This window comes from Strix aluco, chromosome 1, assembly GCF_031877795.1.
Source record: "Strix aluco isolate bStrAlu1 chromosome 1, bStrAlu1.hap1, whole genome shotgun sequence".
In the NCBI taxonomy this organism is placed as follows: Eukaryota; Metazoa; Chordata; class Aves; order Strigiformes; family Strigidae; genus Strix; species Strix aluco.
The window spans coordinates 19,996,009-20,140,187 of NC_133931.1; the positions used below are offsets into that span (position 1 = coordinate 19,996,009).

A 144,179-nucleotide genomic window follows, 5' to 3' on the forward strand; every position below is an offset into this window, starting at 1 on the left:
CAAAGCCCGGTGACTATGGGTTGTAGAACTGAAAACAGTAAAGGTAATCAGCTCCTGGAGTCCTCACAAAGGTGTAGTTAACACCTCTGTTTGATTTCCCCTTCCTCTTGTAGTATGATCTCCCTCTCCCTTTCATTGCAGCTTGGGAGGATCTGTAGGGTGGTGGTACAATTTTTATTTCTGCATCAGAAAATTGTAACCATGTGCTGTGAAGATACTGCTGTGCCAAAAGCCTCACTCTCAGCAGCCTGTGGCACACAACCTGTCACATGAAGTTAGAATGGATATGGGGACTACACATCTTGGAGAACTCCAGTTGCCAGTAAACATCCTCCACTAAAATAAATTCTGGCCTCAGCTGCAAAAAGTTATCTATACATCTATATATATATCTCTTTTGGAAAGTTTCACGGTGTAAGTTGGGGAAAATAAAGACCACAAACCACATATATACATGCCTTATTTTTTGCACTCTTTCCCATAGCATCCACTCCAAATCCACTTGCAAACCACTGACATGGAGCTAGACTGACCTTGACTGACCTAGTTCCTAGGTCTGTGTTAATTAGTTGACAGGTCACATGTCTGTAATTCTTAGATTGTGACAACACTGAATGGTACAGGTGTTCTGAGCAGCACAGTGGAATCTCATATACTGAAACCTCATAATGACAGTTACAATAAATAAAGATTTGACATCAGAAGATATTCTTACATACTGTCATGTGACTTTAAAAAATCCTTACATTTCATAGTAGTGATTAAACTAGTATAGTACTAGTACTGTACAGTAGGTAAGTGTAAAGAAGGGCAGCCCAGGGACTACAGCACTATCTGATAACTTGGGAAACTCAGGGCCAAGTTTTGACACTGTCTCATACACCCCTTTTTATTTCAGGCAAGTTATTTAGCCTCTTTGTAACTCAGTCTTCTGTGTGGAAACTGAGTATACTGACGCTTCTCTGCTTCAGAGTCATATTATACTGATACAGTCAAAAGTTCTGAGGTCTCAGGATAGTATGGTAAACACCATACAGTCAGACTTCATTTATCTGCGGTCAGATTGTCCAGGCCATGGATGAAAAGCCAGCTTGGGTCTAACACGATTTATTAGGTCAGGCACAGCGCCACATGAATGCTGTTACACTCTTTCTAGGGCCAGCTCTGCTCTGGAAAGAGTACATCTGCTTTTGTGAGAGCCTAGCTGGCTCCATCCCGAGGCAGCTCAGGTATTTCAGCACCACATTGCCACAACCAGAAGTGTCGGGGGTTGGAAAGGAGCAGAAACACCCAGCACAGAGCCAGCCTGGATCCCGCTGGGTTTATGAGACCTGGCTTTGTGCCAGCTGTGCCAGACCCACACTGCTCCCCAGCTTTTACACCTGCTCCGCAGCTCCCCAGGTCCTGTGGGGCTCATTAGGCAGGGGACAACAGGTCCACCACCTCAACCAAGGAGCCGCGATCTGTCGATACCTGCAGCACTGGGGAACAGGCTGTGAGCAGGGAGCAGAGAAACCAATTGGCTCGGTGGGATCGGTTTAGTTGATGCTATGAGGAATTAGCAGACCTTCCTGCATCAGAGCTAAATTCACCTCTCACCTCTTGAGTGCTCCCTTGTTTCGTTGGGGTTCCCCTTTGTATTGGGGTTCCCACTTTACCAGCTCTACAATACCTTTGCCAGGTAGAGATGTGTCTAGAAAGGGCGAAAAAATCACTTGCTAAAGTTGCTTTCTCTCAGGGCGCGCAGATCCCTCCGAGGGAGAAAGACTTGCTAAAGACTTCGAGAGCCATCTTTCCAGGACAATGACAGTGGCGCTTCAGAGAAGAGGCTTTGGAACGTGAGAGGTCAGATTTTAGGAAGCCAGAAGAAAAGGATGGGGAAAGAAATGGATCGAGGTCTTAAAACCAGGGGTGAAAGAAGGGAATAGAGTCAATTATCAAACACTGCGGGAAGAAAATTTAAAAAAAAGGGAGAGAAGTGAGGAGGCCAAGGCTTCCCAAGGCTGTAAGCAGTGCGGGGAAACGACGAGGAGGCTTTGCGAGGAGAGGGAGAAGCCCGCGGAGCCAGAGCCTCCGGGCAAAAGCCTCCGCGGCTCCCGGGGCGGGGGCGCGGGGCGGGCGGCGCTAGGGCCCGGCGGGGGCGGGGCGGGGCGGGGCGGGGCGCGGCGCCGGGCGGCGGGATGGCGGGATGGCGCGGGCGGCAGCACCACCTACGTGCCGCGGCCCCGCGCCGCCGCCGCCGCTGCCCCCCGGCTGACAGCCCCCGCCCCGCCCCGCCCCGCCGCACAAAAGGAGCGGGCGGAGGCGGGCGGGCGGCCGGGGGCGCCGGCGGAGCTGGGGGGGGGGGGGTCCGGCGCGGACACCGCCTGCATGTGGCCGGGAGCCCCCGCCGAGCCCGCGCCCGAGCCCCGGCGGCCGCCGCCGGCCCGCGCCTGCCCGCGGGGGGCTGCCCCGCGGCGCGGAGCCGTTCTCCGGACCCGGCGGCGGCGGGGCGGGATGGCCGCGGGGCCGCGCCGCGGAAGGTAGGGGGGGCGGCTTCGCCCCGCCGTGCCCGCGACCTGAGCGCGTGTGGGCGGGGTGCGCCCCTGCGCCGGGATAAATAGAGCTTTCCCTCGGCTGACAGCCCGTCCCCGGGGCGCACGGGGGTGCCGAGCGGCAGCGCCCGCCCGCTCGCTGCCTGCGGGGAAAGTTGGGGCTCTCGGGGACTCCGCTCCTGCCCCGACCCGCGTTTCTGATTTTTGTCGTTTTGTTTCTCGGGGAGAGCCGGAGGAGCGGGGAGGACCAGGAAAGCCAGGAGCCGAGAGCTTTTTTTCCCCTCTCTCTCCCCGCAGCGCAGGGGAGATGCTGGAAGCGGCCGCGAGTTTGCAGCGCCCGAGCAGGGGAGCGGGAGGCGTGTGAGCTCCTGCCGGTCCCCGCGGCGCTCCGCCGACCCCTGCTCGCCCGGCGCCGCTCGCAGCCCCGCGCGCCGCCGGCCGCCGCCGCCCCTCGCTGCCGCCGGAGGAGGCTGCCCACCCCCGCGGCCCAGGATGCAGTTTCGCCTCGTCTCCTTTGCCTTGGTCATCCTCAACTGTGTGGATTACGGCCACTGCCAAGGCGGCCGCTGGAGACGCAGCAAGAGAGGTGAGTGGCGGCCGCCTGCCCGGCCGGGACGCCCGTCCGGGGCGCTGAGCGGGGCGGGCGGGCGCTGCCGGCGGGCTGCGCGCCCGTCCCCTCCCCGCCGAGGATGGGGAGAGACTCCCGCCCGGTGAGCCGCTCCCTCGGCGGGGTGCGCCCCGGCTCCCCGGCCGGCACGTGGGGCGGCGGCGAGCCTCGGCGGGGCGGCCCCTCCGCAGGGCTGCCCCCCGCCGTCCTGCCGGGCGGGCCGGGCCAGGAGCGGGAGGAGCTGCGTGGACGTGAGCTCCGGTGGGAAAGGATCGGCCGGAGCGGCGCGGCCGCTCCGCGACCCGTGTGGGGCTGCCGGGGACGTCGAGCGGTCGGTGCGGCCGCCGGCCCCCGCCCCGCCTCGGCGGGGTGTCCCGTGCCCCCGCGGGGCTCGCCGGGGGCTCGCCGGGAGCTGCCCCCCGCGGGGAGGGCGCTGCCGGCAGCCGCCACCGGCCCCGCGGCCGCAGCGAGCGGTACCGGGCGCCGATTTGGCCGTCGCCGCGGGTGGAGCGGCCGGCAGCGGGCAGAGGTCCGCTGTTGGCCCAGGCTGTCAGGGCTCGCGTGTTCGTGGGGCGGCCTCGAGGCTGCCTTCCGCGCACCAGCCTTAGCGGGACCGTGTCTGCGAGGCAGAAAGGCGGCTTCTCCCCTTCCACCCCGCGGACCCCGGCCCCCCCGGCCCGCCGAGCCGCTCCCGCGGGGCTCGGGCGGCCCAACCGGCGGGGGAGCCGCGGCAGCGGAGCGACCCGCGCCTTGCCCAGCGCCCAGGGCACGGCTGTGCCCCAGCTTCTGCTCAGGGCGCGCAGATCCCTCCGAGGGAGAAAGAGAAACGATGCGCTAGGGTTTCATCTATTTTCCGAAAATGCTGGTGTCGGGATTACCAGAGTTCGGGAGTCGAAGCGGTCAGATGTGTTAGTACAGCACCCATGTGGACGGAAGGGTTACTGCAGCCCTTCCCCAGATGTCAGGGGCGTCCAGCGTTTTTTTCTTTTTTTGGGGGCGGGGGTGTGTGGAATGGATGTACACCTTCAGTATAAAATGTTTTTATTATCCACATATTCTGAATTATTTTGCTATCCTTTTCCCTGTTATTTTCTCCGCCATATCTCCCTTTCCCATTTCTAAATTTAGCTGAAAATCAGGTGGCTCAGCTGCCCAGAAATTGTATTTCTGAAAGAATTGCACTTTCAGTGCAATTATGTGGAAGGGGAGGGAGCTAACATGTCCAGTGTTAAGCCGGTACAAGTAGTAATAAAAATGTGAGAGGAAAATACTTTGCACTTTCATGCATATGTCACCTTCAGAGTAGGTGCAAATAAAATTGCAAGGCAATTTAGTTTTGATGGTTTTTCAACAGATGGTTTCCAGAATTTAATTTTTGTGTGTGTGGCTAAAACGATAGCTGTGCTTTAAAGTGACCAGACTATCTGTGCTAACAAAGGGTATACTGTGTCTTTAATTAAATGTGGAACTACTTAGAGTGCTGGCTAGACAGCGGAGGGTGATAGTGGTATTTCTGCTTTACAACAGAGCTTAAGGATTGCATTGTGGGAGTACTGAAATGAATAGACATCTAACTCGAGTTGTGTGAATTGTCCTCCTACAAAAACTTAAGCTGGTTTTAATTGATCTCATGTTCGTTGATTGATCTTAGACCAATTGTTGTGCTTGTTGAACAGTTGGCTTTTCCAAAGGAGATTGATTTAAATTAGTTTTTAGTTTAGTTATTGGATAAATACCATCAGTATTGACAGTTGACTTACTGGCACTGTTTTGTGCTATCACCTAAGGGTTTTGTTTTGCGCTTTGAAGAATGCAGTCTTTTTCAGTTAGTAAGTCTAAAGAAGTAAGCATAGCCAGTACTAAGCACTGAAAGTAAAATCTAAGAATGTATTCAAATTATAATAGACATTTGCCATGACACATGCAGTCTGAAGTAATGCTTTCATACAGGACCCAAAATTCCAATAATTTCACAATTTTTCCATATCCCATCTGCAAATAATCAGGCATTCACTGTGGGGTACTGGCAGTTACAATTTCTCTGGCATTCTGTTTTGTCTGTTACATGATCTCAGATGCTCCATAATATCATTTTCTTAATGAAATAAATTTTCTTGGAATAGATTAAGTCTCCTGTGCGGTAGAAATCAATTGTATTCAGTCTGGAATTATGGGCAAATATCATATGTAGCTGACTTTTTAAAGCAGCTAAATGTACAGTAAACTTCAAGTGTATATGCCTGTATTGGAGTTTGCATGGACTTGTAGCTGATGTAGAATACTCTAGAAACAAGAGTTTAGTAAATCTGGGAGGATGTTCCCAGATTTCTTCATTCCCCTTCTGTTTTCAACCCTTTCCCAAAGCAAGACATGCAACATTGCAGTAAAAGTGGAGTGAAAAATGAAGGTTTAGAATGTGGTTGCTACCTGGCATTGATTTATATTTTGTTAGTCAATGTCACTTCATTAAAAATTATTTGGTAAACACACTATGATCCACAGATTCTGCTAACTCTACTGCTGCTCTTAGTTACTTTTGCAGCTCGTTAGAATATTGCTTTGCCTAGTTGGCTCAGAGCAGAACCTTACTTCCCTTGAAACACCACAGCAAATTCTCACTCTGGAAGTCTCGGTCCTGAGCAGGTAGTTATGATTATTTGCCTTTCCTGTAGAAGTTATTCTAGAACATATTTAAGGGTTACATAGCTTAAAGATCAGTGGTGTAATCTCAGAGCTGGTTTAGCCTAGTATCAAAGCACCTCCTTTCCATTTCTTGCTTAATTGTGTAACTTGATTTTTCATTCTCTTGGATGCCTACTTGCTTGTTCATTCCAGTGAAAATTTTTATCTTTTCTTCAGATTTCTCTTTAGCAGTCAGTATAAGACGAGCAGCTTCATGTCTTAGCATTTCACTGAATATCATGGGGCACACGAAAGACCAGTGGTTTTCTCCTTGTCTTTGAGACAAGATAAAACAACTTCCCCAAGGAGTACTACAAATCAAGATGGGAGTATATAGAAATGAAGACTGTCAGGCTGGCCTACTGGGAGGAGTGATGGTATTCTGCAAAAGCGTTGACAGAAAAGAATATAGGGTTCATTGTAAACAGCTGTCAAAAATTAGATGTTAACAAAATTCCCCGAGGAAAAACAAGTCAACAGCAGTGCCTGCGTTGATGGGAAGACTCGACTGTAGTGCAGAGAGGCTCTCAAAGCTGGTGAGAACAATGTTGGAAGAATGAGAGATGCGAATGGGAAAGTGGAAGTTACCTATATCTAAGAACTCAAAGAAAAACTGTGGGTGTCAAATACTTGTCTTTCTATTTACTTCATATTCAGGGAGTGTCCTGAGAGCTGAGGTGCATACTCATCTCCTGGATTCTCACACTCTGTATTAGATGTACATGAAGAAAGGGGTAATGTCTGTGTCAATGAGTGAATAGTAGGCAACAGTGTTGATGGCAAAATATCCACAGGTGGAAATAGGAGGAGTGCCTGGGGAAGGAAATTTCCCCAAGTGTTTCTCAGAGCTCAATATATCTCTGTCTATGGTGTTTATAGGATTATATGCATATATGGAAGAACCCAGTAGCTGTAATCAAAATTATGTCAATTAAATCTGTATCATCTTAATGTAAGATGGGAATCTTGACTACAAATCAGTTGTTAATATAGGAAGCTGTTACATGGATTTTCAACTAGAAAAACCTGTTCAGATATTGGGGACTGTGGTTTAGCTTTCCTAACTAGATATGTACCTGAAATGGGGATAATCTTGGAACCTGTCTTGGTTGGATTGTGTGGTCAGGCTTTGGGAAAGATTGACGATTTGAGCATTAGGGAAAAGGAGCCTTTGTTGGAAATACTTGGTTGAAGTAAATATCACATCTGCTTTTACAAGGACTGTACTAATTCCAAGAGTAATTTACTATCTCAAAAAAAGTCATACTACACAATCTCTTTTAATTGTCCAACAGTATACAAGTATTTTACCTATTCTATCCTCTTCTCTTTGATCTTGGAACATGTTTTACATTTGGAGGACAGTTAACTTTTTGTCTGTGGGTTAAGGCTTAAAATCTTATGTGGAAGCTGTCCTTTGAGATATGTGTTTTGCTTAGTTGTTACATTAAATGCTTGAAACGGAATTTGCAAAAGAACTGAGACGTGTTAACATTTTCTAGAGTAATTTCCCAGGTACTTGTGATGCATAGTAAAGCTTTGGAGGGTAGCTTCTGTTCCTCGCCCCTTACTACTTAGGATAGTTAATTATTAAACATTCTTTATATACACATCATTACTACAGCAGTAAGAATATCCTAATACTGTAACCATTGGAAAATCAAAACTTCTAAACTTTTGGCTACTTATACCCTATTATCTGGTAAGTCTGAGGAAGTTTCTTAAACTAAAGTGTCAGCAGAAGTCAAAACTTCAGTGTGAATGACTGACTACCAAACTAGCTAATGATGCAGTGCTGCTGAGGATAATCGGTGCTCAAGTGGATTGTGAAGATTTGCAGAAAAGATGCTCAAAACACCAAGAGTGGGATTCACCGTGAAGACAGACACTTAAGTTTAGGTCCTTGATTCACTTTCCTGAAGTAAGTTTCTAGTGCTGCTTGTGATATTTAAAATACATCCTTCTGGGCCTGGCGTGTACATGATCTTCTTGAGCAACCGGTGGCCAAGCAAGATACCCTGGAGCAAGTCATACGGATCTGACACCCTTAGATGTCTCAAGGCCCATTATAGTGGAAACTGAAAACAGGGAGCATGAGCTTGGCACAGTGTTGCTGCATGTATGTCTCCTCTTGCCTGTATCCATCTCCTTAGCTTCTGCTACAGGTCACTTGGGGTTGGGATACTGGGCTAGATGGATGTGTCTCGTCAGACCTTGAAGACTGTGCTTGTATGCTTTTGTATTGAAATCTGTGGGAAGATTTATACTGTGGTGGAGAACTTATATTTGTCTGCTTGATAAACTTGGCTTAATTTTTTGTTTTCCTTTTTTTTGGGGGGGCGGGGGGGGAGGGGGATGTATGTTTTCCAAGGCTTGGCTGAAATCTGTTACTAGAGCAGCTCAAAATGAATGACAAATACCAGAAAGTGAGTTTGTATACTAATACCAGGGAAGCTAAGACAATAACAGCAAGAATGCAGTTTCTCACTTCAATGTATCATTTACAATATACAGGCCAGCATAATTACTATGATAGTGTATTGTAGCATGGTGTTGTTTGCATAAACTGCTTTTAATAAAAAAATGACATTATTTAAAAGCTAGAAAGTGGAAGAGGTTCTCACTATCAAAATTCAAGGCATAAAGAAATAAACAATGGTGTTTCTGTAAGCTGTTTCTTTGTTTTTTTTTTTTTCCTTAATACTTCTACCAAGACTCTGACTATCCCATGGAGGTCTGCATTTCACTTCTGATCATCTGGCTAGCTTTTAATACCCAGAAACCTTAGCTAACCATAGATTAGAGGGAGCTGTCTAGTCAACCCTGCAGACTATCACAGGCTGTGAACTTTTCCTAGTGCAGTGTACATCAAGCTCAGAAGCTTATAGCTGACTATAACATCCCTTTCCAAAAATGCATCTTAATTATAAACCCCAGGGATGGGATTCATGTGACTACATGTAGTCACCAGCAACATGAATATCTACATTTTCTTTTATAACTGATGTAGTGCTGCCTTTGATCAGATAAAGCATACCCCAAACTCAATAAATATAAAATAACTTTATTACCTCTATCTGTAACTGAAGTTCAGGTGTACACCTCTTCACTGTTAGCCCGTGAAATGAGCTGGTATCAGCCCCAAATGAGAAGGGATCCACCACATCCAATCTTCTCAACTGTATTAAAATTATGTGTTGGTGCAGCTCTGAACTTTAACAGATACAGTCCCTGACAGTTACACTTTCTCTTGTATTAGAGATTTATTTAGTTTCAGTTATTTTTAATATTAAATTAAATTCCTCAGATGTGCCCTTTCTTTTTACCTCAAAGTTTTGTTCAGGCACAGTTGGAGAACCTTCTGTATTTGTCTAGGCTCCAAGTATTTGCTAATCCTTAGTGAAAAGCATGACTTTGTACATGTTGGCTGTTGATAATACACAAATGTAACAGCTTGATCCTTTTCATCATGGGCTGCTTTAGACACCAAAATCAGGTGCTGCCATGGTTTGTGTACTCATTGTCTTTGTAGTACTTGTTTAGCAGATGCAGTGCTTTAGAAAGTGTCACTTGGGTACTGCAAAGTCACCTTCTGTGGGTAGAGTTAATCTATCACTTTTTGGGACGCTAGTGTTGGGTTTAAAGCCTGTTCCCAAGTAATTTTTGGTGTAGAGTGTGGAGTAGGCTTGTAGTGTGACTTTTTGATACTTGGATTCTGACTAATGCATCTTAAGAAGTGAAGTGTCAAGTGGATCTTGCTTCTAAGCACCATCAGGCAGATACAGAATTTGGGTCATACAGTTACTTCTCCTATCTGCAGAATGGCTTTGTCCAGCCAGCTCCGTACATAAAGGTCACTTATTGACCAGGGCTGACTGTTACATGTGTTGAACTTTGTATATGTGTGGGCAGCAAGGGAACTTGTAAGCCAGACTTGAAACCTACCTATGTCACTTTATTCTCTCTACATCTGGATGTTCTAGCTCTCACAGGGTTTATCATGAGGTGAACCATCCTGGCTGTTTTCACTAATACTGTTTCAAAACTCTGAGGAGAAAAGAAGTCGAAAGGGATCAGGGCGATGGGGTCTCTGGTGTATGCCCCCAAAAGGCAGGTACTGGTGCAACACAATGTCAGACACAGGAGAGGCAAGAGTGAAAGAATGAGTCTGACGAACACACAAAGTAAGGTCACCTTCCCAGTGCAGCTTCTGCAGTGGACATGGGGGATGGAAAGGAGGAATTACAAGAAATTGGTGTTTGTACATAGTACGTAATCCCATTTCAAAATACTTAATTGATGTGAAAGTTGATGTTCTGAGCACGGAATGGAGATGACAACTGTAACTCATCTACAATGATTGAGTATCACAATACTTTCCTCTGTAGATCTTCCTATGAGACTACAGGGTTTGAGACCTTAATTGTATGTCTTTACTTTGGGATTGCTCCCTTTTAGCACCTTGATTTTGAAGCTATGCACGTCTCTGACCTTTAGCAATCAACCTGTGGTCTATGGAGCAGGTGGTAGTATCTTCTGGATGTATACAGGTCACACTGCCTCATCCTTGTGTTTGTATCTAAATACTCTTGAATGCTGCACTCAGATGAATTTATATAGCTTTGCTTTAATCTTACTCTATTTTGATGCAGTTTCGTGTTGCTTAAATGCAAAGTTGTGATTTCAAATTTCTTTTTGGGTGATAGCATGCGAAAAGTTGGTGATTGAATTTCCTGACCTTTCCCCTTGTTTGTGGACTTGAATGTAAAACTGTGAGGAGCAAAAGGACATAAAAAAATGAGTAAAACTGTATTATGGGGCAGAAAGAGATGATTTTTTTTAAGGGAAAGCAGAGAAGCAACTAGTATTTTAGGTACCTTGATTATGTGATCAAGGGGAGACTTTTAAGATCACATTTGTTAAGATCTGGTTATCTGTGCAAAAAATGTTCATGCTCTTTGTTTCGCTGTAATAGGAGAAATATCTTTTGATAGCAGGCAGTTTGCAAATCTTGGCATCCAGTAATTAATCAGTTATGTATTTCTTTTTGAAATGCCAATTTCAGTAGTGCCAAGTACTTGATGTATCTGTAAGACTTTGTCCTTTTATGAGGGAATGAAATTTATGCTATCTGCTCTCATTCCTCTTTTTTTTTTTTTTTTTTTTATGGAACATTTGTGTGACTGTAGCAAGGGAAGTGTAAGTAAGTACACATAATACTTAGAAGAGGCATGCAGTTCCATAATTTTGTTTCAATAAACATTTTTAATTGAATTATGAATGTTACTTGAAGAGGGTAATAACAGATCTCATGTATGGTTAACATAGATCCGAAACATTATGTAAATCCATCTAGTATGATTTTCTGTTTTTAAAAAAATTTTTACTCTCTAGGATTTAACAAATGTAAATCTAAAAATAATCCAGACTATATAGTTTAGGGATTATGAGTCTCAATTTTACCTCACAGAAACTTTTGTCTATTTTTTTTTTGAGAATTGTCAAGATTTTCCCCATCTTCATGAAAAACAGATCCAAACATAGATGTGAGGTAGAGGAAGGGACCTAAAAGATAAATAGTGTTTGTGATGTCAGCTTTTAGGTACTGCCTAAATTGGTGCTTTTTTTAAATCACTGGGCAGTTACATGAACACTAACTCCCAAGTAGACCATGTGCAGCAATGAATACAATGTCTGTGCCTATATACTGGGAGAAACTTGTACTGCTTTGCTCTGCAAAGGGACAATAGTATTTGTGTTAGAGAATTGCAATGGTGCAATAAAATACAAGCTTCCTGATCCAGTCATCTTATTTTCTTTCTTGAGTTGAAACGATGGCTGAAATATGTTACACACAAATATATACTCTGCACTAATGTATGGTCTTTTTAGCCGTATGGTTGCCACCTTTGAAATACCAAAACCCCCCCAAACTAGCCACATCAGACAAATGGCTGTTGTGCATGCACAGATTAATCTGCACATGTATAGCAGCGTTAACAACACCCAGTGCGTCCATATTAAAACTTGCTGGGCAAGTTGGAAACCACTGGAACAGCAACTGCTTAGCAAAGATTGGTATTGCTGATTTGCTCTTGCTTCTTTCTTGAATTACTCAGAAAAAAATCTGGCAGATATGGTATGTTTTCATTATAAACCTACCGACTTTCCTAGTGATTCCACTGACAAGCATGTAGCTACGACTCTTTTGAATGGGAATTAAAGTTTCATCATCTTTCACTTTCTCTGTATTGAGATGGTACTTAAGGATCCCAACTGAGGTGAGGCCCTGTGGTGCTGGCCCTGCTTAAACAATAACCTCTGAATTAAGGTCACTAGAGCAGATTCTGTCCCAGATCTCCCTTCACTAGCAGAAATGTTCTTTGGCCTTTCATTACAGTTAGTCAGACCTGGTTTATGTCTCATTTTACACAGTGCATGCTAATAATGTGATGGGCATGGATTCAGTTTTGACTCAGCAAGAGTAACTGTAACTCAGCAGTATCACCGCAATGCACCCAAGGTGCATTAGGTTGTCTTCACAACACAAACTGGTTTTAGTTTGCTTAAAGCTATTGCCAGTTATTGTGGAATACTTACAAGTAGCTTCTGATCTGAGATGCTTCACTCTTGCAAGGGACCTAAACCCAAAGAACATTTTATAGAGGATTTGCTTATTTGTCTGTTCTCACTGAATTACATGTTTTAATACTTTCATCAGAGCATTTTCAGGAGGTGGTTTTACCTCTAAATTTGGTCTCCTGTCCTCTCCAAAATGGTCTGTTGAATGCTCACTTTGGTGAATGGTCACTTTGAGGAAAGTTGACTTTCTGAGGGACATCTGAGGATAGGCACCTTTTGGAGTAGGGTAGTTGTGTGCCTTTGCTGTTGTGATCTACTCCTGTGGCAACAGCTGATGACAGGACAGTTCTTCAATTTACTCTCCTTGCCCGGGCCATCAAAAATATACCTGGCCTGTATGCATCTGTGTTCAGCAAATACTGATTGCACATGGGCAGATCGCCTGTTTGTGTGTCTGTTGTCTACCTGACATGGTTCGGCGCTGGGAAGTCTGCCTTGCAGGTAAGAGAGTACCTTCGGAAGTCAGAGGGATTGCTTTCATTGTTAGTCTTTCCACATGTAAAACTTTTGGTTAGTACATGCATGCATCAATGGCAATGGTAACAGAAAACAAACCCCTCTTTTATGTAAATGCTAAGCAGTGTTCCAGTGTGAAATGTTAATATTATGGCAGTATGTGAGTTAATAATGGAATCATTTAATTGAAATGGTGCTTCTAGATAGGTGCTTTGACTTCCAGCTGTATTTCTCACAGCGCTACTGCAGTATGCTGGAGTGCAGCAACTTCACTGATGCTGAGGTGACAGTGGGTCATGGTTTCCCTTTTTAACTAATGAAACTGCAGAATTACAAGTGCTCATCATAACTCCCTTATTCGGTCTCAGATTTTGCTGAACTTCACCCATTGCCCTTGGCGTTCAAAGTTTTTTTGGAAATTGAGTTGTAGGAAACATTTGTAGCTGTAGCTGGGAAGTAAAATGAGAAAAATCCCCAACACTTTTGTAGTGTTTAAATAAACTATTTTTTTTTCTATACAGCTTGCTTTGATTCAAGTTTACTGTGTTTTGTGTTTTTTTAGTATAGATTGTTGTAGAAACAGAAAACTATGATCTGCTTCAATGAAATATATGTGCTGTGAAATTGAGAAGCAAATGTTCTGCAAAATCTTATGTTTAGGTGAATAGAACCTGTAGGCCACCTAGTGCTACACAGTGTGTTTATCTACTGCTGTTCAGTTGTGTAGTAGTAACAATACATACTTATTTTGAGGGGTTCAAGTAAGCAAAGCTGACATAGGGTAGGAGAGGAAGAGGAGGCAAAGAATAACATTGTCATTAACAGTTTGGGACAAAGTTGGGTATCTGATCTCCAGTTCTGATTCTCAGACTTGTCCATGTTGACTGGGTTATGTAGCCCCTCTGTGTTGAGGGCATGCACTATCACAAAAAAAAAGTATTTCCTCCATTTTGGATAGCACAGTTCAGCCTCATCTGTAGCTTTCTTGGCAAGAAAGTCAACAATTTTCCAGTTATCTTCCCATATTTGTACTGTACATGCTCTATCCATCTGTCTTTCAAGTCATCTCTGCAACCCAGTACAGAAACTTCTATATATTGTGTCAAAGGGAATACAGTTTTGATCAACTTTGGGTACAAGAAGAGGAGGATATTTTCTGTTCTTCTGCTAAAAATGTCTTGTTATCTGCATCTTGTGCCAGCAGTATTCTGGAAATTACACACACCCCCCCCCCATCCAGGAGGACCTCAACAGGCTGAAGAAATCAAAAGGAACCTCATGAAGTTTAAAAAGAAGTGCAAAGTCCTGTATCTGGGGAGGAACAACCCCATGCATCAATATATGCTGGGGGCCACCCAGCTGGAAGGCAGCTTGGCAGAAAAGGCCCTGGAGGTCATGGTGGATGATATATTGAATGTGAGCCAGCAATGTGCCCTTGCTGCAGGGAGGACTAATGGTGTTCTGGGCTGCATTCGGAGCAGTGTTGCCAGCAGATTATCCTTCCCCTTAGCACTGGTGAGGCCACAGCTGAAGTACTGTGTCCATCTCTGGGCTCCTCAGTACAAGAGAGACATGGACGTGCTGGAGAGAGTTCAAGAAAGGGCCACAAAGGTGATTAAGGGACGAGCATCTCTCCCATGAGGAAAGGCTGAGAGATCTGTGACTGTTCAGCCTGGAGAAGGCTCAAGGAGGATCTCATCAATGTAACTGAAGGGAGGGTGCAAAGAGGACAGGGCCAGGCTCTTTTCAGTGGTGCACAGTGACAGGACAAGAAGCAGTGGGCACAAACTGAAACACAGGAGGTTCCCTCTGAACATCAGGAAACACTTTTTTACTGTGAGGGTAACTGAGCACTGGCACAGGTTGCCCAGGGAGGTTGTGGAGTCTCCATCCTTGGAGATAGATACTCAGAGCCATCTCTGAACAGGATCCTGAGCAACTGCATCCAGGTGGCCCTGCCTGAACAGGGTGATTGGACCAGATGATCTCCAGAGGTCCCTTCCAACCTCAACCATCCTGTGAAATGTGGTTTGGAAATGTGTCGGGTACCTAGCTTGTGTCTGTTTGGTTTTTAGTAATAGCTGTGGAGAGGAATGATAGAGAGTCCATTCCCTTTAGGAATCCTTGGGATACGTGACTGTGAATCATGAGCAGTTGCAATCACCTTAGCTTTGCTGGAGTACTGAGATCAACCCAGAGGAGCTTCCTCGTATTTAGCAGTGACACTGGACTTTCCAGCTCTGTAACTTCCCCTCAGCAAGACTCCCAGTCTAGCAGAAGTCTTGAAATAGCACTTGCTCCACCTCTTACTTCCCTTCTTCCTGTTCACACTTCCATGCAAAAAAAGCTGATGATGCACAGTGGAGATGAAAGGTAAGAGGTAAAATAAACGTGAAGACAAAAAACTGAGTTTGTCTGGGTGGTCTGAGCCATTTAAAGTTCTCATAAAAATAAGGTTCTATATCATGCTAATTTTGCATTACATGAGTTCCTTGCTCCCCCATTTTTTTTCTTTCCAAATATTTACAAATATTTGAATGTTTGAATAGAATGCATTGTGAATGCAGTGATTAAGATACTAGATCTAAGTCTGGTCTCACTTATTTTGTTGTAAATCTGGGGGTAATGTCAATCTGCCTCAGGCACAGTGTATATTTGTGAAGTGGTGCTTGCTCTTGAAGTGGTATATTGTTGTCTTATGAAATATTACCGTCAGATCCTACAGAAAGACTGAAAGTCAGACACCTCTTTTTTTTTTTTTTTTTTTAAGAGCTGTAGTTCACTTTGCTAATGCTATATTTGAGAACTCTTTCATTACTTTTAGTTCTTTCCATCAGACTCCTGGAAAAAGTCTTGCTGCTTCCAACTTTTATTTCAGTTATTGTAACATTAGCAGTGGCATCAATATGTAGGATTTTTTCAGCTTTTGGAAAAAGGTTGAAATGTGACTCTGTTAAACCTGAATCTGAAGACAGACTTGGTTTCATATTGTTTTCTCTTAATAGCTTTCCAAGCAGCCGCTAAGTGAAACTGCTGCATATTGAGCCTGGTGTAATATGAGGCTCATTGGGTAAAATAACATTAGTCTGTGCTACTTAAACACACTCTGGAAGGCTTAAGGAGGAGAGGAAGGAAAATATTTGAAGAGATCAACTGGATGTGGTCAAATACAAGTAATGTCACCTGAGAAGGATTAGAATTTGCCAAAGCTTGACCTGAATGAAGACCTCCATTTAGGGCTTGTGTTCCTACCAGATCAGCTGCAGTAGTTTTTCCATGCACAGTTTTCTACCAGCAGTCATACAGTGAGAGTCCAGTGATTTACTTGGCTTCTGTGTCTCAGCTGCAGTAAAGTTTTTTTTAAAATAAAAAAAAATGAAAAAAAAAATCCCAGTTTAACATTCCTTCTTCTTAGCTGCAGCTGGCTTTTTCTAATTACTAAAGTCTTAACATTTTTTTCATATACATTCTGTTGCTCTTATCCTTGCTGGGAGCTCAGTGTACACACTCTAGCTGATAAACTGCTACACGTGTAGTTCATATCCTTGGATGTGGACAGCTTCAAACAAATACGTGCATTGACACTTCAAAATCCAGGAGAAGACCCAGTGGAGTAGTTAGTAGCAATGGTACTTTATCCACTGTGGTCTTTGTTTTCTGATTATGTGAGGTTAGCAAACCCAGTGGCCTCATATTCTTAATAACATGCCTACTGTGATGGTGTCTTTGAAAATCACTCGTTCTTCTGTTTTGTGATTGTGTTTTTGAGTGCTCAGGACACGTTCCTGTGCACATCTCTGAAGTGAGGGGTATCTTTTGTAGGTGTAAAAATTGAGGCCTGGGGTTATAAAGGCCTGAGTTCCTCTGTAAGGTAAAAGAGAATGAGGATTGGGGATGCTTAGCACCTCTGGGAAAAAAAAAAAAGTCACAAGTGATCACAAGTATTTATTTTTTTTTTTTACTCAACCGTGCTATAGAATTGGGATGGGGTAGAAGAAAATGAAATGATTGATTATGCTCTCATCATGCAACTAAGTGGTTGTTCACCACAGCAGGCTGCTATAGCCATTCCTGCTAAATCTGAGGTTTGACCAACGCAGGGTGAAGTAGGAAATACTTCTATATGGAAATAAAGAAAAAATCATGCATATTAAGATTAGAGTTTTTCAGAGGACCTACGTCATCTCATGCTTCTAAGTTTAGACTTGAGTATCACAGACTTAATGTGGGGATCACTCTTAATGTGGAGATGAATTTACCTTTACCAACAAGAGGTTTCTTATACCTTTCTCTAAAGCATTATTGACTGCTGCTGGAGTGCGCAATGCTTTTGCTCAGTATATCAATTTCCATGTAAAATTTTCATTGCAAAGTTTCTGTTTCTACAGAAAATGGTAATTGATTCTAGATTTTTGTGAGGTTCAGCATAGCATGCGCCTTTCTGGGCTTGATCTTTCTTCTTAAAAATACCTCAAGTCCCAGTTAAGCCTGGCAGATACGTAACGAGAAAAAGCACACAATGAAATGCAGTGCTGTGGAGGAATAGCATATTTCTCAAGAGACTTGTATTGAAATGATTTAATGTCAGAACTATTTAGTGTTATCCTTCTTTTGCATTTACATCTCACACTGCTAACTTATGAAATTGTGACAAAGATTAATCGTTTTTTTTAGCCACAAACATAGTTGACTTGTTTTTCATCACTGCTTGTTACCGTGTTAATTTTTTCTTGATTTTGTCATTCATGCTTAGTTTGTAGCAGAAACACTATCTCCTGTCTCCTTGTAGTAACCATGTAGAGATCCCCATGATATTCTACTGTATGGAATAATTTCTCTTTTGTTTATGTATGTTTAGCCAAGGAGAAATCTGATTAGCCGAATGCTCTTGATAGTACTCAAGTACATCCTAGAGCTTTGCATTTGCTGTTTGATGTTCCATTTTACAGCTTTACTTAAATGCTCTGCAGGGATTGTGGTTTAGTGGTGAGAGCATGAAATTTGAATCCAAGGTGCCTGGTTCTCTTACCAACAGAGCTGGTCAGTATGTTTAAAAACAGATTCTTCTACCCCACCACCCCTATAATGGATTTCTGAATATGTGTCTGCAAAGAAGTTTTTTTCCTTTTTTTTTTTTTTTTTTTTTCCTTAAATAAATGTGGAACATTTGCAGCTTAACTTGTACTGCAAGTCTTTCAGTTCTGTGCCTCAGTTCCTCTGGTGTGGAGGGTAGTGTTTTATCACAGTGCAGTTTAAATTGTATCAGTGATTTGCATGGCTAAGAGGTCCTGGAGTGTTAATCTCTAGGCATGTGTATGGTTATTATGAAGGATAATAAGCACATAAATAAGTTTCCTGCCTCCAAGTTTATTGACTGAGCACACACCTGCATGTAGAACATTGCGTCCATGGCAGTGATCTAAGAGATTTAGAGAGTACTGGCTCTATCTGATGATAAGTCTTCTGTGTTCTCATGTGTGTCAGAGATGAGATAGCAAAGCCTATGTGACTCTGCACCACTGCTCTGCAGTGTGCAGAAATTACTGTCATTTTTTTCACTACAAGATAATGTGTCTGAAAAAGTGTTTAAATGGGGTTTTATCCTGATGTATTTTATTAACTTTTGGATACAAAGGATGGAGCTCTTCACATGCAGGTAGGTATTTGCAGTAGGCTGACTTAATTGCTGTAAGAACAATGTATATATTAATGAAAAACAAATTATGTTTTATTCCATCAGATTTTGAAAATGACAAGAGACTTGAGGCCAGTCTCAAAATTAAGAAATATATATTTCTTGTATTAAGAATATATAAAAAAGTATATAGCACATTTGTGTTTACTTCCTCAGAGCTGCCAGTATCTTTCCTTTTAATTCTAGAGTCTCTTATTATTCACATTACAAAACTAATCCATGTAATGTGAGCCAAGTGGCTTTTAGTTTTTTATAAACAAATGACTTGTCTGTCTTTAAGACTGTATTTGCATTCCCCACAGAATAACAAAAAAAAAAATCAGTAGCCCCTTGCCAAAAACTAATTTTAATTTCTACTTCAGTGAATGCTAAGCACCCAGAGTGCACAGGTAAATTTTATATGTTTTTATTTTTTATCTTCTTTATGAGGGAATTCTGATTTGGATTTAAAAAAGCCCTATAGCCATTAAGGGTCATTTTTTCAGCATGAGACCCAGTCTGCTGTGATTTAAATGGATCTGAAATACAGAAGCTACTTCATTTAATTCCATCTTTAGTGTTATTCCTGCAAGATGAGGAGATAAAACTATACATATCTGAACAGCAAATACGCTCCGTCTGTTGTAGTTCAAGATTTCTAAGTCTGGTCCATCATCTTTGTCTGATGTCTCAAACTCTGATGCCTTGGGCTGACAACGGGGAGATGACAGAAGATTTGGTGGACGTTTTGAATGTGCTAAGTACATGCAGGATGTAAAGCACAGTGCTGTTGGATTGAATTAAAGTGACATCCTGCAGCTAAGTGTGTATTTGTGTAGCGTGGAAACAGTGATTGTTTGAATTGTCTTTTCCATACTTCTTTCTGTAACGCAGATACATTCATATGAGGTAATATATGCATATTTCCAGAGTTATAATCTTCCAATCTGGTGTTTCTTCACTATGTTTAAAGACACCTATTCTTCTACCTTCCCCATTTCTAATTAGATTGCTTTGCTGCTCCTCCTCTCAGTCGTGTGCGGCTTTGGCATAATTTTTAGCATTTATTCTTCCTTCACGTTTTTTCCAAATGTCTATAAAGTCTTTTGTCTTGTCTGAAAAGCCTTCATTTTTTCTCTGAACTTATTGCTGACACTTCCATATTTCTTGGAAGAAAATCATCTTCTTCCTTTCCCCAACCTCCAAAACAGTCTTTATTGAAAATGGTTTTATTGGCTCATTTTTGTTTTGCAACAAAACTTTGTAGGAAGTTTTGATGTCTTTTGAAATATAATAATGTGAGTTTTTTAAAGAGTTCTATGTATTAGGGTTTTGCAGTGATTATGTTCAGTTTTACTAAAGATTTAGAACGGGATGACTAAAATGATGAGTTGTCTCAAGGTACAGAAGACTTGTTTTCACTTCCTCACTCTCAAGCTGTGTGACCTTGGTGAAGTTGTTCAGTCCACGTCCTGTCTCCACCTTTCTTCATCTGGAAAATGGGACCAGACATTTGCTCCTGGCATAGACTTGTAACAGCACTACAATGGTGAAGACTGCACATCTCTTAGAAGAAATAAATTCAATTCTGCTACATACCTTTTCTGTTCTGATGTTTATAACTTTGAAGAGCTGTTCCTCAGCATTCAGTATTTTCTGCTTTTAGTGCATTTATCCAACATGTTCTTTGAAAGCTTTCTCCATAAACAATAACATGATGGTCAAAACCTCATGCTTGGACTTTAGAGCAGTGTACTTCTATTTGTTTAAACTGCTCTACGTTCTTTAGGGTAAAGATACAGGGAGAATTCTGGCCCTATGAAATGAATGCTTCATCATCCATTGACTTGAGAGGAATGAGAATATCACCATTGGTTCACAAGTGCCAAGTGAAATGCGGTAACAGTTGGATATGTCTGTGAACAAACTGCTTATCCAGTGATTTTCCTGGGTTCTGGTAGGACTGTGTTCCTTTGCTTATTTGCCCAGCACTTTCCATGTCTTACGTAAATTATAATGAGGCCTTAGGTGCCTTAGAAGTAGCTGAGGTGAGCTGGAAAACAGGCTGTTTCCAGTACAGAGCCAGCTTGTTACTAATGCTCAATAAAAATAAGAGAATAGGATTTCCTTTAGGTTTCCGAATTTTATTTACTCAGCATAGTCTTAGCATGTAAAATCTTATGGGCATGAATGAGATTAAGTAACATATGCTGTTGTTAGCATTGTTTCAGACTTGGCAATAAACAAACTGTGCCCTTTCCAGCCTCTCAGTAGATAAATGCTTCATATTTTATTAGAACAATTTGGCTCCTGACATGAACTGTAGGCCCATTAATCCTGTAATATAGTGAATAAGATTGGGAAAACACAGGATGTAAATATGTTCTTCATTATGCACTTTAATACCAACCAGATATATAGTGTGCATTTTAGAACATGGTAGTCGTAGTGTACTAAGCAACTAGCAAATTGTTGACAAGGCTCATCTGCTATTGGTTTATTTTGGGGTTAAGAGCAAAAAGCCTTAAGAAATGTCAACTGTTTGACATTATATGTTGATGCCTATCACATTTTGCTGGACATAGCTTAAATAGGTAGGGCCGGTGGCTTTATTACCTTCAGCTCAGTATTCTTCATTGAATCCAGAAATAAGACAATTTAAAGAGTATGTGAAGAGTTCTTCAGTAAGTGTTAGAGAAGAAAAAGACTCCTCAATTATGAGCATGGTTACATTTTTACATTGGGGATAATAAAAATAAATAATTCTAGTCAATGTAGCAGTAAATCCAAGTTGTTCTATTTTACCATGATCTTTTAATTTGGGACTGGTTTTCCTTCCTAAATTTAATCTGAGAGTTACTCAGATCACTTAAGAAGTGGGAAAGAGTAAATTCCTGTTGATACCATAGCATGTGCTACAAGAATCTTCGAAGTGATGATCATAATGGTCTCAGTAGCCATACGTTCAGTAAATTAGCTGGTGTTACTCAGTGGGGAAAATGGACCACCAAACACTGGGCTCCAAACTGAAAGTATACTCTAGTGAATAGCGTGTGTATCTTATCTGTAACTCATCTGTGGGGAGCATGCATGTGGAAAGGAAGCTTGAAGGCCTTTGAATACAGTTTTAATCTTCCCATGCAATATTTTCCTGTTGGATTGTCAAGGTGCTAGGCTTCTACTTGAAATTCGTAAAGGGCAGAATATTGATCATGGGCCTTCATTATATGTGATGTTTCACAAGTTTTTGAAGTCTGTAATTCCAAAAATGGACCCACTGTGTACTGCTGAGTTACTTATTGTGTATTTTGAAAGCCATCATATTTTTTTTTATAAAGTTTCCCTTTTTCCCCCATGGAGTTTGTCTTGAAGATATTTCAGTGTGTTGGCTTCCAAGTTAAACAGACTTTCAATACATTTCAGTAAGTGAAAGGACAGTCCCTCTATAAATGAAGGAGGAGACAATCTTTTGAGACCACCTAATTAATGTTTAATTAATTACTTATTTAATAATGCTGCAAAATTCTGGTATTGCATTAGTGTGCTGCCGTATTACTTCCTCTTCCTACAAGACAGCATAGCAGAAATTTCCAATCTTCAATAATGGCATTTGTAAGAACAAGTCGAGTTCCACAGCACTGACAACTGAGCAGTAAAAGATGCAGTGAAAGAGGACTTGTATCCTTATTTTGTCCCTTTCTTAAGCCTCAGACCTTTCCTTTAGGACCGAGATCACTATGCTTTCACAGCACAGAGATGCTAATGTGGAAAAAAGAGTAAAAGAACCAGTGTATTTTGTGGAGAAAATAAAAGAAGTGTTTTCCATTGGTGGGGGAAGTTAGAGAAATACGAAAAAAACCCCCACCTTTTTCATGAAAAGCAGACAACTTTCATGGAAAGTATCATTTAGTAAAAAGAAGAATAATTGCCAAACAAGAGGTCAGGGTAGAAGCAGCCATAGAAAACAGTACTGAATTCATTGGTATGGGATTTTGGGGTGCAGTTTTTATTGGGTCTGACAAAGTGCGTTGTGATGTCTTTGGAATGAGACTTCATGGAAATATACTAACAGCCTGTGCACAGATTCAGAAAACATTCCTGTATTTGAAGTGGTTTAGCAAAATTCATTTATCCATTAAATCAAGAATTGTGTTTAGGCTGCAGGACCTGATGGCCCACATAATGTGCACCGGGCTCCTAGCAGTCATATGTAAACTGTCTAATCACTCTCAGCTGTGTTATAACAAATAATTGGAAACTTAATATCTACCAGCAGTGGTACCTGTATCTGTACCAGTAGTAGACATTCCTCTTACAGTTTCTTAAAAAAAGATGAGATCCCTCAGAAAATGTTGTTTAGTTTTCTTTAAATTTTTTTTATTGCTACTTTTAAAAGCTGCTGTTACAGCTTGGCTGCCTGTTGTCCATGTTGCATTGTTTTCTTTGAACAAAAGCCAGTCCTTTTTTTGGCAAGTACTTTGCCTTTTGAACAACTGTTAGTAGGGAGAGATGCATTTCTGTGTTACAGTGATGATTTTAACAGGTCGCTCCAGAAACATTCCTGCATACAGAGGTCCTTGCTATGAACCATGCACTGTGAATCCCAAGGCGCTGTACAGTGGGCAGCTCTGTCTTGTGCACTGTGTTGGCTTTCATACTGGTTAAAAGATCAGTAAACCCTTCTGAAGTAGCATTTGATATTATTCCTTGCTCACTTTGTGTGCGTGGGATGTAAAAGCAATGAAAAAAATTGCACCCTATGTTCTGTAGAAAGATTGTTGCTGTTTTTGTAATGTTACCTAATCTATTAGAATTTTCTAGATACTGAACTGAGGAACCCAAATCCGCTCAAATGTATTACAAGACCTGGGAGAGTACCCTGAAGGTGGGATTGTGTTGGTAGATAATATACCTGTGCAGTCCTCTTAATAACATGACATATTTATGTGAAAAATTGTGAATAGTTGAAGCAAAGTTGTAATGAGATCTCTTGAAAACTATCATTATGTACACTTTCATTTCAAGTCAAATATGAAATCTTTTTTTTTTTTCCTCAATAGCTGTTTCTGAGCAGATGTGACAATTTTGGTGTTCTATAGTTATCCCAGTAATTAGCTGATGATTGCTCAGCAAAGCAGCCAACAAATCAAGAATATACAGGGTACAGTGACTCATCTGAGAACATTTGCTGTGTGTTATATTTGATTGTTAATTCTTGGTTATATGATTGCTGTATGAAGTATTCAAGGTTTTATAACTACAGAAAGGAGATAAAGTCTAAAATCTGGTTTTCAAAGGAAAGTATTTTCTTGGGTTCACATGGAGATGCTACTTCTCTCAAAATAAAGCCAACGAGGCCAAAATAGGAAGGAAACAGCTGCAGTAGTGACACTGTAAAGTTGCAGATGATAGTATGTGCTTGATTAGGCATTTAACTAGGAACTTTACATTCACCTAAGTCTAGTTTCAGCTTTGTTTGTAATATTTAACAGGTCCTGATAAATATTAATTGCTAAGATCTTCCAGGATATGATCACCTCCTCCTGAGCTGAACGAAGCTGGTGATGGGCTCAGTGACACACAGGTCTGCTCAACAAAGAACCTTGCACATACTCATCTTCGTGGCCTTGTTACACCTCACAGGCTGAAGGCTGGCATGTGAGGAGAATAAACGATCTTAAATGGATGGTCCTTTCTTCCCTCCCATTTTCTTCAGTGTGTCTACTTCCAATGGCCACCATGTATGTGAGATACTGTATTTGTGGACTCTTGGATTCCCTTAGAACTCACGGCAAAAGCTCACACTTTTTGGTGCTAGATATCATTATGTTAAATTGAATATGGGGGTCACATGGACTTGAAAATTTGAAGTTTTCAGTAAGAAAGGGAGTTAGTTCCTTTACTCTCATTTGTGTCTTTGAAAATCTTTCTTCTTAACTACTTGAGAAGTTTACTAAGCCTGGTGGTTTTTTGCATTTTAACTGCATTTCTCAGCGATAGAGGGATGAGTAAAGATAAATGAGCTTTCCCATGTTGCTTTCTTTTAGTTAGTCTCTGCTGTGAAGTTTTTGACTGACAATCCATATATGCATAAGTATGTGTGCAAGGTCAATGCAGCTATATTTTCCTAAATATCTCTTAAGCTTTACTTCCTTGCTGTTTGTTGCTTAGGCAGGCTGCTTTGCAAGAAGATAGTCACTTAAACCTTGAGCGGGCGCCCTGGTCCTTGCTTCTCGGGATCTTTTATTGTAACCCTGATCTTGAATTAAGGTGTATGAAAGGGATTTTGTAGGTTCATAATGAACTCCACTGAATTCAGGAACCACATGTAAGACTGAGGCCAAACTGCTTTGATCTGGAAGTCGAAAAGAGCATAAATAAAGAAAGGAAGATGGTAAAAGATGATGCTGTGTAAGAGGGCAGACTGTGGCACCAAGAGGAATAGTGAAGAAGGCAGTTTTTATTATAGAATGGAGATCAGCTGAGTTGGTTAGTTTCATGTGTGGGATTCTTTTTTAATATATTTTTTTATAGAATTAAATGTAAATTCCTTACTTGGGAATACTGTGGTTGAGTAGGGTTATGCATATGTGGCAGAGGATAGCAATGGATACATTTAAAAAAAAAAAGACAAACCATTCAAAATATCAGGAGATTTACAGGAGAAGCACTTTTTCATTGACTTTAACAGCAGTTAAATTGTGTGTCCCTGACTTAGTGTCAAAGTTATTGACTCTTATCATATGAATCTTCTATTTGTTACAGTTAGCTGAAATACAGTTCTTGACATTGTTTCAGTTTTAGGTGCTGATGACAAAGTTTGTGCATCTTATAAATTGCATGCAATGTGTAGAACTCTTATTAATTGGTGGTGGAAGTTACAATCCATATTTTAAATAAGTAGCATAATACAGCCATTCAGAATTACACCACAAAAAAGAGAGGAGTTTAATGGACTCCATATGTCTGCTTTTAGAACTGGTTGAGTAAAACTTTGCTATACCACATAATGGTAAACCATCAGTGCTATAATGTCTTTGGGGTCTTTTAAGAACCTTCTTTATAGACACTCTTCTGACAAAGATTAATTCATTAATGGATTCAAGCCAACAATATTATGGTTTATATTGTTACAATAAGCAGGCATTAGTGTTGGTTGCGTTATCGCTTTAAATTCCTGAGAACTGAAATGTAATATCCCTGCCTTTGAGGAAAAACTCATTTTGAACAACAAGCAGCTTTTCAATATACCACTTGCACTTTTAAAATGATTGTTTCAATGCATATCTTTGTAATTATTCTAAAAGAGGTTAAACTAAGAGTAGATGTATATAGGAAAATGTGGATATAGGATGCAGTCTTCTTGCATCAGTGGTAATTTTTTATACAGAAATGTTAATAACCAGTTCTTAAAAGTTTTTTCATGGCTAAGCATTTAAATAAAGCATCTCTATTCATAATTTTTAAGAAACTAGTGCTTAGGTACTGATGGGTAGCTAGCCTAGGGACACATTATGTGAGTGGTCTGATTGGCTGCTCCTCCTTACCCCCCCAAAACCAGTGCTTACACTTGGGAGTATTTCCGAACCCACTGACCCTACATGCGTGCTGCCTGGCCTAGCCACTCCTTTCGTAGTGAAAATCAGATCACTGGATTCTATATCAACATTCCTGTGGGGAGCATGTTAAAAAAATCTGTAGCAATCCTTCCTTCACTTCCACCCCTTAGACAAAGGCTGGTGAGGAATGTACGTACCCACATCATGTCAGAGGATGCATTGCTTCCCCATGCAAACCTAGCTGGGTCTGCTGCTATGTGGACCAAAACCTCAGAGTGGCAGTGAGTCATCTGCAAGAGGGGGGACAGAAACTATCAATGGACCCTGAGATGGGAATTCTGGACATTTTCATAAGTGTACCTTAATGGGACAAGCATGTTTTGGTAGAAAACAAAGACCATGGCTCTATTAAAAGGGCATAGCCAGGAATCTAATCTTCTAGTTTGTCATTATTTGTCTTAAAATGACTTGTGCTTTTCGGAAGGGTGTGTTTAAGTGTGTGAGCAGATACAGGGGAATTATCGTATACTGTTGAAGTTCTTACAATGTTCTATCTAAGTGTGAAAAATAAAAACTTTACAAAAAAGCATATAACAATAGCCTTTTCAAAGACTTTTTGGAAAAACAAATAAATGTCAACCTTTCTATTACTTTCATTCAAATTTTTTTTCATATTGAATTATTCATTCCATGAGCTGTTTAGATTTGCTTAAAAAAGTAGACTGACTTTGAAAGGAGCTGTCTTACTACTTGTAGGTGTCCCCTTCAAAGTCATATTCAGAGCAATTAGTTCTTCTGTTCAAAGGAACATGCCCATATTCAGGTGGATCTCCCACTTCCATAGTCCACATGGATATTCACACTTCGTCTCAGGATTGTTGCCTGTGTCTCAGTGTGGTGGGCTGACCTTGCTTGGCTGCTAGATGCCCACCCAGCCACTCTCTCACTCCTCCTCAACAAGACGGGGGAAAAATAAGATGAAAAAGCTCACAGGTCAAGATAAAGACAGGGAGATCACTTACCAAACTAAGTGTTTGCTATATGGGAGTAACTGTGGAGTAACATTTTTAACTCCTGGAGAGACAGAAAAGGAAGATGGATCATCCTCTTGAGTGGCATCACAGCATTACCTCATAATGAAGTAAACCAGTTTCATCAAAACTTACTGGAATTGCTGATATTTCTATAAAGCAAGGGAGATAAAGCAGAAAAATGAAAGTCCTCTGTTGTCTGTAAAGTCATTCCTGCATTTCAAGGCTGTTAGAGAAACTGACTGCAAACTTAGGCAGACACCACTTCTTCTATTTTTCCTTTACAGATTTTTTTTTTCTTAAGAAAAGAAAGAAATCCCATTGTTTGCTCTTTTAATTATCACAGGAATCCAGGACCTGGGTATTTGGGAATCCCATTCTCCCATGTCTTAAGTGTTGGCAGTACAACCTTTTGGAGGCTCTGCTGTTTGGCATCAGCCCTTTTCTGAGTGGTAACTGGAACTAATTAATCTACCAGTGCTCGTCCACCCATGCATTTCACCAGAAAATCAGATTGCTGCTGGAAGGAAGGGAATGATATAGCTGTCAGAAGAAAAGGAGAGCTGTCATGTCATGGCAGTTTATTTTTAAGTCCTTATTTCTGTTTTCGTAAAAGGGTGATAATTAATTAATTTAGTTGCTCATCAGCCCACAGTTTTTGATAAAGAGGTAGTTATTGTAGAAGCAAACATCCGTTCGTTATTTCAGATGTTGGGATTTAATACATGCTCGCAGTTACCTTCTGCACATATGTAATACATTCTAGCTTTTTATAAGGCTGTTGGTTACAAATAGCTTTGAAATAACTACCATGCCTTCCAGCTATGAAATCCCATAATAATTATTCATTATATCACCATCATTTTTATTATGCTAAAAGGGATTCCTCCACACCCCCTCCCACAGCAGAATAATGTTGTAGAAGGGATTTCATTTGCCCACATTAATTCAGGATTGTTCAACACCACAATACAGCTATATCATCTTTGTTTTAGGGGAAACTGAATGGAGCGAGACAGCCGTTCCATGAAACTTCAGTAATTGGATTCATGTTTAAATAACGTGTGGGCAAAAAAACCCTTCAGCTTCCTAGCTTAATTCTTTTTATTATCTGCATGTAATCTGAGTAGGTTCTAACTAGAAGTTCTCTAAGAATTAGGCTAGCTGGCTTTATAGCTATAATTTAGGCATAGTTATACATACCTCTGACAATTCCCACTTCCTGTTACATATTCAGAACATAAAAGACAAGGATGTTGAGATGGTAATTTGTTTCTGAAAATGAATTCTGATTCTTTTAACCCTTCTTCCCCCAAATTGTAAAAGTATTTCTGGAGCTTAGGGCCATTGATTTGTGTTTGGTTTTGTTTTTTTCTCTTTTACATTTAAGACTACCAGAAAAAGTCTGATTTTAACTTAATTTTAATGTGGTATATGCTGTTATAACATCCAACTGCTTAAACATATTTTAGGCTTTAAAATGCATTCATTTAAACTGCTTTGGTTCCTAAGCATCTGATTTAGATACTTGTGCATTCACTTCTTAAATAAAGTGAAAGCATATTGTGTCATACAAGATTTTTTTTCTTCATTATCTGATCCTTATGCATTTGAACTTGGGCTTCTGTGACAAAGACACAGTTGTTTGTCTGCTGATTGAATTTAACAAGAAGCTGGTGTTCTCTAAGTACAAGTGCCTCATTTCCTAAAGCATAACAGTACAGTAATGCTAAATGCACATACGTACAAAAAAGCATTAAACCCCACAAAATCCCCTTAAATCTCAAAGTTGGAAGTTTAGCTACTGAAAGGTAATGTTCTGAAATTAAAGCCAAAAGTAATTTTCTTATGTGGGTAAGGAGTTTTATATGTAATAAATAAGCTGTCATAAAAGGGTTCTTCAGAGGCAACTTCAAGGAGATGGTATGAATTCATGTGCATTGAGTGATCATGGTCCCCAGCCAAATGTACAGCAAAAAGATATCTTCAAACCTCTTATGAAATAATAGGCAAAATAACCCTCATTTTACTGCAGTTGCTCAGTTCTTTCTGTTGGATATTTATGTAAATGATGTATTTTTGGAGCTGCTGCCTAGTAAATGGATACTACTGGCAAGCATCTGTCTGCCTACTCCAGAAGTGTAACACCCTTGCATCATGTAGGTTGTTATAGCAAACAGTACAAGAATGTCATACATTAAAGTTTATAAAGGGACCCATTTCACTTAGTTTTAGCCATCTGAAGGTTAGATTCAGTCTGACCTAGCTATGAGTCAGTGAAACGAAATGGGCATCTCAGCAGGGATGTTCAGCCCACTTAACTTTTAGGTTCTTCCGTAGTCAGTGAAAGAGGACAAGCATCTCCAGAGGGTAATTTGTCTTCTCCCAAGGGTCTGACCTAAGAGTGAATCCTTAAGGTTTTAGCTGGTGAAGTAAGGTGAGGTGAATTCCATCCCTAACTTGCTAAATATTGTAGCTTGTTACTAGGGCGTACTTGTTTATGACTTGAGAATGATCCAGGATGTCTGTGGTGGAAATTAAATCACATTTGTTATGCACTTTAGTGAATCAGAGCATTTGTTTTAATGTAGTTGAGCAAAGCAACATTTTGAACTGTGAATTTGTTAAAAGAAACACCTTTGTCAAGACTCAGAGTCCCTGCAGGTGGGCTCTGGTCTGGGAAGTTCTGGTAGAGTCAGATGACGGAAGTTTCAGTGAATATTTTGAAACATCTTTCCATTATGGAATGATAGTAGAAGGGGTTATGGTAGAAAACGCTTTTAAGATGAAACTTAAAAGGCTTATGACAAGTATTTTACATTGTACAGTCTGCACAGGTCCCTTCCTGTTCTTCATTCCTGTATTTTCAAAACCTTGACTTCACAAAAGTAGATTGGAGTCAATACATCCCGCAAAACCTTCGTGTGCACAAAGCTAACACAGTTCCTATGGGTGACATCCCTAGTCTCACATCCCTGTCAATGAGTTGATGGAAATACTTACCAAGTAAAGAAATCTGCTTGTCTTCAATTCTGTTAAAGCAGCTTAAAAATTGAAACTTTTTCAGCAGTAGTGTTTGTGGAGAGTCTTGCCATGGTATGTTGAATTTCAGGATTGCCTAGAAAGCACGTTAGGATGTTCTGCCAAGCTGCTAATCTTGGTATGTCCACTTGCACAGCAATATTAACCTCGCCATAGTATTCTGTATGTGCAAATAGGTTATTGTTTTCCTCTGGTTCCTGTCTGGCTCTGCATAGTTACCATTCTAGGCTTTTTTTTTGGTGTTGGGGGGGTGGAGTGGTGGTTTGGCTCTTAAATTGTTTTTCTTTTTGGCACTGGTGCTTGACTGGTTTCTGCCTTCTGTTTAATTCCTAAATATTTTTTTTCTTTGCATTGTAGTTACTGATCTTTATCTCTAATACTTACATTTGTGGTGATGTGTTTGTTTTAGAGTTTCCACAATGTGCTATAATTTGTTCTTTGTATTGTCTCATATGTTTACTTACTGACTTGGAGAGCAAAGAGGAAAAAAGAAACAAAAAACTAAAAAGGAAAAAATATATATTTTTTTTTTTTTTTTCAAAATTTGTAGTCAACACAAAATACACTGTAGAAAACACAGTTGTTTCAACAGTCTCTCAAAGCTGAGACCTGGGTAAAGTTTATAGTTTCAATGAGACTCGGGGGAACATACATTTTCTGCCAACTCTAAAAAGACTTGAAAATGTGTTGAAATCTTATATGTATTGTATTTGTTTTGTCTGTGTAGGCAAGTGCTTCTGTGTGGCCCCTGCTTTTCTTGATATTCTCTACAGCTGACCTTGTAGGTGGGTTTTATGTCTCCGGTGTCGATCAAAGGGAGTTTGTAAAGTGCTTTTTAAAAGTGCTTTAAGAGTTAGTCTGACTCATGTTTCATGGGTTTGAAGGATTTATTGAAAATATGTTCAGCAAATTAATTTTTATTTCTATAAGGAATTTGAATTCAGTTTCTTGAGTTTAGATTTTTTTCCCCTTCCTACTACAAAAAAATAAGGTTTTGCTATGGTACTTATGTATTATTTAAGTAGAAAACAGAGAATCCCCATTTTATAACTGAGTGTGTAATTTTTCTCATGGTAAAGTTACTCGCCATGTGCAGGTGAAAATCCTTGACTTGTATGCACCTGTATGTTAAGGTAGGATTTTTAGTGGTATGTATGGTTTTGTAACTTCTAACACCTCATTAGATTCATTACTTCATTTGTGCTTGTCCTATTTTATTTTTTTTTCCTTCACTATTAGTCTTTTTATTCCAGTTCCACAAACACTTATTACTACTGTTAGCCTAGACTTGGTGCAACTAGGGAAGGGTTAGGGTATTCTGCTGTGCTGCTTCAGCTGGCAAGGAGAGAACAGGTTTGCTATTTGATGTCAAGTGAAAGAATAGTACTTGATCTCTGGGACATGGCTTGATTGATTGATTTATTGTCCCAAGCATGCTTGTTTGGTACTACATATTGTCTAGACACCCCTGTCATTTCACTTTGAAAGTTACTTTACATACTCGTGTTTCCAAACAAATTCAAATCTGTACAGATGTAACTGATTTTAAATTCTGGTCAAACGAGGGTGGTTTCAAGACCAGTGGAAGTAAGGAGTATCAATATACTCTCCATTCTGACTGTGGTACAACTATTTTGATACAGTTGCTTAGCGAGGTGGATTAAGCTGGTAATGGATTCCTATCACTGCAAGTGGAGCTGAGCAGAATTCAGCCTCGTCTGTCCATGATGGGGTCTTCTTTGGAAAGGTTCTGTCCTTAGGCTGTGGAAACACTCTGCACATTAAGTATGTAAAGATGGGAGATCTCACAAGAACATACTTGAAACTGCACCACATTTGTAAACAGATGTTATTTTGTGGTTTATAAAGATTAGTTTATTTTTTTTCTCCAGCTGTATGCCAGAGTCTTACATTTGTGCACTTTCTGGATATGGTCAGAGGTTGATGTATCGGTTTAGCAAAAGCCAGTCTGTTCTCTCATGTATTTGTGCCTAGTGTTGCCAAAGACACTTAGATACATTTGGATGAGCTTTTTCTCTTTTGGATGCATTTTTATTTGTTTTGACACATGATATTTTGGGATCACATGTGTCTGCAAGAGCAGCAGCCATAAGGAGATGAGACTAGTTTAAATAGTTCAAAGACTGAACTGATACAGTAATTGCTTTTTTATTTAATCATCATCTCTATTTGAGAGAGGGGAAATTTGAGACAGAAGTGATTTGGGGGATTGCAGTAGGAGTCGATGTCAGTCTAAGCTGATGTCTGCCTTTTTTTTTTTTTTGTCTTTAGTCATACTGAGTCATGGTCTCTTCTTTTCCTAGAAGAGCACTTCTCTGATAGTAAATGGTGGAGCTGTTCAGCTACAGAGATTGAGTGTGTGTGTGTGTATGTGTGTGTGTATAGCTTTCCTTTCTGGACATTGTTTAATGAAGTTTATATTAATTCCTGTTTCTAAGGACAGGTACTTTTTCTCACAGTCTCTTGCATTGCAGTGTCGAAACGTTCCTACCAGCAGGTGGAGAACTATTAAAAAAGGCAAATCGACCGGATGATCACTCCTCTTTATGAAGCATGACCTTTTCAGAGGTTTTCAGAATACCTCACTTAATTTTTCCTGTTCTAAATTCCCCTTCAGCATATCCCGTTAATTTCTGTTGGCTGGACTGTGTATGCAGAAAAGGGCATTTGGAGGGAGATTTCCTGAGCTGCAGGAACCTTAGAGGAAAAGCTGATGAATGGGTAGAGATGTTACAGCTGCCCAGCAGGACTCCAGTAACACTTTCTATGCCTGGAAGAGCCTGGCAACTCCCTGCCTTTCCAGCTGAGTGCCACCGTGGGAATCTTCTCCATAGGGATGAAGAACCTCCGAGATTTCTCCGAGCCCCGCTAAATGTGATCTATCCCTTTGTGTACATCAAACTTGACAATTCCTACTGCTAAGTGAGAGGAAAGGTTTGGGATTAGCACATTTGCAGTTTGATAGTTTCAGCCTTTCTGATCTGGTTCCAAAAAGGTTTTTTTTAGTCTTGTATTTTGAGGATTTTACAGGTAACGTACTACAGGAGATCTGATGGTCAGGTTTTCATTTAGCCTAAGGTGGTCCAGTCTTAACCACTGGGCATGTGAACTAGATGTCAGTTTTGGGTTTCTTCTTGGGAGACAGGAGCAGCAGAAGCTCAGGGCAACCTCGAGCTGCATTGGAGACCAACCTTGTCCACTCCTGTGTCCTTTCCTCCTCTGATAAACAGCAGCTTGCAGTTCTGCTGACTCTTCTTTCTTCCACACTTGAAGAAAACTGCAGTGCTCAGGTTTCTCCAAGGCCGTGATGTTGCGGGGAGGCAGATGCGCCCAGCCCAGCTGTGTGAGAGTCAGCTGGCTGGGCTGTGCTGGCTGTCTTGCCTCCTCCAGGGAAAAGGCACTGGGCCAGATTCAGTTTGTTAACTTCCAGCTGGATTTTACTCACTAGTCTGTCCCAGCAGCATGCAGAACTGGCAGCTGACATCTGGGAGGTAAGCATGGAATTGCAAACTGTTAGAGAACAGAAGAAATTTGAAGCATCTCTTAAAGCATTGACTGGATTTTCACAGTATGCAAAATTTATCCAATAATCAGTTGCCAATTCTGCATCTGCAACTGGGATAGGTAAGACTTGAAACCAGCCAGCACTGTGATACAAAGTATTAACAAATTCCTTTGCTGGCTTTACCTTGATGTTTATTTTCTCTTCCCTTTCCCATGAGAGCTTTGTTCTACATCCACTCCCTCTGCGCACCACCTTCTTCAAGAACCTTTCCTTGAAGCCTGAGGAAGTGGTTTAACATTGGATACAGACGCATGCATGCAGACACACACAAGCGTAACATCCCATCGTTAGAAAAGGAGTGTGACTTCCTGTACACAGCAGGATTGGTGGGGGTGGGAATGGCACAGTTGCTAAAAGGCAAACAGCAGAAAGGCAATCCCCAAAGTATATAAAATTCCTATAATTTAAATGACTAAATCAGCTGAATGCTCCACTGGTTCAGTACAGAGTCTAAATGTCTAACCTGCAGTCTTCTGACAACCAAACTTGGACTGTGGAGGCAAACAAAAAGAACAGGGAGATGGGTAGTGAAAGAAGATAGTAGGAATGGTTTTAAGCATCTCACTACTCAAAACTAATTTCCATTTTACTCTTACCTAGAAATAAAGATGGGGAGCCTAGCTGCAGCATACAGAATTTCTTTGTTGAAATGTAACCTAGGTTTCCTTGTTACTGTCTCTCTGCTTCTATTTGTTAATATGCATCTCATACAGTAAAGAACTGAATAGCTCAAGTCAAATGCATCCTGGCCTGGAGTAAGGTTGCTTGCATTACTTTTTCCTCTGATAAAAGAGGTGGAATAACATGAAAATAGTGTGAATGTGATGGACTAATTTTCCTTTTTGAACCTTTTCTTGTCTGTAATTCCCCCATACGTGTTCTCCCTGTGTAAAACTGTGTTGCACTCTAATCTCCTTGCAAACTTGTTGAAATTCCTTCTGCATGCCTTAATGATCCTACATGCCCTCAGACCAGCCTAGCTTCTGGCCCTCTGGGTTGATGTGACACACTTCTCTGCTACAGAGCACAATTAATTAGATACTTGGACATGTAAACACTTGAGCATATTGGTTCCTAGCTGGGGTGTTCCTAATTCTCTCTGCACCTAATTAGAGAATGTAGGCCTTTCCACAGGGGTCCATGCCATGCTAGGTGGTTGTACAGGGGCTGCAGGAGGATCTGGTAAGACAGCATTTGGTTGGAACTTCCCTTTATGAGGAAAGGAAAAGTATAATCTGATGGTACGACAAAGAGTCTTCTGATGACCAGTTGAAGGCCTTAGAGGTCTTTGTCCCTGCAGCGAACTCTAGTGGTACCTCTGCTATCAGTAGGAACAAAGCTATGAGAAAGACCACATTCATGTTTAAATAGAAAGGGAAAGGGAGATACCAGATTGATCACAATCGGCTGGATCAAGCCAGAAAAACACTTCAGCCTACTTCTTGCTTCTCCATGAACTATTTATGGGGAAGAAGTACATTCTTGAAAGGAAGTGGCATTGAAACTACCATCTGTTTATTTGAGACCCCTTCTGAGCCTCATGGTGGTGCAGACTTCTAAGAGCACCACTTGGACTGAAGGAGTTATGACAAGCCTTTCTTTCTCTCCTAATCACTACATTCTCTAAAAAGACTGGCCCAGTAAACATGTATTGTTCTGTATTCCTTTTCTTCTGTGTTTTTGTGTATGATAAACTAAATTTTACCCTTAGATAACCTTGTGTGCCTACAAAATTTTATTTAGATGTCCACGTTCCTAAAAATAGTACATGAATGAAGTGTTCCAAGCAGCAAACCGCAGCTTCCTGAGGTAGCAGTGGCTGTAGTGCAGTTTCTAGTTCAAAGATTTTGTTTTATAAGTGATATAACATTGCAGAGTCTACATCCAGTTTTACGGCATTGCTTTGCTGTGCACTTTTTGTTTGTGTTCCTTTAATGATACTGGGATGCAAAGCATGTGTCGTGAGTTGGCTAATATAACAGAAGATGGCTAAGGCATATGTTTTGTGGTATGTGTGCCCACTCCACCACTTGACAAGGCTGTTTAACCTATAGGTTGTTTCTAGCCTTCAATGATCAAAATACTGCCCACGTTTTAGTCATATATTTTACCACTTATGTACTGAAAGTGCACTCACTTTCGCAGAATTTAAGATTGAAAGTTCAGGTTTAGTACTCTGACTCTTGGTAAAAATTGTTTTCCTGGTGTCTAAAGCCCTGCTTGCTCAAACAAACTCTTTGGTAAAAAGGGATCTGGCTGGGATTCGGTTGCCAAATGTGTTTAGAAAAGGCATCGTAAATGATAAATAATGATTTCAAGTTCATTTGTCTGGGACAAATCCAAGCTTGATATGTGTTATGTTCCAAAATTAATTCAGCAAAATAGGGTGGGGGGAAGTAGAGGGGGGAGAGTGAAATGGTCATTTAGCAATACCAAAGTACTTAATTTTCTTGACAAAGTTCTTAATATTTTAAAACATTTCCATCTTTTGGACAGAAACCATACACTGTCTAATGACTGGCAATAAAACTAAGCAAAAGATTTAAGACCTATGAATGTTACAGTTGGAGGAAACTATAATTAAGGCTGGCAAGACTGTGTTTCCTTAAGGAAACAGAGAGCTCAGACAGCTTTTAAAAGGAGATGGTAATTATTTTTCCCACTGAACTTCTATGTATTGATAAATGCATGTTCCTCAGTCTTCAGCCAGTAAGTTAAGCAGTAAAGTATATCCTAAGTAACTTCTTAATTTCTGTTTCCCAGTGTGCTGTTTAAACTCTTAAAACAATTTATCTAGTAATAGTTTCTTCTGATTGTAAATCAGTATTCTTCAATTCTGTATCTTATATCTTCTGCTGAGGGAAAGAGAGGTGTAGAATAAAGTCAAATTTAATGGGTATGGCTAAAAAGTAAGGCAGTTCTAAAATACTTCACTCTCTATGTATTTTGCATGCACTCTTTTGTAGCCTGTCTGCTTCCAGTGAGCCGGGGAGACTCTATTACTACTGAATACAATAGCAGGAAGATTGCTCATCATAAAATAAATGTGGGTGCACAGAAGTATTGCCAGTCAGCAGGTCATTACATGTCACCAAGTCTGGACCATCTTGGAATCACTTCAGAAACCAGTAGCGTATTTATAAATCCTTAATCTGGTGGGCTTCCCTTCCATAGCCAGGAAAGATGCTGCGGAGGCTGAAGCTGGGAGTGGTGTTTGCTGCAGCTCCTGAGCTCTGGGGCTCTCACTTTACCATGATGTTCCAGTGCTGTCAGGACTTTGGCTGCCCTGGTAGCTTCCCAGGCACTGTGGGAAGAGCAGTCTGGCATGCCTTGGTGCTTGTCACTGCGGGCTTCCCCTTAGTCCACTAAATACTGTGGAAGGGCATGAGTAGCTGGGAAGCCCTGGGGATGCTGGTTCCCAAGGGCCTGTGCTCCTGCTCCTGGCACAATGAAATACTCTTGTCAGGTGGGCAGCACCAGAACTTGGCTTATCTTTGAATTATTTATTCCTACTTTATTCTCCGTGGGAATGAAGACTGATTTTGAAAGAGCAAGGTCTTCTATGAAGTGGGATTTCATTTTCCATACATCCCTGCAAATGAGAAAGACCATTTTGTGCCAAGGGATTTTGAATTATTAGGTAGATTCAGATGAAGAGCTGTATAGTTAGGGAACAGCATACTTTACCTATATGTGGAAAGTCATCATACGAGTGGTGGTGTGGAAGTATAGCATGACATACAAAATTCCCTTCTACTTCATATCATTTTTCTAATCAATTCCCTTTTTCACGATTGTTATTAAATTGGTAAATTAGTTGTTGTTTGAAGAGTCAAGCATTTGTGGTGATTTTATTTGACTTTTGATGAGGCAGATTTCATGGTTCTGACATATAACCAGAGTGAGTTTGTGTAACCAGATCATTTTGCATGTGAGTGAGTTTGTCTTTGAGTCAACTTCATAAGAAAGTGGTTGTCCCCTGTTAGAACTGTCTACAGATAAATTGGTTGCTGCAGAGCTATGAAGAGGAAGCGTAAGGCAAGAGGTAATGGCCTCAAGTTGCGCCAGGGAAGGTTTAGACTAGATATTAGGAAGTATTTCTTTACAGAACGGGTTGTTAGGCGTTGGAATGGGCTGCCCAGGGAGGTGGTGGAGTCCCCATCCCTGGAGGTGTTTAAGAGTAAGGTTGACATAGCGCTGAGGGATATGGTGTAGTTGGAAACTGTCAGTGTTAGGTTAACGGTTGGACTGGATGATCTTCAAGGTACTTTCCAACCTAGATGATTCTGTGATTCTGTAATGTGTTCATGCATCCTTGTCTATTTCTCCAGATATGAATTAAGTAATTTTTAAAAGCTAAATTAAAATGAATGTGTGTTACAGTGCTTGCAAAAAAGCAGAACTAGGCATAGCACAATGGCTTTGTGCAGGTATATGGCATAATTATGTTTTTCTCTCCATCTTTGGAGATGGAGGAAGAAGCTGTTCAACAAGGGCCGTAGTGGAGATGAGGGAAATCTGTGCCTTTTTGGCACCTGAGATTCTTTTTAGTTTCTAATTTTTACATGTAACCAACCCTAAAAAGGCACACAAAATGTTAAAACACAAAAGTGTTAAAAATGACTTTCCAGGTCACAGGTTACGTTTTAAACCAAACTCGTGTTGTTACGGTTCCGGCTAATATTTCTGGAGTTAGAAACCTGTCACTGTTTCCATTTGGAGAGAGGGAGCTATAACTGTCTATAAAAATACGTTCCCAGCCAAAGCATGCCACGTGAGGTCGTTGCTGAAAAGCAGTTAAAGTCTGGCAGCTTTGAAATTAGAGGCACATCAGCAAGACTGGGAAATCTGCTGCTTTCTGACTGTGCTGCACTCCTAGAAGTCAGGAAATGTATGACGATAGGTGTACAGTGGCTGTTTGAGGTCTGCTTTTATGGGTCACTCTGTACAGAATCAGGTCTGGATGGATGATTTGGGTTTGTGTGGATGTTTTAGTGTTAGGTTTTGTTGTGCTCTGGATGTCATTTCAAAAATTATGCTCTTGATGGATATTTTAACACCTTCTATCCATTTCCTAAATCTTTTGTGCAATTGGTCCTTTTCCTCTGGTTCACCACAACTTTAAGTAGCTCCAGCACACTCTTCCAATTTACGACGTCTCCCTGACTCGCCAGCTGGACTGCACACATAGACTTGGTGCTCCAGGAAGGAAGACTTGGCATCAAGTGTGTCTGGGGTTAATGAAAGCCTGGAGTGGGAGGTTATAAAAATCAGATGGTTATAGTAATTGTAAGGGGCTATATGCTGAGTTTAATAGCTCCAGGGGGAATGGTGATATATGAGGAGTGTAAGAGGAGAGAATGGGCATAGGGAGGTGCCATTTTATATATATATCCCTCTTCCCCCTCCCTTTTCATTCCCTCTTTGCAGGATATTTTATATCTTTTTGCCAGAATCCTAGTCTGACCTGATCATCAAACCTGAGCACTGCATCATCAAACAATCCCTACAGAAAGCTTGCAGAGAGGGGAAGCTCTTTCCAAAATCCAGTTTTCTCCTCTGGCTGCAGTAAAATATGTAAGTCTGCTAATCACACATGATTATCTCTCCTGCATTTTCCATGTTTTTTCTAACTCATCTACTTTACTTTTTATCTTGATCAGATACTTACATTTCATTTTATGTTCAGGCAGATGTAAGAAGTTTTTTTTAAAGGAAAACAGCCACAAAGTTAACATCACCTTGTATTTTGGTGTGCCCCGAGTTCAGGCTCAGTCACATGGGCTAGTGCTCCTGCTCAGGTGGAAAGAGGGAGTAGTTGGAGGCAGATCTACTGTAAAGGGTTGACTGTAATCACAAATTTACCATCACTAGCTTCCTGTGATGACCTGTATGAAGGCAGTCACGGTAAGCCAGGAGTTTACAGCTCCACATGGAGGCACTGGCAGTTGCTGTATGACTGTGCTTGGTGCTCCCATTCTTCTCCCTTCATGGAGGTAATGCCAGGTCCTTAGTCTTAGTGATCTGGACTGCTGTGTCTTGTCCCATGACCCTGAATGTAAGGAGACCCTAATGTTACTTACTAGGCATAAGAGGACACTAAAATTAGGAGCTGCCTCATGTTTAGGATTATGTCATCTCTGGGTGATTGTAATGTTAGCTGCTGAAAATCAATGTTTAGGCAACAGTTAATAGTACTACATTGAGACATGGTGATTATATTTTGAATTAAAAATCAGATAAAATGATCTTGAAAATATAAAAAAGCCTTTATAAAATGAATTATTCTCTGGGACTACCTTGCATGAATTCTCTGTCATTTTTGCTTCATAGAGTTAAAAGGTGCTTGTCTTGTTAGTTTGCAAAGCCAGCATTGTGACAAAAAAATGCTTTAGATTCCAGCTTGTATATTTAAAGAATAATGAAATAGAATTGCACTGTCAACCTAAATTCTGCCTTTATTTACATCTCCTTTTAATTATGAAAGCCATGTTTTTTAAGTGGTTTAATAGAAAACGTAGTGAGTACAAAATCTTTGAGGGAGATACGAGCACCTTTCATGACATGATTTAACTAGTTCTTTTCTAGGCCTGGTTTTGGCAGAGAATACATATGTATGTGTATATGTATGCACGCACACATGTGTACAGCTCATAACTTGAACAAACTTTGTTCTGGAAGTCCTTGAGGCACAAGTGTGGAACGCCACATCGTTGGTTTTGCAGTCATGTTTTGGAGAGGAGCTGCACTTTGAAGAGTATTCTAACTGCATCATTATTCCATTTTTTAAAAATGTACTTGAAGTTAGGATGGCCTGTTTTCTGTATGCTTCACAATGTCAGAAAATAATAAAAACAAAAACCCAACACCATAGAGATTATGAGTAACTTGAGGTTACAGTTTAAGTAAGTGTTCAAATATAAATTTAAATATCAATGTGTTTAATGATGTTGTTTTCAGAGGCAAAAGTAAGTGTCATAACGTCTTAAAAATTTGCCTCTGGTGGTAGAGATGAAAATGTGCTTATGATTCTCAGCTGCAGCTTTATGTGTCACAACTACCTCCTAAAAATCTCAAGGAAATACAAACTGAAATAAATCTGAGATACAAAGTGAGAGATGCATTTAAATATTTTGCTTTCTTCCTGTGAAATAACTGTGTGAAGAAAACAGGTGTAGTAAGGGATCATTTGTGTGCACTCTCCTTAGTGCATGAGTTTGCATTAGTATATGCAATGAAGTAAATTTGTTCTCAGTCCTTTTCACTTATCATTTTAGAGCCCAGACCTGTCCTCACCAAGGCTTCTTTTTACAGATAGTTATGCGAATAAAGATCTTTTAATATTTTTTTTTATGTCCTAGTATGTGACTTTAGACAAATATAAGAACATGCTTAGTACTGCTAATTTTTAGGTGGCTCTTGTTAAATGACAGTATGGCTAGGATTTTCTCTACTCAGATGATGCCTTTTGGGCTCTCCATGGACTTTCCTAATAGTCCAATTCTAAAGAGCTTTTGCCTGTCTTCACAGATATCATCTATCTTTGCTCGCATCATCTGCTTCCAGTGGGAGGATATGTTCTCTCTCTTCCAGTTGATTACTTCTAGTCAAAAATCTAGTATAGAATCATAGAATCATTTAGGTTGGAAAAGACCCTTATCATCGAGTCCAACTGTTAAACTAACACTGCTAAGCTCGCCACTAAACCATGTCCCTAATGCATGTCCTAATAATGGGAGTTGTAATCATGATACGAATTATCAGGCTGAGTTAAAGACTATAGTTGCACCAAGACTGTACTACACAGTCTGTCCTTTCTGGAAAGCTATCAACAAATATTTATCATTCAGAAAACTGTACCAGGAGACTCATAACTGGAGTGGTCCTGGCTGCTACTGACTTATTTGAAATTATTGGAGTTTGTTAATGTACAGCAATGTCAAAAATAAAAACCTTTTTGAATATCAAAGTATTGATTCAGCTGCTGTGTTTCAAGTGCTTCATTTGAAAATACTAGTCTGCATTTTTCGGTAGCTGTTTTCTCAGTGGCTTACACAGTTTTTACCTCTGGTGGTCTCTGGGATGAAGTGTTTTGAGAGCCGAGGGGAGATCTTTGGAGAAATCATTTCTCTTATGAAATACTCCAGAAATGAAATTTTTCAATTTTCTAATGGAATTGATCTTTTTTCCCTCTCTTTTTTTAGAAGTGAGATATAAAACCAAGTAACTTCTTACTTTAAGGCATTGACACTCCTTTTATTCTGAGATAGTGAAGCTATTATCTCAATTTAAAGAATGAAGAATTCAGAGGAAGAAAAGCTATTTGCCCAAGTCATGGAAACTGTGGCTGAAGAACCCGTGTCTTATCCTAAGCTGAGGGCTCCCTTGAGTAGTTCATGCCTTCTCTCAGAGGTACAACATTTATAACAAACAGGAAGAAAGAATAAACTGATTTATTTAGCATATCTTCATTTGTTTTTTAAGATCAGAAAGGACTGTTATAATATATTGCCAAGTATTATTACCTTTTACTCAGATGTATGTAAAGACTCAAACTGTCACAAAGCACTTCAATTCACAGGTCTAAACTGTGTGTCACAGACCACAACAGTGACCAAGGAGCCGCAAAACACTTCAGGTCTTTGGAAAGGTGAGACATTAACTAAATGAAAATTACCCAGACAGTCCAAGCAGGTAAACCGTGTCACATGCTGCAAGTCTATACTGATTTGATGGAAGAAAATTCTTTTCTGAATGTAATCTGACCAATAGCTTGACTCTGAGTATATGGGGGACATACACAAACTAGACATGAGTTTTGATCTAGCATATTACTTGCCCCTAGTTATGGCCAGTCTCTGATCATTCAGAGGAAGAAAAATAATTTTCCCCTATTCTTGGGAAACTACATTTGATGATTGCATGTTGAAGTCGGTAACGTTTTCAGGTTACTGGCTGGGCTCTGAAGTATGAGACTATATGTGATTTTATAATTAATGTCTTAATAGGCATGAAACTACTGAGGGCAATTTGGGCATTTGTGTCCTACCTGGGATCAGGAGCGGCTCACTGGCCATGTCTACAATAGCAAGAAATGAGGTCCAGTGGGGTGCATTTGTAGAATTAAACAACTAGTTCTGGGGACCTGGTGCCCATGCTTTACACATTTCAGGGTTTTACTTTGGGCTAGCTCTAATCTGGTTCTGTAAACTACTTGCTGAAGAATGTTAGGTGTACACTTGAAGCATATTTTCCAGTTCAGGTTAATTTGAAGGAAATGCAGCTCCAGGACTGCTCTGGCATGTAGATCAAAGCTCAGTCTGTAGGGAATGATTTGCATTCCTGATGTAAAAGCACAGTGATGATCCAGACTGTGACAGACACTCACAATTCATGTATTCTGAAGTGGTCGCATGATATCTCCAGGGGCAAGAACCAAATACGTTATCCCAGTAGTGCCATGAAAGCATGTAACTTTAGAAGAGAGATGTAGTCTCCCTAACAAGGACTTCAAGCCAGTCCAAACCTTCTCCCATTCCCTTCTTCCCCTGCCTCCATTTTACAGGTTACATATTCCAGTGTTTAATTACATGGTGGACACATCCTGTTTTAGTTCAAGCCTAACTTCAGCTTCCAGTCATCATCAGCAAGATGGACCCTCTCCCTCCCTCCCCTGTGTAGTTGGTATTTACCTTTGTTCAACTGAATTTTTTACGTTGTAAATGTTTAGTCATGACTTGAGGTGACTGTACCAGTAATGGTTCCTTCTGATGACTTGATACCTCATCAGCTTTTGTCATTTGGATACTGTGCCAGCAAAGATTTTCTTTTTTTGAGCCTTTTTGGTAAGCATTGATCCTTTCTTAATACACTGTACATTTAGAGATTAGTTGGTGAGCTGAGTTTTAAAATCAAAATGTCATGTTGTACTAGGTCAGATGACTTGAAGAAATAAAAGTATAAAACCAACAGTTTTCTTCAGTGCTTATAGAGAGTAACAGTTTATTTTGATCTAAACCCTTGCATATTCTATCTGTTACATAGGTATGTATGTATATTTAGTCTCTACTTCTCAATGATGCAATGCTTTCTTGAAGAGTCAGGGTTTTTTTTCCCTGAAGTTGATGTCAGGTGAATCGGTCTGTAGTTCCCTGTTTAGTACATAGGCTGTGCTTTGAACTGTTGGGCTTTTCGCAGTCTTAAAGCATTTCTTAAAAAAAAAATAATTCTACAGGGAAATGTTAAGTTAATGCATTTAGCAATTGACTGGCAGTGATAGTTGCTTAATTTTTTTTTTCCCCTTTGGCAAATGGTCTTGCGTAGCTTCCTCTTGTATGGATGGCAAAGTTTTAATTACAGCTGTGTTATCACATTGGGTGGATACATCCTGCTTTATTCCAAACATGAGATGTAACTATTAGGCTCTTTTGCTTTCTCTGTTATTTTAAGTGTTAGAAATATGGTTTGTTGTTCTGGTCTCTACTCACTATTGAGTTTGGGGATTTGAGGGTTCAGAGGGGTGAAGCTGGGTTTTTTTGGTTGGGTTTTTTTGATCCCTTTAGGTTATTTGTCAATTATCTCAATTTTTTAACTTATATTATTTGCTGTTTACATCTTGTTTTTCCATCCTTTGAAGCTGTGCTTTAATACAACTTCCACATATTTTTTTATCTTTTTTTTTTTTTTTTTCGTCAGAGTGGTCTTTTTTGCCCTACATTTTTTTTGTTTTGTTTTGGTATTTGTGGCACTATGGCTTCTTATTTATCAGGTAGAATATCCTATCCTTAAACAATTGCTAGTTTTAACTCTTCCCAATGTCTAATTTTTGTTTCCAGTCAGTTATGCCAACGAGTAATTTAAGATTGGCAAATCTGGCCTTTGCAAAGTTTCAAATAATCACATTTCTGGCTTATGCTATGTACCACTTGTACAGTAGAAATATAACCAGTCCAAAACTCACAGGTACATTGTCAACTGCTAATTTTTGATCAGCATTTACCTGGTTTTTGTTTTAAAAGTTAATCTAACTTTGAATTGCCTCATAATAAGCACACTAAGGTAGTGGTCTTTATAAATACAAAAAGACTCCACCTTATTACAGAAACTCTAGATAACATTCTTTAAATGCTCATCTCAGAGATATCTCATATCAGATTTCTCCAATGCCAAAGTTTCCTGGGATGCCACTTTTCTTTTCTGATAGCTGATGCGTAAATTTATCCTGGTGTCTTGGGAGGCCTGGAAGTCCACCAGTACTAATGTTTTAGTCTTGTGAATGAGCTTTATAGGCCACGGAGTTGCTGTACTTCTGTGTGTGTGAGACACTGAAGGGTAATGGTTTGTCTGATGCAGAATACTGCCCCCAACACCGCTTATCAGAGTCTCGCCTCCTGGAACGAGGGGACGTGGGTGGGATTTTCAGCATTTGAACATACAGCCTTTTGTCCTCAGTCTTGGTAATACAAAGTGGGTGACCATATCCAAATTCTCATTTTAGGAGTGCAATAGTGAAACCTCTGTTCTAGTGTGAGAGTAGGGCAGGGTGGCTTGTCCTTGTGGGGAGGTCCTCTGCTCACAGGAGGCAGGAAGTTGTCACCTGTCCTTCTGGAACATCTCTGCTTTTTTCAAAAGAAAGGTATCTGTGGTGTGAGCTTTCGGGGGTCTTTGGCTAGTGGTAGATACTGTCTTGTCCTTTCCTGAATTTCATTTGAGCTGAGCTGCATTGCTACCTATAGATCTTTTCCTCTGGTGAGCTTTTTTCACTTAAGATGGCTCACTTTGTATGGGAAAGGATACTTCCAGCTGTGAAGATACCCTTTAAGTTCCCATATTTGCAATTACAGCACATTTCCAAAATGCTTTGTTTCCATTTCATTCATTGATACTTGTTGCCTCCCTCCATGGGATCTCCTGTGAAAAGGAATATATCTGGTCATCCAGAAAACTTTCCATATCCCCGGGTGCTTTGTTACCTGTTCCTCCTCCGTCAGAAGTGCATTGCACATCGTGTAGCTCAGGCTGCCTCCTTCTTCAAGCAAGAGGTGAAATCTGATACTTCAGATACAGGTCATAGGACCACAGGATAAATCAGTCTGGAAGAGACCTCCCAAGCAGGAGATTGGACCTCCCTTACCAATATCCTGCTCAAAGCAGGGTCAGGTTTGAGGCCAGAACAGGCTTCCAGTTGGGGCTTGAAATGCCTGTGCCTTCCTTTATCTGTTCAGAAGTGTTGCCACTTGGAGTCCTGGACTTACTAAAACTGGGTAGCTGTTGGAGTAGCCACAGCATCCATCTAGCTTTGAATTTCCTTCCTGGGCAAGAGGAAAACAGTATCTCCCCTCTGCCTAGTGTTTCAAAAGAGTTGAAATAGTTTCAGCCAAAGTACCCCACCTGGGACCTTGTAAGTGCTATGGGTTTTCTAGCACAAACATATTCATTAACTACTCTGTCAGCTGCTGTAGCTGAGGAAATGCAGTGCTGTGTCTACACAGTACCCAAATGAGTTTCTCTGCAGACTTGTCAGATCTACCTGGAGACTACCAGCCTAGTCCTCTGCAATACTGTGGGGAGCAATTTTACTTCTGTGTGGTCCAAGCTTCATTCTCAACCTAATGCCTAACCTGAAACCCAGGTTGCCTCCATCCGGCTTGGACATCTGGCAAATCTGCTTGTACAGACCCCCACTGAAGCTTTGCTCAGAACTAGCTTTTGCTCAGCGTAAGGACCTGTACAACATTTCTTCTGCAAAACTTATGATACTGTGAATATAACCTTACATGCATTTTGAAGTTTCCTACTCAGCTCCTTATGTCTGAGGCCATTAAGTCTTCCAGAGTATTCCCAAGTATCTAAACCTTACATTTCTTCATTCTTAGAGGGCACCACTGTCTGTACCTTTCAGTTTAATAATACTCTATTTTTTTTTTTAAAAAAAGGTGAAAAGCTCCATTTACATGCTGTTCAACATTTCAGAAGTTTGTTATTTATGAAACACTAACTGGAGAAATAAAGCATGTTCTTCACTGTTACAGATTTACAGTCACAGTCAAATATTTATTTGTTTGGCATTTCCTTTACATGCCAGTTCCTGTTGTACAATAAAATGTGATAGTAAACAAAAGTTAAGCATGTAGTCATTAGTTTAGTGGTGCCTAATATAACAACGAAAATAAAGTCTTTGCCTCTGTTTATTTCTGTTGAAATTGCTGTATAGATTATCTAGCTTCAGAGTCCAGATTTGATATCTATCACTTTAAAAATATGTTGAATTTTATCTTCCAGGAAGTGAAAAGAAAAACTTGAGCTCCTTCTCAAACTGTTTTTTTTCTGTTCCTCAATCTTTTTTACCTTTTTAGGAGTTGTTCAGTAAAAGTACAAAAAGGCAAAGTGAAATATCATGCATTGTACATAAAGTCTTCTTGTATGTCATTGTACTTTGTGTCTTAAGCAGAGTGTTCTGGATCTTCACCTCTCTAGCTTTAGTGCTTCCAAAAATGTTTTGTCTTCAGCGGTTTGGGTGGATCTGGGTTTGGAACTGTGTTTTTGTTGGAACGCCTCTACATTGGATCCCTGAAGTTTTCAGTGCTTGGAAAAGTTATAACTTATAATAGAAGACAAAGTAAACATGCCATCAAAAGGGAAAAAATTAAATCTCTGTTTATTCACCTGCATGCTAGAGATGAATCTTATTCACAGCAGCTAGTTGAAATATTCTAGATATTAAAAGGCTTGGAAAAAAATGAATTTGTTTAAATGCCTGGGACTTTGTTCCAATAGGATTTGTGTCCCAGATGTTGATTTGCAGCAGCAATATGCTGGATGAAGTTTGCAGTTGAATGTGCCATCAGATAGCGGCACACAGAATATGTACACGGGGAAAATGCATTCTTGTCCATTTCTGTGCAATTTTTAAATTAAGAAATAGGCTGTGACAGCCTGTGCATTTCTGGATGACTAACATGGGAACTTGAAATGGAAAGGTCTGAGACTGGTGTCCAAGTGACTTTTAACCACCTGAGAGGTGGAAATACACTGCCTCATGGGCTCCACTAACCAGGCCTCCCCACCAACATGGTGTTATGAAGAAAGTAGTCGGTTTTTATTTTTGTTTCTCTTTGCAGCTTCCACATTAACACCATATATAAAGAATTGGTGCAATGTATAGTAAGTCTCTGAAAGGAACATGACTATTTCTTCTATATTAGAAGTGGAACTACCAGCCTCTATTTGAGTGTCTGCTCGTGCTTCCCAATGTGATTTATTTTCAATGGAAGGCAAATAAACTTCCCACTTGAAATAAGCTGGAGAACGTGGGGGTTGTCACATATTGTCTTCCTTGCTTCCCTCTTCCTACATACAAAGCCTAGAAGGAGCTGCTGTGCCTCATATATAAGTGAGATTTAGGAGATCCAAGTGAAAAAGAGGTAAAGCCTTAGCTGAGGAATGTGATTTTCAAAAGCCTGTTTGGGAGGACACAGCAGTTGGTTTTGAAAGTTCCTGATTCCTGATGTAGATGGTTTAAGGCCAGCTCTGTGCAGGTGCAGAGCTCCCTGTGCTGAGCAGCTGGGCTGCTTGGTGCTCACACTCTTTTGTACTTCACTGTCTGCAGGGGAGCTGTGACTGGTGAGTGACAGAGTGGTGGCCTGGTGGGAGGGAGCTGTAGATGTCCCTTTGTTGAAACCAGCATGTTGTGCCACTAAGGCAAAAGAGCCCTGCCACTGCATGAAGGTCATGATGGAGGGAGGATGGACATTGGGGTAGATCCTAGGGCTAGATCAGACTAGGGATCTGGTCTGTCCCATCAATTGATTTATTCTGTTTTCATCAGATGTAATTAATCTGTGCTGTTGCTAAAGGTAATGACTTGTGGTGCTTTGCCTCCATGTCTGAATTGCTGCAGTTTGGGGAACAACCCAGAATCTCAGACGTGATTATTTTCTTCTTTTTTAAGTAGTGGCTTTGGGGGATTTCTACGTTTTACTCTATAAAAAGTTGAAAGTGTAACTAATGTAAAATGTAAATAAGAGAAATTTTAAGACAAGTTATCCTTCAAAAGTACTGCATGTTAACAATCTTCTTGGGTTTTATGGTTGGAGTTTCTTGAGGTTACTATACATGAAGCTATCAGCATTTAATCAAATTATCTGGGGTTTATAAAGTATCCTAAATCGCAAAACTAGCTGATGGAAGTTTATTTAGAGCTTATATCATGGATATTTTTACAGAGACTGAAGTTGCCGGATAAGATAAAGAATTTTGAGATTTGGAGTAGACAAAACTGCCATTGGCATGTATTGGTCATGTTTTGGTACTGCTAGACTACAGGGTTCCTAAAAAATCATCATTCTGGCAACTCATAAGCAGATGAAACAGGTCATGTTGGAGGGAATCTTCTCAAAGTGGTAACAACTGAAGCAGCCACTTTACAAATCAACAATTTGAATGGATTAAAGGAAAGGGCTGGTCCATTTGTTGGTGTAATGCAGTTTCTTACTATAGCTGAAATGGATTGGCCTATAAATTAAAACTCAGAAGTGGGACTGGCAGCATGTGCATAAATGTGCATTATTTGACTTTTCAACACCGAATGTAAGTATTTGGGGGAGCTAGGCTTCAAGATAGTTGACCTGTGAGTGGTAGTTGTGAACTAGTTGGTTGGTAAGGCTTGGTTGTTGGTTTTTTGTTTTCTGTTTGTTGTTTTTTTTTCTGAGCAGGCTATGTAGCTGGCCTGTATGCATGAACACAAGGGAAGAGGGCTTTATTTAGTATATTGTATTTTATTTTACCTTTTCTTGTCTCTGCATGCTCTTTTTGGCTGTGATGCTTCGGCCTTTTATCACCAGTGTTTCAAGTGTGAGTGTTGAATTACTCTGTCAGTGACAGCAGGAAGACCTAGGATAAAACTGGTGAGTCTGTGAACAGCAAACGCAATAAAGGCTAGTATTTCCTAGGATGTTTGAACAGGGAGTGGGACACTTTCCTCTCTGTGACTATTTATGTACTTGATTTTTAGGATGACAGGTGATGAAATGGTGTTTGTAACCTGCAGCAGATGTCCCTTTTTTTTTTTTTTTTTTTTTCCCATCCAGTAACCAGAAAGGACTTCCTGTGCATAAAATGTAAATTGTTGACAGCACTGGGTTTCTGGACTGGGAGGACGAGTATGGTCACTGGGAAACACTGGGGAAATGGAAGAGGTCTGAGCAACCAGACTGAGGAAGCATTGCTGCTCCATTTTCAGGGAGAGAGTAAATGTCCCTCAAGGAACTGATCAGAAAGAAGTTGTGGAGGAGGACTCACATCAGAAGTAGAAGGTGGAAGCAGCATTCAGTAGAGTTGAAGGCAAGTGAGGACTCATAGGCTGTGAACAGCAGACAGAAGAGGACAAGGGGAATTAAATGTTTTCAGTTGATAGCAGGTATCCAAAAGTAAACTATGAGAGAGGCCTTTAAAAGCTCCAGATGGTTGAATACTTCTATGACTAGCAGTTCAGCCCAGCTGGAAAGAAAGTCAGTAATGTTCTCAAAATATCTAAGCAACCAAGACATCCGGAAACCAACATACATGTCATTTTATTGATAAATTAGGCTTCTGAATTTCATAGTCAGTTTGCAATGCTGATAAGTCACTAAATACTGAAAAATATCGCAACATGTAGGTGATTTCTTGAGACTTGCCAGGGTGCTGAAAGTCAGTAATATCTAACTGATCTTCACAGTGATTCTCCCTACCGTGGTGGTGGGGAAAACAGTACAGAAAATTCTGAAAGTATTCAGCTGGTTAGCCATGTAACACAAATAAAATGTTTCGATTTGGAAGTGAAATAAAAGTCCTCTGTCTTTTGAATATAGATGGAATGAAGACAAGTCTTCTGAGGCCTAGACTAGAATAATCAGGAGGACATTACATCAGTAATGAGAGAATGAAATGAGCTGACAAATGAGAGCAGTTTAAGCATAAAATTATGATATTGAAAATATAATTAAGGCCACCAAAGGAAGTGGAGAAATGGTTTCATAATAAGCAGACAAAACTGTTCACTTATGAGTATAAATTTGGTGAGATTTATACCAAACTCATTGAAGTCAAATGCCACCCTACAGTTAGTCTATCTTCAGAGGAAGAGTGGGGAGAATGTTGGTTTTCTGAGTTGTGGGCAACTTCAGTTAAAATGAATCCTGAGTGGTTAAGGCCCAGCATTGAGAAAGATAGCACTGGGTGATCTGTGTAACTCCAAAAGATGGCTGCTTCCTACCCAGAGCAGCATGGTACTTGGGAATTGGTGTCTTTGTGGTCAAAAAAACTTACATAACATATGAGTGTTTCGGGAGAGTAATATCTAGGAAAAGTAGAGAAGCTATATCACTTCTGTATTTGGCACTTGTACAATCACTTTTCCATTGCTGAGCTCTTTTTTTGGTGTCCATAAGCCTGTTGATAAAATGGTAAGGGATTGATCAAAGGACTGGATACTTTGCCTTGCGGTGAGACATTCTGGAATCTTGCTCTGTTTATCTTACCCATGAGAAGGCTAAGACTTGACCTGATCAGAGCGTCTGCATTGGGGAAAAAAACATTGAAAAACTGTTAGCAATTTGGCAGGCAAAGATATAAAAAGGTCCAGTGGTTGCTATTTGAAGTTCAAAATTCCACTGCAGATTTTCAACAGTGAGAGTGATTAGCCCCTATGATATCTTAACAAAGGTTGCGGTGGTTTCCTTACCACTGACAATTTAAAAATCAAGATTGAATGGTTTCTTAAATGATATGTTTTAGTAAAGTGCAAGTTCTGTGGCTTCTTTGTACAGGGCATTGGGCTAATTGTTCATAAAAGTCCCCCTTGACCTTGAATCTCTTAATTCTCTTAAAGGCTAGAGTCAAGCTAGTAATTTTTTCTCCTTTTTTTTTTTTTTTTTTTTAATTGAATTTTTCTGTCCAAAACTTACTTTTGCTTTTATACAGCTCTAATGAAAAATAGGTATTTTTCTTGGCCAGCTTCTCTTCATAGCCCATCAGATGGTTTTTAACTATAATGACCTTGCAGTCTTACAGTGTTAGTACATTGATATACTGTGTGATATTGGTGTATCTGTAAGGCTGTATTCTTTGTTCCATTCTTTGGTACCCTGATGACATATGCCAAGCATGAGTGTACTTTAGATGGTTTTATTGAGATATGTATGGGATATCTTTATACCGTTAATTGAATTCAGGATTATGAAATCTCTTTCTGCACTAAGTACAGCTTGTAGTGGTCTTTTAGTTGCTTCCCTCCTCTGGTCTGCACACCTCATGTTTACAGTGATAAGTGTGTTGGACACTTTCCTGCTAAATCTGAACTAAAATCCAATTACCAACATTTATGTGACTGCAGTCCTAGTTAGGGCAAGAGTGCCATTAAGCTGGCTGTTGTACCAGTAAGCTCAGTTTCTGACTTCAGAGGCTTCAAAAGACCAAACACTGCCAAATAGTGACACAATGACTAGTCAGTGAGTGATATTAGGAACATAATGAGCATGTTAGCCTGGCCCTCTAAAGAAATTATATTGAGGTAATGACTTTCTACTGCTTGTTTCTCTGCCAGGCCCTCCTCTTTCTCCAGTGGGTTTTGGATTCATTTGTCCAATTCAGCCTGTTTCTTACAGAAGTGTAAAAACACCAGGTTCTTGTGGTGAGCTGAAGCAACAGATTTAAAAGAGGTTTGTGACACCTAACAAGTGGGTATACAACAAAGACAAATTAGTAGCAGTTGTTGTGGTATGGGCTGCAAGACAGTAAGATCACAGAAAATCAAATGCTCTTAGTTCTCTTGCTTACAGAACAACTTGTATTCTTGTGGGGAACAGGCTAGACTCATTTTGTACTGTCGATTCTCTTGTGATTTCAAATAGTCATAACAATTCACTTAAAACCGCTTCAGCAATGTGGCTTAAATACATTTTATCCAGACAAGAGTTAAAGTAATTAGCTGACATTTGATTTTACTTGATACAGATCCAAACCATGAAACTTTGAACACCCTTAGAGTTCAGAAGTGTTTCATTCAGTGTTTGGGTACTAGTCTGTGTTCTCAAGTAACCTTTTCAAACTTGGCATATTTAATCCCAGATTTAAAATAAAAAAGCAACATAGAGAATAAAGTCTAAATACTTTTTCTTTATGTATAGACATGCTCTAGGGTATTGTTGTAGAAGCAACAAGCAGAAGGAATATAAAATGCGTTATCTGTATAAAGGTGTGTGTGTTTATGTGCGGTGTTCACACCTGCATACATACTTATGTGGCTGTACAAAACATTACTCCTGCTGCAAGGACCTTACAATCTTAACAGACAGCCAGGGCAATCACGCGCTTTGAGACCCAGAGGATGGTGCTAACTTAGAGCATGTGTGCATTTTCAGTTTTATGATGTGACGACAGCAGTGCTCTGACACTGGTTAACATTTGTGGGCCTTGTGGAAGGAGCAAGTTTCCATGAGGGATTTGGCTGGAGGAAACCTGCCTGCCTGGCACACAGAGTTGAGGAGGGTGTTCCAGACAGGGTCAAAATAGAGATGAGTAGTGTGATGTTTTACATTGCATGTGATGCAGCTGGTAACTTGGAATGTGATTGACCATGTCTTGTAAGCTTGTTATTTTTTCTTGTAATCTAATCCAGAAGGAAAAAAAAGCAGTTATGCAGAAATTCAAAAGGTAATATATAGATATATAGATGTATAAGGCGTTCACTTCCTCCTTCAAAGAGCAATTATATGAGAATTGAAAAAGCTACATGTGATAAGAATACATTGTATTTGCTATGTTAAGAAAACAAGATGAAAAGGGAAGACTTTGAGTCAGGGGGGATTTTATAGGATTTAATTATAGCCTGTGTACATAGGGGCAAAGAGAGAAAGTTAAATTGGTATATTCAAGATGGCATGCCTATTGTGACACCAAAACCAGTGCTACGGTATTTGATTTGTTAAAGTATATGTTCCGTGTCCAAGGAATTTAGTAGTAGAGCATACCATGATTTTCCCTGCTTTGGGACAAGCTGAAGTGCTAAAAGGTCGCAGACATCAGTATGTTTCTTATGAAGCTCTGAAAAGGATATAAGCAACAATAATGTGGAAGAACATCAGTTCTGTGATAAACACTTCACAATAACTTACTGTCTGCAAAATACCTGGAAATTATTCAATTTGGTGCCTAAGCAGCACAATGGAAAGTTTTCAGATTCTTTCATGAAGTTTATGTATTACAGCATACAAATCATGTAATCTCCCCTTACCATTGTATAATTCTTCAATGATATTTTGTTTTTTCTCAATGTGGTAAAGAAAGAAAAATGTCTGATGCTTTTTTAGGTTTTTATTATAACTTAATAACTAGGAGAGCAACAGGGAAAGTCATCACTATGTGGCCATTCACTGTGTGACCATCTTGAACTCTGTTATCCAAATTCAATGTGTGAGTTTAATAATAATTCATTTAAGTAACAATACATGTGTCACATTTATAATACCTTATATCTGAGGATTTCAGAGCTGTTTACAAGTTTAGATGAACTGAATCTCACAGTGTTCCTATAAGAGTGAAAAAAATATGGGGATATAAATTAAAAATCATTTGTTAAGGCTGCTCAGGAGATAAAAAGGAAGGAGTCTAGGTGTCATGTTGAACTGAGACACATTTTGTAGCCAAGAAGTCCAAATTTTAAAGGGGGGGTCAAGGAGGGAAGGTGGACATGAGACCTTCATGGACATGGTAAGTGTATCTGCTCCAGAGCCTAATTCCTGCTCCCCAGGCCACACTATTGAGAATAGTAGCCTTTAGCTATATCCACGCTGTTCAAGCAATTGGCCTGGCCCTAAGTCATAATCATATACATGCTGTATATGAGATCCTGACTTCAGCTGGTTCAAACTCCAAAACATACTCTGAGGGGTGAATAAAGTCAGGCATCTTGCATCTTTACTTTTGCTTTGTTCCTTTTAATTCTTTTGTTATAACACAGGCTTCTCTGAGGAACCTTGAACAAGCTGGAGGTACAGATTTACTGAGAGCAAGATGCAGGGAGACTAAAAGGGGTTTCAGAAGTCTGCAGCATTGCCCACCATGTGTTAAGCAACAATTGCTTTGGAGTACATGGCCACATATTATTTGATGTGGTTACAGATAGGCAATCCCTGCCGACAGTGAGATGAGGGATGCATCCAGGCCTAGCTCATCATCTGTTTGTTTCTCTTCTTGTATGTCTTTGAAGATGTGGATTGTGAATGAGAATACTTGCAAGATGAACTGTAGGAAAAGTTATATCTGAGGTCTTGTGGGCAACAGGAGATGGGAACTGGTTTAGGAGTATAAGGCAGTTGGTCTGGTAGGCTGTTAACAAAAGGGTTAACAGCCAAAGAATCGTATGTATACCATATTGGGCAAGGATGCTATTCCCATCAAGAGGATCTCACCAGGTGAGCCTGGTGCCAGAGGATTCCCACACTCAGCAAGTGTCCCATTGGCTGCACTGTTTCACAACGGATCGCTTGGCTTCTCATCCTGCCTGCCACCCACTAGGATTATTTTGTACAAGATGGGAGTTGAATGCTGTCATGCTGAACTTGGTGAGGCGTGTGTGGGACACAGAGCAGAGAGGGAGTGCAAATGTGGTGTGCAGATGTGTGAAGGTGAGAGTAAAGCTTATCAGCTACTGGTTCCAGAGGGTGGTGGGCTTTTCCTTTTTTCTTTTCCTGGCTCTGCTGGTGAAGTCATCTATTGAACAACCTCAGTTATCCATCCATACAAGATAAAAGTACAAGAGTACTATGTTAGGGTGTGAACAATTTTAAATACTTAAAAATATAGCAGTTAAACACAGTCCTTGCTCTTTTGGTCAGCTGCTCTCAGGGTGGCCTCTATTAAAAAGCTCTTGAGATCCCAAAGACACTTTCCTTCTCTTGCATAATATTTTTCTTTTGTTTCCAGTAAACCAGGTTTGAACTGGCAAGTTTCTGAGAAGTCCTGTAGTCAATTTAATATTTAAAACAGACCTGTTAAGTTATGCTGATTTCAGGAATGTCTTGAGCCATCCTCCCTCTGCTAACCTGCTGTGCTGACTCAGCGCCTGAGAAGGAGTTGACAGCCCATGGGGACAGGGGAGTGTTCTGCGACTCTGCAGAAAGGCGGAATAATAAAAGCCCATACAGGCAAAGAGTGATGCAGCTAAGGTTTGTGTTACAGTTATCAGCCAAGTAATTTAAAAGAAAAAAAAAACAACAAACCAACCCCGTAAAAACCCAAAGAAGAGAATAGAATTTGAAGACACAGCAGCTGGTGATCTAAAATGGTAATCTGCACTAAGTGCCCTCCTTCAGTAATATCTCTGCATATGGTTTTCAGCCCATTTGGGGTAGAAACTTGAAGAAAAAGGCTCTTGGCAGTTAAAATGGATGCTGTTTTTTTGGAAATAATTGTCTTGACATTCTCATTAGAAAGACCAAGAAGAAACTGTGAGATGACAGCTGTTCTAGGACCCTGCACACTATGGACAGCACATGTTGCTAGTGCTGTACCTGTTCTGCAGAGAGTTCTCTACTCTTAATATTGCTCTCTTCACAAGTCAGAAATTGCATTAGTGTGGTTGCTGGATTTCCTTGGACATATCATTCCAGGTGCATATATCAGGGTGCTGATGTTCTTCTATTTTGTTGCTGTTGTGTGCTTATGTCCCCAGTTTCAAACTAGAATTCAGCGTCTGGGTTTTATTTACGTTATACTGCTGAACTTTGTATAGCTTGGTCTCTGCTTGACTGTACCTCTATTTTAAATGTGTGTAAATTCATTAAATTGCCGTACATACAATTAAAAATAGAGATTGCATTTCTTTTTATTCACTTGCCAGTGCAGATGTTTGAAGAGTGAATGCACTTTCAGAACCCTCCTTTCAAAACTTGTGTAATCTTGTGGTAGATAAGTAACACTTTAGAGGGAAAAGGACCTCCAGCCAAAATAATTTCCAAGTGATCTTGAAGTGTAATTTATCTTCTTATTTTGCAGCTAGCTATGGACCAAATCCCATTTGCAAAGGCTGTTTATCTTGTTCAAAGGATAACGGGTGCATCAGATGCCAACACAAGTTATTCTTCTTCCTACGAAGAGAAGGAATGAGACAATATGGTGAATGCTTGCATTCCTGCCCATCGGGGTACTACGGACTCCGAACGCCAGATATGAACAGATGTTCAAGTGAGTTTTATTTGAACGTTTACATTCACTTTTGTAGGAAGGTCATAATTCACGCTCAGTTTTTAAGATGATATGTTGTGGAACATGGTGTTATTTTCACAGATGTCTCAAGATCATCATAAAACTTTGCTAAAGAACATCCCAGCTCATGCCAAGATACGTAACATTCAGCAGATTCAACAGTTGATGCATTAACCTATTTTTTATTGTTGTTGTTATTTTTATTGTTATTATTGCTTTTGTTAGAAGGGAGATGTAGGAAAGAATGATCATTTAAGGAGATATTCCTAGTTTTAACAAATTCCCACTATATGAAAATAAAAAGGATTAAGCATTAATTTAACAGTGCCTCATATAGGTACTAGTCAGTATATGCACTAATATATGGGTGGGCTTCTTGTCATGCTTTTTGTTCCCACACAAATTTCAGATGACCAGACACCTCACACCAGACATGCTTTAATATGTAAGTGTTGCTATTTTAATAAAACAGATGTACTATTAAAAACAAACAAACAACCTTTCACTTTTAGTACTGCATTTTATTTGGAAATTTACAACCTGCTAATGTGCAACAAGATTCCCTGTTTGCATGTTTGTGCCTAGAAGCATAACTGTTAAAATCAACAAGTGCTCTAGTATCTCTACACATTATTTCACTGCTCTCTGGCAGTTGTGCTGATTCCTATCGATTTTTCCATATACTCATATGTGGAGTATTACCCATATGGATTATTAATCATTGCTATTACCTCTAATTCGTATTTGAGGGGGGAGAGGGAAGTTTGTGTGTGTGTGATAGTCTAACCAGAATTAGGTCAGTGAACCTAAGAACCTGCAGTGAGAAATAGCTTTTCTTTGATTCCTGAAATAATCAAGTGTCTGTTAAATGTATGGCACTCTTTCCCTCAGCACTGTGGCATGTCACTGGGATGCACCACACTGTGAGAGAGTGGGTGCTGGCTTTCACATCACACATAATCTTGACACCCGTGTGAGGTCACTTCTTGGCGATCTGGACTGGACAAGGAGCACTCATGGCTGTGCCTGGACCTGTCCCAGCCCATGCAGTGACATCCCGCCTCTTTCTCCCCATTCCATGCATGGGCTTCGTGGATATGGTATTCTTCATGTTGTGTTCCCAACGGCTGTGTAATATTGCTTAGTGCTGCCTAATCTATACCAGGTGGCTAGGACTTGATGAAAAAATAAATTAGACCAGTATATGGTTTATGTATCCCTTCTGTAAAGTAATTTAGGATCTTGACCTTAATTTTCATAACACATTTGTGAATTCAGCAACTTGTATGCTTTAAACCTTTCAAAACTGGCCTGTAAAAACTTATCCATGTAAAAATGTTTCTGAATATAGTTACAGCTTTGGGAAATAGATGAATTTATCTATATTACCCTATAGTGTGCTTGTGAAATAGGAAAAGTAGTCCGTACTGGCAGTCTCTCTTTACTTTCTTAAAAAGAAAAAAAAAGTTATTTGCAGAAGGTAGATGGTGAATTCAGTATAACTTTTTTTCATTTTTACCACTTACAGAAAGTAGCCTTTTCCCCTGAATTACAGGATTGGTTTTGAAAAGCCTAAATGCAAGTTGTGTCCAACTCATATTGGCATGTGTTGAGCACTGGATATTTAACTCGCCCTCATGCCTTTGACAGTCTCCCCCTGTGAGAATAATGATGCAGTCACATTTACCAACCAGTCCTGGTTCCCCTCCAATGATTTCTGTATTGTGTATTTTTATTTTAGTGTAACTGCCAACTGCTGTATCTATAAATCACATCTTCATTTTTTTGTTGGTTTGGTGATCTTGCATGGCACATATGTTGCATTGTGGACACAGACATTTTGTGGATTGAAGCTGAGTTAAAATAAACATTCTTAAAAAATAGAATAGGTTTCTTCCTACTTGATGTTAGATACTTTTAGGAGCCCTTAGTTACAGACTCCATTGCTCAGATAGTATTATCTCGGCTAAAAATAATAAAAATTCTATGTTAAAAACCTTCTGGGAGTTACAGGGCTTGAATTACATAAGTTGAAATGGTTTTTGCCCTATTAATGTCTTTATAGGCACAAAAGCTGTTTAACATTTTATTACTGGAACACTTGCCCATTTTTGTTAGAGAAGCTATAGAACATATTTTTGTGGAAAATGTTGACATGATTTTAAAAGCCAAACATAGTGCCAAATGTAACACAATAAATACCACAGCCAAGCGCAGCAGCTCTAAAATGATGGAAATTTTGAATTTCAAGACTAATTTTCTTTTCTACATGTAAGCAGTATGTGTGTCTTGAATTTGCTAAGTGGTTCTAGACTGTTTTTCTAGTAACAGTGAATCATGTAATTTTGAGACTGCTTGTCTCTAGAAATTGATGTAGAGTTTCCTGCTGGAGATGATTTTCATCTTGAACACTGCAGTATGAGAATACAGAACATTTGGACACCAAATTGGAAAGTGCTGAGTCTCTTCTGTAGAAGAATGCCCAGGAGAAGTGCTACACTTTGTTAATTTTCCAAGAAATTTTAATATTAATGACTTGAAATGAACTGCTCCAATGAGAAATAATCTCATGAGAACAAAACAGAACTGTATTAAAGAGTAAGATGAAATCTGTCACCTAGGTGGTTGGTTTAACATTGGTCTGATTAATGGATCAAGCTTATCTTGAACCTTTCAACATAGTTTGTATCCATATTAACCTCTATGATTTTAAGGGAGGGAAGCACTCAGAGTTTGGAAATTACAGCTCCCTTCAGCTGTGCTTGGCTACTCCATTCGTTTAGGTTCTCCTTCTTTCTCACAGGAGGGCCTGACACTGCTAAAATTTTCGTTTCCCCTTCCATGTGCCTTTAGTGAAAACAAGATAAAGAGAACTTTTAAACAGGTTCAGCATTTATTAAACACATGTAGTTAATTCGCTTTATTAAGAAAGGTAATGATTTTTTTTGAACTTTGTTACAAAATAACAAGACATCATTAATATATCATGGTTTCACTTTCTTATGTAGTACAGCAGAGCATATGACCTTCTGAGACTATTGCAGTCAGTGCAATTGTAACAGTCTGTCAGGGAGTACAGTTACCAGAGCGGCAGCACTATTTACTTTAAATGAAATTGTTCTGACTTTTTAGAACTAGTTTTGATTATTTTTGTGTTTGTTTCCTTCAAATATGGCTTATTTTTTAAAAACAAGCTGAATATAGCATTTTGGATTTTGCAAATGAAGTTGGATGGCCAGAAATTGAGGTCTACCTATCATTATTTTATAGGCATTTATTTTTTTCCTTATCTCTTCCACACTCTTTTCCTCCGTCAAATGGATTTTGATTTTTTTTTTTTAATTTGGAATTTTATGATTTTTGGCCTTACTTTCTATTTTGACAGAAGAGTTTTGTTCCACCCATCTGGCAACAAAAATCATCATAGTGCTTTGAATTAAGATTTATTAAATGTGTAGTCAATTTAGATTTAATAGGGCAATTGTATATTTGTAAAGTACTAATTGAAAACACTGTGGTTTGGCTTTTATTTAAAAGATCTCAACTAATAATGAATCAAGATTAGAACATACTGGAAATCCATTGCTAAGTGTTTATTAAGTGAATTTATTTTTTTAAAAAATCCTTACTGTAGTATTTTATAATTAGGATGTTGTATTCCAAGCATTTCTCTCTATGAAATGGTAGACCTGTGGTAAACTTCAGGGCGTGTTACAGTCAAGTGACTGTGTGTATCATTCTCTAGCACTCATGTTCAGCCCCTGCCAAAGCTGTAGCTTAAAAATCTTTGTATAATAATAATGATAAACCTGCAACTACCTAAGCCACATATGCTGAGGAGGTTAAATAGCTACTTATTTGTCATTGTTTGAGCTCAGAGGGCAACAGAGCACCATGCAGCTGCTCACTTCCTTCTTCTCCCTCCAGAGCTGGCAAGGAGAAAATAAAGCAAAAGACTCGGGAATTGAGGTAAGAATAGAGAGGGATGACTCACTCATTGCGATCACGGGCAAAAGACAGACTTGTTAGGAGAAGAAAAGAACATAAATTTATTACAAACACTAACAACAACACTTGACAGGACAGTGAGAAGCATTACTACATCTTGAAAACACCTCCCCCCACCCCTCCCTTCTTCCAGGACTCAGCTTTGCTCCCAATATCTCTACCTCCTCCCACAGCGGCGCAGGGGAAGGGAATGGGGGGTGCAGTCAGTCCTGCCACTTCTTCCACCTTTGGTGAGGGGTTGGAACTTCTGGCCTGGTTCCCCTCTCATGGGACAGTCCTCCACAAACATGAGGCCCTGCCATGGGCTGCAGTGTTTTCTGGTTTAGTACACCCCTACGTATTGCAATTCTCCCAGCGCTGAACTACAACAGTGGGGACTTCTCCCCACAGCATCCCAGCCTTCTTAGGGTGCAGCCACCTGCTCTGAGGTGGGGTCCTCCACAGGCTGCAGGTTGGCATCTGCTCCACTGTGGACCTCCATCGGTGGCAAGGGGGTGGCCCTGCCCTCTCACCACAGGAGAGAACTCAGCAGCAGCACACCTCCCCCACTTCCTCCTCCTTCCTCCCACTAACCTTGGTGTTCGCACAGATGTTCTCCTTGCAACTCCTCCTCACAACTCCAACTCCTCCTCCCAGATTCCCCTTCTTAAATATGTTATCACAGAGGCTCAGCCTTGGTGCAAAGGTGGGTCCGACTTGGAGCCAGGGGAGCTTTGAGATGCTTCTCACAGGGGCCCACTGCTGTAGCCCCCTCACCTGCTACCAAAACCCCCTCTACTCACTCAAACCCAGGACACTATTATAGATACTCCCTTGTAGGCTAAAGCTGTTTTGCTTATGATTTTCCTCCTCTCTTTACTGTCTCCTCAGTGACTTTCCTGGAAGTTTTGGTCTCTCTTCTCTCTCCATTGGTTGTTCAACTGATACTCCATCCACTATAAGAACTGCTCACATCATAGCTTTCTTTAGCATCTTGCCTCTGTCTCCTGCTCTTGCTAGCACTAGCACAGTCTTTGTTCCTCATGTGCCCTTGTGTCCTCAAGGTGAGTTACAAAATGTGTAGTCTGTCTGGACTTTTGAAGTCTCTCTCAGCTCTGGAAATTCTGGAGAGGATTAGCACAGAAGGTGGTGCTGGCCAATGACAGATTGGTGTGAAGTGCCAACAGACATGTCGGGATGGCAGCGTAAAGTTAAGTCTGTAGCACCAATTCTGTTTTACTGAGCAGCAGAGTTGAAAGAAGTGAGTGCAATGGGAATGGGAAGTCTGGGGATAGGTGTAGTTAGGAGGTTCTGGGGTAGAAGAGACAGAGATCTGGGGCAAGAAGAGTAGGCACTGTGAGTCAGAGCTCAGTGTGAAAGACCAAAGTATTAGGTGCTTTGGACCAAACAACAGTTGTCACTCCCCAGGATAACCAACCTAATAAGTTACAGGCCCAGAGGCTCCTCTGGAATGATGCCTCAATGGAAAGACTGAGTTTGACCTTTGAAAGGAAAGTGCTAACTGCAGTGAATCATAACCTATTACTCCGACTTCTGAAACACAAGGGGACACCTCAAGCAAGACATAATTTCAGTGCAAAGACTACCAAGCCCTTCAATTTAGGAATGACACATTTCCTTCCCCAGCTTCAGTCTGCAGCTTCCTTTTGCAAAATATGATCATCATCTTTTTGTCTTAAAGGTGTTCAGTACAGTTCTCTTTCTTACACTGGTCATTGCTGGTTTCCACTCATGCAGATCCTCTCATGTGTTCTCACTTCCCTTTCCCATACTCAGCTGCTCTTCACTGGTGCCCGTGTTTCATGCAGGGCAGAACTTGCTGTGAATCGTTGTTAGTAACATTACTAGGAATTGACCAACAGTCTTTACCACTATGTCTACTACAAAATATCTTTGTTATGAAGGGAGTTATGGATGGGTAGTTAATCACACTGATTATGGTTAGAAAGGCACAATGTGGCAATGGAAACGCTACAGGATATGAATCTTTCACAAAGGCAAAATAAGACGTGTAAAGTTTTCAAGTTTATGCATATCAGTAAAAATATTTTAGAAATGAGTCATTACTTTTCACAGTTGAGATAGATACCTTTTGACTTTAAAATTCATCATATTGCACTTAATATGAGAAACTAATATAGTAAGCCTTCTTCTTGTTAAGGTATGTTAAAATATGAAGAACATGCATCTCAATACGGAGCATTTTATGCTTTATTTTGAGCTTCAAATGCATTATATTTCCCTACAATTCAGCTTATTCTGCATCACCTTATAAGCTGATGATAAATTTACTATGGAAGGATAGTATTTGTTTTGGTAACATTATGGTCTCTCTAATTATAGTACAGAAAGAAGCTGTTTACAGAGGCACATACTCTTTTTTTACAATAATAGGCATATGTACCTGAGTCTAAATTTAATTCAATATCTGAATTTGTATTTTGAACTCCTGGGCTTTTGATTCCTTCTCTAAAATGTAACTCCATCAATTCTTTAATGCTTATTTTAAAAGAAGAATGAGTAGGAGTAGCTTATCATGACTTGTCAGGAAGCCAAAGCGGGTCATGAAAATCTTTTAATATCACTGTGGTTCATCTGCTTAAAGTGTATCTCTAATTTGGCATGATTTGTAATCCGGGCTTTCTCCTTCCAGAGTTCTTTAATGCACCATTTGTATAGTTTTCTATAAATATCGTAAGTTTCATCCACAACAATCAGATTTGCTTTTTTGTGATATTCAAGTAAATGGCAGAGGAACATTTGGGTCAATATAAATGAGATTGTAAAGCCTAAATACAAATGTTTTATTGCTGGCTAGCTAAATGCACTCCTATAGATGAGACTGGTTGCTGTAACCTTGACTGAAACATGGCTCATAGCTACTACTTTTTTAAAAAAATCTGGTGCAAAAACACTTCAGAAGAAAATTATTTCTGAAGTGCCATGGGGTGCTAGAGCTCACTGAAAATTAAGGAAAAGGGAACTTTGGCTACTAAGTCCTGTACATAAATTATCATTTGCCACTGTTTCAGTAAGCAAAGTTGAAGAATTAAATTTCTGTCTTTGGATTCTTTTCTGAAAATGGCCTTTTTTAAGGGAGATATTATGATCCTTTTTCTCTTTCTCCTCTGTAGAACCAAAGAATTTGGTCTTTCAGCTTGGTAGATTTCCTGGCCATTGACTGAGCAGTTGCATGGTATTAGCTCATGGAATTATGTTTCTTTCTTGACCATATTCTGTAACTGCTCTCAAACATGGAGGCACTTTTGCATACTATAATCTACCCTTGTGCTCTATTGAAATATCAGTCATTCAAGTTCTTACTCTCCTGTCAGTCTAAATTAAGAGATTACACAGGATCAATAGACTTCCCATTGGAGAAGTTATATATCTTGTCCAATAAATCAACACTTCAGAGCTCTGTGGAAGGGATGTTTTTGTTTTGCTTTGTTTTGTCTGAACACTGAAGATACTTGAGCAAAGCACTTCTGTCTAATTTCAGGCCAGTTAGCTTCACCAGACAAAACAGTGACTTCTCTTCCACCCTTTCCCCTGGGAGGTGAAGTCATGGAGCTGTGAATTTATAACCACTCTTGTGACAGCTTGTGATTGAAAATAGACTTCTAGAAAGTTAGCTTTTCTAACTTTTGGAGTATTGCTCTTCTTTAGTTCTCTCTTTTCACTTTATAAATAGGTATTTATCATGAAAGATTATATCTCTTTAGGGTTCTTAATATTAATTTTGCCCATTGAAGTCATTGCAGTGGGCTTAGGTCTATCTGATGGGATAAGAAAGTTATTAGTTTAAAACTGCCCTTTGCTGAAGCGACTAGGACTTTTGCCATGGATTTCAGTGAGGTCAGAATGTTGTTCATTTAACATTTACATACAAATTCTGTGGGAAGTATACACCACATTTTAAAAAGTGTCATCTGTTTAGAAATGGGCTGTGCTAATCAAACATACCAGCTGATTTCTCTGGGCCTCCCTGAGTGCTTTTTGAAGTCCAGTTATGTGAGGATGGTACTCAAGGAAGATGTGTGGTCTTCATATGAGGGTGGCTTTCGAGGATGTTTTATACCTTTCAAGTGGAAAGATGGAAGCAAATATTTGACCTTCTGGCTTTCCCAAGATAGAATCACTAGAAAGAAAAGATGAGATTGTGCTAGAAGAGTTGTGGTAAGAGTGTTATGATGTCTAACAGGCCCTGACTATGAGTAGAGGGTAGTAGGGCTAGTGGGATGTAAGGAGACACGATGCTGAACAGGAATAGAAGGGATTTGAGGTCTGGTAGAAAGCAGACCATTGATAAGACACTGCAAACTGAATACAAGGGAAGGAAGAGGTAGAGGCTCAAGTGTCTGCCCCTGACCTACAGACCTCTTGTTGCTAGCTAAATGGGAACAGCAGCAATGAAGGACCCTTTACTTCTTCACTCTCAGGTTCTGAATATTAAGCTTCCAACTCTGTCATTGTTGCCTTGAAATTATGGTAGGCCTGCCAAAGGTATGTGATTGCTCTTTGGGGTTCTTCTGCAGGTCTGAACTTATCAGCTCTTTCTCCCCTCAACACCAATCTTCCAGGCTCATCCTCCTTACTGATTCTAAAGTCTCCCAGGCAGTTACCTTTGTCTATCTGGAAACCTCTAGTGGGCACCATTTTCTGTTTATTTTTAAAGAAAAAAAATAATTTTTGAAGAATAATGTCAGTTATTCATTATCTATTTCCTTCACCTAAAGAGCTCCTTGGGTCTAAAGTCTTAGCTATGTTTAGCTCATGTTTTTTGGTCTTGTTTCCTTTGGGGTTTTTTTAGTGTTGTAAACTTCTAAGTAATCTTTTAATTGGACTAAAAAGAATACACTAGCTGCATGGTTTAGCTACTGAAATTATACAGAAGATGAAACCACCGAACTGTTGAGAAAAGCAATTGGATCTGTTGCTCGTAAATTGACGTAATAAAAATGCTTTTGACAAGAACCATCTCCAGATGAAAAAAGAATCTCTGACTTGTTCAAGTTTATTATAATTATATCAGTAAGCTAACTAGTTAATTTAAAGGGAATTTAAAAGGATTTAGATAGGGTTTTTTAAAAGTAGGAAAGCTTTTGCTTTCTTTCTCTAGAGTTAGGCATAAGATGCTGAGATCAGAAAGTTTGAATGGTTGAAAACCGTGGCAATCAGAAGAAAGCAGTTCAGGTCATTAACATTAAACAATGTTTGCTTGGGTTGTGTTATGTTATTTTGTGTAAAGGATAATACAGTTTTTTAAAATGTTGGTTTTCTTAATTATTGAATATTACGTCTAACAGCTCTTCTGTAGATTTCATACTATATTATTCAATTATTATCCAATTTATTATTTCAATAATAGAATGCAAAAAATTTTAGGAATCTGCTATATACTTCCATTAAAACCTACATTGAATAAAGTTTACATAGATAATGATGCTGATTAACAAAAAGAAATACAAAATTCAACACAGTTATATTTATTTCCAAACCAGTCTATCTTAATATTCAAAATGGTGTATCAGCTTTCTTTAGGAGTCCAACTAAAAATGTGTGCACTTTATCTCTCCATGTTGGTATATTTAGCTGTAAAAGCAAAAGAAGTTAAAGAATTAATTTATTCTAATTAACTAATCTCAGTCATAGTTAAAATAATTTATTAATAGCACTTTTATTAGAGAAAAAAAAAAGGAAAATTTGCCCCAGAAGCATTGAAACCATGTAATAAGATGAAGCTAGGCACAAAAAATAATAAACACTATAATGTTTTCTTTATTTTATAACCACTGCTGTGACAGTTTGTGATTGGAAATAGACTTCTAGAAAGTTAGCTCTTCTAACTTTTAGAGTACGGCTCTTCAGATTTTTAATATAGTTTATTTAAACTTTATAAAAAAATCCATGCAAGGCTTAGCTGCACCACCATCTTCATGATCTGAAACTGAGTGTATGGAGGATGACAAAAGGGAGTCGTTGCTCTCAGTTGATCTTCAGCTACAGTGTGCTCTGTTACTGAGTTAAAATATCATTATGATTAGCACTCAGTAACCCTAAGTATTGTGCTGAATATCACTCTGGTGAATTAATGTTTTTTCAGAATTCTTATTCATAATATTATTTCAGTATTATCCCCTAAATTGAATCTGATACAGATTAAATAATAGGCATTTCATGTTTGGAGTAATTTTCAGAGGAAAAAAATTGAAAATAAACTGCCTTGGTGGAAATCTCCACCCAACCTTCATCCTGAAGCCCCTGCTAATGCCTCCAAAATATAATTATCATGACAGGGATTCTACTGTGATACAAAAGAAAAGTGGCATAGAAGGCAAAGCAAAAAATATAAATAGGATGCAAATTTTGAACTGTGATCAAGAAACTGAAAGATTGATTCATTCATTTAATGTTTAAATATGGAGTATTCACATATGTACTGTTAAATAACAATAGTTTTATGGAGTGTATCTCCAGCATAAGGTGAGGCAGGCTTTCGCTTACTACGCATGTTTATATGTTATCAAAAAGCAACTTGTACAAGAAGTTTTTAATTTAATCCATCTTCCACCCAAAAAGTTCAAATGGAGTAAACTTTAAACATGTTAGTCTACAACATGTTTTGAAAGCAATAGTTAAAACATTATTTCAAAAATATACTTGCGTCACTTGGATCTGAGGGAGGGTCACATGATGCTAATTTTTCTTTTAATGTTCTGTTCTGCACCTCATCATTGGACTACATGATTTGGAAAAACCTTGATGTCTTTTCAAACTGTCTTGTGTGGGTGGGCAAGAGGCAAATGTTTTTTCTGAATATTTAAACACACTGGATGTTTGATTCAAGCATTGCAATCAATAAAATACTTGCAGTACATCTTGAGCGTAACAAACCAGATTTGCAATTAACTATTGCGGTACATTTCCAGAGCAGCTCACCATACCATTTTGCCTTGTGGACACATTAATCTAGGAAAGGGATTTTGCAGGGTCATTGTATGGGCATTGATCTCCTGTTCTTTGGAGATTGGTTCAACCCTTGTGAAAAATAATGTATTGTTCTTGGGAATTTCCTATAAACTAAACTGTGATAAGAAGTGCAACTAGTGCTGCTTATATAAACACAAGTTCTAAAAAGCCCCTTTGAGAGATGCGGGACACAGGAGTTGGTAGCATGCAGGTTATGCATGGTTGTGTATAAATAGAGCCTGCAGAACTTACCTTTGGCCGTGCAAAGCTTCAAACTGATGTAGGCATTCCTTCTAACCAAAGAAAGGTGTACCAGCATTTGAAATATTTTCTTTTCTTTTCATGCAATCTGCCTAATTTATTTTCCAATGCCACAAGAAATCTGATCTAAAAAGCCTCATATTTCCCTAATTTGCTGACAAAGGATAATTTTCTACCACCACCCAGTTTAAGTGTTACGGTATGTCCTATTGTGGTCTGCTGAAGTTCAAGAATAATTATTAAGATCTGTTTTATAAAGATTGGCCAAATTTGAAGTGTTGTTAGGGGATATTTACCAATAGCTATTTCAGAAGTCCTTACTTTTGTGATTTTTTCTTTAGAAAAGAATGAAGAATAAATGAATGACAGAAGTGACCAAAAAAGATTCGTATTTTGTTGCATGACATGAATAACAAATGCTTCCTTCTGTGACTTCAGATAGCTGAAAACAGGATACAGTTAATGTAGTTTATATAAATTAAGTATGTTAGCTGAAGGATTAGGGTTTTTTAAAAATTAATTTTGAAGTATTCATTACTGTTCCAATGGCTTTTACTTTTTAATCTTTGGAACCTTTTGCCCTCGCATTTTTTTGTAGTTATGTATGACTGACTTTCATAAGCCTCTGTGTAAGTATTTCTGCTTTCCAGGTGTGCAGATGATTGTTGATACCTAGTTCATTTCCAAGTTGCCATGTTTTAGTATGGGATAGGATGTTTCTGAACAGTCTGCTTCTGAGTCTGTAATGTATTGCAGACAATATTTCTCTTAAATTTTCAGAGAAATACAATATTTCAAAAGACAATAGTTTTTTGGGGTGTTTTGCTATTTATTATAGCTTTTTGTCTTTTAATTATTTAATAATGGTTATTTTTTATGGCTTAACTGCCTTAATAATAGAGAGGAATTATATCCAGAAAAATTGAGGCTTTTTGCATGGTAGCACATGTGTAGATATGGACATCAGATATAATACATGAAAGCATTCATTCAGCTATTTATAGGGACAACTCATGGAAAAAGATGTATCCTGCTTTCAATGACAAATAATAAACTGCAGGCAGTACATATAATACGTGCATACTTCCCAAAATAATTTTTGCATCTTAGTTTCCTCAAAATTACTTAAAACCAAAAATAATTTACATTGAACGTTTTTCCTCCGAAAAGATGTAATTAACTCAAATATCACTTAACTACAGGTTTTATCTACAGTTCTGAATAAAAAAAAAAAAAAAGATTAAAAGGATGTAGGGGAAAACATGATAAATAATTACAGTTAATTGTAATTTCTCTTAGAGAGCAGATAGATTTCAGGATGACAGTATTCCTCATTATAGCACTTCTGGGTTTGCTATTTTATTGCTTTATAAGTCCTTTCATTTTTAGTCTCACCCCAACTTAAATGTATCATTGTTCCTTATGATCCTTTTGATTCAGGATGCAGAATAGAAAACTGCGACTCCTGCTTTAGCAGAGACTTTTGCACCAAATGCAAAACTGGCTTTTACTCGCACAGAGGCCGCTGCTTCCGAGGATGCCCCCCTGGATTTGCAGCCTTGGAAGATCTTATGGAATGTGTGGGTGAGTCTTCTAGCACAGCAATGCTGCTCAAGCAGGTCTTTGGCCATATGGCCAGGTTCAAATATGGCACTATTTTTAAGCTGATGCTTAACATTTCCTATCAAGAAATATTCACTAATGAATTGTGTCTGTATTTCTTTACCCCTAATAATAATTATTAATAATAATAGGTTTTTTCCAAACTGAAATATTGCATTATTGGGAATGCCACTCTGTTCTGCATCAGAAAGTTCTGTCCTCTTAACTGTTAATCACTTTGTATGAGGATTTATGATTCAGAATTTGTAAGACTTCAGGAAGGCCAGTTTTTGCATTAGAACTGCATTAGAACAGTGATGTACTTGTTGGATTCTTGCTCTCATTAAACTATCTGCTCATTTTGCCTTTTAGCAAGGCAAGAACCCAGGACAGGGCAGATTGAATTCCTGTAACATTTGGGCTTCAAATTCACTTTTAGTTTCTCTGCAGCTACTCCCTTTTCCATTAGCAAGTAATAAATATAAAGCACCAAATAAGTGGTTTTGGTAGAAATTTACTTTATAACTCTGAGCCAGCATTGACAATTCTCACAATATTTGTCGAATCTAACAATTTGGTGTTTTATCTTGAAGCCTGGGGATTATGTCAGGACAGATTTTCTTTCAAGAGTATTCCTTGCATTTCACGATGGAGAGGACTTGGAAATGTGAACTCTTGAGCTTTGCAAATCCAGGTGACAACCAAATAGGATTTATTTATTAAGAGAAAAATTTCAATCGATCTCATGATTTTAGGAGGGGTTTTGAGTATTTGGCACTGACATGATGTCTATACACACCGGTTGATAGTCTGATGGTTTTATGCTCAGTTTGTTGCCTGCCAAAAAGATTCTCTCAGGTTCTGTAAGAGATTTTTATTTTGTTTCTAAGTTTTTGCCTGTTAACAGTAAAGCTTTCAAGTGGTGCTTTCTAACAGTGTATTCTAATAAAAAAAAAAAAAAAAAAGGAAATAAAGAAAAACCCAGAAGAATTGCTCACTTATGTTTTCTTTTGCTTTATCAGAAGGCTGTGAAGTGGGTCAGTGGAGCGAGTGGGGAACTTGCAGCAGAAATAACAAAACATGTGGATTTAAGTGGGGCCTGGAAACAAGAACAAGACAAATTGTGAAGAAGCCAGCGAAAGACACAGTACCGTGCCCAACCATTGCAGAATCCAGGCGGTGTAAAATGGCCATGAGGCATTGTCCAGGAGGTAAGTGTAGTCCATGCCACAAAAATCTTTGAGCTTTCCTTCACTGAAATCCCATTTCTAACTTGAAAAAAAAGCGCTATTTCATCCCAGCTGAAAGGGAAATCCTGTCTCTGCTCTGCCAGCCAAGGCTGAAAGGCAGAAGTACTACGGCAGTCCTAATTTGTGCAGCAAGACTCCAGGGAAAGGCTCAGCATGGGAGTGATCAGTCTCTCAGTAGACTGTGAAACTGTGTTTTTCCTGGTGTGGTACTGAGGCTTTTTCAAAGATGTGCCTTGTGGAAGAACCATAACAGGTTGCAGTTTTAGCTACAACATGAAAACGATAGTGATGGTGGAATAACTAATTACTCTGTGCATGGCAGGAAAGATTGTGATTCTAAACCTTTCTGCAGGCGGTGCACCCAGTGCTGGTGTGGTGGGTATTTAAATTAAATGAAGTTAGTTACACATGGCAATGTTAGCTGGAAGTATTATCTGGAATGTGTTGCTTGTTCTGCATATTGTAGATCAGGGCCAAACTATGATAGATGAGATGCAAGTAGAACAGTGATAGATATCAAGCTTTTCAGCATGAGACCAGCTTATGGCAATTACCACAAGTAGATAAAAGAAATAGTCACACATCTTTATCATGGTGTTCTAAGACTTATGTAGTGATGCTGATTTGAAAAAGGAAATGGAGTTTCAATTCTGTGTTCAGTTTTGTAGACCCCAAAGTGGAGACATGTCACTGATAGAGAGGAGTTTTTGTTATCTTTTAAACTGAAATGATTAACCTCTTTCACTTGCGCAGACTGAACACTTAGAGTTTTCAGAATTTGTAGGAGAGGTGGGTGATCAACAAATGATAAAGATGCCATTCCTTTTGGAATCATAGGATTAAAGAAAGATTCAGACTTGAAGGGACTTCAAGAGTTCTCTAGTCCAACCTCCTGCTGCAACCTGAGTCAACTGTGAGATCCGACAAATAAAAAGGAATAAAGGGTTGCAGAGTCCTGAGAAAAGCCATAACCTGATAAATAATCTTAGAAAAGTTACATAAATAAGCTTGTGCTCTGGGATTGTTGATTATGTCTCTCTTGGCTTGAACATACTGCCCACCAGTACGTGTGAAAATTTTACATAAAGTTTTAGTTTACAGATTAAATCTGTGCAAGCTTCATTTTTGTCTCTAGGACCCTGGCACAATCTGGAAGAGAATATAAAGTTGATTCTCTGTTATCCAGGTTAACTGAGTCTGTTGTGCACTCTTCCTCCCTGTCCCACTCCCTATACTCATACACATGTGCATGCACATTGTCATAGCGGTCCTGGGGTGCATTGTACAGCACAGTTAATCTCCAACCTAAATAAAGTTCTCGAAGACATTGGAGAGTGGAACCTATGGAACTAGCATCTCCATAGGAAGGAAGAAGAAAAGGTAAAAATCAAGACTGATTTGGGCTGCCATGGTATGTGTGTCTTTGAATGCGAGTCAGCTGCATCTACATCAAGGTAGCTACACTTACTAGTGCTTGCAGCCTGCTGAGGAGGATGAGCTGTTCTTATTTACTTCTAACAAAGCCCAAATGGAGTTAGTGATCAGATCAACTGGGGAAATGATTTACAGCTAAAATGGAAGGAAGAAAAAAGAGCCTGTGTTAAATTCTACAAAATCTCATTAATATTTTCTTTTCTTTTTTCCGTTCAGATGCATAAAGTATAGCTTGTAGTGGAAAATTTGAGAAAATCGCAGAATATTTTCAATTGAACTCTATGTGGTACAGATTGTCATTATGTACCCAGTGTGTATAGAGGGAGGTATTTCATGGATGAAGTGTCCAGCTTCTATATAAGCTCCCAGCAAGTAGAAATTTACAGGTATGGGTTTAGTCTGGATAATTTAGTTAGGGTACAGATTATTCAAATTGTTGTAAATAGTTTGAGAAGTGTGCTTAAATGGACCACAATATTTATGAATGCTGTAGCATGCTCATGTAACTGTGGTAATCTCTAGCTATTGAACATTCATACCTTTTTGTAGCAGATTCTTTTAGATTGTTTCAAATTTTCTTGTCTAGCAGTTTAGGTAAATTAAAGATTTACCTTATCTTTTCAAAGGCACAGTGGTGGGCTTTCCTAAGATTTAGGAAATTTATTGCCTCGTCTAGTTCAAATTGCTGCATTTTTTTTCACTGTGTATCAGGAAAATTGCTGCAAATACAAATTCAGTAAAAAGGCTTGTGGTATTCTCTCATAACCATGGGCTCCAGTAAATCCTAAAGATTACAATCCTCTCCCATCCTCCCATGGTGTGGAATTCCCTGCCTGTGTTTTCAGAGATAAAAATAAACATATACAAAACTGCAGGTTTGAACTCTCCACACTGAACGCTGATGCTTAATACCACTTCTGTGCCATCATATAAAATACCTGCCAGAGTATAAACTCCTTTCTCTCTCCTCTAAGAAACTCCTGGGAAGGAGTGTGTCAGTGGGTTTCTAAGTGCCTAGGGTAAGTCTTCCCCAGGCCTGGTTATCTCTGCAGGTGAGGAAACCACAGAGATTGTCCTGTTTGAAACTCCTGCTTTGTAGTATGCTTTCATTATGATTATATACACATCTGGCCTAAGATCCCATTCCTTCGTCATATTTAATGTAGTTAGCAGGTTGCCCCATTAGACACTTGAAATGTTTCATTGCTTATTTAATCACTGTGAAGTAGTGGGAGGCAGAGACACTAGTTACAGGGAAGCTCAAATCAAGCAGGTCCTGGCTGCTAAGGAAGAGATTGTGTTTTTAAAAATATGGTGTTTTCCTAATGTTAGAAATTTTGTAATTGAACTTTTAAACTGAGGAAATAAGAGAGAAATGTAAGGTTAACACTACTGGGGGACCGAAGAACCATAATCCCTGTAAATGTCAATTGAGAGGCTGTTAATAAATCCTTTCTTTCTAGTGTTGTCAGTACATAAATGCACACAAATGTGTGGGATAAGTAATGGATTATATAGCTAAAATGGTGGTAGATTGTGATGGATTAAACTGAGCACAGGAAGTAAGGATATTTTTGGTAGAACAGGGTCAAATAAAGTGCTTTTGACACATGCTTTCTACTTCTGTACATTTTACAGTTACTATTTATGGTCACACTACAGAAGAATTTCCGAAACAGATTTTTACACATTTGCAGAAGAAGTGGAGTTAAATTCAGTTTGCCTACTGAATTCAGTTTACCTACCATTCAGTTTCATGTTTCTCAGGGTTTGAGATGTTACCCATCTGGCCATATGTCTGTGGTACAAATCTAGTTGATGAAGAATAATTCTTTATGACTTTCCCAGTATTTGTAGACTTGTATGGATACAAGCTGGAATGCAAGTGAAAGATGATTTCACTTCTTTCCTACTGAAGCCAGCCACATAAGAGGATATTCTACTTGATTTCAAGTATGTTACCCAGTGATATTTTCTTATTGTCAGTACTAATTGATTTAACTGTTATTACCAGATGGGAATGTCACATTTGTGTATCTGTTTATGTTATGTATGTTACCCTGTGGCTTGGGTTTAACATGACTCATACTATGGGAGGTTAGACTTAGAAAAAGATGACTTGAATCATTCAGGCCACCTCCTACCCATCTCTTCCTGATAAGGAATTTTCTCCTCTTTAGCTCAAAAAGAAAGAAAAAAAAGAATTTTTAAAAAAGAGTGACTGCAGTGGGGAAATTAGCAGGCAGAAACGTTTTATGGACTGATAAATATTGCTGTCTTGAAGTTTTCCCATATATTTATTATAAATATTTTTTTTACATCTTATTTTTACATGTTCCCTGTGTTCACCTCAGTAATTACTCCTCTTTTGTTTGTACCCTTGAGGAACTTGCAGGTTGCCCTCATGTTTCATATTAAGTATTACACAGGCAAGCAAAGTCACTCTGCTTCTTTTAGTCTTCCATCAGACTGCAGTTCTTCAAGCTGTTTGAATCATGAATATTACTCTATGCCAAACTCTATTATTTCTAGTACAAATCCCAATGCCATTTATGAATGCTTATTTCAGACATGGAGAAAGAGAGATGAAGATGGAATGTATGTCTGTATTAATTTCCTGATCTCAAAAAGGGAAAGGCAGCAGGACATGAGGCTACAGTGGTAGAGAGTTCTTGCCTGGACACAGGCATGTAACTGGATGGACTTCGTGCTGGTTGATTGGATTTTGGGGGGGGGTTATGCAGTAATCTTTCTTCTTTCTATTGCTGCAATAGAATTTAAGACTTCTGGAAGAGCAACAGTAAAATGACCCAATCAGACTTTCTGCCCTTATACTGCAGTTACATTTCATTATTAATATTCAGAAATTATGACTGAAAAAATAAAAGAATATATACTTAAATACAGAAAGCTAATAAATATACAAAGCTGCAAAATGCATGTTAACTAAGTAGTGTGAGGGTTTTTTTAGTCTGATAAGCTCTAGTGATATGGCAAACAAAGACTTAATGATCCTGGTTTGCAAAAAATATTTAAGGTAGGGTAGACAATATTTAGAGTAAAGCTGTACATAAACTTTGGTGAAGACACTACTTATACACTTAGAGTATTCTAAACTAGCATAATTTCTAATAGAAGCCATGTTACAGGTATAGTTATCTCTAGTAGGTAAGTATTTTTCCCTTCTTTAAAATGACATATTCATTTGAGAGTGAATGTTTTAAAATTTCTGGCTTTAACTTTATGACCTGCAGTAAAAAGGGTAAAAAATGCTCTTATGTTGTCCCCTCACTCCTCCCTGGAAGTTTGGTGTTACCTACATTTGTTTTCTTTTGAAACCTGTCAAAGGATATCTGGATTTCTCTCTGAATATAAACAAAGATTTATTTAGAAGAGGCTAACTTTCTCTAGGTGGGTCTCAGTAAACATAGCCACCATATTTTCTGTCTGCTATTGGTCATGTTATGTTGCCACAGGAACAGATAACCTAAGTGGCAAAGACTGGTTCAGGAGTAGCAAGAAATGTTGCCTTCTCCGTGAGAACAGTAGAGCGCTTGGCTAGATTGGTCCAGTAGACTGTGCAGTCACCATCCTTGGATGTTTCCAAGACCTGACTCAACAAAGCCGTGGACAATCTGGTCCAAATGGTCTTGATCCTACTGAGAGCAGGAAGTCAGACTGGGGACCAACCTGGATGATTCTGTGGCTGTGAATGGCAAAATGTGCTGTGGGTTTAGGCTGAAAGAACACTGTTCTTCCTGTTTGGGCTTTGCAACGTTTCTGGTATCGTTTACTCCTAATTAGAGAGAAGCTGAAATGACTGGTCATAGGGAAAAGAACCAAAACAAGTCTTTACCTTGTTTGTTCTAGTGCTGAGATCTCTTAATTTGGCCTGTTTTATTGATGTTGAAATAATATGCAGAGTATGTCTAATGATTTGAATATAATGCTAACTGTTGTTTCATGCATTTCCAAGTTTAGCTTTAATCAGGATGAAAGCTTAGTTGGAACTGCTGATTTCTTGATTGACTTTATTATTATTTGACCTTTTCACTTAATGGTCTTGGCTGAATGGTGCACACTTGTAATTTCAAAATCTTGCATAGGATCTAAAAGATACATAGCACAGTGTACATTTATTTTAAGTTAATGCACTATGGCAGTCTAAGAAAACATTGAAAGACCAGCAGAGGATCTATAGAGATGCAGAAATAGAACTTTATTTTAGTTTTAGAGTTGCTTTGACTTTTCAAATCTTAAAGTCCAGTCTAAGTTGTTGACGTTTTTAGTAACTTGAGGATTTCGTTCCATTGTTAGTTAAGTCATGACATAAATGTATGTTGCAAGTTATAGATAAAAGAAAATGATCCTACTTAGAAAAGATTATGTTATAAGTTGAGGCATGATCTGAAGAAGGATGGTAAGAAACAGAAAGCATTATGACTTGGGGAAAGGTGACAAGATTTACAAACAGTAAGATTTTACTGCTTTGGTTAGTATTGCATGAATCTTGAAGACATTGGAATACTATTTATCACTATAATACTAAAAACTAGGGTTTTCAAGTCTTAATCATCATTTTAAAGGAGACTGTAGTACATAGAATTTACAACAATATACTGTCATTGCCTACTGCAACTCTCTGTTAAATTTGCAGTAGCGTTGGACCAAATCTGCCCTTTATTGCCTTCAGCAGACAGGTAGAAGCTCCATTAAGTGTGGCGTCACTGAGTATTGACTCTGCTAGAATATTGGTATCACCAAGCAGGCTTGCCTCCTTGAAGTATTTTGTGAGCACCAATTACACTTTGACCAAGAAGGCTTGGCCTTAGCTTGTCTGAAAATATAACCCATAATTTTCAGTTACAAAGCATGACTCAAAGCTTCTGAAGGAAGAAAGGAAAAAGCACTTCAGCATCAACAGAGAGCTTACAAGAAGTAAACTCCACCAAAGACACTTATTTGCACAGTGCAGGTTGGAAAAGCAATAATAATGAGCAAATGTTTTTGCAAATATTTCAGTTGATGGCCATTCCGCACATTTTGTGAAGGAGCTAGCAAGTGGGAGCAAGAAGGGACAAGGTGAATGTAGTTTGGAGGCTTTCCAGAAAATAAGAACTGTTTTGTAGTGTGGCTTAACCTTCAGAGCCTGGCATGCTTGTTAGTATATTTGTTCAGGAAACAAGCTTTTGTCAGCTACAGAATCTGCTCATCTGGATTGTCAACATCTGCTTCATACAGAGAATGTTGTGCTGAGAGTGTTAAAATTTTTTTTTCCTACCCTTTAGCTGATCACATTCAGAAGGGATTGCTGCAGGTGAAAACAGTAAAGGAAATATAAACCCTAAGGAAAAATAAAACGCCTTATATTGCTCATTTCAGTGAGAGTGCCTGCAATGAGTCTTTAAGTATTTTAAACTAAGGCACATAGGCAAGAGGTATAGTTATATTATCAATAGTCAATAAGTTTGTGCTGGCTTCTAAAAAGAGTGCAAAGGTTGTAATCTCTGGTAATAATAAAAATAATCAAAATTTAATTATAAGTAGTTCAGGTTGGAAAGGACTGCAGCAGGTCATCTAGTCCAGCCTCCTTCTGAAATCAGGTCAACTGTGAGAAAACCAGGGTTAGCTATTACTCTGACAATTCTCAAAGATTAAGTATTTTCCCTTTATTGGTTGTAACTCTGCTCCTCTTCATATGCTTATTTGTGAGATGATGATTTATAAATGATAGGAAAAATGGTGTTGTTTTTATTTGTTCCAAAGTGAAAAATATAGAAACGCACAGCAAATTTGTAATTGTATTTTCATGACATTTGCATTCATTGACACTGAGATTTGCATGCATGTACATACCTGTATTGGAGCACTTCTTAGATTTGCAGATAGAAGTTAGGTAGTGTACCTTTCAGCCGATAGGATACTATAAATTAACTGAAATATATCAGGAAACTCTGATTTTTCTTTTCTGCATTAAAATATAGTATTTTATTATATTTTTTTTCTTAGAAACAAAAAACCTATACTGCTATTTCTTGTGTGTTTGTCTTCTTTTTCCCTCCTGCAGCAGGGATAGGAAAATTAGGAATCTGTTGATGGAGGAGTGTACTTCTCCATGCTTTCATATCAAAGCAGTAAAGAAAACTAAGGTGTGTTAATGATGAAACATGAACAGCTATGTTCTTTCCTTAAGGCTGATTTAATAAGAAATATGTTAGCTCCTGACAACCCAGTATGACATTTTGATGTTCACAGCTACAGGACAGAGATACAGAAAGATTAATATAAATATTACTTTTAATACAGTGTAATTTGTGTGTTATTTGGTCATATGAATGAAGAAATATGTGACTGAATGAATCTATGAAATCCTGCTGAAACTTCACTTGCACACAAAATGTTTCAGCTGAATTTGTTATGCAGCACTTGTTTTAACCCCTCACACCTGAGCAACAAAAACCCTGAACACATGCAGAAAAGAAAATGCTTACAAATGTGTGAGCTAAGAGATTGCGCCTGAATTGGATTCATATTCATTAAAATGAGTTCAAGAATAAACTTAGTATGACTTTTAAAAAATTGCTGGTTTATGTCTATTACATTGCTGGAAGCAATCCATTCCTTAGTTATCTTCTAGAGGGAAAATGCAATCCAATTAGACTTGTATCTAAAAAGTAGTTAGAAATAGTTTTTATAAGCTATATAAACTTGAATATCAGTTTGAATAGCAGTTTTGTTTAATTCTAAACCCAAGTACTCTCTGTCAAGGACCAACATGCAGGTTTCCTTTGAGATTTTACAGGAATGACTCCACTGCTATCATCCCATTGCTTGATGATCTAGATGGCTGTCAAAGCTCTGTGAAAAAGATACGGCTGTTGACTCCTCCTCTTCCATTTTCTATGTGTTTGAAATAAGGTCAGTTAAATTAAGTGGTTAAGCAATTAAGTGCTCTGAAAAATATCAACACTTATTGAAAATAACCCTTCCAAGATTTAGGTAATTTAGGTAACTGTCTAGTATTTGGGTTGGTATTTTCCTTGAAACTGGTATGGTGGATCTTGCATGGAAATTGAAGCAGCTTGGTGTTAACTCACAAAACTTTTTGGCTGCTTTAGTCCAGATAAATATTACTATGGGTTACAATTACAATTATTAAAATTTGTGGGCTTCTGTGAATATGGTGAAATAATACATTACTTATATTGAAACCTGTAACTTAGCTTAGATAGGTATAAGTAGCCTAAATTTCCTTGGAGTACTGTTGTAGTAAAGTGTGGTTTTGGTTTGTTTGCTTATTTAACTGATGGCTCAGGTTTTTAAAGGTTTTGAGAGGCTTAGTTCTTTTTGACTTAAGCAGAATTTAAAAATGCGTGGTTCTTTTTAAGAGCAGAAATAAAATCTGTCTAAAATGATCTTTAGAAGGTACCTTTCAAAACATTAACAAAACACTTGTGGAAAAGGGTTATTGTCATTTGATTTCTGTTCTGGTTTTCCTTCTTCAGTACCACTGCCCAAAGCATATCTTGTAATGGACTATATACACGTGAGAGCAAGGTTTTGGCTCTACAAGCCTTATCAGGACAATTCAGCCTGTGGAATTTTATGTATTGTTTTACCATATTGCAGCATGATACATTTTCAACTTATTTTCAGAAGATTATCAGGGAATTACTGGCAGTACAGAAGAGCCAACTCAAGCACATTTTTCCCTTTCTTCTGAATATAAATTATACTTCAGTCTTCCTTTTTAGTTAAATAGTCTTCTTGGGAAGACTTTCACATAGTTTTTCCAATCATTAAAAGGTTGTATGCAAATTTATTTATTGCCATGTCGTGGAATCTCTCAAATCAGACAAGGCAGGTACTTGAAGTGAGATTTATTCTAATCAAAATTGTTTAGCACTAGTAAACTAGTTTACATTAGTAAACTACAGGTTCAGATGTCTGTCAAACAGAACTAACACTACACAACCAATTTAAGCTTAAGTTTTAGGGATGATGACCCAAAATGCACAATCACTCACCCAACAAGGCGAGGGCTTGCAAACTTCAGGAGTTGCCTTGGGCAGCATTCTGATCCAAGGATAGAGTCCCTGACTGCAGACCCACTGCTCCAAGGAGGACTGGCTCAATTTGCCCTCCAGTGGGGCTCCATTTATACCCTAGTCGAATCTGAGATGTGGTCATATATGGTCAACAGTCTAGAAACTTCTCTCAACTGAGGCATTTCATTGGCTGAGGGTCTCGTCTGTTGACCGAAGGGCCTTGACTTTCCTTTCCCTCGACTAAGGTCTGTGCATGACCACAGTCACCATGGGGCTGGCAGCTTCTAGTTTAACTCTTTCCTTTCAGCAGTCAAGATGTTTTGGTCTTTATTGGGGCAGGTGCACCTGCCACACCATTATTATATCTTAGACCAAAGAAGTACTTTCAACATGTGTGTTTCCTTAAGTATACTGTATTTCAGAAGCAGCGTGAGTATTGTGTGACGCAGTATCTCCTGTGAGAGTAAGTACCAGAGTGTAAATCCTCATAAATGACCTGAGTGTGAGTTAGAACCATCCCATGGCAATTATACAGTTCAGAATTGTTTAAAAATGCTGAAGGAGAGCCAGCTGCTAATCCAAATGGAAATACAAATACTGAAAGAGATGTAGGTGATCCAAGGGCAGAGATTGAATTTGTCCATAAAAGGTACTTGACAAATTTTATTGTGCATGCCCTTATGAAGTAGCTCCTATTGGTTTTTGTCTTTTGCTCATTCTGAAACTACAATCCACCTGTAGGACAAAAAGCCATTCATTTACTCATTTCTGATTCTCAACCAGAGAGCTATTTTTATACATTAATAGTGTCAGCCATTTCAGTCACAGCAGAAGAAACCAGCAAACACTCACCTAGCTGAGATTATATTTTCCTCTCTGAGGATCAATCAGTAAGGCACAGTTCTATGCATATCCTCTCCCCAACCACAGGCCTGGGTATGGCAAGTCTGTAGAGCCATCTGCTTCAGGTGTGGCATGACTAGAGAGCAATCAGCCTCATTCACTTTTAAGGATTAAGTAAGGCTTTCCTTGCACAGAAATCTCTTCTTAAGTAATAAACCTGTTATGCTATACAGATATTATTTGTTTTTACAACATTGATACAAGGGCCACATCCTGATGTACTCCTGGCAGAATTTTTGGCTGGGTCTTTCTGATACTCCTCATCTTTTGTACAGTTCATCTCTCCAGCATAACAGGTACTAACAACGGCAGTGTTTGGATATTGGAAGTTATTCCATAAATAATGGCAACTGTGACGGAAGTAGAAAGACTTCACCATACTATAATATTTAGAAAATATGCAGTATTTCTATGCAATATTTAGATTATATCATCTGCCTCATCATCCTTAAGGATGCTGTAAGAAAATATGTGTATGACTGAATGTTGAGTCTTGCTTTGTAGGACTGGTTTGATGATCACTAACCAGCTGTGACAGAAATTAGATTCTTTGGATGCACATGTGATTACCAACAGTTAAATGATAGTTTAAGTAGATAAAGCTTTTCAGCTGAGACATAACTGAGTGCATACTCCTTGTGCAGTACCCATGCAAAGTATATTATCTAAGTATACATCACCGTCTGACTTGCAGTAAACTAGCAATGTACATGCAGCTAATTACAGCTGCTTGGCTGTTAAGCTAGGAACTCATTACACTGCTGTAACTTGATTGATTGTGATGGCCTGTCTGTACCCTTTATAACAGCTTTCTTCTTCTGGAGAATCATTCTGAATGCTCTGCTGCCTGCTTGCTTGATAGCTAGTGGCAACCTAAGGTAGCCTAAGACAGGAACTTCATGGGTTCAGGCTGAATTCAGCAGAAATTGTTTGCTCCTATCCCACAACCAGACAGGGTAAATCTGAAATGTAAAGCATCGAGCAAAGAGGAGAGAGGAAAGAATCTGAGAAATACAGTTATGGCTTCTTCCTGTTTCTTGTCTCTTTAGACAGGAAAAAAACATGTAGGGACATTTGAGTCCTCATTAATGGCTTTGTTAACGAAGTACAAAAGTTAAAGCCTATCCACATATGCTGCTTGACTGACTGGTTTCCAGTGCCTTTTAAAATCTGACACACAATGGTCACGTCTACAGTGATGTGTAGTTCGGAGGCTCCCAAGCTGGTGCTACGTAAGGTAGCTTGGGAAATAGAAACTGTTTAAAAGTATCAGCATAATGCTGTGAAAGAGTTAATTACCCCTGCTGAGAGACAGGATTTATTAGATCTGGCACAGTGCTGTGCAGATACAATGTTTTCAGATCATGGGGTACTATGTTTGTGATAAAGCACTGTGGTTTGCTTTATTGGTGCATAGCTCACAAGCGCTAACTTGGGGGACTTACTCTGTTGTGGGGTTTATTCCTGTCAAATAATTATCACAGAGGGGCTCACAAATGTTCTGGAAAGGGACACTGCTCAATTCATAAATGCAGCAGCTTCCATTACTCTCCTGTAGGCCAGATTTAATTTAATTAACTTGCACCAGCTGGCAACAGAAGTCAGGGGGGAATGCCAACAGGAATAAGTGGAGGAGCAATCTCCCCAGCTGCTCTCACTTGATCAAGTCACTGCCAGTGGTAGAACTAGGCTGGAGTCAACTGTACTGATTTTTAAGGATGTGCTGTGGAAATCTTTCATAGAGAGCTTCTAGATAAGTCTGCACCTTTACCTCTCATGAGCAGCACAGAAAGAGGGGAATGGAGGAAAAGATCTGCTTTTTGTTGTTGTTGCTTGTTTTTACTTGGGTTTTTTGTGTTGTCTTTTTTTTTTAGAGTTTTCTGAGATAATTTGAGATAATTTTACCTGATATTGGAAAGCTTGGACACCACTGATTCCCATAGTACTTTTTGCTTTGCACCTCAGAGGTGAATGATAAGAGCTTCCTCTTGAACAGTTTGAATTTCAGGTTCATTCTGAAGAACTAGAAAGATGACTGCAGATATTTAGAAAAGGAGTGAGAATGTGAGCAGAGAAAAAGAGCAATAGATAGCAAGAACTGCTCACGATGAACAGGTCATCCCTACTCTGCATTGATTTTACATGGTATTATAGTGTCACATTAAAAATGGGCAGATTTAAATAATTTTTCTGGGTACAGTCTTAAGAATCACTTAGACTAAAATGAGTAGTAACATGTATAGGAATGTTACTACAGTATAGCAATGCCATACCACAGAGGTAACTCAGTACTGTACCTGTGTCGGGATAACATTCTGTGCTAAATGATCAAGCATAGAAGCAGTATTAATTATGATGGACACAATACTGCACCAATATGTTTGGTTCCCAAGTTCCCATTTTATGCAAAATGTCCTCTCTCTTAAATGTATTTATTTTGTGTGTCTAAGCTGCCACATCTTAGATTCTGAAGGGGCTCCAAAAGTCTAATTTAAAGGATCCTCTATCAAATTAGAATCTTACATCATCTTTGCCATTTAATGAGAGAGATTTTCAGTTTATGTTTCTTTATACAGTGTGAATCAGGAAGAGGGCTATTGGAGTTCAAATGAAGGCTGAGTTTGTACAGCCTTACATATCACCTCCAAGTCTGACACTTTAATTTTGTTGTGCACATCTATTTATTGTGTATAAATATTGCAGACACAGATGAGCAAATTTAGCTCATCTTTTAAGACTATTTCTTTGAGATCTGTCTTCTTGTAGGACCTGATTAGCTTGGTGTTCATGTATTTGTCCATTTTAAGCCTTTCTACTCAAATTATAATTTATTGGTTTCCTATGAGTGTTCCTTGGTGTTCTTAGCTGATCAGACATATAAATCTGATGACTTCTGTGAACCTGGTACCAAGCCAGACTCTGCTGGAGAGCAGAGAAGCATGCAGGTATCTAGATGCAAAGAGCAGCAGCAGTAGGACACCAATAAGCGTAGGCGCTTTACAGCACGTCAGATTTATTAAGAACTTTAAGAATTTCAAACAAGGGGCATGACTTTCAAGCACCTATGTTTGAGTTGCACTATCATGTAGCATAAAGATCACAGGTATTTCCAGTGACATCAAGATCCCATGATAACTCCATAGCACTCATTATAGTGAACTCCTGATGAAAATGCCAGCCAGATTTTAAATTATTCTGCTTCTCTGTCAGATACAAATGTGAACATCTTGAATGGGTTTCCAACTGTACTTATACAAAGAGTTCAGCACAGTAGAAAGAGTGCTGTGAAAACTGTGAAACATTTTTGCTTAATTCATTGCTTTTAAAATTGCATAATGAAACCTCAGCTGTTGACTAGATGCAAGTGCCAAGCAACTTTGATCAGATCTAGCATAACTGTCTAGAAGCTAGAATGCATTTAGGTTTAATACTGTAGTAACTTCAGTACTGGCAAAAGTGCTACATTTATCTGCTACTTGAAATTACAAATGCCTAAAGATTACAAAATTTTCTAAAACAAAGCGAGTTAAAAACTACCACAAAAATGGTTAAATTCCATGCTCTGAATTTATGGACCAGATTATTTTGTACCTCCTGATTTACCACCTGTTCCTTATAACATCTAAACTACGAAGAAACAACTTTTCTGAGGCCTAGCAAAGAAAACCCACAATTTGGCCAAATATAGAGAATAAATTTTAAGCATTGCAAAAGATTGTGCAGAAGGGATGCACTAAAAATCAGTTCACAACTCTGCCTTATAGCACTAGGAGTGATATACAAGTAGGACTATTTGAGTGTATTTACAACAGAAGAAAAGAGATTGTCTTTCATAACTGAGGGCTGAAAAAATTTCTGAGCCATAAAAACTCCACAGATAAATATCTGTTGAGCAAGTCCTGTGCCAGGCTTCAAATCATTGCTCTGGTTAGGCAACTAGAATAGCTGGTGGAAGGTTTCTAGCTAGAAGAAAGTACTGTGGCAGATTACAAGGAGATAAGTCTTGAAGCAAAAGAAAGTTGATTTCAAGATCATTACAGACTGTGTCAGTTTTATAATAAAAATACTGACATTCTAATGTAATGGTCAGAATCAGTTTTTCATAATCATTGAAGGTGATTAAATATATATTCTCTGCAGGATTTATGAATACATGCTATCAGCTGTAATTTGCAGCACTCAGTGCATGATTATTCTGCCACCAGACTTTCTTAATCAGCTCTGCAGTCCAATGCCAGCTTGAGCATAGGCTGCAGTAATACCTCTTTTGATAGCAGGGGAAGCCAGTGGATCATGAGTCCTAGACATAAATGGAAAAATCCTGGGAGATAAGGTTCATTTTTTCTTGCAGCTGTGGCCAGGAAAAGGAGAAAAGGGATTCATCATTTCTGCAGAACTTGGTAATAGAGGTGGCCTGAAAAACAGCACAGTGTTTCGTAAGAAGTTTTATAACATGCTGAATATTTCTTTCAACTGGAGTTTTTTTATTAAATAAGTAACTGTCCTTAAAATTTCAAACTAAAAAAAGTTGATTCATATGTCTTTTCCAGAATAATGTTTTTTGGGTGGAGTGTGTTGTGAAAGAATAATATATTACTTTTCTCTTACTTTTTTCCAACCATCTGAATTATTTTTTTAGGGAGATAAAAGAAATTCCATTTCTTTTGGAGGGGAACATTCCCCCCTTTTATTACAGTGTCATAGGTTTACAGTATCTCAGACTGCAACTCATGTTTATAAAGTGTTCACATCTTTGTTCTGGGTGAGATAGTTATCTGGAATAGGTCAGTGTTGTTCTATAGATGAGTTCCTGTTGATCTCTGAGCATTGATGAGCGTGAGCTTCTTGATGGTTATTGCCAAAAATCAGAAGTTCCATCAAAGCCAGCAACGTTTCATTGCTTGATTGGTTTAAATGAGAAGCAAATCTGGCTGTTTTGTAGTCATTAGTTGTTCCACAGAGTAACAGGATCTCAGAACTTAAAAGTGAACTTAAAATAGAAGCCAGAATATAAGTACAGTCCTTCTCACTTCATTGAACGATTTTGGAACCTCTCTGTAATTCAGGGAATGCTGTCCTAGAAGAAATGATATTTAAAAAAAAAGAAAAAAAAAGATAGATATACTTTCCCCAACCAGTTGACTATAGAATAAGATCTTAAATAGCACTGCTGGAGTTGGAGTTATAACTAGCTGCATCAGTGCATGCACTTCAAAGCTGGGAGCAACGTGTTGCAAAAGAACCACTTAAAATTTTTATTTTTTTTTTAGACAGTTGTCCAAGTCAGCATCTCCATATCATCTTTCAGAGCTATTAAACAGGGTGTGGATCTATTGGTAGGGGTGTGTTTTATTTTTCTATGTGAACCAAAATTTCATCTAATTATACAGCTAACTGTGTAAACGCTCTAGAACTGTTCAGTATGTGGTAAAGACATCATGTCAGCTCACTAGCAATTGAATTGTTTTGTCTACCTTTTATACCACTTATACTAATTTTTCTAATGGTTTTGTTCTAAGACAATAATAAACAAGAGAACAGGGGAAGGCCTTTTTACTGAGAACAATGTGATGTGGGAACTTTGGGCTTCTCCCTCATCAAAAATGACTGATTTTGGAAAGACTTTTTTCAGGAAGTGAAACTGATACTATCAGCATAGCAATGCTTCAGCTACCAAAGGAAAGGTATAAATGCCCTGAAACCTGTAAGAGTGTTTGTCCCCTGTGGACACTTGGAGAAAGCTCAGGTATTTCCTTCAGCAGAGCTCTTTGAATTGTGGAAGTTACCATGCATCACGTGCAGGAATTGTTATAAAACGGCTTTACCTTATTACTTCTTAAGACGATTAAGTGAAGAGAATAAAGTAGTAATGAGGACATTAATGGGAGTTCCCTGTATTGCTTTCTTGTGTGATTTTTGTCAACAGTTTCCTAATTTCTTAAAGTTCAGCTGCTGGAACCACCACATAATAACAATTTTCATGTTTTAGCTATTTTTCCAGTCTTTGTAGCTGCGGGCAGAATTCTGAAAACACAGACACCCTGAATGTTTCAACACCAGAAATTAAATAAAAAGCACTGGAAATTAATTATTGCTTTAAAATCTAGTGGGTTTAAATTTTACTTGTGACTGGCTCATAATTTTTGACTCAATGTGTTTGTCAAACTTGTACCTTACATCCAACCCCAAAAGAAACGTATTTAAAGGTGCTAGTTTAGAGTTTTCAATGTTTGCTAAAATGCTGTATCTCATTTAGGTATTCATGTGAAAACTCCAATGTATTTCCATATGAAAACATTCGGCATATAATTTGTGAAGAAGTGAATGTTGTCATGTAGGACTACAGATTTGGTGTATTTCTAAAGAGCTTGCTTTCCTGGTATTTACGTAAATCCTAGTCAGCAGCAAAAAATCAAGTGTTATTAGTGAAGGCCCATTTCAATGCAATTGAACTAGCATGCTAATTTAAGGAGATTAGAAATTCATGTTCTAGTTTAGGCTCTGAAAAATGAGCTAATGCAATGCATTGTGACCGAGCGAAATAATAGCTGGTGATTTACTTCCTTCGTTCCTGTCAGCAGTTTCATTAGTGTTGAATAGGTGTAATTCTGTGTCCTCAAAGAGATTGCACTAAACCCAGTTATGATGTAGTCAGATTTTCCAAATCTTTTATTAAGCACAGCAATTTCCTGCTATTGATAAAAATACTTCATTCTTTAGTTATATTTACATTCTGCTAGTAAAAAGTAGCTTTCTTTTAAAAATGTGTTACTTGTGGTCTTCAAAGTTGAGTTGATTGAAGTTATCCTATTACGTTAGTGTTCATGTGAATATGATGTTCAGCTGATCCAAATTTAAAATTAAAAAAGCACATTTTAAAAGGCCGTTGAACGGTAGTGATGCCACCATGCTACCACACATATTCGATTTTGAAAACAAGCACTTTCTGATTGTTTGACGGTCCAGAGCAGTCGCAAGGCAAAAGTGTGGGAGGTTTCAAGCCTAAGCCATTTTACAGAAAATGAAGTGATAATAGTTACTGCTGTTAACCATATGACTCAGTAGTAACTCGAAGAAAAATTGTTTACGCTTGGCAGAAGTTAATACTAAACAAGCACCATAATCTTATTTTTTCTGGCAAACATATTTTCCTGTTAAAAAGGAGCTAAAATGTACTTATGGTGATCTTACGTTTATGAAGATAAGTGCGAGAGGTACTTTGTCTAGTTTGGAAGTTTTGGAGTGTTTTTCTGCCCAATTTAAAAAAGTAATAATCAGATTTAGATCTTCCTTGCTTGAAGCTTCATACAGTGTTTATTACAGTCTAGCTTTATTTTGATGGAAAAATAGCAGGAAATTGAGTATTTAATCATGTATATAATGTTAAAGTTTGGAAACATTTTTGTTTGAGTTACTGTAACTGAAGAGCCAACATTTATTATTCTGCTTTGATTTTTATAACTCTCAACACATTTAGCTAAGATATGGAAACTGAGATTTTGTTTGTGCTTAAATTTTTTCTAAATAGGTTTGACATCTCTCATGTTTTTCATTTATACCTAAAATTTACCATGTTATCCACAAAAGTTAATGCTCCACAGTAGAGAGATTGGGACAATAGTTTTTTTGTTTATATATGATACAATATTAACATATATGCATAGAAATAAAAGTGTTTGTATGCTTCCAGGCTTGATAGTGTTCCTTAATCCAGAAGATACTTGCAGCTAGAATAATTTGAATCTTTAGCTACTGGTACTTCTTTTAATACACAGCTGTTGCTGTTCAGGCTTTCAAAAATTTGTTCAATGACAATTTTGTTATTAGTAGGCTCTAAGTGCTGAGCACTTTTGGACATTTGCTACTGAAGAGTTGTTTCAGAAGGATGAGTGTGTTTTAAGAGATTCCTCCAGCTTTTTTCAAAATGCTTTACTGACTTCTAGTTGGACTTGCTGTTCTGAATCCCTCAGGGGTTTGTGAAAATGTCCATTGTAAAGTTAGTCTTTTTCTGCCCAAACTAATGGTATTGTAGAGTGTGCTGTGGGATTTTACAGTCTTGTATTTCTCCATACTAAAATTCAGGATTGTAAAATGTTAGATTACAAATAGTGCCATAGAATAATGTTTTCTTCCCCCCCCCCCCGCCCCGGAGTCAGTGACATCATTTATGAAATATTTCTGACTATGTTGCAGTTACACTTACTAGCCCAAATGGGACAAAATAATCTAGTGGCCACATGTGCTGAACACCTCTCAAGGAGCCTTCCATGACTTTGATTTAGAAATGGAATTTGAAACAGTTTGGCAACAAAACTTTTTTTGCACTATTACTGGAATTGTCTGGTATCAGTGAAAATATACTAAATTTATTTTCAAGTATAGAGCTAAATCACAGGGTGGAATAATGAAAGGAAGAGTGAGGGACAGAGATTTCTTGATTGTAGCTACCTGTGAATTACTTATTAGTTTGCGATAATGATAGTGCAGTATGTCATTGAATACAGTTCAAATAGTAACGCATGTCCCTAGGATCCTAACCAAAACCTCAAGAATATTTAGCTTTCTATATCATTGCAAAATTTCTTGACCATCATTTAATTTATCTTACCCTCAAAAAGGGATGTAAAATATCTCCTTGAAATCATGCCATAAGAACAATCTTTCTTCCAGTCTTCTGGAGCTTCCAGTACTGGCTAAAAGTAGGAATTACAGAAGCATATGAAAATATTTAAATTGTGGTTAACAGATTGTGTTTTATTTTGTACAATTATATTGTTATTGTACTGTGTATAATTGTGTTACTTGATATACAGCTATTTTTCTAAATGTCAAGATGTGGCTAGTAAATAACCTTAAAACTCTATTTCATGGTTACTACAATAAATGAGTTTCAATGGAATAATGCAGTTTGGAGAGGAGACATAGCTGTTGTGCACATGGTGCATTTTTGTTGGGGCATTTCTACTTCTTGGTTGGGTGGGGTTTTTTTTTGTTTTTTTTTTTTTTTTTTTTTACTTAGCTTTCTAACATAGCCACAAAAAAAGATGGTTTTTTGTCACTTGAGGAAAAAAAAAGTCTGATAGTATTTCATAATATTCTGTTCAAACCTTATGCATAATTTGTCAGTCCTATATTGAGACAAGGTTTGATATTGTTGTTTGCTGGAGCAACTCTACACTTAGGATGCTTGTACAAAGACAGATCTGCTTTTCATAGAATCATTCAGGTTGGAAAAGACCCTTGGGATCATCGAGTCCAACCATCAGCCCTACTCTACAAAGTTCTCCCCTACACCATATCCCCCAACATCTCATCTAAACGACCCTTAAACACATCCAGGGATGGTGACTCCACCACCTCCCTGGGCAGCCTATTCCACTGTCTGACCACTCTTTCTGTGAAAATTTTTTTCCTAATGTCCAGTCTAAACCTCCCCTGTTGGAGTTTAAAGCCGTTTCCTCTTGTTCTGTCACTAATCACCTGTGAGAAGAGACCAGCACCAACCTCTCTACAATGTCCTTTCAGGTAGGTGTAGAGAGTGATGAGGTCTCCCCTCAGCCTTCTTTTCCTCAAACTAAACAGTTCCAGCTCCTTCAATCGCTCCTCATAGGATTTGTTCCCCAGGCCCTTCACCAGCTTTGTTGCCCTCCTCTGCACTTGCTCCAGCACCTCGATATCCCTCTCGTATTGAGGTGCCCAAAACTGGACACAATACTCAAGGTATGGCCTCACCAGTGCAGAGTACAGGGGGACGATCACCTCCCTACTTCTGCTGGCCACACTATTTCTAATACAAGCCAGGATGCCATTGGCTTTCGTGGCCACCTGGTCACACTGCTGGCTCATGTTCAACTGCTTGTCAATTAGAACCCCCAGATCCTTCTCTTCCACACAGCTCTCCAGCCACACCTCCCCAAGCCTGTAGCGATACATGGGGTTGTTGTGGCCCAAGTGCAGGACCTGGCACTTGGCCTTGTTGAAGCTCATCCCGTTAACGTTGGCCCACCGATCCAATCTATCCAAGTCTCCCTGTAGTGCCTCCCTATCCTCATGCAGATCGACACTCCCACTTAACTTGGTGTCATCTGCGAATTTACTGATAATGCACTCTATGTCCTTATCAAGATCATCAATAAAGATGTTGAACAGAAATGGCCCCAACACCGAGCCCTGAGGAACACCACTTGTGACCAGCAGCCAGCTGGATTTAGTTCCATTGACCACCACTCTCTGGGACCGTCCATCCAGCCAGTGCTTGACACAGCAGACCGTTTGCTCATCCAGGCCATGGGCAGCCAGTTTTTCTGTGAGAATCCTATGGGGAACTGTGTCGAATGCTTTTCAAAATCCAGGTAGATAATATCAACAGCTTTTCCCTCGTCCAATAGTCAGGTCATTTTGTCATGGAAGGAGATCAGGTTTGTCAGGCAGGACCTGCCTTTCATAAACCCATGTTGATCCCCTGCTGATCAACCCAGACCTGATCCCCTGATTGTCCATTATATGACTTTTAATGGCACTCGAGATGACCTGCTCCATGACCTTCTCTGGACAGGTGCTTGCATAGTGTGTATTGAAAATCACAACTCCAGGCATACATCAAACTGTAGTAGCTTTACCAAAAACTGAATTTCTGAAGTTGCTGAGCTTAAGCAGACATGCATAACGCTATCAGTTTTCCACCTTCCCATAAAATATTTACAATAATTTATTTTAAAACTAATATATTAAACAAGTAATGACTTCATTTTGAGGGTGATTACAAAAAGCAGCACTTCACAAAAATTCACCAGAATGTCTACATGTCATTCCCTCTGTCTTTGGTTATGCCTAATGAGACAGAAAGTTCGTGGGTTTTTTATTAATTATGTGGTTCTTCATTAATAAGAAAAACAAGTGATGCAACACATGCCTTGGTGCTATGTAGTTTAGGGTACCTGATGTTTTAGTCCAGCTGGAGACATGACCATACAGCAGAAGAGCAATTTATATGACTAGATGAGTGATGGAAAGCTGTCACCTCACTGGAAGATTGAGGGCGATTGTGGAGAATATTTCTGAAACCTGTGGAGCACTATGGAGAAAAATTTTTAGTGAGAACTTACCTAAGCTATAGTAATGCCAGCAAAATATCTGCAGCTTATTTGATGTATCTGAAGGTAGAATACCATACTTTGTTAACCTGTGATGCTTTTTCCTTACAACTGAGACACTAGCACCATTTTTGTCTCTATTTTACAGTCACTCTATCAATATCTGTGTCTCTGCTATATTAATAATAATAAATATAATAAGTGACTTTGGAACCTAAAAAGATTCCTTCTGCCTTGAAATGTTCATACTAAAGCCTGAAATCCATTAGCCCCTTGTAGTTTGATTACCGTGTCGCCCTACATCTTAATCTTCTCAAAATAACATTTACAACTGAAAGCTTGCAGTTTTGGTGGTTGAGGTGGGGGCCGTTGACAGGAAGACACTGTGCCTAAAATTCTCTTTTAAAATGCTTATTGAACCCACTGTCATCTTCTGTGTGTAGTGTCTTACTGCAAAAAGCCCAGGTGATGTGGCTGCATTATATTCAACTGCAACAAACATCATTTGCATTAGCACAATAGTTGGCTGAATAAGCTTGCCTCGACAGTATTGACAGATGCCTTTCTCTTTTCTAACCCCATTTAAGCACAGGAAAAATAATTTTCTGTTTCCTTTCCCAAAGATGGTAGAGCTCTTACTTCAGAGTGTTGTCTGATGTAGTCAGCTTATAGGAAAATGATTGCTTAAGCAATCATTTTAGGAGAAATTAGTATCTCCACGTGCTTTCATCTCTTCTAACTACCATTTTGGGCCAGTCTTTCAAAACTGTGAGTAATTTGAAGCCATATGCAAAAATATGCAATCACCTTCTATAGTAGTAAACCTAGGATAACTGAAATGCAGGCATTATGTGCCTGATTTGTAAGGTATTTAAATTAGGGGTGGAGTGATGCATACATAATTGGATGATATGCTATGGAGCTACAAGTTTTTCAGTGGCAGCCTCTGTATGACTACGTGATGCTGTAGGTTGACATTGCAAAAGAAGTAGGTTCGTGTCCTACCATGTCAGGAATGGACCTGATGTGCGGGGCCATAAAATAACAAATATCCCAATTTTAGCATGAAAGCGCTGTTGTGATCAGTTGTAACTCCACTCTTTCTTCCACCCTCTGTTAGTCTCATCTCATACAGCAGTTCAGATTTTCCTTTATCATTTCTGGTCTCTCATGTCTCAGGCAGTACATGTGAGACTTGCAGGTTCAATGCACGTCTTACTCTTTTTCTCTTGATAAGCCTAGATTTTGTCCACTTTCAATGTCATGCAAATTCTGCTCTCCCTTCTGTGGAAAAGAAGTTTGGCCTGATCTATTATCTGCTGGAAAACTCTCTATTACCAGCTGAAAATGTCATAGTTGCATGATCCTAATTAACTTTGCAGGATTAGGATCATGAGGTAGCAAAGAAGTTACCGAGTGGCAGAAGGCCAGACAGTGGGGCTTTCAACTACAAGGGTTGTACCAGAAAATACATTCCCCAGCAAAAACCTGTTTGCAAGCCCTTCTGCAGTAAGTGCCTCTGTATGTCCATGTACCTGGCAGGCCTCATGCATGGTAGTGAAGTGTCTTGTGAAAGGGGGCATACATTTTTTGTCCTACTCTTATACTGTTACCAACATGTTAGTTTTGAGCTACTGTTACAGTAGTGGTTTTGGTGGATCCTTGGTTGACCCAGAGGAGCCACTTTCATGGTTTTGTATTCTGACGCTACCAGCTGACTCTCTCAGCCCGTAACATTACGCACATAGGCTTTTAAGGATTTGTGAAATTTGAGGGTCAGTGCATTGTTCAAGACTTATGGCCAGCATGGAATGAACAAAATTCTGCTAGCAATAGTAACTTATATCTGATCTGTTGTTTGAAAGCTCAGTTATACTCCCAAGAAGTAATTCTTGCATGTAAGAAGAGAATAAATCAATTCTTCAAAGATGACTGTATTTTCATTGCCAGATGAAATTTCAGAACAGAATCACTTATCAAAACAATGTTTTTGAGAAATGATGAGACCAGGCCAGTTAAGTTCTTCATTATGTAAATTATGGACTGAAATCAATCCCATCTATTATAATTTAGAAAAAAAAAAAAAAAAACGATCTTCCCACTTGGTAACATATTGTATTGTTCAGTGTTAGTTTTAGCTTCTGTTCTTGGCCTATTCGTAGATCTGCAGCCCATTACAGTGGCGCCTGTTAGAGCAAATACTGTGAAAGTTTTGCCAGTTTTTCTATGATAAACCATGTTTTCCAGGAATTCATACTTAATCATAAAAAATCCCTCACAGTTGAGACTTGGCATGGAAAGTCTTGATTCACAGGGATTTTACTTGTATATTTATCCAGATTTTCAAAATTAAAACAGTCATCTAATTTATTAAGTCAGAGGTAGTTCAAAATAATGTATTGTTTAAAGATCATAGAACTGTATTTGTTGGAAACAAATAATATTATGATCACTTAATCTAAATAGACACATTTCCTGACAATGAGTAATTGCTTTGTTGCTCTTACCTCACAAATCACTCTTAAATGTTTCTGTGTATTTTTTCTGTTGGGTAGATAGATCCATGCAGAAACTGATAAGTAATTGAAAATGATCAAATTATTTTCAATATTCTAGAAATAGTCAAATGGCTAAGGTATTTTCCTTTGAAAAGCTAACTGTATCAATGAAAATCTAACTGTAAATAACTCTTTAACTTATGATGTTGATATTACATCCTAATGTGCATTTTACAACTTATTTTTTCTATATAACGTGTTTATTTTATAGGTGGCAGGATTCTTCCATTTAGTTAATTACATGTAAATAACTGTTAATGCACATTGTGAATGTTTATCTTGGAGATAAGAGAGTCAGTCTGCTTTGTGACTCTTACCTAGGATGTTTCCATAGTTCTGATAGAGAGAAGCTATAACACTGACAATTTCTAACTAATAATCCATATAACTGTGCAGATTTTAATTGTCTGCATAGACAGGCAAACCAGGGAGAAATGCTTATTCTGTATTACAAACATTTCTTTTTGACTGCATATTAGTACTTTATGTTTCCTATTGAAATCAGGTCTGGAGAAAGAGCTATTATCTAAAGTTTATTTACACAGAAATTGACAACAGAAGTCACATGCTCAAAGCCTATATGTGTGGAAAGAAGTCTAATGAAGAATAATTGGATAGCATTTGGGAGTAAGTAGTTATTCGGCTACACAGAAGGAGACTGACAGATGTTAAGCATAACTGGAAGGAGAATTAAATTCAAACAGGATTTTGAAAGGAATCTCCTGAAGTCAGCAAATGACAAGAAGAAAATACAACATACCAGTCTGAGTACAGAGAAGAAAAGTGGCTATAATAGTAGATTAATTGTCTCAGTGGAGAAAATAAACAGTTGAGTGGATACTTGTAACTAGTTTGATAAGTATGTCATACCCTAAATGATCCAGTTGTCACCTGCTATTAATCTTACAGGACAGTTTAAATCAACACATGGAACAGATTGTGATGAAGGCACTGGCCAAGAAATGAGTATTTGCTAACATGATGAAATAATTATCATTTGGTAGAGATCAACTATACTTCATGTGAGAAGTTGATAATCACTTAGCTGAGCTTCGTTCAAATAAATACTTACTTACAGCATTCAAACCAGTATCAGTCAGCCCAAGTATATAGCCAAAGTTGTACCCTTACATGTCTGGTTTTTAGGTCCATGTGTTCCAGTCCAGGGGCTTATCATGTATGCATCTAAAATCAGAACTGTAAAAATTGTTCATCTTGAAAAACAGCTGCTGATTTGAAATTACTGAAGTCTAAAGGGTTTGGGTAAATGTTTCTTTCATCTCTTGATCTGCAAAGAAACTGCAGACAGGAATGTACCGTTCTTGGAAGAAGTACTGTTTGGCACAAGTCAGAAATGTGCCAGGAAATCTGCTAGTGTTTCATGACAGTGTTCAAACCTGTGCTCTGGCTCTTTTTATTTTATTTGTAAGATGTAGCCCTTGCAGCTGGCCACTAGTTTAGCAAGGACTGTGGTTTGTGCTACTGTACTGCTAGATGGGCTGTCTATGACTGCCAGCCTCAATATTTACTTTTGGAAATACCTCGTCCCGCAAAGAATTGTTAGTGTCAGGCACTTCTAAGCAAAAAATAAATAGATATATAAGAGTTTCAGTTATGCAATGTCTTTAAGCTAATACTGTCACAAAGTAATGAAGCCAAGATCTCCTGTCAGAAGCTCACTCAAACTAGCTATAAGAATGTGATGATGTGGAGCCAGAATAGCATATACATTTATATTTTTCGTATGGTTAATTAAACCCATAGAATCATTCTGTACATACTAAGGTTTTATTGGTATTAGAATAAAGAATTTATTTTTTGAAAAAAATAACTGATAATTACTTCTCTCTGTGCTTCTAATCAACAGTCTTTGATGTACATCTGTTTTTTAAGTACATCTGTAACTTAGTCAGGAAAAGCCTTTTATGGCAAGTAGCCTTTAAGCTACATGCTGTGTTTATTTCATATATTCTTTTCCTTTCTTAAGAAAGCATCCACACATTTTTCTTCAACTTTATCAGTGAATATATACTTTAAAACGTTTTATGCAGGAAAAAGCTTTAGTTTTCAATTTACTTTGGACTGGTTGTTTAAGCCAATGGTGGAGATTATAGTGCTGTCTTTCTCACAGATGTATATCAGAATAAGAAGAGAACCTAATTTGTTCACTGCACATGTATTATTAGACACCACGTTATACTGCTTCTTACATCATGTGATGCCAAGGCTGTATCCAGCTGCTGTGTATATGAGGGGGGAAGACAGCCCCCTCTGTTGCCAAGAGCATCTGCAGCAATAGTCTGGCATAACAGAAATGCTGTAGACCATTCATTCCGCTATCAAATCAATGCCTCTAACCTGTGGAAGGGGAAAAAAGTATTTTTCTTGTTCTTCTTCAGGTCAGTGCTAAATATAAAAAATACATGGTTTTAAATACAACGTGTTTAAACACTGATGCACTTAAGGTTGAAATACGTACTAAATATTCATCTGTTTAAGCTGTGAAACAGCTTATGTGGATGAACTTATTGTCAAGGACTTACTTCAGTTTAGTAAAGTAATTTTCAAATAAGCTTTTGTTCGGTTCTGCATGGTTGCTATACATGATGCCTGCGCTGCTCCACCGTAGCTGTTGCTGGAGTGAGCTCTTGTGGTGCTCAGCCAGCCCCGCACAGTGCCTGCCGGGTGGCCCTCAGCACTGGGACAGGCAGCCGGAGCCTTCCTGTGGGCACCATCCTGTGCTTCCGTGGAGTAGTGGTTGTTAATACAGCCTATTCTACCTGCAAAACTGCCACAGGTAATTGCCGGGTGGCGGGCACTGAGGAATAGCCAGGGCAAAAATGTCCTCAGCTTCTCCAGCTGGATCCAGAAAAGGGGCGTTCCCCATAACTGCAGTAATACTGAGGATAACGTAAACAATACACTAGAGCAGACCTAAAGAAAAGTCCAGGTTGCTTTGTAAAGTGGTCCCATTCAAACACAATTAATTTTCATTTAGTTAAACATAAAGTTATCCTGGAGGATCGGAGTTATAGAACTGGGAATGCATACCTGCAGGATGAGGAATGGCATTTAAAAAGTGGTGTTCCTCAGAAGAAATCACATGAGTCTGCTATAATGTAGAGAGAAAAATTTCAAATGAAATTCTTGGCTCTATAACTTTGGTAGTAAGGAAGAGCACACTAAGTCAATTATATCCTATGTACAAGCAGAACTCTGACATCCAGTCTGAGACTCATATTTTATAGAAGATATTGCAAAACTGAACAGATAATTCAGTAGGAAACTGCAGGTGAGTCAAAAACTTTATTTGAGGACTACAAAATAAGCTTTAAAGAAAGGTGCACAAAAACTGCCATATGTTTAACTTCTCAGAAAGATGATGAGCACAGATTTATGTACAACGTATAAAGAGAAAAGTCTGATCTAGGACAGAAAGGCATAATGAAAAATAATAGCTGGATATTAAAATTTACATTAGGAATTGGGCAGATATTTCAGCGGTGGAATGATTAACTACTGGGACAATTACCAGAGGAAGTGATGGATCCTCCATCTCCTTTTGTCTTCAGATCTAGACTGGATGCATTTCTTCAACAAGTTATTAACCTCAACAGCATATGAGAATAATGTTTGATTTGTTATGTTTATGTGAGAGATCTCACTAGAGGTTCTCTTGACCCCACTTCTCACTTGCAATCATTGCATCATCTTAAGTTTTAAGGAATAAAACATGTTTTCAATTATATTAATATAAAGTGTAAGCATTCCTAGAGACATGCATCATCTAATTTTCCTATCTAGGTATTTATTATTTAATCTACGGATTTGAAAAGGTATGCAGGTTTGAGACAATCTTCATGCAGTGAACTTCAGTTAAGAACTGGTTCAGCCGACTTCAAGGCAAACAAGACAAATTAAGTCTAATAATGAACTTTGAGAAATCACAGGTTATTTTGCTTGTGGTTTGTCCTTACTATGCTCCCATGTGCATCTGCAGTAAAATTTAATATAGGACACATTATATCTAATGCTGCTATTACATGCAGACTTGAATTTATTTGGAAAAGTTGTAGAGCATAATTTAAAGAAAGTACAGCATAAATTGTTTGTTTCTATGTGAATTTTGGTTTTAAATAACCATAACTTTGAAACCACCTCATTTATTTCCTTCAAATGTGACTCTCACTATGAAAATCTCCAAGCATATCAGACTGAATTTTCTGCTTTTGGCTGTTTTACACTATATTCCGATTAACATTAAAAAAAAGGGGAAAATGCCTATCAATAACTCAATATCTACAATATTTAAAAAATGTTAAATATTTTATAGTCCATTCACTGAAACCCGTTAACTATTACATTTTTAAAGGCTCATGATACCTTGAGCAAAATTATTTTTCCAGGGAAGAAGAAATTAATGGATGGTATACACCAGTTTAGTGCCTTGAAGGGGAAAAAAAGTTAGGTGGTCCCGTGGTCTGTTTATGCATTACTTTGGAAAAAGCCAAAAACAAATACTTTAAGCTCAGTTTATTTCAGGTCCTTAATGCTGATTTACTGATATTTCCTCCTGTTCTCAGCCAGCTCATGTTGAAGCCTCAAGCGCTGGTTGTTCAAAAAAGTTTAGTTAAGGCTTCACAGCAACACGGAAACATTTAAAGAGCTGCTTGTCTGGGGTTTTTGTGGGGATGGGGTACAAAGTTTTTACTGTGGCAAGAAATATGCAGAGAGTTGAATCAAACATTGCTTAAACACTCAGAAAAAAGTCCAGGAGGCAGTCTGAAGAAAATCCATTCAGTTTTAAATTCATGCTGAATGTTTTTACAGTTTCATGGTCCAGAGTTTGAGATAGCCCCCACAGACATTTTCTGTGTGCCAGAAACATGACCAGGCTAGGAGCCAGGGATACAGCAAAACTCTAGGTGCATGGTACGTGAAAATGAAAATAGGGTTAATAGTACTTCTTTATGAAATAAAATAGACAATGACACAAATAGCTGATGGTCGTACAACTTCTCCTTCTTTCACATTCCAGGCCAAGTCTGATATTTTAGTCTGAGTAAGTCTTCTTTAAAACCAGCTGTGTGCCCAGGTGACCAAGAATGCCAATGGTATCCTGGCTTGTATCAGCAATAGCGTGGCCAGCAGGGACAGGGAAGTGATCTTACCCCTGTACTCGGCACTGGTGAGGCCGCACCTCGATTCCTGTGTTCAGTTTTGGGCCCCTCACTCCAAAAAGGACATTGAATTACTCGAGCGTGTCCAGAGAAGGGCAACGAAGCTGGTGAAGGGTCTGGAGCACATGTCGTATGAGGAGCGGCTGAGGGAACTGGGGTTGTTTAGTCTGGAGAAGAGGAGGCTGAGGGGAGACCTCATTGCCCTCTACAACTACCTGAAAGGAGGTTGCAGAGAGTTGGGAATGAGTCTCTTTAACCAAGTAATAAGCGATAGGACAAAAGGTAATGGCCTCAAGTTGCACCAGGGAAGGTTTAGACTGGATATTAGGAAGTATTTCTTTCCAGAACGGGTTGTTAGGTGTTGGAATGGGCTGCCCAGGGAGGTGGTGGAGTCCCCATCCCTGGAGGTGTTTAAGAGTCGGGTTGACATAGTGCTGAGGGATATGGTGTAGTTGGGAACTGTCAGTACCTGTTTTAATATCAGTTTTGGGGTAGGAAGGGAACAGTGTTTTTCCCTGGAAACTCACCCTTTAGTCCAGCTATTCCTTTCCATGGCTCTCTCCATGGTGTGTTTGCAGTGGGAAAAAAGGTCGCATCAAATCCTGGGAGAGCTGTGCTGCCGGTTGCCACAGAGGCAGTGGAGGGGCTCAGGTGCAGCATGACCATGTCACAGAGGGACCGTCATCCTGATGCCTTTTTGCTTCCTTGCAGAACTCTTTATGCACGCCTTTTCCAAAGAGAATAGTAGAGCTGCAAAAGCTGGTCCAGATCATAATTAACAGAACCTAGTCAGGTGATTTTATGTTTCTAACTTCATTGTAAAGTAGACTTCAAATAAACAACAGACTTCCAAAAAAGTTCTGTGGGCCATAAAGCTCTTTCTAAAGTTGTGACAGTGGTTTGATGATACTAGTACACACACAAAAACTTTAGCAAGTTAAAGTGCCATATTGGATACTCTATGTATCCATTTTTTATAAATGGCTGTGCAGTATTTAATATCCATGAAAAACTGGTGTGTGACTATTGGGAAACAAGTAAGATTTAAGGTGAAGAGTGCCCTTTCTCCAACTTCTGGCAGTAAATAGATTTCCTGTAGCTGTATAATGTGGAATTACCTGGTTACAGAATAAATCAGCCTGGCATACATATGAGTATTAGTCCTCACAGGCAGTCTTGTGGAAGTGCTTCTCTTTAAGCCAGCAAAAAAGCTACTGTAATACATTTAGAGATAAAGCCATGTGACTCAGGACATCTTTTAAATCTCGACTGGCCACAGCTCAAAGATAGCAACTGTCTCTACAGTAGTTAACTAAACATGCTGGGGTGTTATCTGGCACTGCATTGAGTGGCACAGGTCAGTCCACATCTGTATTGCTCTGCTCAGAGCTCCCAAGCCAGGGACATGCCAGTGGGAGCAGCCCTGACCTATGCTGTTGCCCTGGGAAGGGCGGGAGCTGCCCCAGGTTAAAACATGACAGACAGTTGAGGTACAGTATTTGGGGATATTCTCTAATGCTGTTTAATTTATTAATGCAGGTGTAGCATTAGTATAGACAAGTCTGTGGACGTAGTGTGGGGGAAGGCAAAGGGAAACCCTGAAAGCTAAATTTAGGTCATTACTGCATCAGCAGTGACTCCATCCTGACCATAGTACGGATAGTAAAAGCTATAATGGGTGGAGTGAAGTTCTGATTGTGGGTTTGGTGAAGGAAATAAATGCCTGAGAAGGGAAAAGCATACACAGTATACACCGATGTAGTTACGGATAAAGAGAGACTAACCTGACCAAATTTAGGTAGGTAGTATGAATACCTTCTGTTTCAGCACCTTCTCAAGTATAAACCAAATGAGTATCAGCGAGCAATGCGGGTGCAGCAGTTAATCTGGTACACCATTCCCGATGAGCAGACTGAGATAATAATTTTTCATCATGTTATTAGAAATAATACATTCGTCTTCACTTTTAGTTGTTATTCAGTAGGAATCTTCCTGCTGGGTCATACTTTATTCCATCATCAGGTGTTTAATTTAGCCTCTTTTCTTACTGAACTTCAATAGGGTTACCTGTGCATTACTTGAAGAGAGGCGGAACTGATAATTAGAACTATTTTTTGAGCTGTTTCAGTTAAAAAAAAGAAAAAATAAAAAAGGTCCCGGAACAAAATTGTTCCTCAGTTCTTGACCAGAATCCCTAAGGGGAATTAAAAAAGATAAACACTTCACAACTAAATAGTATTTCACAGAAGAAAAAAATCTCTAAAAAAAATCAACTTCCCTGTATAATCTCTCTCTTTGTAAGAAACCCTTAATTGATGAAAAAGCAATTTCCAGTATGAAATTAAACTTTGCAGGTGCCACAAATAAATGTTGTCTCAGTAGAATTTATTTTCTATTCCTTATGTGATGAGATAAAAATAAAATTAATTAAATTCTCTAGAAAAAGGAGAAATGAAAGAAAAGTAAAGAGTCTGTTTTGAAATACAGGACAAAGGGAATTTTAAGTCAGTTATACTGGATGGTGAAAGGAAAGAAAATAAACAAACCCAAACCTTTCATTGGAAATATTTTGCTTGGCTCTGCTTGCAAAGCAACTGATCTGACATGGTGTTGACTAAGATAAGAATAGTGAGTACCCTGCATGCAACCAATATTCGTATCATTTGAACTCTGAGCTAAATCTACATTAGATAAACATTTGGCTGTAATGGAGACCCACCTGCTTTCACACAACTGTGACTGAAAGGACAACAGGACCCAACATTTAAACATCTACACTATTCAGTTAAGCATAGGTCTTCTATCAGAGTTTTCTGAGAGTTTTCTTGTCACCTAGAGTTTGCTAGTTTTCCTCTTTCCCTAGTGTGCCTTCTTTTGCTTTCTTCTCTGAGTCCGTATCTGTTAATTTTTCTTTTTTGCACTTTTTATATTCATTAATGAATAGAATGCCTTATGTTCTAGGCAGAGTAATGGGTACTTCTGCAAAGCAAAAATAATTTATTTGAAATGATGGAAGTGGAAACCAGTTTTCAGTTAATATCTCACTGCCATCTACTGTATATGCTGGAAAACTACACTGTGGGAAATGCATTGAATTTCAGCAATGTAAGATGACTCTTTTCCCAGTTAATTTGCCCTAAAGTTGAGGAAAAAATCCACTGAACTCTCAGTAGGCTGTGACACGTAAATTCCATTCTTTGTGGAGGAATCAGTATTTCTTAAACAGATGACAGTTTCTGATGATACTCAATATTGTCCAGAAGGAAAGAACATCAAATTTTAGTATTGCTTAGTTAGCTTATATTCAGGCCAGATGAAAAGGAGATGTGTACTTTGGGAGAAAAAGAGTACCTCACTTTGCTTATTCTTGCCCTAAAGAGTAAAACCTTTAATTTCTTAGTGAATGTGTCAAAACAAAAAGAGATAGTGAGATTAAGATACATAAACTTGGGATAATTTGTTATTTCCTTTAGTTGAGAAATTATTCTTTGGTTCTTTTAAATTATCTTTCATCTCAGTAGCTGATGTTTGGTGTGTACAAACACCAAGTATATGCTGTGTTAAGTGTTGGTTGGGATATAATAATTTACCCAAAGTTGTGAAATTATTAAATTGAAAATAAAATGTTAGGCTACTGGCTGCAGGAACTGAATAAGATATCACTCAGGTTAGCTTTGCACTACGAGTGCTTTTGTAATGATTTGTGTAGAAATTACAAGGTTTACTCAAGAGAGAAATTTCCCTGATTTTCATCAGGAAAGCTGACATCAAATAGAGAAGAATGTGTAAAAACCATCAAACTGTGCATTTGCATGAAGGAACTAATTTTCTTAGTCTATTAGTAATTTCACTAGGCTGGGAATACATATAATTTATACCATTTGCTATTAGTATTGCACCAAAAAGTACAAAAGAAGACCAGTAAGCTTGCAAGCTCAAGTACTTCAAAGCCAAAGAAGTGCCTTCATTGCTCCTTCTTTCTGTCAGTTGTGATATAGTCTATAATTATGGTATTTTTTTTCTATTTTTATTTAGTAATTGTTCTAAGACCTCATTTGCTCAACATTCTTCAACCCTTGCCAAAGAAGAAAGAATGATAAAATAATTCATGACTTTTCTATGTGTCCATTGTTACCGTTTTTCAGTGCTTTGCAAACATTAATTAACCTGCCTTTACTGATTCTGGTGTTTTGGGATTTGAAATGGCATTGTAGGCAGCTGATGTATTCTGTGTGATCATACCATCCCTTCTGTTGTCTTCAGAGGCAAATATGTGTTTGCAGGACTTCTTCAAATGACATCAGAAATTCACCCAGGAAAATGAGGAACTGGTTTCTAACACCCTTTCTTTCTTGACCCTTTCTTTCCCATCTCCTCAATCTTCTTTTCCAGTGTCACCATCTAAGCCCCAGTGTCTTTCACTCCCTGTCCAAAAAAGGCTATTTTACTTTGGCTGATTTTCCCCAGGTCATGTTCCTGCTGTAGCACACATTGAGCATAGCCAATTTCAGCCTAAATTTGATGGTGTTAAAAAAAACCAACTGCAAACCAGTTTAGGAAAGCTGTCATGAGTTCAATAACAGGTGACATTGGTAGAGATGCCTGCGGTGTGCAGTTTGCTAAGTTATTTGAGTTCTTTGTGTCCTCTTCCTGTGGGCCACTTGTCAGTGTGGGTTTGTAAGTCATGCTTTAGGAAGAGGTTGACTTTGTAGCAGTGAGGAATTTTTTTCTTTCATTGAGTGTGTGTTTATAAGTTTTCTTAAGAATTTGTGCATTTCTCTGGCAGTTTCAGTATCAAAAATTTTTAACCCAGCTGAAAGCCCCAGGGAATAAATTACCTCTGGTGAATCATTTCTAGGCTGAATCATTTGTTTGCTTGGTTGTTGGATTTTTGCAGTCACCGTTCATGTGTAGTTTGATGTGCAGTGCAAATGGGGAGTAAATGATGAGGCACCCATGGCTCTGTGCAGGACAGAAGTTGTCCTGCCAGAGAGGGCTCCTCCAGAAGCTTACATCTGCCATCTTTCTCTTGAGTTGGTCTGACTGGTTAATCATTGAGTATCTCTATCATCTTTCTACTGCTGTCACTAGTTCCCTGCTGCCTGCCATTCTTCAGTGATATGACTTGAATGTAATAACTTTTCTAGCTTACCACACAGATGAGATGCTGCCATACATGGGGGTCTATGGTAGAACTGCAGCCATAGGAAAATGATGTACCACTGTGCAACATTCAGCTCCTAAAAGGACAAATGAAGGAGAAGAAAAGATTAAAAGATGTATTTAGCAAGGTCTGCTGTTATCCCAGGACACCATTGTGCCTTTACTGCTAGCAGTGAAAGTCCTTCATATGAAAATCCAGGGAAGGGAAGCAGATACCTCTAAGTCCCATTCTTCAGAATCAATAGAAGAAAAACTGTTTTAAATAAAGAAGGGAGTATTAAACATTCTGATATCTCTAAAATAATGATTTGTATGTGAGAATGCTGAAAATTTGTGAGGGAATTACACTATGAAATAAAGCTGCAGATAGTTGTTTTTTTTCCTTAGTAAATGTTTTAAATTTAAATCCTTGCTGCCCTCATGTGGATGTATGCTGTCTTTTCTCCATCTGCTGAAACTAGCAATGGACAGATTTTGTTAGAAGACCACTACATACGACCGTATTTATACAGCAGATGAAGGACCATTCAGATACTGAACTGATGCTATCTGTCTGAGCCAAGGATCTTGAGTAAGGTGGCTGGGAGTCCTTGTGATACATTTGCTGCATTTTAGTACTGGAGAACCAGGAGCGCCCTGAGTGTTAGGAATCTGCTGCCCAAACTCTGTCTGGAGAAAGCTGCCTTTGCAGCTGACAGAAGGTGATGAAGACTCCTTCTGAACCAGGTAATGTGTATCCCGAATTGACCAGGTGGGTCCATCCACAGAGGAACATACAGTATTTCCAAATACCTTTCAGCTCAGGGTATGAGACAAGCCAGAGAACTGAGCACAAGTCTCTTAGTATAACAGCATGCAGCAGCTGTAAGAGCAACACTGATAAAATGGTAGAAAAACAGCAAAGAAAGAAAAATAATCCAGTAAGAGCCAAGTTAAATAACTATTTTCGTAGCTGTTACTCTCTGATATACGGACAATTGCTGTGTATATTAGCATAAATAAAGTTTTTTTGGGAATTCGTGTTGGAATTGCATTATTACCTATAGGTTACTGTATCATTACCTATATTTTATCATACTATTAGAAGCTGTGGTACATTGTTAGCTAATGGTAATGTTTCATTGCATAGCATATTAGTTGCCCACCTACCTACCAGAACCAAGTGGTCCAGACAGAAATTTAATGAATAACACTGTAAAGATGTCAAACATTGGGAAAAGTTACTTAGAAAATGAGGACTTATTGGTAATTTATAAAGCAAATAGCAAAACTGAATTGTATAACATTGCAATAAAGGGTTTGAATGAATGGCTTTGCCAATCTTGCTTCTGTAAAATAACCTGTGCAGATATGTGAGATAGAGAATGATAGATAAACTTTTAAGGCTTTTATTTACTAGATAATTGCACACCAAATCCAGCTAAGTTTCAGATCTTTCTTAGGCCCTATACATTTCAGTGTATACACATGACTTTACAGAGTGTTAAACAAATTCCGTAAATTATGTTCAGAGCTGACTCTGGTAATAAAATTTGAGGAGCCCTTTTTTAGACAGTCAGATAAAAAGTGGTTTTCAAGGAAAAGTTAGTTAACTAGTTAGTATGCAAGGGAAAATGCAATCAAAATAAAAATAGGTATACAGTAACCTGAACAGTGCTCAGATATCCTGCTTTTTGCATGAATTATTTGTATTTGCTCCCATTGCTGTTAACACCAAAGGCTTTCAAAAATAGATTGTCTTCAGTCATAAAGATTGAAAATGAGACCTGATGTGGAGGTCTGTCACTTGGAAAGGAGAAGCAAGGTACGTGGCTATCTGACAGATGACAAGGAGGTGAGTTATCACTAGGAAGGATGTAATGTTGTTTAAAGAGTGGTGCAGGCTGCAGATCCCAAGTGGCTGCGCTGGACAATTTGCTCGCTTGGATGCTGTTTCTGATCAGGAGAGGTTTGTAGGCTAGGTGAATCAGACTTAATATCTCAGATATTGTCACTCTTTGTCCTGTGCAGTAACACTACAACCTGTTATTGATAGTGGTAAAATCCCTCTAGAGACAGAGTGCTTTTGCTCTGCCTTGTTTGCTTCAGCCAGGAATTGCCTTCTGTGTGCAACAGCAAGTTCTGGACTGTAATACACCGCTGCTAAAATCCGCTCCTTTTCAACTGCCCCAGCAAAGCCAAGCGTGGCAGAGCCCGACTGCTTCCTGTAGAGAGAGGGGCCTGGGACAGGACTCTTGCTCTCAGGAGCAGTGAGCATGGCAGGCGTGGGGGAGGCCATGCAAGGCTCCCTGCAGACGAGGTTCTCCACACCTGACCCACGGCACAGAGCGGAGGGAGCTGCTGCCATCCCGGCCCCAGGGGAGCGCCTCCTTCATTGGCTGTCACCCCGCTGCCCTCCAGTTGGGCAACTGGTAGAGTTGGACTCCTGGATCTTCCTTGAGGGTCTATTTTCTGTATCATAAACATCATGTTCTTTGAAAGACATCGATAGCAAGATATTCAGAAGTTACTTCTGTTCACTGTGCTTCTACTGATGGACTAAGCACTGTAATTGAAATCTGAATTTAATAAAAGTTCTCATGTATGGGGACTTTAGCAGCAGACTTCATTTGGACTGTTTAGTCTTTATAGTCACTTTTTTCTTGCTAATCTCTAATCTCTGTTGCATTTTAGTAACATATGGGAACTGATGGTTAGCCAAGTACCTTTTATATTCAGTTTTCTGATTAAAATGACAGTTGGAATTTGGGACTCTCAGCATCGCCAGCCATTTCTCCATGTGATTTAATATTGTCCTTAAAATAATGAAACTAATTCTGACAATATGGCGCTTGGAAATATAGCAAGCCACCAGAGAGCTCACTAACAGGGGAACAAATTATCAGGTATCAACGTCTCAGTGGAATTGCCTCTGCAGGGGTTGCTACTCCTTGACACATGTAAAAGAAGGTAATTTGCCTTTGGTGTGCCTTGGGGCAAAGGCAGGTATGGGGACAATTGCTGCAGAGCAGCAGAAGCACTGTAGTGTGTTTGTTGCAAAATGACATGTCAAATTACTGACGTCTAGTCCATTTTATTTTTATTTTAAGGGTATTGTATAGGGAGTGTACTGGCAAATTGTTTTGATGCTTTTGTTACAGGAGCTACTTTGTAAGCTTAGACAAAGATACCAAGTGAGGTGTGTGTCATTTTACCTGTGCATCTCAAAGTTTTCAGAGGAAAAATAATAGGATCTTTCACTGCCTTAAACTTACAGTAAGCATTTCCTTTAGTTCTCTGGAGGAGGTTGTAGAGAAAACTAGATGAGGCGCTGACTGGAATTTATATTTCCTTTACTAATTGGTCCATACAGCGAAAAACCTCGGACAGTAAGATCACTGAGCAAACAGGATAGCAAAACTCCAGTAAAGCTCTGGTTGATTCTGCTGGTCTTCTGAGAATCAATTGACCAGCAGCGTTAGTCACTTGTTTCAAATTGTTTCCCCTCATCTACTCCTTCCTTAGTAAATATTTCAAAGATTCGGGTTAAAATTTAGAATATTTAAAGTGCAAGTTAGAATACAGTGTTGAACTATACATTCATCCCAGTTCTGATGCCTTACAATATACCAACTAGCAGAGTAATGAAATGTTGATACGGAAATTTCTATAATTCAAACCATCTTGTTGCAATGCCACTTTGTGTCAAGTATTCCTTCCCTCTGACCTCATTAGGTGTGTGTAGTCATTAGATCCAGTGTTACTAAAGAGTTTTAACTTAAATGCTGCTTTGATTAATGTTTGGTTGGACTGAGGTTTTACTGTGTAGGATTAACTAGATTTAAAAATGGCAAAATGCCATAGTAGCATTAATGTCAGACTTTAATGAGAAGCAGAAGTAAACTCCAAGGAGCCTTATGATTTTAATATGGACTTAACGCGTGCTCATTACCTTAATGTCCTGTCCTATTTTATATACAAGTATTACAATAATTCCTGGAGAATAGTAGCCTACACAGCATATTACAAATATGTCATCTGAAGTATATAACCCTATTTTTTTAATAAATCATAAATTTTGACACTTTTAGAATCAGATTTATTCACTGTTATTATCAAATAGAGAAAAATGCTTTATACTGGCTTGTGCCTTTTTAATTAAGAAACAATATGGAAGTAACACAAAGCCAGACTGGCAAACATTTCTCCCAACTAATAAGGTACTGACAATGTAGATGAAAATTACATTTTCACATTTTTATGTCATCTGCTACTTGAATTTCCTTTTACTGTCTTCTTAAGTTCATTTAGTTCTCCTGAAAGTTAACAGAGTTGGCACCTCTAGAGATTAATAACCTTATTTTTTTTTACCATCGATCACATATTTCGGTATATGGTACTGCCAAGAAAACCCAGACTGTTCTTACTCCAGACAGCATTCAGTCATCTCCTTAAATCCTAGTAAACTTTGATAGGATTTAAGCATATAGTTACAGGGTAATGCATTGCTGAATTAGGGCCTTTGTATCTAGCATTTTTTCAGTCCGTGGTATCTTTGCTGAGATAATCAAAGGGCACAGATTTATTATTAGAGCTGAACAGAAAAAAACTTTCCCATCCTAGGAGCCTGAGAAATTTTTTTCCTGCATTGATCCTGATTTCCCAAGTTTGGTTATTTTTCAGTGAGGTTCCAATAGTAAGAAGCACGTAATGAAATTTTTGTTTCTGCACAGTAATGTGCTGAGACTTAGGCACCGTGTACTGATAAGCAATAACAACAGTTCTTCACAGAGGTGACGCTGTTTCTACCAAAGCATGTAGGATGACATCCAGCCAAATACTTGGGCTGTAATGCCTAATTTCTCACTGAAATCATGGATATATTGGATGTGACTTAAATAGGATTACTCACTCAAGCAAATTTACACAAGGGTCTAAGGCACACATCCAACTTTCAGTGGGTTAGGATTCTACATACTTGTTTGGCTCTGGGCCCCAGGCACTTGCATAATGTTGCTTGTGTGAGTTACCCTCCCAAAAGTGAGACCTGCATCAGTATGGTTACTCATACCAGGAAAGTTGTGTCTGTGGACAAGTGATGACAGTCAGGGATCCTGCTTCCTCTTGTATCACATTGAAAATTTCTGTTTTCACTGATGATCGAAGCTCATTAGCCAGCATTACCTTTGCAGTTCCCATCGATAATTTCTGTGCCACTGAGTTTTTCGACTGCAGTCTAGTATCACTTTTTTGTATTCTTTACTTGGTTGACTTGTTGATATTTGGTTTTCTTTTTTTTTTTTAGGGAGAAGGCCAACAAAAACAAAGGACAAGAAAAAGAAGAAAAAGAATTTGATGGAAAGGGCTCAGAAGCAGCACAGCATCTTTTTAGCAACAGATAAAACAAGCCAGTAAAGACCTGATTTTCTTTAATATATTTTTTGCAAAGTGCACAAAAGCTGCTATATGCTCCTGCCCATGGATGCACTATGATTCAGCTGCTTTGACAGTAATATGGCAAATAACTTGTGAAAAAAAAGCCCACAAGCTTGTTTGTTTTATTTATATATTTTTTATTTTATTTTTTTCTCTCATTTTTGACCTGAAGACTTCAAGGTCAGGAGCACACTGAGGTGAATCAGTGGAAGTGGTGCTGAAGTCCATCACAGATTTTGTCCTGAGTGCCTGGTCAATATGTTGACACAGGGGGAAAGCAGGAATGAAACCTATGTATCACCATTAGGCGGACTTGTGCATATTTAAATAAACAAAAAAAAAGGAAGTCTTGGAGGTGTAGGTACTATTGCATTTATGGCCTTTGTTTCCTATATTTGTACATTTCAAGAGTAAATGGGTATGACTTACTTAGTGTTAATGTACATTGTTCTCATCACCTGCTACATTGAAACAGTTGTATAATAAAACTGCTTTAAGACAGTATACCACAGGAATTACTGCTTAGACTTACAGAAGCACAACAGACTCTATGTGTACATATTACTCTGTCTACATATAAATGAACATATTTACTGTACATCTATGCATTTTTATGTATAATACTTTATACATGTTTAAAGTTATGTCCTGTTGGTTCTAGTAATATACTTTAAAATAATCCAGTAAATGTTTACTTTTTACTATGTTTTAAGTATCTTCTCATATTTCTCAGTAGTTACAAACTGGATTTTTTTTCTCATTTGTAAAGCACGTTCAGATGGCTAAACTACCTTGTACTGACCCTTGCAATGGAGTGTCAGCTCTGAAGTATGCTTGCCAGACTAGTAAACTGCAAATCTTTTCTGCTGTTCTGTACTCCTATCTCAGCCCCAGTGTATTTTGTCTCAGAAAAACAAGTGTACCATTTTTTAAGATGAGGCACAATGATGATAGATGTTTTGAGTGTCAGGAGAGAAATTATATGGAAAGTTCTTGGTATCTAAGATTGTATGTGTAGTTTTTTTTCAAATATAATGCACAGCAGTTTATTTCTGTTAGTCCTGATCCAGTCAGATACAGCAAATAAATACCTGAACATGGGAGAAACGAAAGAAAAAGCTATGTGAGTTCAGTCATTCAAAAGTATAGCGAACACCAGTGTCCCAGTATTGCCAGTTATTTGTAGAAGTTCAGCAAGTTTATTCTGGATCTGGTGTTTGGGGTTTTTTGGGGGGGAGGGGTGGAGAGAATTTTCTGTGTAGGAAGTTAAAATGGCTCAGGATGTGTAATTTGGTAAGCTAGCATTATTTGGCTTGCATTCAAGGAGATTTTTTAATATCTGCTGGGAAAAGCCCACACTAAAACAGCTGCCATTTATGCTGCCACTTAGAGAAGCTATTCCAGTTCTAGGACTAAAACTTGCATACGACCTACACAAAGCAAGGATAAGGACCCCTACAAAACTCTTTTTGACATATACCTTAGAAAAATCCCACAAATCTCAGTTTTAGTTTTATGGCTTATATACTTTACAAATAAACTAGGGAAATAAAGCATCTATAAGCACAAATATATCTATATTTAGCTAGGACAAGTGTTGCTACAGAAATGTGCAGTAGTTAGGCACATATGAATGTTCCATGAAACTGCTTGTGGACTTCCACTTAGCCATGAGGCTTTCACCATCCTTCATTTAGAATATGTTCATATTTACCTAGAGAACATAATAATGGTAAGGACAGTAAGATTGCTCTGATCCTGGGCTGCTGTTTTGGACATTAAATGCTCACTTCAAAAAAAAAAAAAAAAAGACGACAGTAAGAACTGTAGCTGCCTGTTTGCTTATTGGTTATCAAATTTGGCTGTAAGTGCAGTGAATGCCCTCATACAATCCTTTTAGTAGTGGTCACAAATATTGTATTAGGCATGTCATGGAAAGAATGCTACAACATACAATAAAATTATGTCACAAGCTTCTGAGTAAAATATTTTTGGTCCTTTTTAATTCAAAGATTCCTTTGGAATAGCATACACATAGAAGAATTGGAGAAGGTGTGTGGATGCAGATTTTCTCCCACTGGAGTGGAAAATTTGAGGGTTTTCCAAACAGCTATTTTGTTGATACTTATAACATGTTTGAAAAGGCACTGTATGTTAGATATACTTGTCCCAGTCACTTTCCTATTCAGAATTTCCTTGAGAGTGTAGATAAAAGAAAGTCATCTCTAAGCAGCAAGTGTCCTTGTGTGTAATTTCTTTGTCCTAGACATCTGTTTTTATCCTGCCTTTGCATGGTGCATTCATAGCATTGGGGTTTTTGTAGGATCATACTTCTTCTGAGGTTAGAAAGGGCTGTTCCTTGGACATTAGGAAAAGGTTCTTCACCGAGAGGGTGGTCGGTCACCCAGGGAAGTGATCATGGCACCAAGCCTGTCAGAGTTCAAGGAGTGTCTGGGTGATGCTCCTAGTCATATGGTTGAGTTTTAGGTAGTCCTGCAAGGAGCAGGGAGTTGGACTGGATGATCCTTATGGGTCCTTTTGAACTTGAGATATTCTATGATTCTTTGATTCTATGATCTTGAGAGATCATCTAGTCCCAATCTCTGCTTAAAACAGAGCTAATCTCAAAGTTAAATCAAATCTGCCTGAGATGGAGGATTTCACAGCCTCTCTAGTCTGTGTTGCCATGTTTGACCATCTACACAGGGTTTTTTTTTTTCTGCTGTTGCAATTTGTGTACATTGCCCCTTGTCCTTTTGCTTTACACTTCTGAGAAGACTTGAGCTGAGTCTTCTCTGTAAGCTTTGATCAGGTAGTTGAAGACTGCTGCTACATTTCCCTTTAGCCTCCAATTCTCCAGGTGGAACACCACAGTGTCTTTGGCCTCTCTTTGGATGTTTTGTGCTCCAGCCTCCTAGCTATTTTAGTGACCCTCCAGTGGACTTACTCCATTCCTCTCTCATACTGAGTACTCCAAACCAGGTGCAGTACCTCAGTGGTGGCCTCCTGAGTGCTGAGTAGAGGAGGTTCAACCTCTCTGAGCATACTCCCTTCCGGGATTCCAGAGACGATCCTCACAACAGTGGTTTTCATACTTCTGCTGGGATGCTTGGAGAACTGAGGACAGATCTGGGAGAGGACTGTTTTATGCTACTTCTTCAGGATCTTCAAACAGATACTGTTTGTTGGTAAATTAAGATCAGGTTTTCAAAGCTGGATATCATGAAAACAGCCTGTGCCTACTCTGTCTCTTATTTCCTTAAAATATGATCAGAAGCAGGCTTGTAAAGGTCTTGCTTCTTTTCTGGTAAGCAATTGACCAGGTACAGACGCTACCAACTTTTTTCCCTTTCAGAGTTGCCATTACTTTTTGAATCTGTTTCTCTCAAAACAGTGGAAACATTCAGAGGGGTGGTGCACAAGGTTTTTATGCCCTTAGTTTAATGATTAACCATTGGAAATTTGTTTAAAACTAGAAAAGTATCAAGTTAGTAAGATATAGAACTTTCCATGCTGTAATCATCAGTTAAAACAAGTGTTACATTGCTATGATGTGCAAGAAGTTCTTTTTTGAAACATACATTCCTTTATATCTTATTCACCTGTCCCAGAAGAGACAATTGCATAGCCCCACTCTGCATTGAGGACCTCTCTGTCCTCAGTATGCCTTACCTTATCCTGACCTCCTAGCATCTGTCTCTTGAAATTAAAAAACCAACCAACCAAACTAAAACCAAAACACCCAGGTTCAAGTTTAAAGCAATTCTTTTGTGACTGACTGGTCTTCACTGCATCTCTGCTGTGCTTGCTAGTGAGGAATTAGTGTTACATGTCTCTTTTCTTATTCCTGGGGGAAAAAAAATGTTGCGTTCCACATTATGGCAATGCAAATATTACAAATATCAGTATTAGGAAATTGTTCTCTTACACCTATATGCTTGACATAAAGGTGTATATGAAAGAAAAGTGAATACTTGTAGAACTTATATGATGTATCTCCCTTTATCAGTATGAGTTTTTATTACAGAAAACTGAAAAGCAGAAAAAAAATAGGAAGTAGATTTTCATTTGAGTTAGCTAAAAATAAAGCAAAAATCAATTAAATGCCATGTTAACTTTATTTTTTTTCTTTTTTTTTTTTTTTATGGAAATAAAAGATAATGGTAAAATCTTGATTAAAAGCTTATAAATTGTGAAGACTTTTCCAGACAGATTAAGAGCAAAGTCAGTGCTTCAACTTTATAATGCTGATGAAATAGAATATAGAATAAAAATAAGTGGATACTACCGGGACAAGTGCCACGCTTTTTTAAGTGGGTGATGTTACTGAAGACTGATGCTATCACTTACCAGACCATATGAGAGATTTCTGATTTCAGATTGCACATCTCTTTCCCTTCACCAACAAAAATATACTTGTCTCTTGACACTAGTTCACTTCCCCTTCCAATGGTGTAAACCAGCATAAATTCCAGTAAAGTTTAGACTGATGTTGTTTTGGACTGACACCAACAAGAACAAAATGTACCCTTCTGAAAGTGTAACCCACAAACCACTGTCAGCTTTTTTAGTTCTTTACCAAAAGCTCTGTGTTTCCTGAGAAGCCTCTGTCCAAGAGTGAGGAAAGGACATTAACTTTAGGAAGTATTAGAGCAGCCTGTTCTACAGGACACCTGAGAGAAAGGCAGGCCAGTGTCTGAAGTGCAGCTCCTCTCAGGAGTGAAAAATGCTATAAGTATGATTAGAAAGAGCACCCTAATTGAGACCAGCCTTTGGCTCATTGTCCAATTCTTCTAAACTTCAACTTCTTTTTTAATGCAAACTAGCTCTGTTTATGTCTAATGAACATACATCCTCAACCCCAGTGAAATTGGATCCTTACTTACACTGGCCAGTAGTGTATCTGTAGTCATGCCCGCTGTGAAAGAACTGCCCAGCCTCCTTGTTTTCAAACTGTGTCTTCAGTGACACTCATGTAATCTTGTTGATTTTAATTGGGCAATACCAATGAAACTAACTAACTAATAATTCATAGACCACAAATAAATAAACACTGAAAATGAGGCTGTTATGTTTTTCCCCAGTCACTTTTCAAAATAGACATTCAGCTCAAGAGAGAAAACTGGCAGTTAGAGATTATGTCTTCACTTGCAACTATGTCTTAGCTTCATTGTCAGACTTTAAGGGGGTTTTATGGGAAAGATAAGAGTTGTGGGTTTTTTTCCCTTGAAGTCTTCTTTTTAGCAGAAACTTTGGTGAGAGTTTATGTTTGCTTTCTCTTTCTGAGTGGACTTGGAGGTATTGGTTGCCATCTACAGAGGCTAAGGCCCTCAACTGCAGGGGGGCTCCTGATCTTTGCTCCAGAATTGTTTCAGTCTTTTATTTAGTTGCTGTCTAGTGATACATACACAGAAAATCTCAGGGACGTGGAGTTCAGCCACAGGATTTCTCTGTCACAGTTTGGTACTCTCCTTTTGGCCTCATGTTCCTTGTTACACTGTGGCCTGGCTTTGGCAGGAACAATGAAGAACCCCTCTACCACAAAGGTCTTCTAGTCTGTTTATTCTCTTGGCTAGGGCATGTGTATTCAGACTCTAAGTCTGATCTCAGTAATTTATTTTGTGATCATATATTTTCTCTCTAGAAAGAATATTCATGGACTAAAGGTCTATAAGCAAATGATGAGAAGAATAGGCAAGTGTGTATCCTCTCACACCTATAATCTAAACCAGGAATAAGTAAGTATATAGGGAAGTATAATCACCATCCCTGATCCAATGATTGCAGATGCTGAGGGAGTACGAGATGAATGGACTGTAGATAATGGCTCATGTGCTCACCTTGCACACTATTGCCCATTGCCATTATTGGAGGCAGAATATTGAATTATTGGTTTGACCTGTTAGAGCCTCTTTTTAGGTTTTTATATAAAAGTATATAGTGTTTGTTGCTCTACTAAGATAGTTTAGATAACAATTTTTCTGCTTTTTTTTTCATCATGAATTCATCATGAATTTGTAAATTCAAATCAATTCAATCCCAGTTCAATGGGATTGTTCAAAATCAGTCTTTGATCATTTCTGGTGGGACAGTTGATAAAGACAGTCGGTGACTTTGGCAGGGAAGGTACAAGGTTCTTATCACCTAAAGGTATATTTGACTTTGAACTAAAACCATGAAGAATTTTTCAGTTTATGACAAGGTGGTAGTTCATAGAATATTGGCAACAGTAAGAATGAATGTGGAAGAAAAACTTTCATTCTGAATTTTTTATGCTCTTATGATAATTATGCGTGAATGCTGAATGATAGCATTTTAAAAATCTGTACTGAGATAACCAAAAATGTATTTCTTCTGATTATAAATGAGCTGCAGCTCTGCAATGCTGATTAGTTGAATGAGGCAATCATTCTTCATTCTTACTGTCATTTTAAAATTATTTTTCCTTCATGCAAACAGTGCAGCACAAGGATTTGTGGGCTTTACCTACTCTTTCTTCCCCTTCCCTCCTGCTCCCTGGTGCTCCCTATAACATAATTCAAGGAATTCCCATACACTCTAAGCTTTGCAATAGATGGCTGACTTGCAGATGTTTTGGCATGTATTTCCAAGTTACACAGCCAGCCACTCTGAAGAAAATCCAGATGTTATTCAGAGAGAGAAAGTAGGTAGCACATGCATTCTGGAGAAATACATTAATTCTTATGATTTCTCTGGTCAGCTTCACTTTTTTGAGTTGTGATGTAAAAAGAAAGGGCAGCTGTATTATCTGTGAAGCCTCCAAATGCACTTCTTCGAAAAGAGAGATCTTTGACTATATTGGAACTGAAGAATATTGGCATGTTTTTAAGCAGAACGCTAGCATTACTGTGCTGAATACACAGAGATAGAGAGCTTGACTGTACAACAGAACTTCCTGCCACAAATAACCTTATCATAAACCCTAATTATCTTTTCCCTATTAAAATGTCTAATTAACAGACATAAATGTAGATGAAGGCTTCCTGAGCAAATACAAGTCATTTAAGGCTGATAGACCCTTTGCTAACAATGAAGTGTGCATTTCAACCTGGACTATTGTATCACCAAGGCATTATTCAAGACCAGTCTTGAAAGCCAACATATATTTCTTAAGATCTGGACTAGGACTTGAAACCTAGAACAGGACAATTTTGATTCCTAAACAGAATGTCTTCTGTGGATTATATCAGATTATAAAACACAATTCCTGAAATGTGTCTTTTCCTCCATCTGAGTTAGTCTTATAAAGAGCAAGCCATTCATTCTCTCCACATCAAGCTTCTGGTAGGATTGATTGCCTTCCTTCAGCCTACTTTCACCTGCCTACTTATTCCAGCAGCAAATTTGTCCACCAGCTGCAGCCCATTTTGAATGTTACATTTGCCAAGCAGAAGTCGCTTTCCTTTCCTGTAGAAAATTTTATGCCACCCCTGTCCTCTATAAATGATTTAAAGGTTTTGAGAGTAGATCATGATCCAGAGTGCAACAGTCCTGAGGCTGATTGACAGCAATGAGGTCTTTTGTGTACATAGTACTCTGTGTATGTTCTGCCTTCTTGGGAACTCAGCAATGGTGGGTAAATTAGGCAGAATGAAATGTCCGGAGAAACCTGGAGTGACTGAGATTCTAAATTTGACTGTGGTGGTGTTAGTTTTAGTGCACTCCTCACTTACAAGATATATTCAATGCTAAGCACATGTATCTTCTGCTCTGTTGGTTATGTGCTATTCTAGTTCTCTTCTGCCACACTAATATAAAAGTCTTCTTACGCTGATTTTTGCTATCTGTTTTTTGTAAAAATGCCTTTGCTAAGCATTCACTGAAGAAAAGAGTTGCATTGGAAGTTTTGTTGATGAAAGATCTCACACAGGACCAAAATGTTTTAAACATGACACCCAAATATTTTCCATGTGGCATCTCCATGCAAAGTGCACCTGGATCAAGAAATCATAGTTTAAAAACTCAAAATTATCCAGTTGGTTCTGTATGAAATGAAGAATATGTATCCAAGTGAGACTTAATAGAAAATCCACCTCAGTATATATACAATCCTGACTTGTTAGAGCTTTGCTTAGCCTGGCCTAGCTTATTAACAACACTTTTGCCATCTGTTGGACATAGAAACCCAACCAAGTGTGAGCTAAGCCATTTGTAAGGGAGAATAACTACCTGAAAGGAATACATGATAGCTCCGCATTTATTTATTGTTCTGAAGGACAAGATATGCATGTGGCCAGAGATAAGGGCAGTGCACAGCCAGTAACTAATTTTTAATTATTGTATAAATGTGTCTGTACAGTTGAGGTGGTACTGCTGAGGACTGATTCACAAGCCTTCTTTACCTTAGCTGTGGCAGCCAGGCACTTTGGAGTTCCCACGCATCTTCTCCACAGACTGCCAGGAGTCACCATCACCTGCCTTTCTCCTCAGCTGTGCTTGTTGAGAGCTATCTTATTCATCTACATTGAAATAGATGGAAATGTATCTGCATTTAGGAGTTTATAAATTACAGCAGCCCAGAAACAAGCATTGTACCATGTAACATACTGCTATGTTGCATTAATCTTCAGAGTGGAGCTGAGACGTCTGGTGGAGGAGCTTTGCTAGATCTTGCACCTGAATCTGTAGATCTTGCTGCAGTGAAGTTATCAAACACCACTGTGTTCATCTTGTTTGTGAGCTCCCAGAAGGCCCATAAAGATTTCAGTGAATCACTATGAGTTTGAGCAGGCACAAATCTGTAAAAATACAGACTCAGTTGGTGTCTAAAATATCCCATTTTTTTGAGAAAATTCATATTGGTATTCAGTCAGATGCAGATAAAGATAAAAAAAAAATGCATTCCAAACATTTTGTGCCCAAGCTGAAGAATGATATAATCTTAAGCTAACAAGAATCCTACCCTTAAACTTTTTGGAAGTTAACACCAGACGTAATCAGAAACACAGGCTCACAAATGCTCTCTGTCAGTGAAGTCTCTTCATGGGTAGATACTATTCAACTTCAGATCTTCAAAACAAAGTACTTCTAAAATGTGTGTTGTACTTACATCTTTAATAACTGTTTAATTGTAGCAGAAATAAAGACAGACATGCTGTTGTGTATATATTGAACTAAAAATTGCAGTTGCACAGGGCAGTGATATCTTAAGAGGAAAGGAGGCCATGACACAGGCTATGACCAGATGTATCTCTACAGTTGCTCAAAACTATATGCCATATGGGGTAGCATATGACACGTTTAGATAAATAGCTGATCTGATACATGGATGAATCTGGACAGTATTTTCTTTGTAAATGGGAACATAGAAATACTATTTAATTTTTAAAAGCTGGTCTTGTAGATGAGAACTTTAGCTCTTCCCATTCTGTGTGTGTAGGTAAACCTTTTGCCTTCTTGTGGAACAAACCCTTTTTCTGGTCTTCATGAAAAAGTACAATTGTAAAGGCAGTTTTTCTTCAGTGGGGGACAGCAACAACTAAAAAAAATAGTATAAGCTTAATAAGCCCTCAAAATTCCGAAAATGCCCTCATTTCTTCCAAGAGTATTATTTTAACCAACCCTGGTATCTCTGGATCATGGCAGAGATAGAAAACATGTGCGCAAATATGTACATCTCAACAGCATGGGAAGCCTTTAGTTTGGACTCAATGTCTTGCATATTCAAGGCAAGTTCAATGCCCATTATGCAAATTGCTATTTAGAAGACTGTGAGCTTCATAATTATTACTTGGCTTTTTAGAGAAGATACCAGGCCTTTAATTTTTGCTCTTTTGTTTGAAAAAAAAAAAAAAGAAAATATTATTTCTACAGCAAGTTGTTTATTTCAGTAAATAATTCAAAGAGGGATGATTGCAAATTGCTAACCAGAATTGGGGTATGATTTGTATCTGTAAATTGGCAAAACTACTTTTTAAATTAAAAAAGATCAAACTTAAATATCTACTTTATATACAAATTACAAGTTCAAAGGATTCTTTCAATGAGAAATATTTGGTAGTGTGAGGCATAAGAGTACGACATAAATATCTGAGGTATTAGAAATTCAGTGCTATTTTCACAATACCTTGTCACAGAATCACAGAATCATCAAGGTTGGAAAAGACCTTGAAGATCATCCAGTCCAACCATCAACCCAACATTGACAGTTTCCAACTACACCATATCCCTCGGCACTATGTCGACCCTACTCTTAAACACCTCCAGGGATGGGGACTCCACCACCTCCCTGGGCAGCCCATTCCAACACCTAACAACCCATTCTGGAAAGAAATACTTCCTAATATCTAGTCTAAACCTTCCCTGGTGCAACTTGAGGCCATTACCTCTTGTCCTATCACTTATTACTTGGTTAAAGAGACTCATCCCCAACTCTCTGCACCCTCCTTTCAGGTAGTTGTAGAGGGCGATGAGGTCTCCCCTCAGCCTCCTCTTCTCCAGACTAAACACCTCCAGTTCCCTCAGCCGCTCCTCGTACGACATGTGCTCCAGACCCTTCACCAGCTTCATTGCCCTTCTTTGGACACACTCCAGTAATTCAATGTCCTTTTTGTGGTGAGGGGCCCAAAACTGAACACAGTAATCGAGGTGCGGCCTCACCAGTGCCGAGTACAGGGGTAAGATCACTTCCCTGTCCCTGCTGGCCACGCTGTTTCTGATACAAGCCAGGATGCCATTGGCCTTCTTGGCCACCTGGGCACACTGCTGGCTCATGTTCAGCCAGCTGTCAATCAACACCCCCAGGTCCCTCTCTGACTGGCAGCTCTCCAGCCACTCCTCCCCAAGCCTGTAGCGCTGCTGGGGGTTGTTGTGGCCCAAGTGCAGCACCCGGCATTTGGCCTTATTGAACCTCCTACAGTTGGCCTTAGCCCATCGCTCCAACCTGTCCAGGTCTCTCTGCAGAGCCTCCCTACCCTCGAGCAGATCAACACTCCCACCCAACTTGGGGTCATCTGCAAACTTACTGAGGGTGCACTCGATACCCTCATCTAGATCATCAATAAAGACGTTAAACAGGAGTGGCCCCAAAACCGAGCCCTGGGGGACACCACTCGTGACCGGCCGCCAACTGGATTTAACTCCGTTCACCACAACTCTTTGGGCCCGGCCATCCAGCCAGTTTTTTACCCAGCAAAGCGTGTGCCCATCCAAGCCTCGAGCAGCCAGTATTTCCAGGAGAATGTTGTGGGAAACGGCATCAAAGGCCTTACTGAAGTCAAGGTAGACAACATCCACAGCCTTTTCCTCATCCAATGAGCAGGTCACCCTGTCGTAGAAGGAGATCAGGTTTGTCAAGCAGGACCTGCCTTTCATAAACCCATGCTGACTGGGCCTGATCATCTGGTTGTCCCGCATGTGTTGTGTGATGGTACTCAGGATGAGCTGCTCCATCAGCTTCCCAGGCACCGACGTCAAGCTGTAGGCCTGTAATTTCCCAGATCATCCTTCTGACCCTTCTTATAGATGGGCGTCACATTGGACAATTTCCAATCTGTCAGGACCTCCCCGGTCAGCCAGGACTGCTGGTAAATGCTGGAAAGCGGCTTGGCGAGCACCCCAGCCAGCTCCTTCAGCACCCTCGGGTGTATCCCATCCGGTCCCATAGACTTGTGTGAGTATATGTGATGCAGTAGGTCACTGTCCATCTCCTCCTGGAATATGGGGGGGTCGTTCTCAACACTCCAACCCAACATGGTGTCATCTCCAAATGTGACCATTTTATTTTTCAGCACACATTAATTTTTTCCAAATGTATATTTGTCATATAGGCTTAAGTGGGCATAAGTTACAGGTTTTAAGTTGGAGGGGGAGGCAGTGGTGACCAGTGGGAGGAGGCCATGAACTACCCTGTGAAGGTTGCAGCTGCTTCCATCTGGCTCTGAAACAAGTGTTGTCAACAGCAAGAAAACCCATCCCAGATCCAAACTTTAGCCAAATCCAGAAGCTCCCAATGCTGCTCTCAAAAATATTTCAGAAGGACAACGGCAACTGCTGGGCTCTGAAGATGCACTCTTGGAGCAGGAGAGGCTCCATGTTGCAGGGGGTACGAATACCCTGATGGGCCTGTGAGTGAGCCACACTGGCACAGGTACACCTCTGAGGGACTGCAGCTGTGGGTCACCGATGCTGGGGCAGGGACACGCCTGAGGGGCTGCAGCTCACCATCTCACTGGATGGGTTTTGATGGATTAGTGTAATCCATGACAGAAAGAAGGAAAATAGAGACTGGAGAGGGAGGAGAACAGGGATATATGTAAAGTGGGTTTTTTGTGTGTGCGTGTTCTTTTTCTCAATACCAAACTTGGCAGGCAGAGGTTTGTGTTGGCACTCCAGCAAAATCCCCCCAATCTAGACTGCTTTGCCCACAACAGTGCAGGTTGAAGTAGATTGGTAGAGCTGATAGTGCTGAGTTCTCAATTTCATATGCAAAATTCTTCTTTATGTGTGTATTTATTTTGCAATATTCTTGAAAACTATTTTTCAAATTTGCTGAGTCCTTGTGGGAAATGCTGAAGGCAGGCTATTTAGAAAAATTAGTGCCTATCAGATGAAAAGTGATTCATAAGCCTCTGGCTTGTGGTATTGTGTCAGCCTGGGAGAGCTTTCAGGATTGTTCCTCTGGTGCATGGTCTCTCGCTTAGGATCAAAGAAACAGAAATATATAGCAAAAAGGCTGTAGCAGGAGAAGTCAGGTTGGACTAAAACTGTGATGCTATAGAGAGAATCATGGCAGAATTTTTAGTCATATTTCAGATGAAATGAACACCACTGCAGTTTTAATTTTAGAAATTTCTATACCCTCAGATGTTTAGCATGAGAAATAGTTCCAAGATGAGGGAACTGCTAACAATATTCAGGTTAGAAAAGTAATAAAAATGTCCTGAATAAATCAGAATTTCAGACAAGAAATCTTCCCCCCCCAATCTGAAAAAAACCCATAAAGCTACCTTTATAAGGAGGCAGTAAAGGAAATGAACTGTGTTGGGTCTGTTGGCAGCTTAACATTTATTTCGGTTCTTTGCTTCCTTGAAATTGTATCAGAAGTTGTGTGCAAATACTTCCAGGTATTTTACTGTCTAAAATGATGCATTTGGCAAGAGTGCTGCAGAAACCAATTAGTTTCAAATTCTAATTGGAAATATAACAGGAGTACTTAAAAAAAATTAACATTAAAGTGCTTTTAAAAGAAAATAATTTAGTGGCTTAATTTCATTGTTTCACAATTTGTGTCAAGTGGTAGCTAGCAATATTTTTTGCAGACAGTAATGGATACCTAGAATAGAAACAGAATTGGTGTTCTCAAATCTCCTGTGTTACAGGATCTCTGATGTTACCCTTCTGCCTCTTAGGCAAGAGTCTATTAAAATCCGTTTAACCTATAAGCCTGAGTTTTTAAGGGGGCCTTGGCTGAACATTCTGTACTTGAGGCAAATGCAGCAGCAGAGCCAGTCCAAATCAGTGCTTCTGCAGTCAGCAGTCACTTGAAGAGACGAGCTGATACTTCAGGTTTTGCTGGCTCAACATGTAGGAATTACTGTAACTTGTCACAGCTGTGGGATATTGCAGTGTTAATCCTCTTCTCAAGAATAAGTCACTTGGGTTAGCACTGAGGCCACAGTGTTCTGCAGGGAAACTCGTTTGCACAGAGCTGGCATTTTATTTAACAGTCTACATTAGGAAGAAGTTAGAGAGAGGTGTGTTGTTAGAGGGAAACATACAAAGGAAAGTTTTTTTCAATCAAGAAGATTTTCACAATTGGCTTTCTTGCTCAGCTCTGTGGGTGAGATTTTGCAAAAAAATGGGGCTCAAAAATTCATGTGGCTGTGTCCTAAGCATTACTGTCTAACACTCTTCCAATTGCTCACTTGATCTTTGTGCATGGATCCCTTTGACTAGATGCCATCATTATGATTAAAAACTAGTGAAAAGACAGGAGTTTCTCTTCTTGATGCTAAGAAATAGTAACATCACACAGCCAGTGGTGCCGCCATTCTCTTGCCTTCTGCTACTTCTGCTGAAAACCCTTCAGAGATCCTGAGCCTAGTGCCTTTGAGGGAGAGATACATGTTCAACTCTAGCTGGAGAACTGTCAGAGAACGCCCCTATCTACATGACACTTTCTTGTCATGCACTTGCAAAGAGCAAGGCAGAGACAAACTTGTCTCCAGTGCTACAACAAATGAAAGCAGCACTGGCAGAAATACTTACAGAAGAAAAATCCAAAGCAAGACCTCTCATCATGCCACTGTCTGCCCACACAATGATAAACCAAAGCGCATCCTTGCCTGTCTGTGAAAAAGAAGTGGATGGTCATCAAAATGTCCCAGACAGTACTTTTCATAACTGAATCTCCACCTCTCTCCTCCACGAGATCTGGAGATCGGACAGGATGAGTGTTATCAGAAGCAACCAGGTATGTTTGAGCAGACTGCTGCTTGGGCACCAGTGCTGTGCACACTGTAAAGGAGGAGTTTAGCCACCCTGGAAGTGCTGCAGAGGAAATCCTCTGTTCCGTTCACTTCTGCACAGCAAACACCAAAATTACCCTCTTCTGGATATCAGCTGCTGCTACAATACTTAGTAAAGCTGGGATTCTTCCTTAGGATTAATGCTACATATTCAAGCAGCTGCCAAGTCTGAAGAATTTTAAATTTTCAAAATCTTCAGTTTCTTCATGAAATCCTCAATCACAGCTCATGTTTGTTGCCTTCATGCATTTTCCCTCACTTGCTGTCTGCTCATAAAATCTTCCTACTTCATGCTGTCCTTTAATTCAGGCTTTCCGTACAAAACAAGTAGAAGTATTCAGGCATTGCACAACAAAAATGTTTATAAAAGTGGAAGATACCAAGAATGTAACTAAAACAATAGGAAAGATGTATTAGCTTAAAGATGCATTAATAAAGTTAAATAAAGCTGAACCTTCAAGAGGTAAATATTTAAATCAAGCCACAGAGATGGTTCAAATTGTATGAATATGTGATAAAATATGGAATGTTTTGTTGAACACAGTTCTGCAATATGAATGCTAAAATTTGCTTTAAACTTTCAGCAGATTTCTGTGTATCATAAAGCTGAATCGAAGCCAAAGATGTTTTGCTTTGTTGTGTAATTAGAAGTCAAAGCAGCACTTAGAGGGCTAGACTGACTGTGTTTGTCCTCCATGCCTGTAATAAATGTTGCCAAGTGAATAGCAGCACTTCATTTCTTTCTAGTTTGTCCAGGTCTTTCTGGACAAGACCTTTGAAAGAAAAGCCACCCCAGAAGAGAAGGAGGGCAACAGCATTCCAAAACTTCATAAACATTTTCATCCTTGTTAGCATGAAAACCAAGAGCATCCCAACACATTCTTGGGCTTTTTATCATCTCCCTTAGCAACTGCAGAACTACAGCCCATATGAAGAAGGGAACTGTCACCCAGAGCAAGTCTGTCAAGTCTTCAAAGAAAACTGAAAAGGGAACAGAGGATTCAGCTCCATCCCTGCAGAAGGCCACAGACTGTCCAGGGACTTTGTTGGAGCATCTGACTGGAGAGGGGCATGATGCAGATGGTGCAGCAGCAAAGAACTCTGCTGGAGCCCCTTCTGTTACAAATGTCAAATATTGCCTCAAAGAAATGTGGAAAATGATTAATTTTTAATAACAGTCCTTGACACAACATTCACCTCTATTGCCTTCAGAGAGATGAATGACTGCTTTGAGCACATCACCTCTAGGATCTTCTGAACACCCCTTTGTCAGACTGTGCCTCAGTTCCTCTGATCTTAATTTTTACCATATATTTGTTTAATTATCACTCTTTTGTTTCAAGAGTATTATGTTGCTTGGTGCTTTTGTATTAATACAACAGTATTCCATTGCTGAAAGAGTTGTTTGAGAAGTGTAATATTTTACTATTATTTCTCAGTTTGAACAAGCAGATTTCCATACAGTGTGTTCCTTATGCATAGCCATCTCTCCCTAGGTAGGAATAAAAAACACTCAGTTATTCTGATTGCCTGGAATTTCTTCTTCCTTGATCTCAGACACTATGAAAAATACTGCTGTATCTATCTGTCATACAAGGCTCTTAATTAGAAACATATTATCTTTTAATAAGCTATTATCATACCCATTAATAGCTCCATTGTTTTTCTGGTCATTGCACAAAAGGAGAAAACGTTCCACCACCTTGCTTAAATTTCCAGTGGAAAACTTCATAAACAGGGTATTTCAGAGCAGGAACTGTTCCATTCTAGTATTTATGGTTATCATAACAGTAAACTTAGATTTTGCCAATATTGTACATTGGTCAAGGGGACAAAATAATGCTGGGCAATTTTCTGGCCCACACCTAACTGTGAAGATCATCAGGATCTAGGACACTGTGTACGTTAGCATATATGACGAGGTAACTTGGTTGCTCTTACATCCTAGTGAGGGACATTGTGGACAGGGCCCCTCCTCTTGTCTACCTGCTGCACGATTTTATTCAAGCATAGATGGAAGATACAGTGATAAAATGTCTTCTGCACACTGTGATTCATGCACTCATGGGTGGTTGCCAAGGGGCAAAGCTTACCAGCCTTTCTTTTCCTGGAATATCATCAAGGTTGCCTAAAGCTTCAGGTCTGTCGCTTGTGTTCATGCCATGTAGACTAGACTCAAATGCCAGCTCTGAGTTGCTCTTGAAATACCATGTTATTAGATATAGTCCTGTCCTGTTCATTACCAGTTAACTGCCCTGCTTTTCTAAATACCCTTTCATCATACACTTTTCTGGATCAACTGTCCCTCAGTCCCACTGCACTGATTTGGTCTTCCACAGGAATAAATCAGGACTATCACCACTGTGGAGGAAGACTGCTACTAGTCTTTCAGGCTTAGTCAAGAGGAGTCAATGACTTCATCATCTTCATCCCATCTGTAATCTATAAACAGTCTGTCACTGTTCATCAGGATATTATAGAACATTATTATCTAACAACTATTATGTTCATGTATGACTTCTTGCTAACAGTTTAAGAGTTTTGCATCAGAAGAAGATTAACAGATTAGATTTCACAAAGAACCCACATCACACAAATCTTCAAAAGATCTTCTCAAAGGAACAAAAACCAAAATAAACACTTTCTGAAAACAAGACAGTTGATCAAAATTGACCACTGCTTCCTTTGGAAGTAATCAAATGAGGATTTGTGGGTAAAAGACATCCTCTGGAGGCAGTGAGATTGTTTGATAATTTTTATGAAAATCTATCTATTAATAAAGAATTTTAAGTACTTCATTCTGTCTAAATTGAGATCAGAAAAGGCCCTTCATATGCAAGTAATAATGATAATAAATAATTTCTTTCCTTGCTCTTCACATTATAAAAGATACTGTAGAGACAGCAGCTACATATGACAAGGGTGATTTAGACTTTAGATATTTTGCTAATTCAGATTCAGTTTATGCACAAAATAAAGGACAGTTGCTACTTCCCTTGTATTAAACATTACCTGGCTAATCAGATACCATTTAGCTGAAAAAAATGGTGTGCAGCTTGAATAGAGATGGGGGATATTGCTGTCATAGCTTTTAGCAACAAAACAGTGTCTCAGTTCCAAAACCACTTTGATGCAGAACTACGAAGGAAAAGTCAGATTCACTAAAACTAGAAAAGTTCTCAAAGAAATCATAACAGGTTTTGGTTTATTGCCTGAATAGCATTTTTATTTAAAAAAAAAAAAAAAAAGACAAAAAATATCCAAGAAATCTTTTCTAAGGAATTTTATCAAAGAAAGTGTCCAAGAAACCAAAATGCATATTCGTGTGTTATACATATTTTCCTGCGGATTAGAGTAAGAGCATTTTTAATAAAAAGGAGCCTGACCCTTCAGGTTTATCTCCGAACAAAATCAGAAGAGTAATATGTGTGTGTGTGAGAGTATGTTTATTTTAATATTCTCACGCGGAATTAGAAATGCTGAGTTACTATGGGAAGCCATCCTCTTGGCACTGCCCTTTTGGCCAGAGCCAAGCTAAGAGTTATTGCATAGACACTGCACAGCTCTTTTGTTTCCCTTTAGTTTTCTAGGGATAGATCTAAGAAACATGCAGAGTTGAAACCAGGATTAGTTTCTGACGGGCAACGGCCCTGCAGGGTGGGAATAAACGAGCTGCAAATCGCGGGAGCTCTCTGCCCCCCCGCGGCGCGTCCGGCGGCGGAGCGCCAGTGCCGCCCCGAGGCCGCGCAGAGAGCCGGGACCCGCACCGGCACCGGCCCCCGCACCGGCACCGGCACCGTCACCGGCACCGGCACCGACACCGACACCGGCACCGACACCGACACCAACACCGGCACCGGCACCGCCCCCCGCACTGACACCGACACCGACACCGACACCGGCACCGGCACCGACACTGACACAGGCACCGACACAGGCACCGACACTGACACGGGGCCCCGCACCGACACCGCCCCCCGCACCGGCACTGACACCGACACCGCCCCCCGCATCGACCCCGCGGACGCGGAGGCCGCTCTACCCCGCTGACGCGGGTTCCCAGGATATAGCAGATTTCTGGCGGCCTTTTCATCCCTGCCGATCCCGGTGTTTGCTTTACACCGGGGCTGAGAAAAGGCCGTGGCAATGCAACTTTTCTCGTATCTCCACCTTAGCAGGCAGTGGAAGAAAACAGTGCTGCAATTCGTACAGCAGCATTTCTGCAGCGTGGGGAGAAGGACACTGTACAGAAACTTAAGGCAACATATGAAGCCACAACATTTTTCATTAAATGTGAAATACTTCACATCAGAAGAAGAAAAAAAGTATCTTTCATAAACTGTGGCTTCCAGATTTCTAAACTGTTGATTTCCAAATTTAGCAGCACAGCGGAAACATCAAACTAACAAACAAAACATCTGCTGCAGGTTCCTCACTGTCCACATTTACAAGTATATCTCTGCACTTCACCTAAATTAATCAAGACTTAATACGTTAGATGTTGAACCCTGTCCTGGCTTGTATCAGAAATAGCGTGGCCAGCAGGGACGGGGAAGTGATCTTACCCCTGTACTCGGCACTGGTGAGGCCGCACCTCGATTCCTGTGTTCAGTTTTGGGCCCCTCACTACAAAAAAGACATTGAATTACTCGAGCGTGTCCAGAGAAGGGCAACGAAGCTGGTGAAGGGTCTGGAGCACATGTCGTATGAGGAGCGGCTGAGGGAACTGGGGTTGTTTAGTCTGGAGAAGAGGAGGCTGAGGGGAGACCTCATCGCCCTCTACAACTACCTGAAAGGAGGTTGCAGAGAGATGAGGATGAGTCTCTTTAACCAAGTAATAAGCGATAGGACAAGAGGTAATGGCCTCAAGTTGTGCCAGGGAAGGTTTAAACTAGATATTAGGAAGCATTTCTTTCCAGAACAGGTTGTTAGGCATTGGAATGGGCTGCCGAGGGCAGTGGTGGAGTCCCCATCCCTGGAGGTGTTTAAGAGTCAGGTCGACATAGTGCTGAGGGATATGGTGTAGTTGGAAACTGTCAATGTTAGGTTAATGGTTGGACTGGATGATCTTCAAGGTCCTTTCCAACCTAGATGATTCTGTGATTCTGTGATTCTGTAAATGATATTTCCTTTCTTAGCTGAACAATGTAAAAATGTGCACGTAAATAATTCTACAAAACTGTGATGATAAATAGCTGACAATAGACAGATATAAGAAAACATGAATGATAGAATCATTTGGGTTGGAAAAGCCCTTCAAGATCATCAAGTCCAACCATAAACCTCACACTGCCAAGTCCACCACTAAACCATCTCCCTAAGCGCCACGTCTACACATGATGCTTTCTAAAGAAAGAATGCGATCCCAAAATGAGGCAATATTTCACATGAGGATATTTTTCTATAGTCTGTGTGATTTATTTTTTTAGAGCCCTGCAGAAAACACTAGGAAATTTTCAGTGGGCAATATGGCACAGCTGAAATATTTTTTTTTATTTCTGCCTCTGGATGGGAGTTGGTTTTTTTCCTATATATCCTACACTGATAATACCTATTTCGTGGAGACTGTGACATGAATTTTTCCCTGATGCGTATTCTCTTAATTGAAAAAATGATCAAAACAGTACATAGATTTATGTTTCAAAAATCATAGGCAGTTGGACTAGATGATCATTGTAGGTCCCTTCCAACTGAAATATTCTATTCTATTCTATTCTATTCTATTCTATTCTATTCTATTCTATTCTATTCTATTCTATTCTATTCTATTCTATTCTATTCTATTCTATAAAGAAAATCTGTCTGAAAGGCTGAACAAAGCTGAATGTTGTTTGGAAAGTAAGCTGTTTTACTCTTAAGGAATACAGTATTTAATATGACATTTTTTAATCTCAGTTCAGATTAGATTCAGGGAGGAGATCCAGTCTCAGTTCTAATTTTGACTTTTCTTCCACTTAATATTAAAGCCAAATGAGAGTTGGGGTGATAAGATTCATCTTATATAGTATGCTCACATCTTCTTTGGATGTACTGATGTTGCTTGTCCTATACACTCAAGGCTTAAAAAAGCCTGAGAACCTTTTCTGTCCTGTGGTTTTCCATGCACAGATATTGTGGGTGCAATAGTTAAAAGACATGAGTATCAGGATTTTGAAGGGAAAATAATTTTTTTGTGGACCAAAGTAGTCTAATGAAAAATATAAACTTTCTCTAAAAATCTTGCCCATCTAATCCATAATTACATATAGGCCCATGATGAGACATTTCATTATCAAGAGATAGAGGGAGTGTTTCTGTCATGCCTCAAAGTACTGCAGTTAATTTTTTTTCTGCTCTACACTGTGGGGAAAAAAACCCTACAGCTAAAATCAGCATGTTTACAAAAATCAAGTATAAATTAAGTATAGCATAGTTTCTTTTCTTTAACTGCTTTCAGTTCAGCTATGTGGCTTTAACACAAGTTACCATCATGTGTTTCTGAAGAAGTATTGTTTAGACTGTTTCCAGGGTATCCAGGACTTGGCACTTGCAAGATATATATGTTTTATTTAAAAAAGAAAAGTGTAATATCCCAGTTAGAAGTGCTGGTGAGAGTGTTTTCTTTGTAGTTGTACCTTGTTTCTCACTTGTTACTCTCAACTGGCCGTGCATTTTTGGTATTACGTGAATATTAGAAATCTTAAATTTCCAGTGAATTCCGAAGATGTAAATGGACTGAAAGATATAAGCTTTTCATTTGCAAAAGGAGGGAGGTAGATTTGGAAACAGAATCACAGAACCATGAAATAGTTGAGGTTGGAAGGGGTCTCTGGAGATCATCTACTACAACCACCTGCTTAAAGCAGGGTCAGCTAGAGCCGAGTGCTCAAGGCTGTGTCCAGCCAGGTTTTGAATATCTCCAGGCATCAAGAATCCACAACCTCTCTGTTGGAACAGGTTGTTCAAAGTATTCAATCACCTTTACAGTAAAAAACTTTTTCTAAGTTTAAATGAATTTTCTTTATTTCAGTTTGTTTCCATTGCTTCTTGCCTTTTCAGGGCACAACACTCAAGAGTTTAGCTCTGTCATCTTTATTCCCTCTCACTGAGTATTTATTTACATTTGTAAGATTCTCCTGAGCCTTCTCTTCTCCAGGCTAAACAGACCAAGCTCTCTCAGCCTCTCCTTGTACGGCAGATGCTCCGGTCCCTCAGTCATATTCATGGCCTTTCACTGGACTTACACCAGTATGTTCATTTGTTCTTTTGCTGGGGACACCATGCTCTGGATGTGTCTTACAAGTGGGTAGAGGGACAAGATCATCTCCTTCAACCTGCTTTTGGTTCTTTTCCTGAGGTAGATCAAGATGCTGTTGGCCTCCTTTGCTGCAAAGGCACATTGCCAGCTCATGTTCAGCAAGTTGGCCACCCTTACTAAAGTCGAGATAAACAACATCCACTGGTCTCCCCTCATTCCTAGAATCACTCATTGTAGAAAGTTATCAAGTTGGTCAAGCATGATTTCCACTTCATAAATCGATGCTGACTTTTTCCCATTATCTTTATGTCCTTAATATGTTTGTCAGCCGTTTTCAGGATTATTCGCTCCATCTCCTTCCCAGTAATTGAGGTGAGGCTGAACAGCCTGTAATTTCCCAGATACTCTTTCTTGCTCTTCTTAAAGATAGGAGTGACATTACTTTCTTCCAGGAGTGACATGTACTTTCTTCTGGTCCTCAGGAGCCTCCCCCAATTTAATCCATTCATGCATCCCATCAGGTCCCATGGACATGCATATGTCCCATCTGTTTAAATGTTGCCTAACCCAGTCCTCCTCCATGGGTATTTACCCATATTGCTCCAGACTTTCCCACAGGCCTCAGGGACCTGGGATTCCTGAAGGCTGGGCTTATCAGTGAAGACCAAGACAAAGACAGCATTGAGCACCTTGACCTTCCCCATGTCCTTTGTCACCAGGACCCCTATTCCATTTAGGAGTTGGCTTACATTTCTCCTAGCCATATCTTTGTTTTGCTACTGAAAAATTTGTAGAAGCCTTTCTCATTGACCTTCACATACCCCACCAGATTTAACTCCATATGGATTTGTCTTTCCTGTTCCTTCATGCTCAGAGTGTTTTTATATTCCTCCTAGGTCACCTGTTCTTATTTTCACCTCCTATATGATTTCCTTTTATGTTTGAGTTTTGTCAAGATCCCTCCAAACTGCCTTTGCTTGATTTCCTGCATGTGAGGATCCATTCTTGAGCTTAGAAGAGGTCATCCTTGAAAATCAACCAGCTCTCCTGAATTGCTCTTCTCTCCAGGACAGTATCACATGGGATTCCTTCAAGCAGATGCCTGAAGAGTCCAAAGTCTGCTTTCCTGAAGTTCAAGGTTGTGATCACACTATTATTACATTGTGTGATCCTGCTTTGTACCTTGATCTCTCCTCTGCAGAAACAAAACAAACTTGAAACAGAGAGTAGATGGATCTCATGCTGGTTACTGGAAAAGTACATGATACCAAACTAATAATATTACCCTTTTTTTGGTCAGATCTGTTTGTCTTAAGATCTTTGATTCATCTACAGTCCAACTACTTTAGTTCTGGCTAATGAGACTACTACACTTTTTTTTTTTTTCATTAAAAAAAAAATTACATCCATTATAAATGATGGATGAAGGAAACACCTTTTATATAATTTTACATCCTCATTTACTTAAATCTCAATTCCATTTAAAAAGTCAAAACCTCAACACAGAGGTAAAAGAAAAGATTGCCTTTCTCTTTAAAGTGCTGAATTTATTCTTGGCAGCCTGACACTGAGAACTCTCTACAGAAGGCTGAAATTGATGCTTTTTCCTCACTTTCTGCCCTCTTGGCTTTTGCCAAAACATGCAATTTGTTCATACTAATAACTCAGGGTGAGTCCAGATATTATATATACTAGATAAAATTGTTCTCTCGACTTAGGCCAGAGCAGGGGGATTTGCCTGCTCTAAATAACTGACAATAAGTATGATATGCAATGATGCACCAGTAGATAACAGGGAAGATGAAGTTTTATTTCACACTGATCAGGTTTGTTTCCCTCTTACTTGGACAGGCATGTATAAATGTACTTAAGAAGTAGAAAAGAGCCAGAACAAAGTTAAAAAATTCCTTTCTTTCCTCTCTCTTTTTCAATGTCAAGGATATAAGAAAGTCAACAGGGAAAAAAAAGTCTGGCTTCAGACAATGAACAAACCTTTGTTTAAGGATGCTTCTTTCATATTTTCCTTTTTAAAATCTTATACAAAGCTGAGGAGAGAATGTCATTCCTCCCATCCGATGCCAGAGACAGAAATAATCAAAAGCCAGAACCTAGGGAGACTGGGAGTCTCAGAGCAGCTGGACAAGGAGACAGTCACAGAAAAACAAGACATTTTCCAGAGCTATGGAAATTTGCTACAGTGTGTGGAAGAGCCAAAGAGTTGGAGAGCAGGAGGCCAGTAACTATGAGAGAAGAGGGAGACAACCTGTTTCTAAACAAGTGAAAGACCCTGGCAGCCATCAAGAGAAGGAGGGCACACTTAAATGTTAAGATTCAGGATCAAAATCAGGATTTCTTAGAGGTCAGGACAAAACAGATGTTCCAAATACACTGTCTACTTCAGAGAAAAGCTTAGATATGACCTGGGTGAGAGGATACTGGTCAAATTTGGAAATTCTTGCAGCCACATGGTTCATGGAATGTGATGTTTCCAGAGAGAAGCAATTGGCTGATGAATGACACCAAAATGTAAAATCAAAGGACATTGCAAATCCCTCTTTTCAGCACCGGAAGAAACATTTTGAAAGACAGAAGGTGTATATCCTGCACATTTTTGTCTATGTCTCACACCAAGCAAATAGATGTCTGTAGATATACTTACTAGCTTCATCATCTCAAGGAACTGGACTAAGTCACAATAGAGCCTTTAAACCATCTCCCCATTAGAAAATACAGCCATGACCATTCCTTCCTCTTTTTATTATTATTACAGATTGTCAAAGGAAATGCTTCCTAGCTCTGCTGGAAGGGTGGCTGGGACAAATGAGAGACAGGTTGGACTCTGAAGGTTTTTTTAAAAAAGCGCTTTTTAAAATTTATTTTAAATAAGCTTTCCGTTAGCTTCTGGCAGGTGAGACTCTCAGAGCACTGAACCTGCAGGGAGACATGCGTTAGAAGTCAGACAGGGTCTCTGTCTCCCTGATGCTGTTGGGAATACAGGGGACAAACTTCGTAAAATAGCAATGGGAAATGCAACCTGATTCTGTAACTGGTGAAGGCAGAGCAGAAGAGGAGGCAGGTGTCCTGCAGACTCTTTGCACTAAGGTCAAAAGCTTGTCCTAGGTCATCAGAGAAAGGAAACAAAGATCCCCAGTTCCTGATACTCACTGGAATTATAGCATGCTCCTACAATTTGGGAAGTGAACTGACTCTTTCCTGCAAACTGGCCATAAAATCACTGAGAGGTTTTTAGATCATTGAGTGTTGTGTTTATTTCATCTCTCTTGTGCAGATAGTTCTCTGAAATATCCCAGAAACTGAAGAGACCACCTCCAGGGAGCACTGCAGACCGGTGGCTCAGGAGCACTCCACTGCATACCCCTTAGTCAGCAGCGGAGAGTCAGGTTCCGCAGGGCAAGGGAAGCTCTTTTTCTGCATCAGGCAGAAGCCCCACTGCCTGACTTCACCAGAGCTCTTCTATGGCAGCTGTATGCTGTCACACTGCCACTTAGAGAAAGTGTCATATCTGCTAAGTACAAAATAATCCACTGCTGGAAGTTACCAGGAGAAAGACAAGTTACATGGTGAGAGTAGGATTGTTTGGGGTCACTGCAGTAGGTACGTGTGAAAACTTTTGAGTTTAGCTGGCTAAAGAGCCTTTATAAAGCCAAGTAAGGAAGGCACTGATGTATGCATGGCCTCGTTGACAAAGTGAAGATAAGTGTTTTGAAAAGATTACCTCATTGCCAGCATGCAGCAAGGATTTGTGTGTATTCTGCTATTATTACCAGATTTTACTTGCAAATATTTATTCAATGATGTAACTACATGCAGAGGCAGCATCCTAGCCAAAGGAAACTGAAACAAACTGCATTGGTTTTGTCTAATTTTGTTTTAATTGACTTCAGTGAGCTTTGCATTCTACTGTGATGTCACAAAACATTACTAAACTGGGCTTTTCTTGAGGGAAAAATCAAGACAAGAAAGAAAATCTCAGAATAATCAGTAAGAATAGTAGAATTGTATTTTAAACACAAGATGAAGAAAAATGTATAATTCCCAATAATAATGAAGTATATTTAAATTGTTTTAGGTTGTGTTATATTACTGGATTTGATATAAGCTTTAGAGACAAAGCAATACTTAAATACATGTGCTGGTTTGGGGTGGGATAATTAGTATCAGCCAGAATTAGCTGTATGAAAAATGAAACAATATATACTGCATATTTGCTGTAGTTGCATTAAATGATTTTGGTTTATGCATTTGTAATAAATCTTCTACAAACTCTTCAAGGCATAACTTGCTGCCTCTCTCTTTCTTTAAAAAGTAATCTTGTTTCAATTGTAACAGTAAAGTAATATTCATCCTTTTAATTTCAAGTAAATTGACAGCTGACTCCAATTTTTGTGTTTATAGGAGTAAATGAAGAGAACACAAAATGTACTCTTCAACAGCTCTTCATGGTATAAAGTGCTACTCACATCAGAACACTTCTTAGAAAAACTAATTCTACATAAACAATATAGTACACAATTGTGGGATCAGTGATATTAGAGCAGAGACCAAATGAACAAAGGAATAAAGTGACATTTCTATGTCAGCCACAGCGTTGACTTAATATGGCTCTTGCACAAGTGATGTAAGACCCATTTCCAATGGTGTGCTCTGACTGCTCCACATGAGGGTTTTTGTCAGTCCTTGTTGATGTGTTGACTTTCAGAGCTGAAATCTCTTGCTGGTCTGCTGGGCTCTGGCTCTTCCATCTTGGGATTGTGTTTGGCTCTGGTAATTTGCTTATTCTTTTTTCTTTCTTTGTTTGCTCATTTATAAAAGTCAGCAGAACTTCTCAAGGACATCTCAATTTAATGAGATGTTACTCATAGGAAATCTTTTTTCCTTAGGTAATTTGTTTAACAGTGGAAAAAGCTGGAAATGTCACATGCTAAATGAAAAGCATTTGAAATTTTTTCACAGTGGTTAAAGGAACAGTTACACATTTTTTTTCTCCTATTTCTTCTTGCTAGTTTTAGGAGAAAATATAAAAATATGTAATTATTTTGCTACAAGAGGTTTCTTTCCTGAGTTTGGTAAATGACTTAACACCCAAATGGGAAAAGTCAAATTTTTCAGACTGTTTTTCAGACTCTGCAAATGTTGGCAGATATAGCATTCAAAACAGGAGTGTGATGTAAAACATGCAATGATCTTTCCCATTACATGGGTAAAAATTTATTTTTTTAAAAAATAAAACCATTGTTCTTCTGGAGCGTAACATGGGGCACTGGGAAAGAGTATATTGTTCCAAAACTTCTTATCCTACAATTCAAACTCATTGTCAGAATTTCAGATCAGACAACAGAATAAGTTAAAACAAGCTTCTGTCACTTCTCATCCTAGTTTACCATGAAGTTAGAGCTTAGCTAGCTTTTTTATACTTCTATTATAGATTTCTGTCAAAAAATCCATCCATCCATCCATCCATCCTGGGATGAAGTCTAACAACTTGGAGGAGGAAGCCTGCTGATGAAGGCTGGCTGAAATGTCTGTTGTTTCCCTTTTATCCTCAAATTGATATTGCAAGAAAACATGTTCAAGTCTCTGTCACACCCTGGTCTCTCCTTCACATGCAGGTCCCTCTGTCTTTCTTTTTCTTGTTGGGTCTTGGGAAATAGACTAGTAGCATATCATGCTGATGTTCAGGGGTAGGAAATAGCAAAAATTCTGTGAGATTTGTTTGGGCAGTTTCCTTGCTCCCCATGCACTAGCTAATACTTGGACAAATTGTTCCAGGTTCAGATTTACTATTAAATTGAATGTAAACTTTTAATGAGGAAATGAAATTCTCTCTCTTCTGTCTTAGATTACAGTGTTAAACTCTGTAGGGAAAATATGAAGACAAATTGTTATGCAAATGAAGAATTAAAGGGATTAGAATATCCAGCACATTTTAAAACTGCTTTAATCGTAGATTGTTGATTACCAGCTGCATGTCTGACATAATTCTTTGAGCAGTATTAATCTTACAAAAAGTAGAGACTTGGGGGACAACGGGGAATATAACACTTATATGTAACACTGACAGCCATCAATAGCAAGAATTGTTAAAGCCCAACTAACCAGCCCAAACAGTTAACTACAATATCCCTAGACTCTTCTTATTCCCTCATGAAGCAAACATAATGCATTCTCTTTAATGCAAAGTTGTACGAACAAGGCTATAATTTCTCCACATGTTCTAATAAGAAAATAACTAATTAAAGAGATCTCAGATGTACAGATCAGACTGGAACATGCAAATATACTTGACTCATTTAAAACACATACAGAGCTGTTAGAAAAATGCATTTTAGAGGGTAGCTAGCCCCCAAAAGGGAAAGAATACAATTTAGAATAAATTTTAGACTGACATGGGGGAAGATCTCTATTAGTGGTGCTTTCCATCCATGTATATTTTTTAAATATACATTAAAAAAAAAAGTGGAATTAAAGAAGTAAAACACAATGACAATTTTATGATAACTCATAAAATTACCAAAAGTATTTCAGCATTTCATTTTCCAAGGTTAAGGCTTTCAGCAGTTGCCTTGGGACCCCTCAGTGTACAGTTTTGTCCAATGTACTTTATAGATCTTGAAAGAGTTAAGTCAACTCTTCTTAAACCTGTATTGGTGCACACTTAAAACTTACACTATAACATCACGGAACAATATAGCATCTAAGTACATTCTGGTCTTCTTATATTCCTCCATAATGTCCATGAACTTTCAGACACACATGAATGTAGCCAGCCATTTGGGTTTCTAGACATTTTTTCCAGATTAGTGTATTCTAAACTCAGAACAGTTTCATGAGCATGAAATGCACTTACAGATTTTTTTCCCTCTCACAACCTCCCAACTGTTGAATAATTAGTTGGTTTTGTAGGTGTCTGCCTAAATAAGATTAGGTTTCTACAGCTATGTGAACTTTTCCGCAAATATAGATCTTCAGGCTTTTCTGTATTCCTATTTATTTAACTAGCTATTGACAGGTATTAATATTGTGACCTCAACTGACTTACCAGTAAGTCATTAAATGTTTTGTGCTCTTTCATGTGTTTACAGAGCAGCAGGCCAAGATTTTGATTTATCATCTCTTTTCAGGCCCCAGGACTTCTGCTTGACAAAAAGAATGCAAATGCAAAATACTCTGGTAATTTTGCAGCACAAATTGCTCCCCACAATTCCAGGAGCAATACATGGACCTGTTCAATACAATTCAGACATTTTATGAAAAATACTGTAAAGAGTGCCCACAAAAAGGTTATAAAAATGCTTAAGTAATTCTTTAAAGATATGGCTAAGCTGTTTTACGTTGCTGATGAAAACAGATATTTGCTCAGTCATCTGTATTTTTCTCTTTTACAAATTAAGGGAACTGGGGATGGAGAAGTCTTTAGATTTTACTAATTTGGGTAAATGGTGTATTTATTACATAATTGACTGCACCTGTTCAACTCAGACCTTGTTAACCAGAGGTCTGTGAATAAGTGTCATATTTGGGGACAAAATATGACCATTCTGAGAAACAATAAGCCCAACCCTAAGTTAACATAGAAGTTTAATTCTAAGAATTGGTCAGCATTTTGAAAAAAACTCACTGGGGTTTTTAGCAGTTAAAGCCCTTTTGAACTGAAAAAAAAATCAAAACATTTATTTAAAAAACTAAGAATAAATTACCTTTTTGAAAAATTTTTCCTTTACTTCCTGTGTGAGAGAAATGATTGTTCTTGTTGGCATCAGGGACTCTATGCTGTTAAAAACTCATCTAGTTCTAGTGCTAACTGCTATTGCATATTAGGGTTCACCAACAGGGGAATGATCAAGGAGAATGAATTTGTTTCAGGAGCTATAACCATGCCCAGAGTGAATGGTGCAGCACGTTACAGAGATACCTGTTTCATTTCAGAAAACTTGTCCTACTGCTTCTGGACTCAGAAGTGTCTGGAGGAGACTGGCTCCCCACATTTACTAAACCACTGAAAATTTCAGTTGATTGTCCAGGAAATACCCCTTGTTAATGCATGACCTGCTGATGATTTCTAAGACAATTCTTTGTGTAATGTAGATCTATCAAGTTCAGTTAGAGGTATCTAGAGTAATCACATTACATTGTTTAGTGTAAGCTTAGTGTAAAGTAGGTGTAAGAGGTGCAAGAGCCTTAATTCCAATGATGTCATAAAATTCCAGTCACCAGGCTTTGCAACAGATAGCAAGTGTGAAATTGCCTACAGTTTTTTTTCTGATATGCACCCTGCCAATGTGTGCTTTGTGAATTACAAGTCCTAAGGGAGTTTCCTTTGTTTATGGATTTTTTTCAGTTTGTTCTGACATGAGAGGAGTTAAGCTGTCACATTACAAGTATAGAAACCCCCCCTCACATGATTTACAAAAAAATCCAAATAAAACAGTATGCCTATAAATCACAGCTCTTAGAAAATGTTATTCTTCTCTTAGAAATGTACTTCAAAGACTTGAAACACCAAAGGAACTTTATAAAATAATTTTTTTGGTTTTGTGGCAAATTGTTGGGGGACATCTGTTGCAACATCTTCTAATAATAATACTTTACGTTTCTTCAGTAGTTCCTCCAAACATTTAAACATGCTTTACAAATAGCATCTTAAGAAGTTAATCAAGTGAGTGATCAGTGTATATTGTTGATGTTTCTGTCACTGCGCCAAAGTTATTTATTTATGTTATTTTACTATCTAGACACAATATTTTTAAAGTTGAGGTGTGTATAGCTCCAGAATTGGAACATAGGTAAGAATTTAATTAAAGCAGCACAAAGTATAAAAAAAAACCAGAGAGAATACTTTGTTGTAATAGTGACTATCACTGTAATATCTGAGGATCATTTTGTGAATAAATTCAACATTAGCTTTATTTCTTTTTTTTTTGATAGCTTGGCAGTCTAGCTTTTTTATTTTCTTTTTCTTTTAATCATTGATATAGAGGTATAGAAGAGAGAATGAGTTATTCTATGATTATGGATAAGTTCAAATAAAAAAATTAGCAGTGAATTTAGCAGCACTCCTGGAAGTAATTCGCCTATCAGTTGTTGCATATTTTTCTCTGGGAAAAATTTTCATAGTTTTACCTGATTCTTCAGAAGATTCTTTGTCCTATCATAGGTTCCTGCTTTCCTTTGCTCCATAGGAAGCATAAAGTAGTCTGAGAAGAGATGGTCCATCCAATATCCAGCATGAAATTCAAAATCATGAAAGAGCCCTCTTTCAGAGGGAAACAGAGCTGGGCACCGAATTTTGCTATTGGTAGCTGGCATTTGTTTCTGCTTCCATTTACATGAGCAAACAATGATTGAAAACCTGGTTGCAAAGCACATTAGTGGTTTCACAGTAAGCAAACCTATATATGCTTCAAAACTGTCTCATTTCACTAAATGTTTGCTCTTGCAAACAAGACAATTAATGTTGTATTTTACTGGTTTATTCCTGAGTAAGCATAAATAATGCATGTCTGTGTCTCCTATAATTTTGTTAGATGCCTAGATTTTGTTTCTTTCCTTGTAATTTAAAAAAAAAAAAATCCATCACTTTTAAAAAATATTCAGCTTCCCTTTGTTCAGCATGGGATGATTTAAGAGCCCCAGCCTTCATCTGTAAATGAAAAGAAGAGGTTTTTTCATTTTAAGGTAGTAGAATACATGAGATTTAAGGCTATAACTTTTATTAATTTCATTATTTTTTGTGTCTCAATAACTATGTACTTACTGAATACTTTTGAGCTGGCATTTTTCCAGGTCAGTTTAATGTATTTTCTCATAGAGAAAGAACATTTCTAGTGTTTGTTTTCCATGTACTTCTTACTACACTAATCTGAAATTTCAAAATAACTTTATTGTCACTCAACACAACAGAATGGGCAACTCTGGTCAACTGAAAGCAATGAAAGAGGGGAAAAAAAAATCAGACACTTCAGCCTGTCCCAGTAAAACTATCTTCCAGGTGAGGATTTCATCCTACTTATGCCTTCTCAGTTGATTCCCATCACCTGAACCTCTTTATCTTGACAATTGCCCTTAAGTATCATATTTGCATGCTACTAATTAGAGGAGTACACTTCCATGAAGTGGGCTGTTTCTCTAGGTCTTTCAGCTAAATGGGCTTTCTTTTATTATAAAGGGGGGAAAAAAAAATTAAATTTAGGCTTGGGCTTACTTCTTGTCTACAAAGCACCTTTAAGGTATATGCTCCTATGTATATTCATTTGTCCTGAGGAGCTTGTGACTCTCCTTCTCTGGGGTTAAATTTAGTAGTTAGAGATGTAATTTAGACAAGCTCCTAGAAGGTCCATAAGATAAGTAGATAGAACTACTTAACTGAGAAGACTGACTGTGTAATATTGTATTTTTTTTCTCTGTGTATATATGTGAAGTCTTTTTTATATTCCTACATAATACATGAATGAGATGAAAAATATGAAATGAAAAGTAGCATTACAGATCTGACATGATATAAGATTTCACAGACTTGGTGATCACAATATTACAAGTCTTTCATCCTTGATCCATCCCTAGTTTAATTAGTGAAGGACTAGAATATTCTTCAAGCTGACAAGATTTTTTTTTTTTGGTAGCCTAGTATTCAAAAATGCCAAAAGAAAGGTACTGTTTGAATGTCTCTGCTTACGTTTAGATTGCCTTTTTAACCTGGATATCTATAAAAATACATAGTGCAAGTTTTAGTATCAAAATCTTTAGTGATTATCTGTGAACGGATGTTGCTGGGAGACAGTTGAGTGGAACTGGTAGAAGTCATGCTCTGCGGAAGTTCTGCATAAAAGCAAAACTATAGCAAACTGGAAGATGCATAAGTAGTGTTTTTTGGTCTTTTTTTTTTCCTGCATTTGGAAATTTCTTAGGAGTTTGTAGTGAAGGGAAGCTGCTACAAGTATACTTGAAATTGCTAATGTACAGGGACCTGTAAAATAAGACATTTAGTTTTAATGTTAGACATCACTTATATTTTACTAGCTTTTATTTTTTCCTGTATTTTACTGCAATGTATGTAATTTCATTTATACTTTTTCCTAACTACCCTCTGTAGTCGTTACCCAGTTACCCACTTGTAAGATGTTTTGAAACATTTAACTCCTTGCCTAGTAAAGATAAGACAGACCTTGGACAGTCTGAAAAAAACTCCCTGAGTACAACCCTAATAGCAGGAACCTAAAGAAAACAAATGCCTAAGAAGATGCCAGTTTCAAGATAAGTCACTGAAAGCTGATCTAAACTAACCTCCTTGGAACAAACAGGAGCTGAAGGACAGATGAAGTAACTCTATAACCATATATGGACACAAGAAACCTAAAGTTCACTAAGGGACAATGTGAGAAAGGCTCTGTGGACCCCTAAGGAGGGGAGAAGACCCTCACTCTATTTTTACTATGCATGCTCAGACTATGTAAATGAATTCTAAGAAGCCATTAGCATAAGACTGCCTTTT

At 39.0% G+C, this 144,179-nt stretch overlaps 1 protein-coding gene across 1 annotated transcript; it reads left to right on the forward strand.

Annotated features, from left to right (window-relative positions):
* The first annotated feature begins 2,950 nt into the window (after positions 1-2,950).
* RSPO2 (R-spondin 2) lies at positions 2,951-111,440 on the forward strand. Its single transcript, XM_074846759.1, has 5 exons — positions 2,951-3,120; positions 56,848-57,036; positions 69,739-69,882; positions 70,923-71,111; positions 110,814-111,440. The coding sequence occupies exons 1-5, from the start codon at positions 3,027-3,029 to the stop codon at positions 110,921-110,923; spliced, it is 726 nt and encodes a 241-aa protein (XP_074702860.1). The 5' UTR covers positions 2,951-3,026; the 3' UTR covers positions 110,924-111,440.
* Positions 111,441-144,179: the final 32,739 nt, after the last annotated feature.

Excerpts from the sequence above, each read along its gene's own strand:
- RSPO2 (XM_074846759.1), top strand. The coding sequence starts at position 3,027 with ATGCAGTTTCGCCTCGTCTCCTTTGCCTTGGTCATCCTCAACTGTGTG. Across the intron at positions 57,037-69,738 it reads AGATATGAACAGATGTTCAA|GATGCAGAATAGAAAACTGC; the intron begins GTGAGTTTTATT and ends CTTTTGATTCAG. Across the intron at positions 71,112-110,813 it reads CATGAGGCATTGTCCAGGAG|GGAGAAGGCCAACAAAAACA; the intron begins GTAAGTGTAGTC and ends TTTTTTTTTTAG.